The sequence below is a fragment of the Ambystoma mexicanum genome, chromosome 3q, assembly GCF_040938575.1.
Source record: "Ambystoma mexicanum isolate Mex_15411 chromosome 3q, UKY_AmexF1_1, whole genome shotgun sequence".
Classification (NCBI taxonomy): Eukaryota; Metazoa; Chordata; class Amphibia; order Caudata; family Ambystomatidae; genus Ambystoma; species Ambystoma mexicanum.
In genome coordinates, this window is record NC_090926.1 from 141,192,307 (window position 1) to 141,336,485 (window position 144,179).

At 45.5% G+C, this 144,179-nt stretch overlaps 2 long non-coding RNA genes across 2 annotated transcripts; both read left to right on the plus strand.

Annotated features, from left to right (window-relative positions):
* Positions 1-5,069: 5,069 nt before the first annotated feature.
* Positions 5,070-5,885, plus strand: LOC138581812 (uncharacterized). Its single transcript, XR_011304800.1, has 3 exons — positions 5,070-5,139; positions 5,236-5,313; positions 5,658-5,885. It is a non-coding gene; the product is annotated as an uncharacterized lncRNA (long non-coding RNA).
* An 11,823-nt stretch (positions 5,886-17,708) lies between these two features.
* LOC138582232 (uncharacterized) lies at positions 17,709-107,611 on the plus strand. The gene is made up of 2 exons (XR_011304988.1): positions 17,709-17,811; positions 106,574-107,611. It is a non-coding gene; the product is annotated as an uncharacterized lncRNA (long non-coding RNA).
* The last annotated feature ends 36,568 nt before the right edge of the window (positions 107,612-144,179 follow it).

Consider the following 144,179-nt stretch of genomic DNA (forward strand, 5'->3'; position numbering starts at 1 on the left):
CACCTGCCTATTTCTTCTTATCTTGACCTTTCAGAGGCAGGATATTCTGTTCTCAGTTTCAATTAGATATAGCTACTGTTCACCTCTTTTATTAGTATGACCTTGGCTTTCCTGGCACGAGTTGCCTCTGCCGAGTTTCGATTCAGCCGTCTCTTCTCGTTTTGCTAAATATGAATCTTTCTCATTTGGCCTTTAGTAACTTGGATTGATTCTGCTTTTTGCGCAAAGTATAAATATACTTAAAATACTGCGTTTAGTTTGAGGTAGATTATGTATAATGGCACTTGCCGCACTATTCTTTTACTAAGTATAGCAAGCCGCACTGTTTTCTTAGCTTTCTTGCGGTTCCAAGCATATTTGCAGGTGTAAACTTGTCGACTATCTTCATCTTGCTTACAGCTTTAAACTTCTTTGCATTTCAACATCGTCCTTTCACTTTAGGTTCACGATATCCTCATTCATGGCATTTCGTCTCTGTGTGTCATTCTCTGGTTGTCATTTCTTCTATCTGCAAGTCAGTCCGGGTCCTTGTGACGTCACCATTCGTCTTCTGTTAAGACCTTTTTGGTTTCATCCGGAACTGTACTTAGGCAATCTTCATTTCGTTTCATTTGTTGGTAGGGTTTTCTTAATGGATACATTACTGTCCATGGTTTTCCTGGTATTGGTACTTCAATAGGTGCTATTCTTCTGATAGGCAATGGGTAGAGCCCTACTGCGGCTCTCTGCTGGTTTATTTGCTCATCATACGTCACATATCTCGGTGTGAACGTTCCTGGAACTTCAAAATGGACAATTGGAGTGCAGGCTTTATTTAGGACCTCCTCTACCCGGACACCAGGTGAGAAGCTAGGATGAGCAACAAACCCCTGGGGAGAAGGGTATGAGAGGGAGGCAAAGGTTTAACTGAGCACAGGCATCTCCCTAATCCCCTTCCTCGCCCCCTTAGGAGCAGCCCTCAAGCAAGTTGATTACCAAAGTGACCAGACGCGACATCCAGCAGAGGCCACGCCCAGACTGCTCAGCGCCCCCGCGGAGACCAGGTGAGCATAACAGCGGGTAAACAAAAGAAGCCCAAAAGGAAAAGATTGAGATGAAAAGACAGTCCTCGTTAGTCCTTTCTCGTGAACTAGGGTGATCATTGAATTCACAGGTGATCTTCTAACAGTCAAGACCAATTTTCTAAGCTTTTTGTAGTTGGGAGGGTTATGGGGGGAAATTTGGATGGGCACGAGAAAAGTGTTTGTGGGTGCAGGTCCAACTTACAGTGACCATAGCCTAATGCAGACAGCTAGAATCAGTATGCCCTGCATACTCACCTTTTTCTCACTTGCTTTATGACGTTGATAAATGAATTGAGCCACGCACCTGTGTGTTCAATTCCCCTCTAATGCATTCAGGTATGTAGCAAAGCTCCACTGGTGAGTAGCTTGAGTAATGTAACAAGGGCCCTCGCTGCATCACTCTCTTGGATGGAGCACACACCTATCCTGTATCTAACTTGTTTTTCACCATAGTATCACCAGTGTCTCAAGCACATGGCCCTGCCACAACGTATCTGATATAATTATTCAAGTGGAACACAACAGAGTTGTTTGAACATTGGCAACCAGAATTATAGAGCCACAAAGAGAGACCCCATTTACACATCAAGGGTGGAAGAAGGAAATTCTATATGCTGTGCTATTTGTTTACCTAACAGAAGCAGTGTGTTAGACCTACAGGCTATAATGCCTCTACTTCTCCCACGGAAATTGCCAATGGGTATGTTGGTAGCAGCATTTGCAAAATTGAAGGTTGCTGGCTGGAACGTTATGGATTAATCTTCAGCAACTGATCTGAGCAATACTCCGGACCATTGTTTTTCAGAGTGCCAAGCCATAAAAAAACTGGAGTACTTATAGAAATAATTGCCATTCAGTGCATCATGAATCGGAGTGATGATGATACATCAGAAGTTTTGGGAGTCATACACGTTGTACCGGAGACTGGAGAATCTAAAACCTGATGCAGGAGAAACTCCAGAAAAAGAATTGTGTAACGATCCATGTGTGAATTCTGCACTTAGCACAAATCAACCACAGCACGCTGCTGAGCTAATATTTGGAAGGCAGGCCTTGTACTGCCTTTTTTGGCAACAGCTTATACTCTGGTCATTTCTCCTTGCATGTAGCATCATCACAATGCCAATCCAAGTAAGTGGGACCACACTTCTATGCCGCCTGTGACCAACACCAGCTCATGATACTTGAACTCCAGGAAAGCGGCATATGAGAACCCACGCACGTAAATCCGGTGTTCTTATCCTGCTTTGGTCTCTGAAGGCATCTTTTCTTGCTATTCATTTTTCCATTTCTACAATGGGCTATGGCCTAGAATATCTATGTGTCCAATTCATGTGACAATCTGTGAAACACCAAGCTAAAGTGGTTTCTGCTCCAATTTGTATCTGAAATTCTCAAGTAAATTTGATAACAGGGCCTGACTCCAACAGCCCTGCTACGTCCACTTGTGACCCAGAATGCCCAGTGACCCCAGTCCCTATTAAAATAATACAGAACACTGATAATAGAGACATATTGAAAGTGACTGTGATGTGGTCCTCATTAACCTTGGCTATCAAATGCTTGGTTTTTATCTCAACGGTACTTTTTACACTTCCCCAGCCCATTTTCTGTTTCTGTTAATAAAGGTTTCTCATTTTGCATGTATGCACTTGATTGTAAGTGATTATTCATGAACTTTTATTGCTAGTTCCTCCATGAACCTCACATCACCCAGAACCTCTGACGGAAAAATGTATTAAACTTGGCCTCTGCTATATAGAAGTGGTCTGATGGGGTGTAGTGTGAGCACATTAACATAAGTAAATTATAGCTAGTTGGCTACAATGGGGTGTGCTCACAGTCGGTCTGCTGAGCAGAACTAACAGAGTTAAGTCTTATATGCTAAAACAAACATGCAAGTGGATCATAACAGAATGATAAATAATGCACAGTGTGTTTTTAATATAAAACAAGTGAAACACAGAAGAAGAACAGACTGAAAGGCCAATGCATTTTGGATCATCTAGAGAGATCCTTCTTCGAGGCCAATCGGCAATTTAAAAATAAAACATCATCAAAGTAATTACAAAACTCAAACAAATACAAACATTCAACATTTCTTAGCCATTGGGTTTAAATACAAACAGTTTCAGTAAACCTGAAGAAACCCTATCTAGCAGTTGGAGGTTGGAAATCAGAAGAAATAGTGAAAAAGTAAAAACCCAAACGTACCACACAGAAACCCGTGAGTGAAGAATAAGTTCCAGCAAAGTAAAAGACAAGCACAAATGCTCACACGAAATGCCACCCATAGTGAATGAAATAAGAATGGGTAAAAGCATCACTATAAGACAGAAACAGGATATACCTGTAAACACAAAAATTCCCAAGCCTGACTCAGTAATATACCGGAGATGGGGTTCTGTAAAACACACCAAAACCTACCATCACGAGAAAACAGGGATGGTAGTCAATGGGGGTCATTCCGAGTAGGGCGGTAAGGGTTAACGGTCACCGGTAACGAGACCGGTCTCGTTACCGGTGCCGTTAAACCCTTACCGTCCTATTCCGAGTTCCCTTTGCGGGTTGGTACTTAACGCCTGCTTTTTGCAGGCGTTAAAAAACCAACCCGCAAAGGGACCTAGGAGCTAATTACGGCACCGTAATTTACGGTGCCGTAATTAGCGCCTTCCCCATTCCCATTGAGCCCTATGGGCCAAAAATGGGAATGGGGAAGGGCCCATGGTGAATGGGGAATTACCGCCCCCGCCAACCTTGGAATGGGGCGGTAATTCCGCCATTCACCATGGCGGAGTCGGAAAAATAACGGCGTCAACCAAGGCGCTAATAGCGCCTTGGTTTAACGCCAGGGTCGGAAAGAGGCCCAATCTCTAGATACACATCAGCAATTAATGAAACCACGTTAGGATCAAGGACCACCATCTCAATTTAAACCACTTACACTTGCAAAAGTGGCAAAATGCGCCTCAAAAGCTCAATGCTGAACTACGTATGAAAAGAGTCTGCATATAAAGTGACCCTACGGGCGTCTGTAGTCCTGTTGTTTTAAAAAATGAGAACCGGAAATCAGAATTATATAACGAAGAGCATTTCCCATGTGCTGTAAAAGCCATTAAGTTTGTGCTACTCCCAGGTAAGCTTGCGGCGAGCTCTACACTCCTACTGAAGTGTACTCACTGCAAGAGATCAAGTCAATGGGAAGCGCTGACATAAGTAAATTAAATTACAAACCGCATCCTGCTTGTAATCAAGGATACCAAGGAACGTATGCCACGTTGGTGTGAAACAGTAGAAAAAAGGACCCAAGAACGCTGTGCTGGCACGCTTCAATCCATTCGAAATCATAGATGCAGTGACGAATACCTGCAGAAACATGCCTCCGTGACAAAGATGCCATGTCAAGCCTTACTCGCATGGAGCATGGTACAATGAGGAAAAAAACAGGAAACCTATAAAGTGCTTTCTTTCATGCAATATCATAAGTATATAAAAAAAAAAACGAAAAGGGAATCCACCTTCTAAAATAACCAGACAACCTAGAGCAGGGTGCAATGCACATACTGAGAAACCTGAGTGCTTTCAGAGTCCTAGGTACAGATTATCTCAAAAGAAGAGAGAAAGCATACTCCGTCATTGACAATCACAAATACGAGCCTAAAGAAAATACGAGCCTAAAGAGGCAAAACAGAACTGCGCTCTTATCACAGATAACAACCAAATGAGACATTCGAGGAAATGAACAGCAAGAAAATGTTTGAACATACTGAAACCACTGGGTAAGTACACATACATAAAATAAACGAGCTCAATCAACATACTTAAACAAGAAAACAAAAAGAAAAACACATTATTAATATTGATCACTAACAAGTTACTACTAAGTGCTAATAATCAAGGAGCTACCTGTTCCCATAAAGATACTAAAGTGAGGCTTTGTGTTTGTTACACTCTAGGGAAGACGTTTTGTTTCCCATGGAATGCTACAAAGCAAAATAGAATTTTGGCCCAGGAAGTGTTGGATATGTTTCCAGACCTCATAAATTTGTAATATCCTAAATCGAGGGTCTCAAAGGTATGAACCTTCCTTCCTGTCTATTATTGTGTGGTCTACCTTTTGTACATTCAGGAACTCACAGAGTGTCTTATCTGATTGGTTTTTTTTAAACAGAACTGTTTATCTAAATTGGGTTTGAGAAAAATCCTGGAACTTTGCCCAACAGAGAGAAAAATCAGTTTTGGAATGGAGGTGAGGCCATACTCTATTAGATTGTGTGAGGACTTTAGTTAGGGTTCAGAATAGATGTGTGTACTCGATGAGTATACCATTCATCGGGAAGCATGATTTGATGAGAACATGGTGGGAGAGGTGCTAGATATCTCTCTCTAACACTGTGAACAGTGAAGGACAAAATTGTGATTGTCTTTTAAATTTGTACAACATTAAATGGATACAAGTTTTAAGCACCAGTATTTGATTAAATATATACTTGATGCATCCTAATGGCGATTAGGACGAGCTAGGCTAAGTAAAATAACCTACTTTGTCAATTTAGTAATATGTTTTTGTATTATATGTACCCCCAATTCTAGAAACTGGAATCATAGAGAGAAGTCTACAAGAAGCACAAGACAATTTTCTGCCCCTGAAGAATGTCCAGTTAATAGCAACATCCAGGACAGAAACTTATATAAGTCGGGCTACGTTGTTACGCACAGTAGGAAAGAAGAACAGTTGAATTAGCTACTGTTGAGAATGTTCTAGTAGTTGTTTGAACTTGAATATGTGCTGTGTTATCACCACTTTTATTAAATTGTATATTTTTTATGTGATAGAATGCATTTTTTTACGAAAATGTTTTTTGATACTTGTGCTGTTTAGCAAATGAATTAAATATGATATTTTAAATATTGAATACATGTCATTCATTAAACTTAACATAACCTTGAATTGGTTAATGGGCTATGTAAGTAGGTTTCAGATTGTTGTGGGTAACATATTGTGTTTTAAGTAATATGGACATGTCCCTTCCTTTTTTTGATTAAATTAAAAAAAAAAAAATAAATAAATAACCCATAAAGATACTAAACATCCTACATAGTTACTAACCCAATTTGCTTCAGGTAATCACCCAATCTTGCTCTCAAATTGTGGCGTAGTTCTGACACAAAAGTAAATAACAGTATTATGCCTCACAGATATCAATTGGAAATTAATAATCAATAGATATCAAAGCAAAAGGTTTGATGGGACCACATGTCAATACATCAAGGGTGACTTATTTGGAATACTTCACAACCCTGAAGTGTTTTGACAACCAATGAAGTAAGTGGAGTCAAAGTTTATCATATGAAGCAAGTCAAGTCCATTTCCTCATTCATTCCTCCAGGAGTCACTGACTCGAGACGGTTAATCTAGAACACTCCTCTCTGAGTTTTCTAGCCAAATGTTCATGCGGGTTACCACGTACCACCTCAAGAATGTGAAAACGAATCTGTTCCACTTGGTGTCTACAATCCTAGGAATGCTGGGCTACTGAAGAATGTACATTGTCAGTTCGATATTTGAACAGTGTTCATTCCACCTAAGTTTGGCCACTCGACTGTCCAATGTAATATAGTCCACAAGGACACTTTATGGCGTATATAATACCAGTTGTATCACAAGTGGCAAACACCTTGAGTACAATCTCCGCACAACTCCTGGGATGGTAAACTACATTTCCCTTGGTCACATAATTACAGTTGCTGCAGCATAAACACAGATATGTGCCAGTATGCTTAATGGAAACTGCCAGACCTGATTTAACTTTGGTGATAACTAACATGTTGCACAGTTTGTTACTACATTTGTTTGTGAATGTGATGGGGTCAGGAAAAAGGCTGCATAGTCTGTTATCTGCTAGAATCATATTGCGTGTTTGTTAATAATCCTTCCAATCTGGTTACTCTGTCCAGAGTATGTGGAGAAGTAGTAAGTTAGTCAGGGTTTTTACATTGCTCACGTGGTATCGATGTCTTCCCCCTAGTGATGACATAACTTTATTCATCAGCAGGGCGGCAAATCACTTCCTGTATCCTTGCGGCCTCTGCAGGGGTATTGATTATTTTTCAGTTTTGTACCTTTTTGTTTTTTATGGTGTGTGTCTGTGTGTAAACGTCTGCGGACAGATTTCCTGCACCATGAAGGGCCGCTTTGTGTATACACACAATCCCTCTATCCGCCTCTCCGCACTTGCATTTCCTTACCCCTCCCATTACACGCTTCCTTCCAATATCCCGCCATCCAGCCACCACTACCCTCTACCCACTTTCCCTCTGTCTTTTCCTAACTGCCACTCCAACTTCTTCCTCTCCACCTCCATCCCAAAAATGCTTAATGTTGCTTCCTTTTGCTTTTTCCATCTGTCTCTCTCCCTCTCATCTCTCCTTTTCTCTCTGCACATATTATTTCCTGATCACTCCCTCATTCGTTCGTTCTTCCATGCTCAGCGATTCCCAAACCCAGTTAGCCACACTTTCTCTCTCCCATCCAGCCCTCCCTCTACATTTCTAACTTTCTACCACCCGAGCCCCCTTCTCTCCATATCTTCACCTATCTTCCGCCCACTCTTATCTTTCATCTGCTCCTTCTCTCCATATTTCCCTCTCTTTCATTCCTCTCTGCCAGTCTCTGAGACAGCTGGACCCTTATTGAGTTTGAGTTAGTGCCCTCCAGTTTAAAACAGCCTGGAACATATAGCCCAGGTGCAGGGAGAGGGGGCTTGCTCACCACTTAAGAGAGAGAGTGAGACAGAAACAGCAGCAAAATCATGGGGGTGGTGGGTATGGGAGGCAGATGAGAGTCAAAGATAAAGGGAGGGTTGACGGGTGAGATGGCTGAAAAAAACATTCAGAAAGAAAAAATCAGGAATGGAAGTAAGCTGAAATGCAAAAAGTCAAAGCAAGAAAAATGTATCAAAGTAAAGAGAAAAAAGTAAGAAATAGCAAAAGGAAAACAACGAGCACGGCATGCCCAACAGCACGTTTACTGTCCCTTCCCACTTTGGAGTGGACAACAATTGCTAGTTTTTCAAAATGCATGGTAACACTTCATCAACACTGAGCAAAGCAGGAGAGGAGTTGGAAGCCCTGTCATACCCAGTGAGGGTGTAGACCGACCATTACTGCTTGCTTATATAAACCCCATACATGGTTAAAATGACCAGATCCCTGGCATGGAAAAAATACATTGGCGTAAAGGACCCTCACGCGTGGTTGCATCCTCATGGATTGGCTTCAGGTAGCCTGCTGGGCTGGGGGTGATTAAGCGTGATCATTGCTTTATTATACGTGACGTCCTTTGGGGCACACCAGTACACCAGGTGCTCAGGTCGACGGAGTCCCTCATCGGCCAGGTCAAATGCCTGGGTAAAGCCCCTGGCCTAGCAGGAACCAGTATCCTGGTCTGCTATGGGCCTAAGGAAGTTAACACTGGGCATTTACCAGCTGGGCATAGTTGCAGGCTAGTGCATCAGTGACACCCCTTATGCTTAGCCCAAATCCTGCCTTGCATAGTGTTGCACCCAGTCATCCTGCAGTTCCCAATGTTGGTGCCATCAAGGCTGTGCCAGTAAGCACCCCTATTCTACCAGGGGCTAGAGTGCATGCAAGCGCTACACTAGGGGCTAGAGGCGCCAACCTGATCGCTTCCTCCATGTCGTATGCCTTCAAGGACGTGTTATAGAAGACCATTGCAACACCATCTGAGCATGGCCCCTATGTCTGCATGAGACCCTTCTCCGGGGAGACACCAATCCTGAGGGGTGAAGAAGAATATGAACTTTGAGCAGCACAGACCAACCAAATGATGTACGTCTGGAGAGCTACAGACCTGAGAAGAGGAGTCACGTCATTGAGAGTCTGTGCGATCCTGCTTTAAGAGTCTTCCAGGTGCTTCATGCCACACATCCAGACCCCACAGCTAAGGACATCATGTACACACTGGATGCAGTGTTTGAAGCCACTGAGTCCGGTGCGGGGCTGATGCTGGACTGCTACGCCACCCGCATCCAGGGTGAGCATCCCTCAGAATATCTGGCTGTGACTGAGCCGACACTTCAGCTGGCTTGACAATGAAAGGGGATTGAGCCAAACAGCCTGAACCCTGTCAGGCTGCAACAGATCACGTGTGGAGCCAAATCGCTGCTGCTGATGTTTCTGCAGCTGCAACTCCGAGAACAGACTCCGAATCCACCACCCATTGATGAACTGGTCCAAGAGGTGCATATTCTGGAAGGTGATATTGGTCATACAGTGCATAGTCTGCCAAGTCAACTGGTTTCTCCATACACTGCCCCAGAGTATGTCCTGAAACATCAATCAGAGGAGTTGTGCCAAACTATCCAAGCAGGGCAGCTGAAGAGAGTCCCGGCCAAGCAGAAGAAGCTTTACACCACCATCCTGAGAGCGAGAACACCAGCTCTTACAGCCATGCCAGCCCCAAGTGAATCAACAGCGTACTGTCCCGCTCCAGCCTTGCCAGTTGTGCCACTGGTGTGGACATGATGGCCACACTTTCTGTATGTATACAAACCCACCGGATTATATCGAAGTTGTGGCAAGGTTCCAGGCTTTGAACACTCCAGCATACGCGCTTGTGGGAACCGCCAGTGAGGACCAAGAAGCAGAGCACCTGAATTCTCAATACAACTATGCTCCCACTGAGTAAAGGCCACCAACAAGTCTCTGCCATCAGACTGGCCCCGCTGGTGGGAAACACCAGTGAGAACAAGGAAGCAAAGCACCTGAACTCTCAATACTACTATTCTCCAGCTGAGTAGAGGCCACTAACAAGTCTGCGCCATCAGACTGGGCCAAAGCTGCAGTGAGTATCACTGGTCGGCAAGCCATCTGGGAACCAGCATCCACTTAGACTGGATAGTTCTCCGAGAGGAAGATCATTTGTAGTCAAACTGCCAGCAAGCGCAGCAGCCGAATATCATGGGCAATACCAGGCGGGCTTGTAGGACCACCAGCCACAATTGCCATTGTTGGGGGCGACAGGCATAAGCGCTCCTGGGTAGTGGCTCAAAGGTGATCATCGTCTATGAGCCGTTCTCCAGAGAACACCTGGCAGAGATCCTGTTGGAGCCCTTGGCTGAACTGAACCTTCAGTGTGGGAGACAACCCTTGCAAATATTTGGGGTTCGCGGTCAGACTGCAGTTTACACGTGATGTCAGCACTCCTATCAACACCCTGGCTCTGGTCTGCAGCAGTGGGAGTGAAGATCCAACAACTTCGGTGTTGGTTGAACTAATTCCTCAATGTACACTGGCGCCATTATGTCGAGAGATGGCTGGACCACGATATGCCAGCATGTTGTCCATGCACCCCATGTGCCAACAGGTGTACTGGCAGAGAGAGATCCGGTCCAGAGCATCTCCTGATGGACCCATTCGAGATGTTTGCACCACCCAGTTTGGGCAGGTCCAATCTCGGCGCATGCCACTTTGATAGTACCTGGAAGAGTGTGATGTGGGGGGAAGCAATGACCGAGAGATCTGGTGAAGGAAGCATCAGAGGTGGGGAGCTCCCAGCAGCTTTACTGGTACAGCAGACCCTGGTGACAACGGATGGGATGAACCTGAAGTCCCACAAGGTACCAACTCTTAACGTGACCCATAGGACCATTTCTGTACCAGGATTGACCATCATCGCACAGTTCCACTTGACCGCTTCTGTAGCCCCCGCGAGCATTGACACTGGCACGTCTGAGACGGGGTTGGATCGGAAGACCTGGTGACTTCCTGATCCCCTCTCCCAGATCAGGCCTTGTCCCTACAAGGACAACTTGAGGGAGAAGCTCGCCCTGCGCACAGAGGCATTCTCCACAAGCCCCTGGGACATTGGCAAGGCCCATGGAGTGGAACACCGGATCCGGATGTTTGATGACACTCCCTTCAGGGAGACATCGCAATGCCTCGCACCAGGAGATGCAGAGGATGTACGCTGCCATCCGGATGATCTTCTACAGGCAGAGATTATCCAAGAGCCCCTACGCTCTTCCCATCGTCGTCACCCGGAAGAAAAACTGGGATGTCTGGATGTGCATCGACTACCGTCGACTTAACACCCGCACTATTCTGGGCCAGTGCACGGCACCCCGGGTGGACGAGACATTGGACTGCCTGATTGGGAGTAAGTGGTTTTTGGTACTGGATTTGCAGAGGGTTTACTACCAGATCCTGATGCATCTGGTGGATCGTGAAAAGACTGCTTGCATCTGTCTGTTAGGATTTTACAAGTTCATCAGATGCCTCAGGGGATTTCCCGTGCGCCAGCTACTCTCCAGTACCTCATAAAAAAGACTGCTGGTAACATGAACCTCCTGGAGGTACTGGTGTACCTGGGGGATTCTTGAATAATAGGAGGCCGATGAAGGTGCTGGATTGCTTGCAGGAGCGAGGGCTAACGGGCCATGTGGACAAGTGACAGTTTTGCAGGACAAGTGTCGAGTACATCGGATGCATCGTCTCCGCGGACGGCATCGCCATGGATCCAGCAAAGATGGAAGCCCTCCTGACATGGCCCAGACATCAGACCATCGAGGAGTTCGTTTTCTGGGATTCTGTAACTACTACAGGTTTGTAGAGGGATATGCCAACATCGCCCGACCACTTGGGGACCTCACCAAAGATGCTCACCTACCGAGAGGAGCCGGAGGAATACCGCCTACTCTGCTTATCTATATCAACCACGGGAGCCATTTGGTGAGTAGTGGACTGACCAATGTCTTTGTGGAGCTCAAGACGACACTCGCCACAGCAGCAGTCCTGGCATATTCAGATCTGCAGTCACCTTACATCCTGCATGTCGATGCGAGTGTAGAGGGATTGGAGCTGTTCTCTATCAGGAGACCATCTGTGAGATGAGACCGGTCACTTTCATCAGCCGAGGCATGCATGCAGCAGCAAACTACTACCAATTTGACAATTTGAAATCTTTGGCATTGAAGTGGGCTATTACAGAGAAGATCCAGGATTACCTCTACAGCGCCACCTTCATGGTGAAGATGGACAACAACCCCCTTGCGTATGTGTTGAAGTCAGCAAAGCTGGATGCTGCTGGGTACCGATGGCTCACTGCACTGAGCACATACAATTGCAGTCTACAATACAGACCTGGGCACGCTAACATCCATGCTGATGCCCTATATCATATGCCTCATGCTCAGCCGGATGATACACCTGGATCCACCTTTTGGAAGTTGTCTTCAACAGGCGTCAGAGCTACCCACCAGGCTTCAAGTCAGCAGGAGCAAGACAGAGCTAGGAGCGGATTTCTTGGGATCGTCAGCTGAGGCAGTTCCCGCTTTCTACTGCAATATTACCAGTCTGGAGGTATCTGAGCTGCTGCGTCTGACCCACGATGAGATCATATGTCACAGCTAGCAGATTCTGGTATCGCTATGATTCTGAAAGCCAAGGCCATGGGAGCACATGTGGCCAGAGATGTCCTTCTTGTCCCAGAGCAAGCTGCAAGAGTGGAAGACGATCATGCAGAAGGGTGGAATCCTGTACAAGGAAAGCAAAGTTGGACATCGGCTACTACATCGCCTGTCTTTGCAGCAGAGATTCCGCCGAGCTGTACTGTATGTACTCCACGACTAGCATGGACATCTTGACAGTGACATAAGCTTCAGGTTGGTCCGTGCAAGGTTTTTCTGGCCCAGAATAGCGGCAGATGTTGAATATTATTGCCAGCAATGTGCCAGGTGTGTCACCAGGAAGACCGCGGCTCATCCTACAGCCGATCTTCATCCTCTGCAGAGTTCCATGCCCATGGATCTCCTCTGCATCGACTTCCTCAAGCTGGAGATGGACAGGCGAGGAGTACAGAACTTCCTGGTGGTGACATACTACTTCACACTGTTAAAGAGAGGTCCTTCCTCAGACATACCACCATGCAGCCAGCCATCCTTGGAAGCACACACCGCGTGCAAGGCAGAGAGATAAAGACAGCTGGCCGGAAGCATCTGTTTAATCAACTGTTTCACAAGCTGAAAAAAGAAATTCACATACAACATGCTTTTATAGAATGGAAAGCATTATGTCAGTCCTGTTCTAATATGAACCATATAAAATGATATGCCAGATGTCTATAAGCAAAGTGTATTGATCTGTTTTCATTGGACATAAACTCTTTCTGTAACACATGATCATTTCTTGTCACAATGACTCGGGCTATACCTTTTTTTAGTGAACATGAGACATATTTTGCAACTTTAAAACTAGAAACAAGCAGTTCTGTGCTGGCGCAGACTTGAGCACATTCTGCTAAGGACATGAGGTTTCTTGCCATATTTGTATTGGTTACCTCATCTAACTAATCTTACTTTAGCCGACTGCCAACTTTTATTTATAAAATCCCCTTGAGTAATACTGCTGAATACTGTATTTCCTCCATTTAAACTGCTATGTCATTGCACCTTGGATTCTGTCCAGGCCCCCCTTTTCTCAATAACATTGACTTCAGTTGCTACTTGTCTGAGCTTCCACACTGCCCTATATTTTCAGTGTTTTCAGTACTTTAAAATGTAGCTAAGGCTTAAGGCCAGTAGCCATTTGTAATGCATGTTGTGTTCATTTTAAAAGAAATTGATCCCTTTGCTATTGTTATTGGCCTTATTCTGATATGTTTTAGGGTGGGTAAAATTCTTCATATCTAAACACAGTTTGCCCTAATGTCTGGGTTATTTGGTGATATATACATATGTGCCTTGTCTCTTATGCAGCTACATTTGTCATAGGTGAGATGACATCACTTATTTCTGTCATACATTTCTCATACCATGTTTATCCTCACTGTTTCTGTTTAGGGTATGGATAATACAATTGTTTGAGTGCATAACTCTTCTCATATTTGTAATATTGGACCAGTGGGAAGGGCACAGGCCCTAAATGACATGTTCACCTATCCATCACCAGAGAGTGAGAGCGTCTACTCCTCCTCACCTCAGTAGATACAGGTGTTTCCCAACAAAGATCAGCGTGCCAGCACTGTTGCTCGCGTGTTGTGGGAAAAATACTTTGTGCACTACAGTTAGCCGGCCAGGATTCATTCCGACCAAAGACCGGATTTTGAATCGATGCTCATCAAAAAGATACAGGAGCTGGTTGACATCAAGGATTCCAATACAACTTCCATACCAACCTCTAGGGGATGCCCAAGTGGAGAGGTTTAATCAAACCCTCTTGGCAATGCTGGGAACTCTGAGGCCAGAGGAGAAGAACAGATGGAGTCTGCATGTGCTCACCCTGACACATGCTTACAACTGTACAAATAATGATGCCCCGGATTTACACTGTATTTCTTGATGCCTGTAGACCTGTGATTTGAAGTGTCTGCAGCTGGAGTAGGCAGCAAGAACTATGCCAGCTAAGTAAAACAGCCCAAGCATCATCTGGAGCAATCATATCTGCTTGCACAGGCTGCCACAGAGAAGACAGAGGAAGTGCACAAATGCTGCTATTATGCCAAGTGCAGCTTTTATGTGTCCCAACTCGTGTGTTCATCCACAGCCTGGGAAAGAGGGGACGCAAAAAGCTAGACGATAAGTGGGAGTCTCAGCCTTTCATCAGAGAGCATGAGCTGGAGAGCGCGCCCTGTCTACTGACTGTGAGAGGAAGGACGGCCAAGGAACATGAAGACCTCTCACTGGAACTAGTTGCTCCCAGCCAAGGATGAGGTTCAGATGACACCAGAGGTGATTGAGGAAGAACCGGCCAAGGGGCCGGTAAAAAGGCAGCATCGACTGCATGCTGAAAGGCCCAAAGAAGATCCTTAAAAGGCTCAATCCCTGGAAGTTTATCCAGTTACTGAGGTTGAGAGATGATCAGCACACCAGCGGGAAGCCAGTGAAGATGCAGAGGGCAATCAGTTTGGCATCTTCCCAGACTAAGGCTTACATCAGGCACTCATGTGGGTCCCTACACTCCCATTCAGAGCCAACACCTAGTGAATCTGAACCCCGTCCTGAGAATATTCCTTCAGAGGTTGTTCCTGCTCCAATCACCCCTGCTATGGTGGACGTGGCAGAGGAACCCTTGTCCATCCTTCCACTGGAAGATAGGCACCCTGACCTTGCACAAAGCTGGGTCAGGAGAAAAACCTAGATGAGGCTCTGGCTGCTTTCTGTCATACTACCAGGGAGAGCAGACCCATTGGAAATTAAATTATGATTCACCAGGTATCCAGTGTGAGGTTCCCGTTGCCCGTTCCTCTTAGTCTTTTGTTACTCCTTCCCTAGAGCAGGTTCCTTCCGGGGTACTGTGGGAGGTGCCCGAGATTCAGGTTTCTGTGTGGCAACTGGTGGCCTGTCCTTCTAAATCATGGTTTGATGAATTCATAGATGAGGACAAGGCTATCCTCAAGGCAGAGGATAGTTCAAAGGGGGGAGATCATGTAACCCCCGCGCAGGTGTAAAATTACAAGAAATTAGATGCTCACATGTGGTGAGCCGGGCACAAGGGTATAACGGAAAACTCTCCATTGTTAGATGCTCTGCACCTGTTACTGCCTCAGCCCAGGCTTTAATACTGGGACTGCCCTGCTTGTCGGGGGGGCGCTGTGATCACTGCCACCCCCCCAGGTGGCCACTAATCACGGCTAAAACCCAGATGCAGCTTATATTAACAGCGCTCCCACCTGGACTACCTGGGCTACACCTGGCAGACGTGGCCTAGGTTAAGTATTGTTGTGGGAGGCTCCCCACACATCCGCTGACTGCTGGGCTGCATTTTTCTTATGTAGCTCAGCTCTAGAAAAGACCTTGGGGCCCCAACACACTGCTGTTGCCTGCTGCCTGTTTGCTGCAAGCAACATCCCATGAAGAACCAACACAAGACTGAAGAAGAACATCACAAAGAAGCAGCAGCAAAGACCTTGAGAAAGCCAGGATAGGTCAAAAACATCAAAATATATCACTGTGAATCCCATAAAATGGAATTTCTGTTTATCACATTTCAGCAAAATAATATATGAGGATTGGGTTAGGGACTTAATTAGGGTAGGGCGGATGTGGAGCTGGGGCTACATTTGCGGTAAAAGGGAATAAAAGAAAATGATGTTATGGGATTCACAGTGAAAAATGTGCTATTTCACGTTGATCCAGACAGCCATGGCCAGGTTGTCTCAGAAGTGGTTTTATATATAATGTTTGTACCTTGAACTGTATGGACTTTGTATTTTTTTATGTAGTGTTGCGTGATTTGCCCCTTTTTGTAAAACAAAACTCTTAAAACCCTACTGATGTACCTGAAGACAAACAGTATCCCTTACATAAGGCATTAGGCATAGACCATGTAGCTACAGTACAGTTGACTTGCAAATCTATATGGTGCTGACAGGCTACCGAAAGGCCTTAGTATTCATGCAATGTTAGAGGCTGGTGGATGGCCCACCCTAGTTACCACATACTCTTGCAGAGCCCTGGTATCCTTTCTGTATCCTTTGTGTGACCTCAATAGAACACGAAAGTCTGGATGTCCATATTATGAAAGGGTACTTATGTCCTCAGAGGACATATTGGACATTTTTTTTTTGAAGAAAGGCCTCTTGATTCATATGGAAATCTAGCAGAACCTTAAGATAAAAGGAACAGTGAATCCTGGAAGAATGAGTCATATGGACAATCTTACAATACAATCATTTAAAAAAACCTCTAACAGGCTCATAAGTGGAGAAGGTTCTATGTGAAAATGTCTGCTGGGGAAAAAGTCACCAGTTGGGGCTTTTTTTTCCTTGCACCCCCAAAAGCCCTCCACATATTCAAGGACCGGTATTTATTTACTATTCTAACTCCAGTTCTAGAATATTTGGGGAAGGTGCTTGATTTTCGTGGCAACCTTTTCCCAGGTGACTTTATCACTGGATACAGTGGAGAGAGCCTGTAGCTTTGTGACTGATCCTCCAAGCTATGGTAATAGTCACAATACAATCTGTCTTGGTTGTACCTCACTGTGGACATTTGTACATAAAAAAGGTCATATGAACCAGAACTAAATTAATACAATTCATATCTCGTAAAGAGGAGGAGGCTGATTCCCAAAAGGTGTGAAAATATTAAGCAGCCCCCCAAAATGCATCTACACAATAGAGTTTTGAAACAAAAGGCATTGTTTTGAAGAGTTTCTATAGGCACCGGTTTGTTAAATAAGGTCTGCAAGAACTTACCCGGACACCACATGTGGGCTGGTGAGGCATGAAATAGCAAATCACGAGTAGGAAGCTTAATTAGGGATTGGCTTTTTGACTAAAAAACAATGACAAAACTTGAGGTGATTGCTCTTACATTGTTTCCTAATATAGAACATGTTATGGCCACCTGAAGAATGCCAAGACTTCCCTTAATAAGAATGGTCATATATTTGGGCAATAAGCCCCTCGACTGCGGACCATTACTGCATAAGGATGCTTGGGAAATTGTACACAGTGTTGTGTGATCCCCCTTTTTGTAAAACAAAACTCTAAAAACCCTGTTGGTGTACCGGAAAACAAGTGTGCATATAACAACTAAAGAACCGTACACCAGTATCCCTTTGTCCCCCTTTCCTTTTGTGTGCCAGTTACTATAACCTTATGTCTTTTTCCTTAGAGGTTTTTGGGGATCCTGCTGTAACCTTCTGATTTTTCCTACCTTCTACACATTCACAGCGGGGCTCATCTGGGTGCTGTCGAAATCATGGAAGCTGGGTTTGGAGACAGGTAAGAGGCGGGTCAGGTTATAAGTTAAGACATAAAGATCTATATTGTGCCCCCATACAACTGTCTTCCAATAAGGTGCTTAACGGGATCAACCTGCTATACTTGCCTTTTGAGATTACCTTCACTCGATCCGGATGGTTAGTTATTTTTCTTTTTTGTGTTTCACTTGCAAATATTCCCCCCACGCAAGTACTTAAATAATCTCCAAGGGGACTCACATGACACTCGTGTTCCTGTTGTTTAAGGAGAACTGGGACATCTTCCCTTTTGCCCCCATTTTTTAAATTTTTTTTTTATTTGATTGGTTGATAAAATCATCTTTTCATGGGGGAGATGGAGAAAGAAAAGAAAGGAGATGTATAACTTGTTTCTTCTTTACAATACGATCCCCTATGTGGTCCTCGTGGGCCCTGCCAGGTTGGGGGGGGCTTGTATGTTGCATTATTCGGCCTTGCCACGGTTGGCGAGGTGGACATATATGATTATATGGGAGAGGGAGAAAGAAAAGAAATGTGATGGTATTCTTTTGTAATGCAATTGCTCCCATGATCCCTGTGGGCTCCACAAAGTTGGGGGGGATTTGAATGCTGCATTTGGGTGGTTCCACGGTTCAGAAAACTAGACATCCCCCAAGGTGCCAGAGCGGGCCCACCCGATCACGCGGGGAGGGTGGGGTACCGAGAAAGGAGAGGGTTGAAGTTATTTTTCACAATGTGGTTGCTCACACGGCCCCGGGCCCCCCCCCCAGGGCGGGCGGGGGATAATTACATGCCACCTCAGGATGTTGCCACTGTTGGTGAAGTTTAGGTTTAATTGACATGACAAGAAGAGTTTGAGACCCACCATACAAAGGGTCGGAGGGGCATTGGTCGCTCCAGGGGGAAACCAGTGTTTGATCTATGATTCTGGGGAATTCCTCCCCGCCCCATATGGGGATCTGAAATCTAATTGAACTTGGGAATTGTTCCTTAGCGGAAAGACGGAGGGTATGTTCCATACCATTTAATCTCCCGAGGCCCGGGCAGCGGCCCTGGTGGTTCGTTTGCTGATCCTGATGTTGGTCGGGCAAGGGAAACGAACACCTTACAAAACGGGTGAGGGAGATGGGGAACAAGGGTGGGGAAGGGGGAGGGACAAGGGAAACGGTTACACCATACCATGGAACTGGGGCTTAAGCATGTGGTCTATATGGAGGGTACTTATTGAAACTCTGCGGGGCATGGGCATCGACGACCATGGCTGAGGGACGAATTGGTACGCTCAATGTCAAGGGCCTCAACTCACAAAACAAGCGATCTCTTACAAGTAACATGTTCCGCAAACCGAAATTGCTAGTTCTTTTCCTACAAGAAACGCATTACAGGAGGGGAGAAGAATCAACGATAAAGGGAAAAGAGATAGGCAGAAACTTCTGGGCATCACACAAATCATCAAAGAAGGAGGGCGTAGGCATTCTCCTTGGTAAATCACTACACCTTACCGATGTTGAGACAAAACAGGGCTTTGGGGGCAGATTTCTGGTGATCAAGGGTTCATCCCAGGGCACACGAGTTACGTTGGCCACCTTGTATGCGCCGAATTCCCGTCAAATTAAATTTATTCATAAAGTCCTCAAAGTCATGGACGAATGGGCTGAGGGAGCTATGATCCTGGGGGGCGAGGGGGATTTCAATCTCATTCAGGACCCCCAACTAGACTGTTGGTCTGCCAAAGGGACGGGGCCGAAAGCTCCCAACAAGGATAACCTAGCCATGAGGGACCTACTGCAGGAATATTACTGGGTGGATGTGTGGCGAAGATGTTGGCAAACCCCGGGTGGGTTACGCGGTTTTCTCCCCCCCTCATCAAACATACACAAGGATTGACCTATTACTGATATCGGAGGAGGGAGGAGGGAGGTAGGTAGCACCACGGACGAACCAGTAACCTGGTCGGATCATGAGCTCCTTGTCATGGAATGGCGAATACAGGATATTCCGAAATCATACAGGTGTCGCTGCAACGACACCCTCATGAGGAACCAGGTGTTCAGGGAATTCCTACGGAAAGAAATAGAAGCCTTCTTTGTAACAAATGATAGAGGGGGTCCCAATGGCCACGGTTTGGGAGGCAGCAAAGGCTACCTTCAGGGGTCTCCTTATTGCAGAGGGCTCAAGTAAGAAACGGGAGAGAGCCCTAATAGAATCCAAACTCTGCGAGGACCTACGGGTCATGAGGGCACAGCTCACAAACAACAATGTAAACCGTGAGGACCTCCTTGGTGAAATGAGAGACAAGAGACAGGCCCTACATACAATCCTAATCGGAGAGGTGGTCAAAAGAATGAGATTTACGAAGCAATGATACTATGAGAAGGGAGGCAAGGTTGGAACACTTTTGGCACATAGGCTGAGAGGGAATAGGGCAGACAGGTGGATAGATAAGGTCAGAGACGGGGCGGGTAAGGTCCAGACAACAGCCAAATGTATTGCCACGTCCTTTGCGGGCTTCTACGAAGCGCTCTACACTAGACAAGAGGACGAATCATTAGAAGAGATACGCAGATATCTTGTGGACCATCCCCTGCCCAAGCTCACAGACTCTGAGAGGGAGGCTCTGGAAAGGTAAATAACAGAGGAGGAGGTAGAGGGGGCCATTAAAAGACTGAAAGTAGGTAAAACCCCAGGGGGGGGTGGATATACAGCTGACTTCTACAAACAATATCAACCGGTATTGACACAACCATTGGCCAAACTCTTTAACCAGAGCCTTGGAATCCATTCCACCAACATTCCTGCAGGCCTTGATCACGGTGATTCCCAAGCCCGGCAAGGACCCGGTGGAATGCGGCTCGTATAGGCCCATCTCGCTTTTGAACACGGATGCAAAGATCTTTACCAGGATCCTAGCAACACGCCTAGAAAAATGCCTCCCTAGACTGATCCACCCAGATCAAGTTGGTTTCGTAATGAACAGGCAGGGGGCGGACAGCATGCGCAAAACTCTGCACATACTGAGTTCAAAAAGGGTTAGAACAGAGGGTGCCCTTCTCCTGTCCTTAGACGCAGAGAAGACATTCAATCGGGTGAGCTGGGCCTTTATGGAGGAGGTCTTATTGTCCTTGGGGATGGGACCTAGGTGGCGTGGTTGGATGTCGGCTCTCTTCTCCCACCCACAGCAAAAGTGGTAGTTAATGGGATCGAATCGGAAGCTCTCCCACTGGGAAGCGGTACAAGACAAGGTTGCCCACTATCCCCCCTCATATATGCCTTAGTGATGGAGCCCTGGGCCATAGCTATCAGGGGTAATGACAAGATTCAGGGCATGAAGATGGGGGAACCAACCATAAAATAACCCTATTTGCAGATGAAGTTTTACTATATCTTGCTAACCCATCCCAATCGGTCCCTGAGGTGCTGAATAGCCTAAAACAATACTGGACCCTGGCGGGCTATAGGGTAAATTTAGACAAATCAGTCGCATTCCCGGTGGGCCAACTCAGTGACGCAGAAAAGCAGTACATCAGGGTCCTCCCATTTTGCAAGCTGCCCGAGGAGTTTTGTCACCTGGAGATCCATATACCGTCAGACCTAGCAGATCCCTTTAGGGTAAACTACCCTCCCCTTTGGTCGGCAATTAAACGAGATCTGGAGCGTTGGACAAAATCCGGCCTCTCATGGATGGCACGCCTTAACTCCATTAAGATGGTGATCCTCCCCAAATTCCTATATCTTTTCCAGATGCTTCCAACCCATATACCAAAGCCATTCCTCCTAGAGATCAAGCGGGCCCTCCTCCGCTACCTTTGGGCGGGAAAAACTCATAGAATTGACTAAGACATTTTGATACGACTCAAAGACGAGGGTGGAGTCAATTTTCCAGACCTAGACACATACTACAAGACATCGCAGTTGCAGATCTTGGTGGACCACTTGACGATGGGCCAGAAGAAGCAATGGGTGGGCTTGGACAATCTGCCTTTCTCCCCGGTCACTCTGGATGAGTGGTTGTGGGTCCCCAAGGCACGTATCCCCAAAGGAATTTTGAAGCACCCGGTCCTGGGGGTGTTGTGGACCATATGGAAAGAGGTGGGTTACATTAGGTGGCTCACAACATGGCACTCACCTCTGAGCTGCATATGGGCTCCCCCACTTTGGGAAGGGATCAACGAGCCATTGGCTTTCCAGCAATGGTTTGAGGCGGGCCTTTGCAGAGCTAGACAACTTTGGAGGGATGGGGTGTTCATATCATTGGGGGATTTGAAAGATGCCCTGGGCCTCCCCAACAGCTCTCCCTTTCGCTACTTACAGCTCAGGGGTGCCCTGACTGAGAGCAGGTGGGGCAACACTCTTAGGCGAGACTTAACAGATTTTGAGAAGTTCATCATCACACACAAAGGAACCAGAGGGGTGATATCACGACTCTATAGCTTTCTGCTACTCTCTACCCCATGGGACCCCCCATCCTCCCAACTACAATGGGAGAAGGACCTAGGCACACCTATTACCGAAAAGAGATGGCTCAAGATATGTAGACAGGCTAGCCGCTCCACAGCTGCACCCCAGTACCACCACCAGGCCCTTAAGCTGATCCACAGATGGCATTACCCTCCACAGAGGATAGCCAGAATGAAAAAGGGCTACGATCCTTACTGCGGGAAATGTCACACCGAAAATGGGGATTTTGTACATATATGGTGGAAGTGTCGGGTGTAACAAACCTACTAGAATGAGGTCCTGTCTTGGATAAAGGATGTGGATGGGATGGAGAGGACCCTATCCCCTTGGCTAATGTTGTTCGGCATCGAGGTGGAGGGGGGGTCCAAAGGTTCAACATGACCATATGCTGCATGTAATGTTGGTTGCCGCCAGATGTTGTTGGGCCCAAAAATGGAAATCACCCGAACCCCCTAGGGAGAGGGAATGGGTCTCTAAAGTACGGGCAATATACGATATGGAATTTTTGACCCACCTGATTGACGATTCCAAGTCAAACATTGAGAGCCTATGGCTTCCCTTCTTCGATAAGTACGGGAAAACAGCGTAGAACACTCAACGCATCCCAGACTGGTTTTCAGGTCTGAACATTGTGGTTTGGTCACCCCCTCCTGATCATGAGGATGTTGCTCGGAATGGGAGAAGCTCCCCATGTGTGTTGGCCCTGGCATACTGAGCGACCCACACTCATTTCAAGACTGCCCGTTGCCCGTGACACACTTTTGTTAGATAACGAGATGGACCCTATTGTTGTTATTAACCTCTGCACCATGGTATGGGGGAGGGAAGGGGGAGGGAATAGATGGGAGGGGGGAATAAGTTGTCTTTAAATTTTTCCTTTTCAGTTGTAACATTCACTTTGCTGATTGTATGATTGCATCATTTATGTCATAACCACAAAAACCTTAATAAAAACTGAATTTTCAAAAAAAAAAAATCATCTTTTCAAATATATATTATAAAATGTCATACATCATACTTTCGACATTTAGTCAAATTATTACAACCTAACACATGGTAAAAGATATTAAGAAAAATCATGAGAATCAATTATTTATACATGAAGCAATTAAATTCTTTACAAAACAAATAACATTCCATAATGATGTACTCTCACCCTCTGGTTATTTATCTTTTGCATTTTTTGGAAAAATTGCAGCTAAGAATTGTACTATTGCGACTCTAACTGCCAATTTTGGGCTACTAAATAAGCATTGCCATATTTCACTCAACTCCATGGTACAATGTTTAACAATCAAATGTTTCTTAAAAAAGATTTTGTTTGCTATTCAACATAGGGCAAGCTACTATACAATGGTCTAGTGTCTCGCTTTGAGATCTATCTAGAGAAAAGTGACAATAGTTTAGCTCTTTTAGAATAATCCTTCTTCTGGCCATCAGCTCCATTGTTGGCTATAGATTCAATCTGAAACGCAAATACTGATCACGTATGTATGAAGGACATTTCACCAAATAGTCAGCCATAACACGGTATTGCTTATGTCCAAACAACTGCTCATCAAAATCTTGGTATTGATATTGATATTTAATTTCTATCGCGTTTCAGAGCACGGCAAGGGAAGGGGAACAGGGGAGAACAAAAACAACAATCTTACTAGGCCCAGTGACAATGAGAACATGCAAGTGCAGGGTAGAGGGGGAAGGGGGAGAAGTGCATGGAAGGGGGAACAAAAGGAGAGTGCGGAGCAAGAAGGAAAAAAATATAATAATAAATAAAAAGGCAACAAACAATGAGAGTGCAGCCAGCAAGTGGCAAGTGCTGGGTTTATGGCAGCAGGCCATGTAGGTTTGAAAGTGCAGGAAGAAAAGGGGAGGACTGTATGGGTACAGATACAGACCCCAGTGCAGGGGGTGGCCCGGAGACAGTGGGTGAGGGTGGCAAGATGAGCAGGTACCTGGGCCCGGGGGACATAGGGTGGCCAGGTGTATGGTGCCAAGGGAGAGTAGAATCAACAGGGGAGAGGAGAGGAGAGGAGAAGGCAGAAGCAAAGTGGAAGGTTTTGAGGTGCTTCCGGAACCGGAGATGGTTCTCCTCAAGTTTTAGAGTGGCAGGGAGGCTGTTCCAGAGGGAGGCCCCAGCCGAAGACAGAGATCTACCCCCAGCTCGTTTCTTTGAGAAACGACTGACCCTGAGGGAGTTAGAGGTAGAGGTAGAGGAGTGGAGTGCTCGAGATGGGAGGTATTTGCAGAGGGATAGCTGAAGGTATGTTGGACCCAGGCCCCAGAAAGCCTTGTGGACAATACAGAGGGTTTTGAATTTAATCCTTGCATCCACTGGGAGCCAATGGAGAGATTTCAGAGCTGGAGAGATACAATCCCAGGGCTTGTTCTGAATAAGTTGTAAAGGGCGGAGAGTAGAGGCAGGTAGATTAAGAAAGATGCTGTTGCAATAGTCCAATTTAGAGAGAACCAGAGCTTGGGAGAGAGTGAGCTTCTGGGGGAATGAGAGGAAAGGAAGAATACCTCTGAGGAGGTGCAGTAGGATATTTGACTTTTTTGATATATCAGCGATGTGGGTGGAGAAGGAGAGTGTGGAATCAAAGGTGACACCAAGGTTCTTGGCCTCGCAGGTGGGGATAGGAGGAGGGCCAAAGGAGACCAGCCAGAGAGTGGGGGGAAAGGAAGGTGATGGTGTGCCAATTAGGAGAATCTCTGTCTTGCTGGCATTAAGACAAAGATCGTTGGCAGCATACCAATCTTGAATGGCAGTTAGGCAATCAGTGATGAGAGAGGTGGAGGAGGTGGCCGAGGGCAGCCTGAAAATGAGTGGCGTCTGCGTAGCACTGGAAGTTTGAGCAGAAAATGGCAATACAGCGGGCAAGAGTTGCCAGGTATTGTTTGAAAAGCCAGGGCGAGAGGTTAGACCCCTGGGGAACACCACAGGTGGAGAGGAAGATAGATGATAGGAAGGACCCAAGTTGGACCTGGGAGGGTCGATCAGAGAGGAAAGAGGTCAGCCAGGCCAGAGCCTGATCGGTGATGCCCAAGTTATCCCGGAGATGGTTGAGCAGGATGGTATGGTTGACCGTGTCGAAGGCAGAGGAGAGACCAAGTAGGATGAGAACAGAGGGAATGCTAGAGTCAAGGTTGGAAAGCAGATCTTCACAGATGTTCAGGAGAGCATTTCCCGTGCTTCTGCCAGATCTGAAGCCAGACTGATGGTCATGGAGACAGCCAAAAGACTCAGAATGAAGGTTTAGCTGAGAGATGGCCAGCTTTTCAAGGAGTTTGCCTAAGAAGGGGGTAATGGAAATTGGGCGATAGTTGGCCGGACAAGAGGGATCTGCTGTGGGTGTCTTGAGGAGAGGATGCACAAGGGAGTGCTTAACAGGGGAGGGGAAGGATCCTGAGGCAAAGGAGTGGTTACAGAATATGGCAAGGGCCGGAGCGAGGGTATCGATGTGGTCCTTGAGAGTTTTAGAGGAACAGGGATGAACCTGTTTTGACGAGGCTTTCATAGATCGGACTTGTCTAGGGACCTCATCAGGGGAGAAGAGAGGAAAGGAAGAGAAAGAGGGTGGGGGGGTGGCTGAAGGAGGGTCAGCGAGTACCGACGGAGAGGGGAGAGGAGAGGGAGTGGAGGAGAGTGTGGACAGGATGTCCTGGGATTTTGAGATAAAGTGTGAGGCCAGGGCATTGCAAAGAGCCTGAGAGGCAAGGGGAGGGGTAGAGACTGCAGCAGGGTTGGCCAGCTCCTTACTAATTTTAAAGAGTTCGGCCGAGCTGTTAGATGCCGCAGAGACACGGGCTTGAATGTGGACTCTCTTCTTGGTACGGACAGAGAGACGGTGTTGCCTTTGGAGTAGGCGACAGGCCACTTTGTCAGATGATGAGCAGGAATCCCTCCATTTTCTCCATTAGCACACACAACTGTTTTGATTCTCAATCCAGTCATGTTGGTGCATTTTAACTTTAGCTCGTGCTGGATTTTGTAGCAATAGTTCCAAGGTAATCGAAGTGTCAGTCAAAGCATCCAAAGTATATTTGCACCACAGTTTAGTAAACTCATGTTCACGTGCAAATAAATGCTGTGCCATGATGCCTATGATGTTACATGTGGACAGACCCAAAGCCAACTTTCTGAGAAATGCACACATTTTCCACTTAATTTGCGATTGTAGTGATAATAACCCTAATTCAAATCATATAAGTGGTAGCGGGGTGGACTTTGCCAAACAAAGCAATTGTTTCCAAAATCAAGCTTCTAGTTGATCCCACCACTTACGCTCCTTTGGCAAAAAAGATTCAACGCCATACAAGAATATAGGAATCACTTTATGTTGGTAAAATTGCATAATATGCTGTAAGGAGAATTGACGATATTTACCTCTGAGGATTGTGGCTTGGGAGATGAGAGTTTGTAATTTACGACTCATCTCAAGTTCAAATACCTCATTGGACATAAAGTCCATTATCGTGACTCCTAAATACTTGTATTTTGGGACCTTTAACAGGACTACATTTTGTAGCTTCCATTTGTAGGGATTTTTTTTTGTTCTGGCATTCGCTTTGCCTCCCATGATTTCCGTTTTTTGTATATTAATCATCAGATTTGCGGTCACATATTGGGCAAATTTGTTCAACAATTTCTCAATTTCTGCAGACCTACCAGCGTCTGTGACATAAGTATAATAAGTATAAGATCATCTGCATAAAGCAAATAACAGATATCTTGGGCGCCTAATTTAGGTGGATCACAATGCACCTTTCTCAAGGATATACCCAGATCAAACAGGAACATATTAAATATTGAGGACGCCAAGATACAACCCTGTTTGAGTCTACGATGTGTGTTAAAGGAGGAGGATAATTTCCCTGTCAGGGTCAATCTGACTTGCATTGAGGTATTCGAATGCAATAGCATGATCAATGCTAGTATCGAGGCAGGGCAATTATATTGCAGTAGTTTGTGATATAATAAGGTGCGATCAAATGCAGCTTTGAAATCTATAAATGCTAAATATAGCAATTGATTCTGAGTCGCATATTTTGATCTCAGCATGTTTAGCATGATCAAATTGGGTATGGTTCCAAGGCCAGCTACAAACCCTGATTGGAATGGATCTCTGAGTTGTTGTTTGAGAGTCCACTCGTTAAATTCCTTTAGGATAATTCTCGAGAAAATGTTCCCGCGGGCGTCCAGTAAAGCTATAGGTCTATAACTACTTGGAGACATCCAGATTCCCCTTTTTTGTAGATCGCAACTAAGATGGAGTGCTTCCATGTCACTGGCAAAGATTGTGTGTGATGTTTTTATTAGGGAAATTATATTAAACAAAATATTCGCCCACAATTCAGGGTGATTTTTTAAAGCACGATTGGAAAGGCCATCAGGACCGCATGCTCCCGACTGACTAGCCTTATTTATGTAGTAAAGAATATCATCTAGATCAAAATGTACATAGAAACGTTTGGAAGCATCCAACGATTCCAAGCTTAATGCATTTTGTGGAAGAGCATATAGTTCTGAAAAATGATTAATCCACATTTGCTCGGTAACATTATTAGCTTGGACAATGGCTTGATAGCCATGGGTCACTTGATTCAGAATTGACCAGCTTCTAGCCATGATTTTAGTTTGCAAGGCATATACCATGGAGGCCCCATCCTTTTGATAGTTTGGCTCAATTGGCCTTTAACCAGTTTTTATATTTGGTTCTAATATTAATTAACAGAGATTCTCTATTGGCTAGTGGTTGTCTTGAAGCTTCACGTTTTGCAAGCGAAAGAGTGCTTTCCTTGATTTAACCTCCTGACTAAAAACATGCAACTTTGGCTGAATTGGTGTCTGGCGCGAACCCCTAGCACTATCGCTTTGAAAGTGTTGCATCATGTCGAAATATACAGTGTCATAGGGTAATTCTCCTAGGCTCATTTCATTCATCTCAGAAACTAAGTATTTGTTAAAGTTGCTTAGAGACTCTTCTGACCATCATAGTCTATTTCCACCATCATTAAGAGTTAGTGCTGCTTGTGGATACAATTCACGAACATTTGCATTTGTTTTAGAAGTGGTCATGATTGCTAGTAATGGTTTCCACGATACGAACATCAGAGATGCAATGGAATAATTCTCCATTGACATAAATATAATCTATAGTAGAGGCACATGTACCTCTTCTCCATGTAGGACGGGGGAATATCCGATTGGCATGTTCCATTAAGCCTGTGTAAGTCATATTTGCCCCCATTTACTCAGCACCTATGAGCAGAGCTATGACATGTTGATCCTTTAGTTAGTCTCTTAGTTCATTCCTCTCATAGATTCCTTTGGGGCGAAGCCAGAGGGGGAGATCTGGGCATTCTGAGGCTTGATCCAGACATGCTTCATGACTGTCCTGAGTGGTACCACACAATACTGGTGGCGATGTGTGAGTCAATGTGTAGAAGACAGTTACTGGACAAGGAAGTGGGGAGTCAAAGTGCCTCATAGAAGGAAAGGTCAGGGATACTCTAGAACGTGTCTCCAGTTCCTTTTTTTAGGTCTGATCTATACAACGTTCCTGGAGAAGGCATGATAGGCGTTTACGGGGGCTCTTAAGTGGACCTGGATGGTGTCCAGTCAACTGGTCGACAACAAACTGGTCGACTGCAATTTGGTCGACACCATTTGGTCGAATGCCAAATGGTCGAATTTTTTTTATTTTTTATATATATGTGTTTTGTGGGTTTTCGTGTGGGGGAAAAAAAAGAAAAAAAAGAAAAAAAAGGGGGTTGGAGGGGGGGACCCCCCCAAAAAAAACCAAAAAATGGGTGTAAAAAAAAAAAAAAAATTTCGACCATTTGGCATTCGACCAAATGTTTTCGACCATTTGACTGGTAACCGACCTGGATATCCTTCGTGCTCAGATAGGGGGGTGACCTGGAGCATAGGGAATGCCAACTGAGTAACAATGACAGAAAGGCGAAGGAGCATACTTCTAAAAAGAAACCATACAGGGAAATTCTTTGCACCAAAAAGAAAAAAAGCCTTTCAAAGAGGAACACAAAGCACATGCACACCCACAGGCTCCACCTTCTTAAATGTTTGTATCATCCATGCACTTGAATTATTCTTTCTCAACACACAAAACAAGCCAAGCAGGGTAGTGCTTGCTACAATGTTAAGTTCCTTGCACTGATTGGTACAAACAGTTCCCATTCTTTCAGACCAATAGATGTATTTTAAAGCATTAGAATGTGTATGTGGGGAAGACAGCATACCGATATACATAGAGTAGCGCTTACATAATGCATCAGGCATAGACCATGCAGCTACACCACAGTTGACTTGCAAAGCTATATGGTGCTGAAAGGCTACTGAATTTACGTTAGCCTTAATGTTCATGCAATCACCTTTAAAGAGGAAAGATCCCAACATTTTAAAAGGATAATACCCACATGACAAAATACACTCCGTGAACAGACTAAGTCATAGACGCTTGCTTGCGCCCCAGTGGATGACCCACCCTAGGTACCACGTACTCTTGCAGGGCCCTGGTATCCTTTGTGTGACCTCAATAGAACTCGAAAGTCTGATGGATGTCCAGATTATAAAAGGGTACTTATCTTCTCAGAGGACTTATTATAATAATATTTAAGAAAGGCCTCTTGATTCATATGGAAATCTAGCAGAACCTTTGGATGAAAGGAAGAGTGAGTCATTTGAACAATCTTACAATGAAATTATAAAAAAAACCTGTGAAAGGCTCACAAGTGGACAAGGTTCTATGTGAAAATGTCAGCTGGGAAAAAGTCACCAGTTAGGTCTTTTTTTTCCGTGCATCCCTAAAATCCTTCCACATATTCAAGGACGTGTATTACTTACTATTCTAACTCCAGTCCTAGAATATTTGGGGAAAGTGCTTGATTTTCGTGGCAACCTTTTCCCAGGTGACTTTATCACTGGATACCGTGGAGAGAGCCTGGAGTTTTGTGACCGATCCTCCAAGCTATGGTAATAGTCTCAATACAATCTGTCTTGGTTGTACCGCACTCTGGACATGTGTACATAAAAAAAAAGTCTTATGAACCAGAACAAAATTAATACAATTCATATCTCATAAGGAGGGGGGGCTGGTTCCCAAAAGGTGTGAAAAATGTAATCCGCCCCCCAAAATGCATCTTCTGAATAGTCTTTTGAAATAAAAGGCATTGTTTGGAAGACTTTCCATAGGCATCAGTTTATGTTAAATAAGGTCTGCAAGAACTTACACACACACCACATGTGGGCAGGTCAGGCATGAAATATCACATATCGAGTAGGAAGCTTAATACGATATTGGCTTTTGAACCAAAAAAACAATGACAGAACCTGAGGAGCTTGCTCTTATTTTGTTTCCTAATATAGAACATTTTATGGCCACCTGAAGAATGCAAAGACTTCCCTCGATAAGAATGGTCATATACTTAGGAAATAAGCCCCTCAACTGCGGGCCATTACCGCATAAGGTAATGCCCCAGGGGCCCATAAAAACAGACCCAAGCATACCAGGGTACTAATGGTGTTTTTTTTTTCCAGCTGTGAGACGCGTTGCGTTTCTCAGCCAAAAAAAAGTAAAAAAAGGCAATCAAATGGCTGCCACGGACAGGAAAGCATAGTTTATTTTCTCTTTCCACGTGGCCATAGTAAACAAAGAAAATGGCGGCCATTGAAGTAAATTGAAAAAAGTAAACAAAAGCAATGCCCGCCATGGAATGGCAGAAGGGACTACTTGTAGTCCCTTCTACCATTCCATGGCGGCCAGTTGCAGAAAGAACACTGGATGCTGCGCGGAGCCTTCTAGGGAAGGTAAGGGCCGTGCGAGGACCAATGAGCTGGCGTTTTACAAGCTCATTGACACTTGCCGGTTACTAATAGCTATTCATCAACCAGGTGGCCATGCTCTGTGCTTGACAACAGAAGTGATGAAGAGCGTGGGCTGCAGAAGTGATGAACAATGGTAGCAGCAAAAGTGATGAAAATCGCCGTTTTTTGAGACGATGTATCTCCCTCATCTGGAAGCAAGAGGGGTCAACTGCAGCTAAACCCGACATCTGAGAAAGAAAACCATGTATTGACAGATTTCCCCACCTTTATAAAAAGGAGACACTACAAAGATGTTCAGATGTGAGCACACGCTTCAGTGCTTGTCGACATGAAACACTACCGTGTGTTGCCCAAAAGAATGTAGACCTTCCCCTAAAAGAAAGGAAGAAAGCTATTGCTAGCATAAAAGATGGCCTTTGGTTATTAAATGTTTATGTGGATTAGAGGACCAAGTGAGGAAGGCAGGTCGTGGGCACTCAGTGACCACAACTGGTCTCACCAGTTGTACTTGGAGGTCTCTGTGTTGATTACAATGGCAGGGTCCTGGTCAGAAGCTGCTTTTGCAGAAGATGCATGTTGCCCTGGAAGTAAACTGGAGCGCGATAAAACAATGGCAGTCTCTAAGCAGCTTATGATACTCTGCATCCCCATGGCAGAATGATGGAGCTGGTATTCAGCAATCTTCGGGACCATGCCCACTTAGTAGCCCCGCCCACTCACAGATGCTTTGCGCCATACATACAGCATAACAATACAAAACGGTGCATCACGTTGTGTGCCAATGAATGTGTTATATGTTGTTAGATGTTATTGTTAGCCCTCATGCAGATGTATAAAGAATGTTGCTGGTGGAATGGAGAGCGGGTTGTGGAGAATCTAGAATGTGGGGAATGTGAAGGCAGTCAGTTGGACTATGATATTGAAAGGATAATGGCTTAAAGTATTGGCGTAATGATTCATTGTTATTAAACTGATCCGCAACAATACTATTTTCAGCAGTTACTTGGCATGCAACACAGTTGTTAAGAATATCTTCAATAATTACATCCATGCATGGAAACCAGACTTGATTTCTTAATATTTTCTTGGTATTTACTATACCCCGGTGACCTTCATGGGCCAACATCACAAGAGCTTTCCTTAAACTTTTGGGTGATACGAGTCTATTTCCCCTCAAAAGAATTCCATCATCCGTTGCTGTCAATTCCCTACTTATTCTTGCTAATCTTTGCATGTCCTTCATGTCCAGCGCCAATGAATGCATCGGGTTTCCGGGTTGGCAGCATGTAGACTTGGGGAGGCTGTCGGAGTCATTGAAGGTAATTGGTGGGGGTTGGGGAAGTTGTGAGGTGGGGCCAAGCAGTGGGAAGTGGGGTGAATTGGAGACACCCCGAAACAGACAGGAGAAAAGAATGGGTAGGCAAAAGACTGATCGTGCACGGCCAGCCTTCACAGCTGCCTTACACAAAGCCGGTATTCTATTTGCATGGTTAGACTCTGAAGTGAAAAAAAGCACAGACCAGCCAAAACAGCCTCTGAGGGATAGGCATAGAGACACACAAGAGGAAAGAAGAACTTTAAAGGAAAAATCATGACCATATAGTGACCTTTTATATACCTGCCTATGCAGGAGAAGGAACAGAAGCAGGAGAAGGAACTGATAATATCACTGACCTGTGATTTATGTTATGTTGCTTGAATCTGTATCGCTGAGGGAAATTGAAAAACGACAGACCCCCTATCGCTGCTTCTGGAAACTGAAAAGCTGTTGGGAATGGCCCATTGAAGGGATAGCCGAAGGAATGAAAGGCACAGGTGCATTTACTGATCAATATTAGCACATGGAAATCGTTATTGACCCCATCCTCTCAGCCAATCAGAAATTTTAGAGTGCAGTCAATAACTACTGGTATTGACTGCACTCACAGGGAATGAAACCTATTGAACCCATAGAAGTGCAAGGTGGTGTGCAGAGCCTAATGTTTCTTGCTCACAGCAAATGAAAGACAATAGAAGTTGACACCTTTGATTATCATAAAGAAACTTTTTCATGTGTCCCCTGCTCCTAATGCATTTACACCTTGAGAAATAACTTAAAGACAGAACTAATGAGAGCAAGAGAGGAGGGACAATAGGAGTCTGCGGTCCTGGCTCATCAGTCTGTATATCATTATTTCTTCAGGTGACCAAACGATCTGAAACCCTCCCCGGCTGTTATATCTTCTCTTGCTTTCAGCAGGGAATAGTTAATTCCACTTCTTTTCCTCCGTCAAAGGCACAGCATCAAATAAACACCAGAAGGCAACAGCCTACTGTTGGACCCAACTTCTGAATTATTGTGCCTGGTGAAAATGTCCCAAAGGGATCTCAACATATTCTTGTAAGTGTAAGAAGAAGAGACTTGATGGAGCTTTAGAAAAGGTATAGCAAAGATAATAGTGAGTGCCTTGTATGTCTCAAGTCCATAGGTGCTGCTATCGAACATGTCAAAATTTGAAGCCTTTAATGATATCCCCCGCCTGTTTCTGGGGGTTAAGTGGGGTGCTAGCAACAGCTCTGTTGCAGGGGACTGCCACTGAAGTGTGACCATGTAATGCCTGCCCCATTAATTGAAAACCCCAGGTGTAACTTGGTATTACTGTGGCACCATGATTGGTCCTGGCATGATTCGAGACCGGCTCAGCAATTGGAGACCAATCGGAGTACTTTTGGGAAGAACAGAGCAGGACTCTGTCACACAGCATGCAGCGCAGCTCCATCGCTGCATCAGTTTAGGGGTCAGACACAGCTCGACGGCTGCGGATCGCAGGTGTGTTGCAACCCTCCTTCTTCCCCGGGTTAGACGCTAGTTTTCACTTGCATTTTTCTGGCTCCTCCTGTCCTTTTGATGTGCCTTTGCTTATACTTCTTGCTATTTTGTTCTTGCCTCCTTATTTTACAGCTTCCCATCTGTCTCTACCAGAACTTTTGCTTGTCAGCTTCTTCCTGCTGTTGCAGAAGCTACAGCTTATTTGCCTTCTGCTGCTTACTGTTAGTATTGGACCTCTTGCCTTACATTTATAGCTCAGGACATTGCAGTCACGTTTCCTACTTATCCTCCACCTTTGCTACCAGTGACGTCTTGCTGCCACAGAACCTGTAGCTGCTGGTTTGCCTTTCATGGAATACGCTGCTTTCTAGTCTTTACCAACCAAACACCACTCTTCTCTTCCATGGGGTTTTTGTGCCTATTGGCTTTTCCCTAAAGAATTCATCCCCGCCCCCGGTTTTCCCTTTGTCTTGCCTGTATCTTCAGGCAGACACTGGTGACAGGTAGGGACCATTGGTTCCTCTTCAAAGACCGAACATCCATCAGACAAAAGAAGACTAGGAAGCAACAACAGAAGGAATCGTGCATCATGCAAGCTCAAACCCGTGGTCAGGACCTAGACCTCTGAGTCGAACCTGACAGCTCTTGAGTGTTTGCAACGCCAAAGAAAATACTCTAATATGGAACAAATCCAGGAGCTATCACAAGCCATTCAGGTCTTGACCCTGGAGCAGAGAATGCTATCCTTAAACCGATCATGACAACCAGGAATGGCCAGGTGCCAGATTTGCCGCCATTGGGGCTGGCCTCAAGAAAATTTGATGGATCTCATAAACGTTAAAGAATTAATTGATGCATGTAGCATTTACTTTACCTTCCACACCACTGCCTACGACTTGTATACGGCACGGCAACTGTAGGCTTCATGATCTCCAATAGAACTGGGAATGACCTGGCCAACCCTGATTGTGACTTCTGCTAGTCCAATGCTGACTAATTATCTTGCATTCATCCAAGCCCTTAGAGGAATGTTTGAAAGACCCAAATTGGTATACTCTGCTTATGGAAACCTTCTTGACATTCACAAGGGTCATCTAATGTTCTCGCTTACATTACTTCCTTCAAGAGGGCAGCGGCAGAAGCAGGCTGGCCAGAGACAGCCCAATGTTCCATCTTTAGAAGAGGTCTCAATAATGACATCAAGGATGAGTTGGCCAGGGTACCCTGTCCTATTACACTCTCTGACTTGGTTTCAATGGCACGCCCGATCGATTTCGGCTTGGCGGAATGAAAGGATGAGCAAAGGAAATCCAGAGGAGTTCCTTGGGGTTCTCATCCTTCCTCATCTCCTGTGTCTGTTACTACTGCTCCTGAAAAACCCATGCAGGTTGAAATAGCCCATGGTCCTTTGTCTGCTTCAGAGAGAAAGAGAAGAAGAGATCAGGGACCGTGTTTATACTGCAGATCAAAGGGTAAGAGGCTGTGAGATTGACCTGACGTACCACCTAGAATGCTGGGAAATGACACACCCCGAACCTAGACTGGACAGCGATTCAGGGTTGTTTCTGTAGTCCCACTTCTGTGTCTCTTACGCCCTCTGAGACTTTGGACTCCAGAATAATGGTCCCATGGGTTCACTTGAGGATCGAGGACCATACACCTATTTAAGTCTTGGCCCTGCTTGATTGCGGGGCAGAAGGCATTTGTATCGGCACTCTTTGGGCCAACAAAGAGCATATATGGGTTATGGTGAAGAAAGAACCTCAACCTGTAGAATGGTTAGACGGTTGGTCTTTAAGTTCAGGGTCCATCAACCGATGCTCCGTTCCTTTGGGAGTCCACATTAATGACCATCGGGAAACCTTGTCTTTTGATTTGGTCTGAGCTGGCCATTTCCCCATAATTTTGGGAATCCCATGACTCTGAAGACACAATCCGCTCATCGACTGGACTGCCAACACCGTACAATTCACTTCTGACCACTGTATCCCCTGTTGCTTTATAAACTCCAAGAAACAACAGGGTTCTTCAGGTGCATGAGCAGGCTCCTGTTATCAGTATACATTGCGTTCCTCTAGCATACCAGGAATACATGGATGTTTTCAGGGTCACCAATCCCAGAGACCTTCCTCCCCACCGTCCTGAGGATTGTGCCGATTTTTCCGTTCTGCAGAAACTACACCCTGTCTATTCATGAGAAGCGAGCATTAAGGGAATACCTCAATACCAACCTACAAAACAGACTTATTAAGGCATCCAAATCGCCTGCTACGGCCCCTTTGTTCTTGGTACCTAAAAAGGACACCAATGAACTCTGACCCTGCACAGACTTTCGTGGCCTCAACTGGATAACTATCCGTGATAGATATCCTATGCCCTAAAGGACATCCTCGAAGCAGTTCAAGGTGCCACTGTCTTCAGAAAATTAGACTTACGTTGAGCATACCATCACCTATGGGTCCAAAGAGGTGACGAGTGGAAAATTGCTTTTCAGACCCCTTTTGGGCATTTTGAAAATCAGGTAATGCCCTTTGGTCTTGTGAACGCTCCACTGTATTCCAGTGGTTCATGGACAGAATCTTCTCTGATCTACTCTTTCAAAATGTAATCGTATACTTGGACGATATCTTGATTTACTCGTTAACAAGGAATTTTATGGAATACATCTTATGGAGGTCCTTGACATGCTACAACTGAACAAGCTCTTGGTTAAGCCACTGAAGTGCACTTTTTAAGGCCATACTGTCTCCTATTGATGATCTATCCTGTCCAAATATGGGATAGAAATAGATCCTCACAAAACCACTTCAGTCATCGATTGGCCCTCTCTGTCCTCTGTAAAGGACCTTCAGTGTTTTCTAGGACTTGCCAATTTTTATCGACGATCCATGTTCAGGTTTTCGGACATCGTCCTACCAATAAGGCCCTTGTTAGAGAAGAATGCACAATGTATATGGAGAAATGAAGCCGAACAGGCTTGCAAACATCTCAAATCTCTTTTGTTCTGCTCCTGTGCTGATTCAACCCAATCAGTCCCTGCTCTTTTTATAGCAGGGACTGGTGCCTCCCATAGAGTCATAGGTGCCGTTCTCAAGCAAGTGGGTATGGATGGTGTAGAGCATCCTGTTGCTTATTACTCCTGAACATTGACACCCAGTGAAGTCAATTATTCAGTTCAAGAAAAGAAACTGCTTGCCATTCGGCAAGCGTGTATTGAATGGTGTCACTCATTGTTAGGGGCTGCCTCACCTTTTGAAGTATGCACAGACATTGATCTTGAAAGTTTTCCAACAAATGGAATGCTGTAACAGCCGGCAGGCTTGGTGTGCCTACTTTTAGCTTCAATGTGACTTCTTTCTTAACTTTTTTCCTGGACATTAAAAGATCATTGCAGATGGTCTTTCTCGCAGTTTTGGTGATCCCCCTAGAACCACTCTCTGCTAGATAGAGGATACTCCTGGGGAAGAATGTTGTGAATGCCAGCAGTGCTTTCCTTCAGGATGTCCAAAGGGCATCAGTCGGATATAAGATGGAAACCAAAATATTGCAAGAGAAACCTGTCCAAAGATCTGATGGTCTTCTATTCCTGAAGAATCGTCTTATTGTTCCCCATTCGCAGCTAGTAGGACAAATGGTATCCTGGTTCCATGACACCAAGACTACAGGTCAAAAGTGCATAAAAGCTACTCTGAAACAGTTTCTCGATCTTTCTGGTGGCCTACTGTAAAGAAAGATGTCAAGGACTACGTATCTTCTTTCCCTATTTGTAATCGGAAAACAAATACTTTACAGCTAAACCATTGGGTACACTCCAACATGGACCAACGCCAAATGGTCCCTCGTTACACATCTCTACTGATTTAATTGTTAAACTTCCACTGTCACGCAATGGTACTACCATTTTGGTTACTACAGATTCATTCAGTAAGATGGCCCATTTTACACCATTACCGTGTATTCCTACGGCTCCCCAGATGGCAGACGAGTTCCTTAAAGAGATCTTCCGATTACATGCATTGCTTGAAACCATTCTCTCTGACGGAGAATCACAATGCACTTCTCAGTTCTGGACTATCCTATGTGATGAACTCAGCATTAAACAGGCTCTCTTCTCGGGTTACCATCCCCAGACCAACAGCCAAACCGAGATAGTCAACAGCACCTTAGAGCAGTGCCTCTGTTGTTTCTCTACTGGTGCCCAAGACAACTGGGTTGATTTTATTACCTACAGCAGAGTTTGCATAAAATGACACCAATCACTCTGCCACCAATATAAGCACTTTTTTTGCTCTATGGGTGTTTATTCCAGGTCTTTACCGTCTTCCATCCTTCCTCCTACCAAGATGCCTACGGTTGATTCTCATTTGAATATTATTGCACAAAATCATCGATCCGCTTATGAAAATCTTGAACAAAGCAAGAAGGCCAATAAAGACCAAGTGGATTAGAATAGAAGATGCGTTATGTGGGTCACTTTGAGGAGGTAGCCACAATAAATCCTGTTGCATTCAAGTTACGCCTTCAGTCCAGTTGAAAATGACCAAAGAAGTGCTTCCTTCTCTGGAGGTACCTGAAGGATATGAGGTCTCTAAGATTTGTGATTCCCGATACTACAGTAGAACACCACCTCATTCATTGGAAGGGTTACTCAGTCGGTGAATGCTCCTTGGAGTCGTCTTCTTATGTCCAGGCCCCTCGTTTGCTTCACCGGTTCCATCTCATGTACCCATGGAAGCCTCGTTCCTCGCCCCAGATAAAGAGAGGGCATACGGTCACGGCACGGCAGTATTGTCTGTGGCGCCATTGGAAATGGGTCCACTCACTGTGGCATCACATTTCCACTAGAACAACCGGTTATCGGTCTAGTTTATTTCAAGATGGCACATGCGCTTTGTATTTCCTCTCTGGAGCCACGAAACGCTGGTGCGTTGAAACCCTCCTTCTTCCCCGAGTTAGACACTTCATTTTTCTTGCTGCTCCTGCCCTTTTGATGTAGCTTTGTCCCTTTGCTTTTCCCACCTGCTATTCTTTCTGGTGCCCTTATTCTACAGCTCCCATCTGTCTCTACCAGAGCTTTTGCTTGTCTGCTTCCTCCTGCAGTTACCAAAGCTACAGCTTATCTGCCTTCTGCTGCTTACTATCGTTATCGGAACTACTACCTTACATTTTCCAGCTTATCCTCCACCTCTGCTACCAGTGATGTCTTGCTATTAGTCATGCTGGATTGTCTCCCGCTCTTAATTAAATCTGAGAGATGTACTACTGGATCTAGTAGAAAGGTGAGAGTCTGTTCTATCATCTCATTGAGCACAAGGATAGAAGGCCCGCACATGTGGGGTTTGCAGTTGCTAACATGCATGAAATTCTCTCTCTCTCTCTCTCTCTCTCTCTCTCTCTCTCTCTCTCTCTCTCTCTCTCTCTCTCTCTCTCTCTCTCTCTCTCTCTCTCTCTCTCTCTCTCTCTCTCTCTCTCTCTCTCTCTCTCCCCCCTTAACTCACCTACATCTCTTATCTGTCCCTATAGCACGTTGAGGTAGTCTACAACTACCAGGCAAGCAAAGTAACCCATTTCATATCACTTGTCAGTGCCTATATTGCCTCCTCTCCTCTCCTCCCAACAACTCCCTTTTCTCCCACACATCCTTTCAATGCTTAACCCTATAGAACTTTGAGATGGCCTCTCTGGTCTTTAGTATCCTGTAGTTTGATTCAAAGTATGTCTGTTCTTTTTTCATTTGTCTATATCTATGTCTGCTAGTTTATGAAATTCAATGAATGCTCTCTAGCCAGCCACACGTTCCTGTTAAAATAGTCTGTAATGTGGATACCGGTCTTATTCAAGCTAAATGTACCCATCCAACTTTGACTTCTACTCTAAGGGCCCTTGCTGCCAGTTGACTAATGCCTTTCGTATGGCCCATCAGTCATGTTAGCTTATATATGATAGGTTGGTAGTGGATAATATCCAGTGCATCTACCCTCAGTTACTTTTCGAGTGTCCATTCTATTTTTAGCTATAAAGTTTTACTATATTGGTCTGGCTTGACAGCAGAACCCAACAGTGACTGATTCACTATGCAGTCTGAAAGTCAGTTGCTTTTGTGTGCGTGTTTGGTTGCTTGCACCTAGCCTGTTGAGTTTTAATCAAGAGTCCTTATAACTGAGGTGTTTTGTAAAATCAATATTTTATTGGTGCTGGACCAAAATAATTCCAATGTTCGAAAAGATTATTTTTCGAATTTTTTGGCTGGTGCCAACATACTCCGTTTGGAGGAACGTGCAACTGTTTCTCCCTTATCCAGGCTTATCAAGGTACAATTATAATTACAATGGGCCTCATTACAAGGTAGGCGGTGGACCAAGGTGCTATCAGCACCTTGGTCCATGCCGGTAAAATACCGGCACCGCCTTGGAGGAAAGGGGAATTACTGCCCTATTCCAAGGTTGGCGGGGCGGTAATTCCCCCTTCCCCATTCCCATTTTTGCCCCATAGGGCATAATGGGAATGGGGAAGGTGCTAATTATGGTACCGCAAATTGCGGTACCGTAGTTAGCACCCTGGTCCCTTTGCGGGTTGGTTTTTAACACCTGCTAAGAAGCAGGCGTTAAAGTACCAACCCGCAAAGGGACCTCGTAGTAAGGCGGTAAGGGTTAACGGTCACCGGTACCATTACCGGTGACCGTTAACCCTTACCGCCTTCTGTGTAAGGAGGCCCAATGTGTGCAATAGAATGTTGTGCATGTAAAACATATACTGCTTTCATGTACAAAGATTTTTCCCATAAACCATATATTCCATACAATTATCATACGCAATCCATATACATCAATGTGCATCTCTGAGCAACGGTGATTTAATAGTTACGTTTAGTAGCTATAGGTCAAGTCAGACTCTGGCCCTCATTAGGACCCTGGCGGAAAGGGGTTTACGCCGGCGTAATGCATGGCGTACCTTTCCGCCCGACTACGAGTTCCCGTAGCGCCATGGTGATTTTTACGCCTGCTTTTTGCAAGCGGAAAAATCCATGGCGCTACGGGACTTGTTGTTAATTATGCCACCGTAATTTACGGTGGCGTAATTAACGCCTTCCCCACTCCCATTATACCCTATGGGGCAAAAATGGGAATGGGGAAGGGTAAATGGGGATTGGGGACTTACCGCCCCGCCAAGGTCGGAATGGGGCGGTAAGTCCGCCAACCCCCCTGGCGGAGTTGGCAGCTTAGCGCCATGGACCATGGTGCAAATTGCACCATGGATCTCCGCCAGGGTCGTAATGAGGGCCTCTGTCTTTTCTTCCACTGTCTATTATTTTATCCTTCTCATATCAAATGGTATTGCTTCACGTAGCATTCATAGTAGTTCCAAGAATGTATTATTGCTTGTAACGTTTAAGGGATACTTGTGGTTTAGGTAGACGTCTTGTTGGTATTCGATCCAAGTGTTCCTTTAAATGGGGTATCTTTAGTTTATAGTAAGGTGCTTCCAGGGTTCATCTTATTGGTTACATTTCTATGGGCTCATCAAGTCAGTGTGTCTTGTGAGGACTTGATGGTCCGTATGTGGGCTGGATTCTTTCAGGATGACAGCGCTCTGCTTCTAGTTCCAAGATGAACTCTGGAAGCACGTTACTATAAACTACATATATCCTATTTAAAGGAACACTTGGATCGAATACCAAGAATGCTTCCGCCCACACCACGAGATAGTCTGACTTGACATGCTAGCTTATAGACAACTCAAATGCTGCTTATAGATCAATCCATTCATTCTTTCCCTCTATTACAAGCTTTCATCTGGGATCAAGAAGAATGCCAAGACTTTTATTAAGGGTTGTATTACAAATCTAGACAATGCAAAATTACATTTCCCCAAACAAAATAGATGTCATGATATTTTCTTTTCCTCCTCTGGAACCTTACCTTGCCCAACATCTGTTCTGCAGTATACTAATAAATTGACCTATTGGCCACAGAAGTGAAAGTCTCGTTTCAACCAATTGTAGGTTGTAGTGTTATCCAAACCCTTCTTTTTCTTGGTCTAATCTAGATGCAGGATTTGCAGGGACCTGTTTCCCATGGCTCACTCGGTCATAGATGCTTGTAAGCAGCAGTGTTAGTGGCTGTAGCAGAAAGGGAAAGATAGGGGGTTCTCTGGCATCTATCTGGACTTTCCTGTGGTCTCTTTCTATGCGCCTCTATAAGCTCACCGTACATCCCGTATCCCCAACCTTCCACAGTCTGGTCCTACCTCCAGCTCAAATAAGAACAAACCTTCAGATGACGTACTTCAATGGAAATTAAGTGAGCTTGAACGTTTAAAAATACTTAAGAATACACCAACCCTCCCCCCGTTAAAAAATCACCAAAGCAAATTGAAAAAACCTACTATTCAGAAACATCCAATAACGTTAAAACTGTCCTATATATACTTATCTGCTGGTGTTTGCTCAACATGCCTCAATGCTCAAACCACAAGTGAATTAGACTATACTTCACTGACAAACCAAGAATACAGTGAAACATGTATACAGTTGTATGCATCCTTTAGTGCTGTCTGTCTTGCGTTGAAAAATGCAACCTACAAAAAGGCACCGCCCTAAACACAGGACGTTTTCCTAGAGCAAGGTCTTGACATTTGAGCTAAATTGCATACCCACAATGCATTGCCAATCTGGCTCTGAAAAGCAGTGAAATTAAAGTGATGGCTTCTGGGTGGCGCTCCGCTGCATGTGAATTGGCTGAAATGGTTAATTCTAAATAAATATAGGCACATGTCATAATGTGCATGCACACCAAATCCACCCAAGTCCAGCGACCCCCTTAGTGGGGATTCCGGCACACCCTTTCTGTGATTTGGTACTCTGGGCCCCAGGGAGGTATGTTCTCATAAGTGTAAGAAGATTGAAACTGATTCAAACATAAGAGATGTTGACAGAAAAAGTCCCCCTTCCTGTGCTCCTAGAAGTAGTGAGAAAGACAAGTGCACGCTCCAAAGTGTACCATGGTCTGTCCCAGAGGCGAAACTGAAAGACAGTTCTATCAAGAACAAAACCAATGAGAAGTGCATTAAGAACATTATTTATTATTATTCCTGAATAAAAACTAGTCTTATTTGCACATTATGCGAGCCCCTCTACTTAGAACAAAATATGGCAAAATAACCTGTTCTCTAGGATGGTTCCAACACTTGAGGGTCTCTACAGCCACGTTTGAGCTCACTATACCTTTCACAGGGGAGGCATCAGCAATTGGCAATATTTTACTTGAAGAGTAGGGTATTCAGGCCCTCCCTGAAGTGTAGGATGGGGGGAGCTTTTTCCCTCTTGTAATTCTTTGTTTTCAGCATGGCTCCTGGTAGTGCACTGGCCTCTGGAGACATTGCGTTTCTTAGACATATAGAGTGGTGTTTTCGTTGTGACTGTCTTGTGGGTGATGCAAGCTATCCTGCACATAATGCATGCTTGAAGGGTTGCCCTGAATGGGGTTTTATGTGGTTGAAAGTACTGGATGACATTCAGATGGGCTAAGGTAGCATGTTGGACTCCTGTGAGTAGGGTGTTGCTGTAGTCCAGCTGGGAGATGTTGAGGACTTCGGCAATTCTTCTGAAACTCTACCAGGGATTAAAGGCATGTCTCTGTGGAGGGACTGGAGTACCTGACTAATATCACCAACCCACCTCTCACAAAATAGGTCAAAGAACAAACCCACACCATGTGTTCTAACCGTTTACAGAGATGAGGCAGAAATACGAGGCTACTAAAGGGAAGTTAATCTGACATTACTTAATAAGATGTCCTGGGCCTGACTGTCCTTCCTACTCATCTCTACAAGCCTCATCGTTCTCCATTTCTGTAAGTGGGTCAATAATGTGACTGCTCTGGAGATCATTTGAAAATATCACCTAGGGGAACACCAGAAGCATTTAAGAGACCCATTTACATCCCTTCATCAAGGCCACTGCCAGTCTTTCATCCTGAACACCTTCAATAAGAAACTTGGACGCACCATTGAACAGGGGACAAAGAAATGAGAGATGTACATTGCTTCTAGACCCTTTATCCCTATCACTGATGTATTGCAGGCGCGAGAAGTGCTATTCATTCAGACAACCGTTCAGATGATACCCGGATGACAATATCAAAGAGATGGAGCTGTCATCAATTGAACAAGTTGACTGACTACAACATCGACATCATGACTGACATCCTGACGTAGGTACTTTAGACATGAAACACATAGACATCCCTGTATGAAGTTATTGAGACATTTAACTTTATCGCTGATATAGATAAAGAATATTCTTCTTACATTGCTAGAGGACTGACACACGTATGCCCTTTTGCTATGCGGAAACCGCAAGACACATAAGAATACATGTGTACTGCCTGCTGATGCTTAACCGCAGCAAACATGGGCGGCCATGCGCATCAAGATGGAAGCCATAGGCATGTTGGAGTGAACGGAAAGAACAAGATAAACTCAAGCACACAGAGAAAGACAGACAGGCTGATTCTGCTGAAGCATGCCGACCAGACTTCATCAGACACTATGCACATGCAATACTTACAGGGGTTAATGTGCGCCTAGTAAACCTCGGAGGAACAGAGGATGCGTTGCTGAATTGCAATCTGTTAGCTTAGTGTGGGCCTCCTCCAAGATGGTGACCTTCCCTATGAAATACCACCCCGTCCGGGCTAACTAGATACGGACGGGATAGAAGTTCAGCTGGAAGAACAAAATACCACCAGGTATTCACCTGCCTGAAAAAGAAAGGAAGGACAGTTTAGTACCAGAAGATTGAGGAATGTGTAATTAACAATATTAAGCCTAATTGGACTGACCTGAATGGACAGGGAATTTGCTTAGAATTGAAAGTTTAGAAGAGGGTGGCAAAAAACTCTCTAATCTGGTATTTTTTAATGTTTTCTGTTGGAATTCCGAGATATGAGTGGCAGCACCTAGGAGGTTAGGATGAGGCAAGGTAAAGGGGAAGGGTAGTTAATATTGTTAGTATGGCACTTGTTTCCCATACGGAACCAGGGTGCTCTAATGGAAACAGAAGTGCTATGGAAAACAGCAAGGTGTTCAAAGCACTATGATCTAGCATAAGTAGTTAATCATGTGAAAGGCAATCCAGTGACAATCCTTTAAAGAGTAAATGTGTCAAAAACCAGGTAAGCAAAAAGTACTAATTCGTAATCCAAGATACACAGTCAAAATACCACAGCCGAAGTCGAATCAGAAGGAGGAAGGTCCGCAGGAGTCGAAAACCAGGAAGCTTAACACAGAACAGGAGCAAGGGATCAAAGACGTCATAACTTCAATCAGAAGCACTGGAGTATGGAAATGCAAAACTTCTTAAACTTCCAGGCTAGGGGTGTCAACGTACCGCGTGGGTGCAGAGGTGGGGTTATACATAAGGTCAGTGTGTGCCGGGCTGACATTGCAACAGAGGCGGAGAGCGGAGAACCAGGGGGACTGGGCCGGCTATGGTGGTGCTGCTCCAAGAGGTGCCATGGCAACGTCCAGGAACGCCGGAGCGTGGGTCTTCCCTGCCTCGGATTACGACGGCGATTAAAGGTTAGAAGCCGGAGTTGTGACAGTATTCAACCCTGAAGGAAAGTGCACCCCCTTAGCAGAATGGAAACGGGCCAATAGCACAGGGCATGGATATTACCAGAAGGCTCCCAGGTTTTCTCCTCTGGACCGTAACCCTTCCAGTCTACTAGATAGAAGCGTATACCATCTCGAATGTTCGTGTCCAGAATTGCATTAACCACAAATTGCGCATCACCATCGACCAAGATCGGCTGCGGGTGAACGGACAGCCGGGTAGCTGGCAGTCACGGTTTCAGCAGAGAAACGTGGAACACAGGATGAACCCGCCACCTCTTAGGCAGACAGACGCAATGCCACAGGGTTGATCACCTGTAGAACCTCATAAGTACTGACAAAATGTGGCAAGAGTTTGCGTGCACAGCACGAGTTCAGACTTTTGCTAGACAACCAAACCTTCATAGCTGGACGATAGACAGGATAGACAGGAGCAGGGGGGCGATGAAGATCGGCGTATTTCTTGGCACGGGACTGTGCTTGAACTAGCCAGTATCTAATAGTTCCATGCACCGCCACCAAGTCACGGACCGAGTCGGCAGCAACAGAGTTTTCACCAGTAAGAGGCGCATCAAGAGGTATTGAACAAGGGTGTTGCCCATACAGGACATACAAAGGAATGGAACCAGTAGAAGAATGAAGAAAATTGTTGTAGGCAAACTCAGCCGAGAAAAGGACCGTTAACCACTTTCCTGGTACTGAAGGCACAAACAGTGCAAGTACTGCGCTAAGGTGGCATTAAGCTTCTCCGTCTGCCCATCAGTTTGAGGATGATATGCGCTGGAAAACCGATCTTCGATACCCAGAGAGGATGTCGGGGCTTGCCAAAAACGTGAAGTAAATTCATAGCCCCTATCGGAAACAATCGCAGTCAGTAGCCCAAAAAAATGGAACACATGTTTCTGAAAAAGATCCACGACAATGGGAGCAGTGTGCATTCCTTTACAGATCACAAAAACAGCCAACTTGGTGAAGCAATCAATGAACACCCAAATGGTATCGTAACCATGAGTGGGCGGAAGTTTGACTATGAAGTCGATAGACGCCATAAACCAGGGTTTGTGAGGGATGGGAAGCAGGTGCAAGAGACCGACAGCTTTTTGTCTGTCTTGCACTGGGCACAAATGGAACCTATTGCGATGTAATCAACAACGTCTCTAGACATAGTAGGCCACCAGGACCACCTGCTCAACAATTCCAGAGTCTTAGTCTTCCCACGGTGTACTGCCACTAGAGAGTCATGGCACCAACGCATGTAAAGAGTCGGGTTTCGGAATTGGGGATGTAGATCTTCTTCTGGAGGTATGGCAAACCGTTGATGACATATGGGTTGATATGGGTCACTTTGTCAGGATGGGAAAGCACCCAGGAACATATTTTGTCCCCGAGAGACCCGTGTGGAGTACAGCCACAAACCATCAGGTGAGCTAACAAGAGGGGTTGCTTCACTTCTGGTGAGGAGCCATCGACCCCCAGGCGAGATAGGGCAACCACCTTAGTATGGGGAGCCGCAAGCCTGTGGGTGATAATAAAATCAAAAAGGGAAAAGAAAGAATTCCATCATGCTTGTCTAGCAGATGAACATTGCACTGACCTCAGGGCAAGTGGATTTCGGTGGTGGTTGAAGACCGTAACTCTGTGTCAGGTGTCCAAACATGGTGACACCATTCGTTGAAGGCATCCTTGATGGCCAGAAGTTCACGTTCAGTGATAGTATAATTCCGTTCTGAGTATTTAAGCTTATGCAAACCAAGAACAGATTGCAAACCTCTCAGTAAGGAAGGAACTGGCCACTCCAAGACTCTCTTAACTTTAGATGGCACATCTTGATTCCTTTGTCTGTAATGTTGTTGCCCAAGAAGTCCACTTCGGCGGCATGAAAGACACATTTTTATGACTTGGCTTAAAGGCGGTGTTCCCCCAGTCGTTACAAGGCCGAACGGACATGCTTGACCTGGTTTTCAAGAGAGTCCGATATCATCCAGATAGACGACCACATACTGGTGTGTCATATCACGAAAAATGTAATTCATGAAGAACTGGAAGGTGGCAGGTGCGTTGCATAGCCGTAAGGCATCACTAGGTACCCGAACAGACGATAGCGTGTTTTAAACACCGTTTTCCACTCATCCCCTTGTCTAATGCGAACCAAATTATAGGTGCCCCTCTAATCCAACTTGGTGAAGATGATAGAGGAAACCAGCTGATCTAACAAGACCGAGATAAGGGGAAGTGGATATTGTTTTTTTACAGTTATAGCGTTGAGTGCTCTGTAATCGATACAGGGCCTGAGATCTTTTTCCTTTTTAGGCACCAAAAACAGGGCAGAAGCAGCAGCGGACCTAGAAGGGCGGATAAAACCATTAGCCTGGGCCAAGTCCAGGTAATCCTTGAGGCTCTTATCTTCCTTTATGTTAAGAGAATAGACACAGCCAGAACGGATCTTAGAATCAGGAAGTAGGTCTACTGGACAGTCCTAAGGCCTGTGAGGGGGCAAGCGCTCAGCCTTGCGTTTATCAAAGACGTCAAGATACTCCTTGTAATAGGCAGGAATAGAGGCATTAGGATGCTTGGATACAGCACCAATAGAGGAAATGGCCTCAAGAAAAGGCAGGCAGGCAGAAGCAGGAGGAAAAGCTTCTGCACTGAAACAAACACCTTGACAATGCGTGGACAAGAAGGAGAAATCCCGAGTAACCCAGTCAATATGAGAGTTATGCTGCTGTAACCAAGAGATCCCTAGAATTACCTTCTACTGGGGGCAGCAATGAGATCAAAAGAAAGTTGCTCCTGATGCCCAAGATAGGTAGCCATAATGATGACAGGAGTTTATTCAACCACCAGCCCAGAAATTAGGGCGGTACTATCAACAGCGTTGACCATTTCGGGTTGAGCCTTCCTGACTGCGGCAATACCAATTTGCAGAGGGTAGGTGATATCCATATAATTGCCCATGGCCCCAGAATCCAGGACCGCTTGAGTCTGAATATCAAAGCCATCAGACAACTGGAAGGTAACAGACAAACGGGTAACAATGCCGCCGAAGACAAGAGTCCAAAGGATCAACACCTGACAAAGGGACTACTACTGTGGTCGGGTTTCGGTGTTTCCCAGAGGGGCTAATGGAAACTGGGTAGGCATTAACACTGGGACTGGATTCTGCTGTGTTATGGGAAAGATTGGGGCCGAAGCTGCAGCATCTGAGTAGTCCGAGTCCCTAGAAGAGGTACGTTCCAGCTCTTGCAGCTCATCCATTCTATGATGGATGTCCGACTGAGCATTGGTCATGTCGGTGCGCAAATCCACAACTAACTGTAACAGGCTGGAGATAGTATCAGCCACGTCCATAGAAATGGGGCTTCTCATTATGTAACACTTAGGGTTATTGAGCGCCTAGTAAACCTCGGAGGAACAGAGGATGCGTTGCTGAATTGCAATCGATTAGCCCAATATGGCCCTCCAGGAGGGTGATCTTCACTATGAAATACCATCCCGTCCGGTCTAACTAGATATGGATGGGATAGACGTTCAGCTGGAAGAGCAAAATACCATGAAGTATTCAACAGCCTGAAAAAGAAAGAAAGGAAGGTCAGTTTAGTACCAAAAGAACAAGGAATGTTTAAGTAACAATTTTAAGTATAATTGGACTGACCTGAATGGACTGGGAATTTGCTTAGAATTGAAGGTTTAGAAGAGGATGACAAAAAACGTTCTAATCTGGTATTTTATTAAATAATGTTTCTGATGGAATTCCGGGATATGACTGGCAGCACATAAATCAGGAGATTAGGATGAGGCAGGGTAAAGGGGATGTGTAGTTAATATTGTTAGTAATGGACTCGTTTCCCATACGGAACAAGGGCGCTCTAATGGAAACAGAAGTGCTATGGAAAACAGCAAGACATTCAATGCACTCTGATCTAGCATAAGCATTTCATCATGTGAAGGGCACATGATGAACTACTCACACACAGGTGTTGCCTGTTTTGCTTGATTCTTCTACCCTGCTCCCCCCAGACCCCTCCAGCCTACTTCTGCAGGAGTCTGACCTGATGCATTCTGGTTTCACCATCACCGTCTTGTGGCCAATGCTGGATTTGACTTTTATGGACATCATTGATTCACGGTGCGTCCCCCTTTCTCACGGTGGCCCTGAATCATGCTGTTCCCATCTTCATCTTTTGTCCAGGCTTGCAATATTATAATTACTGACTTCTGCAATTGTATTCGCTCTCATCTCTTGCTTCTCCACTCTTTTTGACTGCTTACTCTGTTCTCTCCTCCTCACCCTTTCACCCTTTCTCCCTTTTCCTATCTCCTCCCCTCCTCTTCTGCTATGCACTTACTCTATCAGAATTGTCCCTGGACGTAGTATGATAGCAACCTCGTCTGTCTCCTCCCCCATCCCCCTCCAGCACTAGCACTAGTCACTTCTTTTGTTCCTCCCCTCCCTTTCTGTACCCCTCACAGAATGTGTTGACAGGCCTAGTACGGTAGTTGCCTGTGTGTTTCCATTTCCTTCCCACTCTCCCCCTCCCTTCCTTATCTATGTCTTTGCTCTTGCACTATCTGAAATGTCGTCCGGCCGAGTACGATAGTTAATTTCTCATCCTTACTGTTCATGGCCTGTAACAATGTCATTGTATTTTCCCTTGTTCCCTCCCTTGCCTTGAAGCACTTTGAAACACATTGGGCTTCATTACGACTTTGGGGGTAGCCATGGCGCTATTAGCACCATGGCTGCCTCCAAAATCGTGTCCGGGTCTGGTCTGGTGGAGAGGGGACTTACCGGCACATTCCGCCCTAGGCGGACCCGGTAAATCCCCATTCCAAATGCCATTCCCCATTCCCATTTGAGTCCCCATAGGGCTCAATGGGAAGGCGCTAATAACGTGGCCACTAATAGCGGGCCCGTTATTAGCTCCAAGGTCCCTTAACGGGGCCTGTAAAGAACGTGTGGTCAGACCACACGTCCTTTACGGTACCTGCTAAGGGTCCTCGGAATTGGGCGGTAAGGAATTACCGACACCGGTCTCCTTAACGGTGCCCGGTATCCCATACAGCCCACCTCATAATGAGGCCTATTGTGTATAGGCGCTATATAAATAAACTATCATATCAATCCAGTGACAATCCTTTAAAGAGTAAATGTGTCAAAAACCAGGTAAGCCAAAAGTACTAATTCGTAATCCAAGATACACAGTCCAAATACAAGAGCTAAAGTCGAATCGGGAGGAGGAAGGTCAGTGGAAATGCAGGAGTCGAAAACCAGGCAGCGTAATGCAGAACAGGAGCAAGGGATCAAAGACTTCGTAACAACTTCAATCAGAAGCACTCGCGTATGGAAATGCAAGTCTTCTTATACTTCCGGGCTCGGCGTCTTGAAGTAATGCGTGGGTGCTGAGGCGGGCGTATACATGAGGTCAGTGTGCGTCCTGCTGACATTACAACAGAGGCGGAGAACCAGAGGGGCGGGCCACATAAGGCATGCGCTGCTCCAAGAGGTGCCATGGCAACCGCCAGGAATGCCATAGCGGGAGCGCAGGTCTTCCCTGCCTCGGACAACGATGGCGATGAAGGCTAGAAACCGGAGCCGTGACAGCACACCCTTGCCAAGGACACTGAGAGATAAAAGGTTTCAAGTTAACAGAAGAGCTAGGACACCTGCAGGGAACTCACACCGAAAACCTCCATAAATGCAAGCAAGAGAAATTCATTTCGCTGTTTCTACACGCGTGATCTTGACCTTCTAGGCAGAGCCTATACATTCAAGCCAGACTGAGAAGTCTGTACGCATTGAACCAGAGGCAGGAGGATACAAACGTTAACACAGGTTCAAAGCCGAATGTTCTGTCTCAAGGCCTAGGAGATCGGAGATGGTAACTTGTTGGGAACATGCAGCACCTTTTGGGGTCGTTCCCACTACCATGAATAGTTGCACTGGGCCTGGTAACTGTCCAAAGCGCCAAGGCTGAGAAGACCCTTTTTGCCCAATCCCTAATCTCCTTCCACGCTAAGCTTGCACTATGTTCCATAGGCCAATCACCTTAAGCTAACCTGAAACTGGAGATTGAGAGCGCTTGCAGAATATTGTGTTGTCAATAAAGACAGTGAACCTATGGCTGGTTCTTCCGTCGTTGTGTCAGGAAATATCCAGGGCCCGGTTCCTCTTGCATGGAGACGGGGAGACTGATAATAGTTCCCTTACCACTATTAGACCATCAACATCCTCGACCCACAATCCATCAAAGAACCTAAATCCACATAGCAACTGGCAAGGAAATGGCTCGACGGGAACCTGACCCTTATTACGTGAACCTGACCCTTATTACGTGAACCATCAGAAAACGGACATGCTTATGGTTGGAAACTAACTCTCTGGCTGGCAAACAAACATGTAAAACACATTCACTAAGTTTTCAGTGAGCGATAAAGTATAAGGAATGTTTTATGAACCACATTGTGGAACACCTTAACACAACTCTGGAAATATTTAATATTAATAGCAAACTCATCAACTAAACAAAGATCAAGCTAACATCACCCAATCCCAGCAACAACAATTAACGTAAAAGCCTTTTTGTAAAAATATGATTAAATTGAATAGCCTTCTCTGTACCTGAACGCCCAAGATTGTGCTTGTGCAGTCTATGGAGATGCTGAGCTTCAACCCGTTCAGCCCAATCTTCACTGCTAAACTCAGCAAAGGAAAGCAAGAGCGTGTAATGTCCTTCTGACAAAACTTCTCCTTGTCCTTCCTCATGTGGTATTAAGGCGAGCTCCTTACAAAGTCCCAAACAGATGAAAGAAGCCATGACTTCTCCTCTCCTAAAAAAGAAAAATGCAGGCCCATCCGATCTATCCAACTACTACAAGTCATTGATGAAGTGTACGTTTGTCAACTATAAAACAACAGTGAAAATGCTCCCAATCCGGTTTCCACCATCCTAGAAGTTCTAACATTACCTTAATGGGTGTTGGGTAAGAACCCTAGAAAACCTTGAACCTTAACTGGCTGCCAATACTGACATTGCTTGAACTGTGGGTGGCATATGATACAGTTAACCACAAAAACCTAATTGATCGTCTCATAAATGTAATGAGGCTGGATGTAACTTTGGGAACTCCTTCCTTTTTGGCCACCCAAAACATGATAGACTAATCTGATACTACCTCTTCACTTGAAAATACCCTTCTGGCATACTCCATGGTTCATACTTATCTCCTTGGTTGTGTAACTGTGTTATATCCAATTTCCCAACAATATTCAAGGCCGTCTTTCAACGTTATTCCAATGGCATCCAATTGGCTATCAGACTGGGCAATGGCCCGAGTGATAGCCATCAAATCTCTGAATGCTTTTTAGAAATCAATGCTTAGACAAACTCTAATTAGCTTTACCTCAATGGGAAAAATACTGAACTAGCCCCATTTGGATTGGGCACAACCATCCCACTTTCTTTTCAAATGGACAGATTCCATAGGCAGTCACCCACCAAAAATTGATTACGAATGGGAGAAACTGATGGTTTATTTCAATGTACTTCCTCATGCATCCCAAATATAACTAATTTGACGATTTCCAACCATTAAAAAACATTAGATCTCATTACGATGGAAATATGGCAGTAAATCCGCTGAATTACCACCAATTACCATTACCATCACTTCGTCCTGTTGATGTACAGGGGGATTAAAAGATTGTGGTAGAGTAGTGTTAATCGTTAATCAGCATTTTTTAAGTCAATAGGACTCAATGGGGATTTCAACAGAATTACCGCTGGTGGTGATTCTACTGGCAGTAATTCTGCTGCTTTTTGATGATAGGGGGAGGATGTACCTCAAGCCTCCTGCTGGAGGTAAATCCTCCACCTTACCACCAAACTTGTAGTACGTCAGTGCGGTAATGCAGCAGTAATGCAATTATCACTGCATTACTGCTATTACCCTCCCGGTCATACTTGTAATGAGGGCCATCATGCCATACTTAAACATGTTAAACTCAGGACCCCGCTAGCCGCCATGACAAATGACGTCCATCTCTTTGCTCCATATCAGAACCTATGTGTCACTTGTTTGTATATGTCTCTGTAAGTGCCCTGAGACCTTTGGGTGAGTGACTGCGCTACACAAAAAAGCGTAAAACATTTTTTTTTAAAAAGTACCATTTATCTGTATCTTTTCCAAGCACTTATCGTGTCCATGTTGGCCTACATTAATGGTCTTTATATCAGCTTTCCAAGGAAATAGATAAGGGTAAATGAATTTAGTCCAGTTTAAAGCAGCAGGGCTTGTACTGGACCTTAAACAGCGGGACCACGTTACAGTTACACCAGTTTATAAAAACTTTGACTTCCTGTGAAACAAGGGATAAAGCTGAAAACACTCTGCCTGCCTTCCAATGTCTTCTGTAAGAACAGGCTTAGATATCTAATGAGCTGCTTTTCAGAGTATCAACCTCTAAAATTCTTTGTCATCGATAGCCAGGAATCCATGCCCCAAACCCACCAAACGCCTGTCATTTCTAGGCCTGCTGCTCTGGAACAAGTTAACAGATTTAAAACCCAAGTGGAACCTATCAAGTTTAGGGAGTCCCCCAAAATGGAACCTTTGAAATCGTCCTTCCACTAACCCGATGAACTACTTAGCAGAGGTTCAAGAGAGGCATCAACGAAAAACACCCGTTACAGTTTCTAGGCCCGCCGAGGTACATATTTGAAATCTCTTTGAATAGAGACATGGGAATGTCCCTGAGATTTCATGTCCACCGTCCTAGACCTCATGCCCCATTGCCTTCACCGCCTAACCCCATCATACCCCCCGCCCCAGCATTTATTCACCACGCTCCACCTCCCTCCCTCTCATGGAGCAGAGAAGTGAGTTGCTTTACAAATGGTGAGTGACAAGTCACCAATAATACAAGAAACCCCCTATAAAATCAATAATCAATTTAAAATTAAACAATAAAGTGAAGCCATGAATAGGGTTCATAGATTAAGGTTAAATTCAACCCACCTGTCTGATTTCTTTAGATCCACAAACATGGAATGTTTGCAATTAAATCGGGTGTACCCGCCTAGATGGTCTTAGCTGTGTTTGTTAGTTATTAGAAATGCGCTGTAATGCCTTGAAATAACCGCCCCTATGGGAAATGTATAGTTTCTTTTTCTTGGGGATTTAAGAAGAACAACGTCATAGGATCTAATCTTCAATGACAGGGGTGCTCATCATGGACAACGGGTTCTCGCCATAGATGAGAGCTCTCCTTGTAAAATGAGGGCACTCTCCTCATAGACCTGGACCATGGTAATAGATTAGGGCTCTGTCCTCAAAATTGAGGGCTTTTCCCAGCAATAACTGTTCGCTCAAAGTAAACTACGCCCATGCTATACTATGGGAAGCGTCCTTCCCTTTGGATGAGGGCTCGCTCCTATAAACAAGTGCTCTCTCCTAGTTAAGAGACCTTAGATGAGCCTCAGTGCTTGAGGAACAGACTTTTCCTATCAAAAATATATTTATTACAAAAAAATAATGTTCCATTCAATCGCACAATTCAATCACCCACTCCCTCTTTCCCTGTTGCTCTCTGGCCGGCCTCTCTTGGCCCTCTTCCTGTCCCCACCTGCAAGGCTAAAAACCTCGGGGTCATCTTCAACTCCACACCCTCCTTCTCTCCTCACATCTCTGACGTCTCTCTAAGAAGTCACACTACCAGCTGCACCTCCTCAGAGGTATTCTCCCTTTCCTCTCCTTCCCCCAGAAGCTCACTGTCTCCAGAGCCCTGGTTCTCTCTAAGCTGGACTACTGTAACAGCCTCTATCTAAAACTGCCTGCCTCTACTCTCCGCCCTCTGCAACTTATCCAAAACAGGACTGCGCGACTTGTCCTTGGCCTCAAGTCCAGGGATCGTATCTCTCCAGGACTGAAATCTCTGCACTGGCTCCCAGTGACTGCGAGGATTAAGTACAAAACCCTCTGCATTGTCCAGAAGGCCTTCTGGGGCCTGGGGCCGAAATATCTTCAACTCTGTCTTCCTAAATATCTTCCTTCTCGAGCTCTTCACTCATCCGCCTCCAACTCCCTCGGGGTCAGTCGCTTCTCCAAGCAACAAGTGGGCGGTAGATCTCTGTCGTCGGCAGGGGCCTCCCTCTGGAACAGCCTTCGTGCCTCCCTTAAACTTGAAGAGGACCATCTCAGGTTCCGGAAGCACCTCAAAACCTTCCTCTTTGCTTCTGCTTTCTCTCCCCTCTCCCCTGCTGAATTCCTGGCTGATACTGCACTGGTTACCTGGCCACCCTTCTGTTCTCGGGCCCAGGCCTCGCCAGCTGCACACCCGCACTGCCTCCCTGGCAACCCTTGTACCTGGGGACTGTTTTCTGTAGCCCTACAGTCCCCTACCAGCACTTATCTGCACTTACCCTGCACTTGGCGCCGTCTGGCCGTAACTATCTTGTTACTCTGCTATCCTATGTACTGCACTTCCCCTCTCCCCTCCCCCTTGCACTTTTCCCTTTCCCCCCCTCCCACGCACTTGCGCGATCTAAATGACACTTGGCCTAGTAAGATCGCTGTCTGTCTTCCCTTGTTCCCCCTCCCTTGCCTCGTCCCGCCTTGAAACACTTGTGTATAGGCGCGTTATAAATGCCATATCATATCATATTATATACCAAAGTTAGGAACACAGGGTAATATCAAATATAACACGCAGTGAGATATGAAATAGAACATGTTAGTAATTAATTGTGGATAGAAATCCTTGAAGTACCTGAAAGGTCATCAACATTCTTGTTTTCAATCTAAATACAGAGGAAAGTGGAAGAAATTGCTACAGTGATTCACATAGTTACACCAATTTAAATTGCTCGCATAAATCATTTCTTAGACAGTGCCCTTATGTTATGAAGCTTTTATACTGCGCCAATCATCATCTAGTCCTACGGCGTCAGTACCGTGTCTGAGAAAATGGCGATATAGGCCTCTGCCCAGGGTAACCAGACAAGTCGCAGCAATAAGTGGGTAAGGAGGGAAGCATGAATAGAATAGGGATGCACAGAGCGAACTAATTGGGGCGACACAATGTGATTGCGGTAGAAGGAATACGAGTGTACGGGTAGGGGTGCATGTATACAGCTAGACGGTGGATCAGGCAGAATGCTGGTCTAGAAAGAGATAACATTGGTGCTAATGAACATGTTCCAGTGATGGTGGTTTCTGGTACCGTGGGAGAAGTACTAGAATTAGTGTGCGCATGGTTTTGCAACTGCCCTGAGATGTGCTTGTGAAGCCCTTGAATACCACAGCTAAATGTAAGTGAGCAAAGCACATCCGAGCCAAGAGGATGGGGTCCATTTCCTATTTATCCACATCACAAAGTGTTGTAACTCTGGAGACCCCTTTCTACTGATGGTGGAATGGCTGTGGAAAATAGCCCATACACTATCACAACCATTACGCCTGCCTATGTGTGAGCCATTTCTGTCAGCTACAAATAAAATCAGTGGTGCCTCGATACTCGCCACAGAGATGCAAAGAATCTCTGCGGACAGACTACGGCCGGAGTATGCACTTGGATACTCCATGGCAGATGGAACATTTGCTGGCCAAGCTTATTCAATTTCTCACAGACCTGGACATTGCCCGGCCTTCTGCCCCAAGACCCTTGTACACTGCCAGTGGACATGTGCCTTGCTGCCAGAGGAACCCCATAGCATAGAACAGTTGCAAAAGGAAGGCTTGTGCCCTACTTCCTGGGACGTCGCTCCTTATCCCGCCTCCAGAGCTTTCAACAGTGCAAGAGGATGACATGTGCTTTTCCGGCTGAGTTCCCTTTAGAGCACCAAACTGTTGCAAAAGAAACACTTGCCACCTGACAGAGGAATCCTGCTCCTCAAGAACAATCATGGCTGGGCACCTCACAGAATCTAGAGCCTTCTGGTACCTCAAAATTTTCTGTGGACACAAGCTGTGCTCCCCTTCTTCATTGGGAGTGGCTATATGTTACTGACTGCACATTACTTGATTTAGGGGACCCTGGCCCCCAAAGTCCAATCTCATGCCCCACATCCTGTGCATTCACCAGCAATGGCTGAGTCCATCTACCGCCACTCCTGCCATCCCCAATAACTCACAACATGGCCTTTATGTGCTGAAGTGATCACCCGCGCAGCAGACGGGCACAGCCGGCGGGTCTGGAGCACGCCAAAGGTCTGCTCAAGTCAAGCTAGTCTGTGCCTGTCTGTGACCTGGACGGGCTTTGGGCATTAACCTTTTGCCAGAATGAGGATGCATTGCCTCTACCACATTTCGGGGCGCTCCTCAGAAGTGTTTCACCCGTAATGAATTGATATCCCTGGCTTCCTCATGTGTTAAGTGGTCTCTGGGATTCAGGGTGTCTGGATGACCGGAACCGACTCTGCCATTGCAAGTTACTAATGGCGCCATGGATAGTAAGGTAGATAATGAGTGTGGAACCAGACCCCCGAGAAGCCGTGCGAGAGTTGTTGTCAACGCTAGATCTGCTGTTTCCCACTGTAATGCTATGTATACTCTGCTTTAGGACCTTTACCCTGATATGTTGGGCTTGACTGAAACCTTGTTTACAACGTCCTTGGATCCTGATATTGTGCAGATGCTGCCTCTTCAGAACAGAATTCTGCATTTAGACAGACCCCCCTTACTCCAACGGCTGGGGGTGGCTTATTTTTCTATCATTTCGGAATGGCTCTGTTATTCCCTTGAATCATAATCTGCCTTGTGACCTTTATTTGGTTAGGTTACTGCCCTCTCCTAATGTTTCTATTCACAACTGCAGGCTTATCGTCCACAGTCCCTTCTTAGTATGCAGTAAGGGACTGAGTGGGGCTTAGTGATACGTTGTGACAGACAACACCATCTGGGCTGCAGTAGCTTCCAATGTGATACTCGGGCTGTGGTTCCCAGGCAGAATCGCAGAAGCTAATTCTCCCAATATGGCTTGTGAGCGTTTCTCATACACTCCGCATCAGCTTAGTCGTGACTGTACCCAAAGAATGTTTCCTGAATGTCTAGAAGTGGCTGGTGGTCTGAAGCTCACACTTGAGTTCACAGGCAGCCTGGGAGATTGACATGGACCCCTGGGGCCCCAAGAGGATTTCCTTTTTGGCTGGCCTAAGTCCTATAACCTAAGGAGATGCATGTATTGAGGGGAATCCACAAAAACGATGCTGGCATCCCTGAGTTCACTTCATCACGTATCATAGGGTCGTACATTGATGTCACCTACTTGTAAAGCCTCTTCTTATTTTTTGAACGGGCTCTGTTACCTAAAGGCAGATATATATACTTTCCGTTCTGTGTAGTTTGGGTCCTGGATCGCTGACTAGCACCAAGGCGTGGCCAGAGTGTCAAAGAAGCTGTGAGCAGACAAGTGATTGGTGGCAGGATAGACACAACTATTCTGTTTTGCTCTAGCTCTATTCTGAACGCTTTCTTGATTGGACTGAACATGGCCTGGGTAGGGCTCATAGTTGAGAACATCCTTGGTGGTTTTGGCTTTCTGTGACTCGCAAATTGCCGCCTTTAAAATCATTTAATGGCAATTGACATTTTACAAAAAAAAGTTTTCCATTACACCTTTGGTAATGGTATGGAATCTCAAATGGGGGAAGAAGGTTAGCAGTGGCAAGGATGGGAATATGTAGACGAGCCTCCTCGGCCCCAGATGCTTCATACGTAGCAAGGGTGGCAGCTGGTGCTAGTGTAGGCCTGAGATGTCTCCTAGTGGGTAAGTTCAAATCAAAGAAGGTTGATCGCCTGTTTTACAAGTCTTGTGAGGTCTCGTGGGGCTCTAGGCTATGGCTGCATTTGATGCCCTTTGTTTGAGAGGATAGGCTGCCATATGCATGAAAGAGATTGCCCAAAGGTCATAGAGACTTGATTTGCCCTAAATGGAACTGAGGAGCGTGAAAAGCATCAGGTTATGAATGAAATCTTCGGGTGCAAGAGCCTTGCTTGAACTGCAGGCAGAATTGTCTCATGATGAGGGGAGAATCTGACGAAACCTTAGATATAAACGGAGGGTCCTTTCTTAAATCGACCATATCCTTTTGAAAGAATATATAATGGTCATTGACTTATAAAGACTGCAGTATGTTATTAATTCTAGATTAGGTAATCGGATATAAAAGTGCTGCCCACTACAAAGGTAGATTCACATCACATGTTGCCATCAGTACAAAGGACCTATGAAAGAAAGAAGCCAAAGCCAGGTTAAAGTCCAACTGTTGCGCAGGAGCAAATGTGCATCAGACCCTTATATTGACAGTCAACAGCTTCATTGTTGAGAAATTGCTAGATGGTAAGGTGGAAAATGAATGTTTACAAGCTTCAGCCAAGAGTCCATTATCTAACAAAACGAGCATGGCATCATTAACTGTAGCCAGAAGAAGATGTATCGCCTCCATCCGAAGATTATGACTTAATCACAACTGCTTGCTCCTATATACATCCCTGGTATGTTGCTTTCTGGCAGCAGAGATACTCGCTAAATTCTCATCCAACCTGCTCCAGAGAGCATTAGCTAGCTTTTTTAAGTACTCTGAATCTCAAATTATCGAAAGATAAAGGGAAGGGTTAGCATCCTCATTCAATGAAGAAGATTTGGGATCCAGGAAGTTGCTCCTGGATTCAGGGATGTCCCATAACATTAACATGTTTTGTGATTACGTAGCATAGGGAGAAGTTGATAAAGTATGTTGTCGGACCAGCATGCCACGTGGAAAACGTCCAGGGATCTCTGGCCTGTGTGCATCCAAGGAGCATAGAAGTGTCACTGAGAATTGTCCTTTGCGGCAAATGGGTAATTTTGAGGAAACCCGCATGTTCAGCATATAGCATTCAGTTCTAATTCACAGGGAACATGGTGTGAGTCTACTGTCTGTTTCCACAATTTTATTTTCCTCTATACAAAGAGTCACAGAAAGCCCAGTAACATACTTGGATCACGAGATGACACGGACGGTGAAGCAGAGATCCTCCTTGTCTTTTTACATAAGTGAAATCGCTGTGGTGTTGTCTGTAGATATCTTGACCCTCATCCACTGGAGGGAAAGGATGAAATATTTTATTTGGCCGAAGCCCATGTGCCTGATGATGGTGACAATGCATGCCCCATCTGTTCTCTAATGAGACAACGGTAGCAGAAATCTGAGGAGCAGGCCAAGTGGAAAGTGCATCTCTGAACATGTTCACCAGGAGAGAAGTGAATAAACCAAAGGAGCAAAGACTGACCACTTGGCTTCATGCTATAAAATCTGATCACATTGAGATACCACTGAAGATCTCTCATTTGCATCATAGTGAGGGTGTCCTCTGAATCAAAAAAGATATGACACCAAGGGTTCCAGGAAACTACCAAGTATTGTTTTTTATCTCTCAAAGTAAAGGACAATGCCCGATTTCTTTCCGGTGAAGAAAAGGCCAGACTCCAGGTACTGTCTGGAATGGCCTGGATAAACTGTATCTTTGTTGGGAATGAGGCTAGCCTGACACCGATTGATGTAGGAACCCACGCGGAAACAAGAGTTGCAGAGAAAATGCAAGAGTGGAGACAGCTCAGAATGGAGACAAAGCTTAACTCAACTTGTTGCATCTGAACATGGGCTGCCCCTGTGGAAAGTTTTGTTTACTTTATTTATAGAGCACACCTAACCCTCAGGTATCTGGGCACTTATACTTGAGTAGAAGTTACAGAAACAATACAAATAGCAGTTGACTTGTGTTTCATATGAAGTCTGCAAACCAGATAGAAGGCACGATTACAATGTGAATTAGGGAAGCAGGTTAGATGAAATAAATTACGTAACATGCCAGACATTGACCACATATGCATAGTGAGAAGATATAGAAGGCGATAACTTGTGAAGTTACAAAAAAGGCAATACACAGTCGGTGCCGAAAGGTAGAGTGTAAAGGATTGTTAGAATTTGTTTTGCTGGACGAAAAGCCAAGGTTTTGCTCTTTCTGAAGGGCCAAAAGGATAGTTCAGCTTAAGTGTGTTGGGCACAGAGTTCCACAGCTTGGCTGCTAGCACAGGGAAGCTGGACCCGCCTGCCTTTTGTAATTTGTATTTAGGAATGTAAATAGTTTGTTCTGATAGGTCTAGTAGATTGGTTCCTGATGCGACACCAACAAGGACACACACCTCAGAAACGGGTATCAGCAGGAGCTCGCCTCCAGCACAAAACACTGACCCTCCAATGGGGGTGTTATTAGGCCTGGCCAAGAAGGCACTGGCTACCACCACCACGGCACAATTTATTTATTTATATATTTATTCGCATTTGTGAAGCGTGCAGCAGCCCGGAGGCATTGTGGCGCCTCTTACAGGAGATACATGGTTCTTAGTTACAGGATTACATTTTTTCGGAAGGCAAGAAGGGAGTTTTCCGCTCCGAGGGCTACAGAGAGCGCATTCCATAGCTTGGCAGCTATGTAGGAGAAACTGATCCCACCTGCTCTGGATCTGTTGATGTGAGGGGTGATTAAGCGGTTTGAGTAGCAAGTTCTTGTAGGGCATGCTGAGGAGGTTTTGGTAATGGTCTCAGATAGGTATGAAGGAGGTGTGAGGGAACGGCATTTGTGTGTAAGGGTGAGGATTTTCAAAGTAGTGTGCTCTCTAACTGGGAGCCAGTGTGCAGACTGCCTGGCATGCGAGATGCGTTCCCTTTTAGGAATACTTAGAGCTGCCCTTAAGGCATTGTTTTGTGTGATTTGGAGTCTGTTTAGATTTTTAGTGGAGGTTCCTGCTAAGAGAGCATTGCAGTAGTCACCTTTGGCACCTATAGTTGCTCTAGCTATGGATAAGCAGTTGGGTTTGGATAGATAAGGTTTTATTGCGTTGATGAGTTTTGTGGTATGGACCGAAGCAGAAGCAATACAGAGGGTAGAATCTAAGTAAACCCTGAGAGTTTTGACTGTAGAGGAGACGGGGATAATGGTGTTGTCAATGGAGAAGTTGGTGTAGAGACTGTCGAGCTTAGCTAGTGTAGTTTGTTGACCGAGAATGATAATTTCAGTCTTTTCCCCATTTAAGCAGAGGCCGTTGGCCGCCATCCACGCTTGGATTGTCGAATAGATTAGATGAAGGGGTTCGCCGTCTTGTGAGTAGGAGCCGGAGAGTGGTAGTAGGACATGTGTGTTGTCAGCGTAATTCATGTACATTGTGCCTAGTGCGTCAAGCTTGTATGGTGGTGGGGCAAGGGTTGGCTGTGTTGGAGAAAACCTTCCTAGCTCGGCCTTCCAGGAATGATGTGATCCAGGAGGCAGCTTCTGTGGAGAAGTTGGCTGCATGGATGAGGTGGGATGTTAGTATGTTATGATCTACAAGATCGAAGTTGGCCAAAAGGTCTAAAAGTAGTAGGAGGGCTGGCTTGCCTGTGTCCATTATTTGTGTGATTTGTTTTTTTAGGTCAACTAGGGCAGTTTCGGTGCCGTGCCCCGTGCGGGAACCGGATTGTCTTTTTCCCAGAATGGAGTTGGTCTCGATGAAGTGTTGGATCTGATTGTGGGCAGCTTTGTCAAAGATTTTAAGGAGAAAGGGGACAGTGGTGATGGGGCGGTAGTTGTTAGGCTGGGTGGGGTCTAAGGTTGGTTTTTTCAGAAGGGAGCGCACCCAGGCTTCTTTGAGGCTGGCAGGATTGATGCCTGTTCTAAAGGAGACATTAATGAAAGCTGTCAGTAAGGGGGTAAGGGAGTCAGTACAGTCCTTGATCAGTTTGGGTGGACAGATGTCCCCTTTGCACATGGACGGTTTGAGATGTTTGAGGAGGTTGGCGACTTCCAGTTCAGTGACATCTCTGAAGGAGAAGAGGGGGGTGACTTTGTTGCGAGGAGTGGGCGCTGTTTGTGAAGGTCTAAGATTGTGTGGCAGGGCTAGATAGTGATCCTTAATTTTCTTTTGGAGGAGGTCAATTTTGTTTAACATGGCAGATTGCATGCTGTCACACCATGCTTCATCTTTGATGATCTCGTCTGGGCTGGTAGGTGGGGAGATGAGTTCATTAAAGATGGTAAAGATTTCCTTGGATTGGGAGTTGGTGTTTGTGATGCGAACATTAAAAGCGTTGGATTTGGCTTCTGTGATGGCGTTTTTGTATTGGCGGGAAAGCTAGTTAAAACAGGTCTTAGTAGAGTCACAGGGGTTGGTCTGCCATGTTTTTAGGACCTTCCTTTTGCTTGAACATAGGACCTGTAGTTCCTCAGTGAACCAGGAGTTGGAGTGCCTTGATTTTTTTTCTTTTTTGGATTCGAGCAGAGCTATGAAGTTGATGGCTTTGGAGAGGGTGTCTTTGTATAGCTCGGCAAGAGAGTTTGGATCATTCAAGAAGGGGGTGGGGGGTGCGAGTTCAGGGATATTGAGGAGAGGGCGGAGGTTGTCCGCAGTGAGTTTTTTGGAACTTCTCACTTGAGCTGGGGGGGCATTGGTGAGGGTTTTAGAGGTATGGGAGAGAGGTAGGGGGAATTGGATGCATCTGTGGTCGGTCCATGGAAGAGCTGTGTTGGATGTGATGCTTATATGGCAGTTATCGTCCGCAGCCCAGTCTATGGTGCGACCTTTGGAGTGGGTAGGGCTGGTGATTTTTTTGAGAGAATCCCAAGTCCTTGAGGTCTTTGGCAAGCGCAGCGGCTATTTTGTCCTCCGGGCAGTTGAGCCCTAAGTTTAGGTCTCCGAGTAGGAGAGTTTTGGTGGAGTTTTTGATATTTTCACTGAGTAGGCGGGTTAGGTGTCCCTGGAAGTCTGTTGGGAGGACAGGAGGACTTTATACTATATGAAGGTTGACGGTGCTGTTGGGAGACAATGAGCGTTTCGTAGATAGAATGTCAGAGTTCCCTGACCAGGGGTGACTGTTGAGTCAGAGGGACAGTGATTCTTTGGAGACAATAGCAACTCCACCTCCTGTGCGGAGGAGGTCTATCCTCTCTGAGGATAGTGTATCCTAGTGGGAGCGCTAAAGCAATGGCAGGGCCTGAGGCTTCATGTAGCCACGTTTCTGTCGGTCGAGGTCATGGCTGGATAGAAGGTCATTGATTTCGAGTGCATTTGCGGGGAGGGAATGAAGATTCAAGAGAGCACATTTAAGATGTGGCGTAGATTTGATCTTTATCTTCACAGGTGTGAGACGTGAGGCTGTGAGCAGGGAGGAGAGGTGGGGTGGTGGAGATAGGTGAGCAGGAAGGATCGGATGGAGGGAGTTCTGGGTTAGGAGGGGGAAGATGGGTATGGGGAAGGAGCGGGAGCCTAATCTATCGTTTCTGGAAGCTATGAGAGTTGGGAGACTTTGTAAGGCAAGCGGTAGGGTCCGGGCTCTGAGCCTGGCTAGTCTGCTGGTAGCCGTAGGTGGACTGGTCAGGGGCATCACGTGCGCTGAGGGAGGCTTAAATCTGCTGTGGTAGGTGTGGATGGTGGGGGGCTCAGATGGGTGCATGTGGAGTTGGGCCATTGAGTATGAGGGAATAGCTTGGTTGATGGCGAGAGAAAAGCTGAGAACTGTGAGAAGGAATGCAATCACTAGGGATGAGGCTAGGTAGCTTAGACAGCATTGTGTTGTGTTTGTGCATGAGTGACAATCTTCAGACGGGGATGCTGTGGGTGAACGGTGACAAAAAGTGGTGTCTGGATAGAGCGAACAGATTGGCACAGCTATGGGGCTGGGCGATAGGCGTCGAGTGACAGCACTCAATTGCGCATACTGTGAGTGAAGAGTCAATAGGTATGGGCAGTAGTGCATGGGCAATCTGAACATATGATACAGGCTAAGCAGTCAATAACAGTATATATGCATTCCTAGGCACGTGGTACAAGGTAGGCAATCAAAATAGCGGCAGCATGTGTGCATTCAGGACAATTGGTACAAGGTAGGCAATCAAAATAAACAGTACTAAATGTCACAAGTTTAGCACATGTAGAAATGGTAACAACAAAGGATAGCAATAAGTTCCTGGAGTGGGCATACAGACAAGGGGTAAAGAAAGAATGGGCAAAAAGGCATTTAATGGCAGCAGCAAATTTTGCCAAATTCCAGGCAGGGTCGGACATGCAGCGCATTAATATCATACACATTGAAAGGATGGGGGAAAAAGAGGGCCAGCAGAAGGATAAAAGGCGCACTTTGGATTTCCAAAAACTAACAGTGCTAACAGAGCTATTAGACGGAGCTATTAGACACAATATTAGACACAATATGCTCCACCCATACGAAGCACTGCTATTTAAAACAGCAGTTACCTTGCCATATTTCGGGTCTTTCAGAGTAAGTGAGCTAATAGCTTCAAGCACAAAAGCCAGCAATGTGTAGAGGAGGTCCCAAATAAAGCCTGCACTCCCATTGCCCATTTTGAAGTACCAGGAACATTCACACCAAAATACATGACGTATGATGAGCAAATAAACCAGCAGAAAGCCGCAGTAGGGCTCTGCCCAGTACCTATCTGGAGAACGACACCTGTTGAAATACCAATGCGTAGAAAACCATGGACAGTAAGGTATCCATTGAGAAAACCCTACCAGCAAATAAGACGAAATGAAGATAGCCTAAACACTGTCCCGGAAGAAACCCAAAAGGCCTTAATGAAAGACGAATGGTGACGTCACGAGGGCCCGGACTAACGTGCAGAACCAAAGAAATGACACACAGAGACGAAACGCCATGAATAAGTATATCATGAACCTAGAAGGAGAGACGATCTTGAAATACAAAGAAGCTTAAGCAGTGGTCGAAGTGTACGAAAAGAAGTAGTGGAACTATGTTCCCTGCTGGCCTGCACCACTCTCCACAAACCCTATCCCCACTCCCCCGCCCATGCACAATACAAACCCCAAAACACATGTGCCTGCTGTTTAAGGGAACGTTCAACTGCAACTGCAAGTTTCAACTGCTTCCCACACTTTTATTTTAAAACAAAACCATTCCGGAACGGTTTCTTTTTCAAATAAAAGTGTAGGAACGGTAAAACGTAATTAAAAGAAGTAGAGGAGCACCGCTCCCGACCGCTCCCGCCCACTTCGACCACTGAGCTTAAGCTGTAAAGCAGGACGAAGTCATTCAACCATCTAAACGCCTGTACATATGCTTGAAACCGCAAGAAAGCTAAGAAAACAGTGCAGCTTGCTATGCTTAGTGGAAGATAGACCGCGGCAAGCGCCACCTATACATATCTACCTCCACAAAGCACATTATATAAGTGCGAGTCCACTTTACACAAAAGCAGAAACAACTCAGGTTACTAGAGACCAAATAGGACAGGATTCGTATTCCAGCTAAAATGAGAAGAGATGGCTGAATCGAAACTCAGCAGATGCAACGTGCACCAGGAAGAGCCAAGGTCAGACCAGTAGAAGGAAGGAACAGTAGCTTTGCGAAATTGAAACTTAAGAACAGAATAGCCTATCTCAGGAAGGCCGAGATAAGGAGGCGTAGGCAGGTGGCAAGCCGAATAAGAACTAAATGCACAAATTGGGGGAAACTAGGCAGATTCACAGTGTGAGTAGCACATGACCATCCGAGCAAGAAGAGGCATGGGTTTACACCTACGCTTGGCAGCCGCCGAGACAGAGATATCATAACTTCCCCTGACAAGAAGATACAGTTTTGAGGCCAACCACAGCCAACTAATTGACAAATAGCCACTAAAGTAATGATTGATTGAAGGAAGGCCGGGTGAATCGTGGGGCACCCTGCACCTTGCTGACCATTCTGCGTGCTGCTAAGTAAAGTGAAGATTTATGCATGGGGTTGAAGCCAACCCAATCACAATGGACCAAATAATCTAGGGTCCTATAGATAGCAGAACCAATGGAACGTCGTACTCTTAATGACGTCTACAATAGTAATGTTAGAAGGAAGGGCTTAGACGCCCACCTGATGGTGTATATCCAATCCTCTCACTCTGTTACCATATGCAGATATAGTACCTATATTAAAGTTACCTTTTCCTAACCAATAGAATTGCATGTTTAACTTTTAAGTGTTACACATCAATTATGACGAGTTTTGAGTATAAATGTTATTGTTTGAATAAAGTTCGTCGTAGTTGAAGCGAGATGGACTATCACATCAGTGTCGATTTCCATGACTCCCATGTTTTTTGTACTTGTCACTAAATGAACTCCCTTTGCCAAACCATTGAGTTGTCCTTATTGATTGGTGTTGGAGTAGAAAACCTGCACCCCCATCCATCTGAAAGGTGCAGCTATCTTAAAGTACTCTGGAGCAATCCCCGACTCTATGGGCCGGCCTGGGGTCTCCCCAGTACACTTGGTAGCAGAGATTTGATGGTTATCGACTATCGATTATTGACTAAAGTAAGACACCTATGACCGTCGACATAAAGTAACTCTAGGTCTTTGGCAATATCACAAGTCCTTTGCCATTCGGCTGAGTAGACCGTGAAGCTCCCCGTAGACAATGGTAGCCTAAGAAGAATCTGCAGAAAGGGCCTGAAGGGACCCATTTTCCACACACATCCCTTCCCATTCCTACGGGCAGCTGAGCGGGTGAAAAGCTGAAGGAGGCGGTAACAAAGGCGATGATCCCGAGGGTCCGGAGACGAACCATGCGAACGGTGAGTGAAGCAAAAAATTGAATGCTTTGGCAAATAGTGCATGCCTTAGAACAAGTAAAGGGAAAAGGTAACGGAGGTAGGAGGAAAAACAAAATATAGTTAGAAGTAGAGAAGACTGTAAATATAGAAGGAGATAATGACTCGAGAGTAATAAAAGTAAATGAGAGGTTACAGGGGTAGACACCCGAGAAGAGAGAGGTTACCGGGGCAGCCACCTGAGAAGTAAGAGGATTTGCCTTATTCCTACGCTTTAATATAGCAGCTAGAAGAAACGTGTACCGAGAGTCCCACATAATGGGGAACAATTAGACTACCACAACGTTTAAAGACGTTGTGAAAGGGGTACGTTACACTCCATGAAGGGGTAATTATTAGAGGCAGAGATATCTGTGTCCAGCTGGTGTCCGTCTAGTCTGTCAAGCGTCGGTCTTACATGTTTCTCTGTTGTGACGTCATATGTATTATACATTTTTTGAGAGAACTGATTTAAAATTTCATGCGATTTGATAGCTGAGACAAAATCGCACACGAATTGATGTTTTTGAGCAAATCGGAAGATATAAAATTTTGTGGAAATCTGGGTTGGAGCTTGCAATGTTTGGTGCTCGCTCATATTGTTAGAAGCTGTTTTAAGTCGCACGAAAGCATTGACAAGTGTTTTATAAGAGGAAAGGGAACAGATTTAATCATGGAAGACATAACTCCATTGGCCCACTTATGCAAACAGTTGCTAAAGCACGTACCCAAGCTAAACAAATATAGTACAAAGTGGGTTAAAGGTACCACCCACAAGATGTTTATGCCGTGGCCACAAAATAGGTCTTTATCTAAAGCCGTCTTACAACATATGACGACATATTTGCATGCCGCATATACAGGCAAGAAGTTAGAAAAACACCTTGCTGTTCTCGAGTTATGGAAAATGTATGAACAGGGAAAGGAGGAATAACCACTAACAGATTGGATACTTAATGTATGCACAGAGGGGGGGTGTGACGCCTACCGCACCACCTGCCCCACCCGAAGCGAAAGTCGAAGAAAGTAAGGACTAGACATTATACCAGTTGAGGGAACTTATAGCAGCCACAGAGTACAGCAACCCCGCATATGAGTCACCTACACATAGTAGTGACGAAAATCAAGGGAAGGATAAGGACAAGAATATTACCTCCACAGTCCCAAGGGACAAGGGGAGATGCGATGACGAACGAAAAGATCAGGCACAGACAAGTGCATCTCTCGACAAGAAGAGAGAGGGGAAGAGATGGAAAGGAAGCGAAGACAGAACTGATGAGATAGCATTCGCAAAAGAATGGATGGGAGGACACATTTTACTAAAACTCGATGGGAAAGGCATTGATCACGTGAAACAAAATGAGAGGTTAGAGGAGACACAGAGGAAGGAGAAAGAAAAGGAGTTAAGAGACGAAAGGATAAGAAGGAAAGACAGACAAAGGCAAGAACAGCTATATCGAGAAGAGCAAGAAAGACAGCTTGATCGCAACCCAAGAGCAGCCTATGATCAAGACAGACAGAAACAGCAAAGGTTAGAAGAAGAGCAAAGAATACGTGAGAAAAGGTTAAGGAGACGAAGAGATGAGGAAATTCGAAAGGCAGATGAACGTAGAAATGAAAAGAGAAATTAAGAAGATAGAGTCGGAGAAGAGGCGAGGAAGCGCAAAGAATTTGATGATGATATAGAACGTAAGCGAAGACAGAGAGCATGCAATCTTGAAAATCTGGGGAGAGAGGTTAAAAAGCCTGCTCCAGTTGCAGATTGTGAAGACATTGAAGAATTCTTTCCTGCATACGATTCAGTACCAGGCACGTCTAGGACAAATATTGACAATGACTTCGACACCTGAAGCATCGTAGAAACGATCAATAGAATATATGATGAAATGGGGCTAGAACAAATACCCCAAGGGGAGGGGGAAGACGAGCGCCTGGAAAGCAGTCAGCTGTATGACACTGAGGATGTCACCCAAAGTAGTGGGAATAGGGAACTATCCCTGGATAGATTAGAAATCAGTAGAAACAATGAAGACACAAGAAGTTGCGTGCATTGGGGACAGACAATGTCCGACTCCGAAAGGGAGGAGCGCAAGGAAAATGAAGAAGGGAGGCAAAATGAAAGAAGACTCCCAAGCGAGAAGGAAATAAGATGGTCAGACACTAGTGAGTCTGCACCAAGAACATAAGAATCCGCCACGCAGTCAGACCAGAATGGAGAAGTATCTCACGGGCAGAGGGGGGTGTCTTCACCGCCCTATGTGGACAGACTAAGGGCATTGCCAGGTAGACGGCGATGCAGGAATATTACCCTGCGATAGACAGGAGAACAATGAGAGAAGAGAGAGAGGGCTACACATTCCAATTTCCGTTGCTCGAGAAGGGGGGAATAAGACCACAATATATTCCATGGCCACACATGGATTGGGAAAATTTAAAGAACAAGCTTCCAATGTTGACATCGAGAGCGAGAAAGTAGATACACGAGTTAGAAAAGATGACAGGAGGAAACACGTTAGCTATAGGGGATATCAAAGGTCTCCTGATTGCCATACTTGGTGAGAGAGCAGACGATGTGTGGACATGAGCAGGCTACCCTGGCATAACCACAATTAATACCGTGCATGACGGAGCACCATTTAACAATTGTAGAGCCGCAGTATGGAAAGCGCTGCAAGTACTTTAACCAGATACTTCTGATATGGGAGCTATAATGACTCGAAAAGTCTGAAGATCCGTTAATTTATATACAGAATTTCCAAGACGCACGAGTGCTCGAGACTCATGAATCGTGGACGAAATCTATACCTGTGTTTTACCATATCTTGTGCCAAGGGCTGCCAGAGCCGGTGCAAAAAACTCAAGAAATTGGTGGGAATCGAAGCCAAACCTTGTGCTGAAATACAGTTGACAATTGCACATTATTGTAGACTGTTGCAAGAAAAATATTGCAAAAAGGAAGTGACTCGTAAGGGTGAGGAAGCAAAATTGGTGCAAAAGAAATTGTCAAAGTATGCTCTTGAGGGAGCCATGATAACGAGCACAGCTGCACCAAGCATGCAGCAGGTGGCTAGTCCGCAACAAAATAACCAGGCCAATACAGGATTTTATCCAAGGGGAAGAGGATTTAGGGGAAGAAGATGGCAGAGCAATCAGGGAGGTTTCCAAAACAACCAAGGAGGCTTTCAAATTATGCAAAATGATAACCAAGATATGTCAAATGGGCAAATGATCCGACCACTGCCAGTTTGTTGGCTGTGTGGAATGACAGGGCATTTGGTGCGCACATGCAGAAGTCAAGGTATGATGCAGAACGGCCAAGGAACAGGAGCAGGCATGACAAATCCACCTGCAGTTTTACAGCAGGGTGGTGCACAGAATCACACGGTGCAACAACAAGCACAAGGAGTGCAGCAAGGGTGCAACTGCAAAACATGGGGAATTTTCCACAAGGACAATCCCAACAGGCACTGCTGCAACTATCACAGACCATGAACCCTGGAATGGGAGGTAACAATGGGAGTGGGGGAAATCCAGCAGCACACAGTGGGCCAAATTTATATATAAGCTAGGACAGCTCACTGGGAACCCTGATGTGGTCTATCCTATATGTGACACCAGACCCTCAAAGGGAACCCAGGGTGGATGTCGTCATAGGGGATAAAGAATATTCCTTCCTAGTTGACATGGGTGCGACACGCTTGTGCATACGTGAAGGCAAATTTTCCCTGTCCCGCAAGGCCATAGATACTCAGAGTTTTACAGGAGCGACCAGTGGAATTCCCTTTACAAAGGCACTTCCAGTCTCTATAGGGAATTGCACAATGAACGTACCCCTACTATATTCTCGACAGACCCCAGTAAATATTTTGGGTCGAGACTTAATGACAAAGTTGAACATGACAATCTCGTTCACGAGGAGGGCATAGTATGTTCCACTCCAGGAATGCACTCTCCAAATGTATGCAAAATGGTTAGAACATACTCAGGACACGTAGCCATGAGGGCCATACCATTAGAGCCAGAAAACTGTGCATATGGCATGCGTGTGTTTATGGCAGGATTGCCAGGCCTTGCAGACAAAACCATGAGAACCCCTGATGAGTTCCTGTTCAGACCCAGAATACCTAGGAGAAGGGACAAGTATTTCCCTTGATGATACACACCGCTGCAATACGAGGGAAAGTGGTCTTGGTTGACGGTTACGATGACGAGGGCAGACAATGGTGCGCGATAATTGCCATTGAAGAAGGATATCGAGTGACTGACGTCACCGATGACGATCTGTTTGAAGAACAAGCAAAAATGGAAGAGACGATGGTGGAAGTGAGTCTCACCTTTTGGGTAAAGATGATTATAGAGAAGTACCACAGAGAATGATGTTGGCACTAAAATGTCCTGAATATTTTGATGACGACATAGCTAAGGTGCCTGTCTCAGTGTGGACTACAGGACCCTATGAGGTGGGTCTCTTGAAGGGGTTGGAGAAGTATCCCATGTCCAGAGAGGCAGATGAGGGGATGTTCAAGACAATTTCTGCCATGAAGGACCAAGGCATCTTAGTGACGTCAGAGTCACCATGTAATACGTCAGTGTATCCTGTGAAAAAAAGTAAAGGGGGGTCATGCAGGCTAGTACAGGACCTTAGGCCAATAAACAATATTGTTGAGGCTGAGTTCTCTCTAGTCTCTAACCCGTCTACAATCCTATGTAATATACCTGTTGAAGCAAAATATTTCACAGTGATGGACTTGAAAAATGCATTTTTCTCAATCCCGTTGCACCGAGACTCACAAGATCTGACGTCATTCATGTTCAGACAGCTGCGTCTGAAAAGCAAGAGGCTGCCACAGGGGTACTGTGAGTCTCCTTCTATTTTCAACAGAGTCCTGCAGATGGATTTAAGAAATATTGCATTGCAAAGTGTCGTCCTGCAGTATGTGGATGACATCTTAATCTGCAGCACAACAGAAGAGAGATGCAGGCACGATTCTGTTCAGCTACTGACTATACTGGCTGAGAAAGGATATAAGGTTGACAAGGAAGGGCTGCAGAATTATTGGCATTGATACTTGCCATTGAGAATCATGCAGACCAGGAAGTAACGGTGTGCAGTGACTCTGCCTATGTGACGTCAACAGTACACTCAGGCTTAGTGCGCTGGAAAAGGAGGGGCTACCTCCGAGCAGACGGCACGCCAGTGCAACATGCAGCCGTTTTGGGCAGGCTGATTAAGGCACTACAGCTCCCAGTGGGCATAGTGGTCGTGAAATGCGCCGCCCACACGAAAGGGACAGATTTTATCTCACGAGGAAACCAAGCAGCAGACACAGGATGAGCGTATGGCATCCAAAAGTGAGACGATTATGGAAGTGGAAGTCGCCTGTACCAATGAAAGAATGTTGGTTGCATGAACAACACCTGAAGCCTATAATAGCCTTGGGCAAACGCAGCTAATGGAACTGCAAGGGGAGGCACCACAGGAAGAGAAAAACCTGTGGAAACGTCGAGGGTGTTCTTTACACCCCTCTGACAGCTTGTGGTGACAAGACAGCACTGGTAAACCAGTAATGCCTGTAGCCCTATAAAAATAGCGCTGGAGCAGTTACATTACCCAGTGCATATGACAAAGGAGAATCTAGCAGCAATGCTTGTGGAAGACTGGTTCATACCAAATTTAGCTGAGCGTGTTGCAATCTTTATGGTGAACTGCATAATCTGCCAGCAATTCACCGCTGGGCACACACTAAAAGTAATGAGAGGAGTCATCCCCAGGCCAAATGGGCCTTTTCAGCACTTGCATGTCAATTATGTCGACATGATTCAAGTATGTAACGGGTACAGATACTTAATTGTTGTGGTGTGTCCATTCTCTAGATGGATAGAGGCAGGTCCATGTACACACCCAAACTCTACATGTGCGGCCACATTTTTAGTGAGCGAAGTGTTTCCAAGGTGGGGGGTATGTCATGAGATCTGATAATGGCCCTCACTTTGTTAATTTCAATATTTGAACAGATTAGCTTGCTGCTTGGTATAAAGCTCAAGTTCTCGTCGGCTTATCATCCGCAAGGTAATGGAATCTGTGGGAAGCTCAATGGCTTTTTGAAGGAGAGAATAGCCAAGTTGAAGCTTACTCTCAGGAAGGGTTGGTTGCACTGCCTTCCACTGGCACTGTATGCACTTCGGAACCAACCTGGCTCCGACCATCATCTTACGCCACACGAGATAGCCACAGGAAGAAGAATGAAAACTCCCCTAACACCCTGAGATAGAGCTAGATGTGATGCTCAGTCAACAGGAGTGGTTTTAGGGTCTGAAATGCAAAATTACCTGAACTGTATGACATCTTGCCTTACTGTAATTTCAGACCAGCTGCAGCAACGATGAAAAGGGTGCAGCTCAGCACAGAACACAGAAGGAGACACTGCAACAGACCCAACTCAAGGTCTACATGTTTCACTCGTCTTCCCTGGAGACGCCGTCCTTGTGAAGAACCAAGGAAAAGGTGGGACGAGCCAAGATTCAACGGTCCTTTTATCGTAGAGGACTGCACTCCATCCGCTGTGAAGATACAGGGCAGGAGAGCGTGGATTTTTCTCGGTGATATCAAACCCTACATCGGAGAAGGCCCCCTGCCTGCACCCTAACGAGAGGAATCGACATGCGACGGAGAAGAACCACAGCACGTGCAGATGAGATCCATGACGAGGAAGAAGGACGCATGACCAGCAAAGTAAAGACTAAGAACTTTTTGCAAGTTGTGAAAAGGGGATAAGGACATAAAAACTGATACTCTGTGCATCCTAGTTGCAGGGTGAAAAAGGAAATTGCACGCATAAGCCACAATATAATCTGTTCACTTTGAACTTTGGACTGAGGCACACTTATGCCTTGATGAGAAAAGAATATGCCAAATTTTGACCGAGGACATTTGCATTGGAAGCAAACACAGTATGCCGACTCGTTCGACATCGGAACCCTATTCGGAATCACTTATGGTGTCCCACAGTATTGACATCACAAAAGACCTGGTCACCTGTTTCGACTTAGTACTGAGGTCACTGGTAGGGAAGCTCACCAGTATCACATACTTTTTACAAGATCCTGAAAACAAAAAGACAATAAAACAACTCCTCACTGTCATTACCAAACAACTTATCCTACTCCCTGGGTACAGTGAGAAAGAATCAAATGTTCCCAACACAGGCGGAAATAAATGAGCTTGTTAACACACTGTTCTTTCGCATAATCGAAGACTGTCCAACTCTTATTGGAAGAACGACAGACACTCGCATTTCTTCGAGACCCAGCAAACACTGAACATTTAAGCCATCTTTTAAATAAGATCAGAATTCTAGTCGCACTCCACGCAACCGGACAGTGCAGACATTGTTTACATCAATGAAAAAATATACAATCCTGAACCCACCAAGACAGGACAGGTGTCCCTGTCAACAGAAGACAGCAGATTGGCTCACAATGTCCTCTTTCGCTTAGTCACTGACTTCCCAGAGCTAGTGGGGAGACTTATCGATGTTGACGTCCCCACATTCATCAGAGATCCAGCTAATGTCACACAGATGGGAATGCTCCTGCATGGAATCATACTCCAAGTGGAACTTTCAGAGAGATTATCTGAGGAGATTTTAAGAAAGCCTTCTGCTGAGGGACAGATCGAGGCAGCAGAATCAAGAACTTCACTTGTTATACTTCTTGTTATTTTTTCCCTATTTCTTCATACTGATCAGTGTCCAATATGTCCTCAGGACTGAAGCAGATTTGAGGAATGGACTGGGAGCTTACTTACTTTGAATATGCACAGTAAAGGAACTCACTGAGGCGTTATTTTATTTGATTTTTCATCCCATAGTCTAGCAAAGGAACTGCATCCTGAAATAAGAGACAATTTGTCATTCACAAGAAGGGGGACACTTTGAAGCACCTGACACTCTTAAACACAGAACTCGAAAGACGATATTGGGTGAGGGAAAAATAACAGTCACATTTGTTGAAAGATTAAGATGGGGGTCCAGAGCAGAAACCTGGTCTTGCCACAAGAAGAGAGGTGCCCTTGCTTCTCTGGAAGGAAATGCTGTTGCCTAACGTATAGAACCATAATGTACTTCTGCATCATATTTATCATTATTTTACTGTCATTAACGATCAGAACTGAATTCTTTCTTTATTGGTGCATGAAGCTTTCCAATTTCAGTGCACCCACCTGATGATACACATTTGAAACCCACAAAAGCACCCAGAGTTAATATAGTCATTCCAGTCCCTAGGAGATCTGACGGTGGAGTGAATGTACTCGAAATGAATGTGATTAGCAATGATACACACACACTTGAGGTAACGAATGAAAAGAAAAGCCGTAGACAGGGTCGGCATGAGATAAAGGAAGTGAAATCACTGACAACTACACGCACACAAACACTGAATGCACATGAAACAGGCCTAGTGTCAATGACCGCAGAACCTTGAACCAAAGCAGTAGAGAAGCAGAGACTGCCTGCCATAAAAACCTTCACAACAGATATTGTAGGAAAACAAGAAGAATTGGGAGAAAAACTAACAGAAGCAGTCATATTAGAAACTCTTGAGAAAACAAAAGCCAACTCAGAGAAACTCTCTGCACAGACACAACAGATAGTAGACTCATTATTCCCATACATAGCCAGAGCAAGGAAACTACAAGAGGGACTGAAGAACAAAACCACAGAGACTGTATTGCCAAGCACACATGTCCTAACACGAGGGATAGCAAGCAACCATAGAAAGGAGAATGCTAAATTTGTTAGAACAGAAGAGAACCCATTTGTTTTCTTGAATAACATCGGCCCTGGAAAAATAGCCTGATCATTTATTTTATTGATAAAGGACCAGAACTGTCTAGAGTGGGTTTTACGAAGAGTCCTCATCATAGAATGGTTATCTTTCAAGTAAAGATCAAATTTAAAGGTGTTGACATGATGTCTGTCTTTGGCCCTCTTATTTCCTTCAATTTTGAAATTCATCATCAGAGAGTTCCATACCCCTCAGTAGTTTAATAACCGTCTTTTTTGTCTTTTATATTCTTTAATTTGAGACTCAAAATGGTGGGTATGCATAACCATAGGTTTAGGTCCCCAATCAGACGTGACCTTCCTAATGCTCTCAATGATGCATATGTCCAAGGGCCTATCACCCAAACATGTTGAGATCTGGCCCCGAAAAGAACCCCCCCCTCATATCGACCAGGGACAGTTGTCTCATAAGTTGACTGCAGGTCTTTCCATTCCATCGACATGAGAGGCCACCCCTGCTGGATTCAGCAGGAGACAGCATCTGCAAGACCTCGTGCCTACAAGATGAGGCCCTCAAGGTGAAGTTTATTATCAAATGGTCACTGATCCCAGGATCATGGAGGAGCAAACTTCTACACCTAGATTTAAGAAAAGATGATACAAAAATGCAATCAATCCATGAAGTACTGGAGCCCCTATGCCTTAATCTCGGGAGGATCGCTCAGGGGCAACGTGCTCGCCTTGGAAGCAATATGAAATGGAACAACGCAGGTTCGATCCAGGGGTCTGCGCTTCGAAACTTCTGGGTATTAAGCCCGTTAAAAATAACAAATTAAAAAATTCAATTAAATGCCAAGTAAACCAGGCATAAGAGTAGCCTCTATTTGCAGGAGATGCCAAGAGGTCAAAAAGGAATCCCAAACCAAACCAACCCCCTCATGAGACTTTTGGTACAGCCACAAGGGGTACATGACTTCCCATGATAGACCTGACCCTCCGCACAATATGCATTCAAATCACCCCCCACAATCATAGCATGCTGGTGTCCCTCAGTTAACCATAGATCAAATCTCTGAGTCAATATAGCATTGAAATCATGAATAGAGTGATGTACAGGATTCCAGTAGACATTGACCAGCAGCAGATATCCAATTGTCCCAGGAAAACATGCATGCGTAGCCAGAATACCTTCAGAGGCAAACCACAACGTCGATCTGGCAAGAAGCTTAATATCGATCGCAATAGCCTTGCCACCACAGGGGCTACCTTTCCCTACACATGTAGCTGGACAAGAAAACATGGAATATTCCCCCAAGACAAAACTTCCCAAACACATTGTTTCTTGAAAAAATGGAGCATCAAATTAACATAAATCGGGCACACTCGCATGCACGCTGAGAATTGGCCATACCACATATATTCCAGGACAGCAGCCTTATATCACCTGGGCTAGGAATGATTGGTTCCTGCACCGAGTGCTACAAAAGTCTTAATTGCAGCCTCAATCCAGGAACAATCTTGAGTCTCTTTTGTCCTATTAGATGGGAATAATTCTGATTGCATCATAGCCAGTACTTGTGAAGCCATTCCCTCGGGAATAGACAAAGGTTTCAAAGCAACATTCAGAGCAGAAAGAAATAATTTAGCCACCTCATTGGACTTCAGTTGACGTATATCATATCCTAAGGAGTGGAATATATCCCTCTGGTCCGACACCAAATTAGATACTATGTCTGAGAAAAAATGTGAAACCATCCTATTATTAGCATTTACTGAGAGTTAAATATATTCAATATCCCCTGAGTGAAGGGATCTCAAAGGGGGAATTTGTGTAAAAAGCTCAACCACGCTTGACCTGTTCAGAAGCTTAGAACCATGTCTTTGTTTGTTAATTTCCCATCCAATTATCGTATATGTTGTAAACACCGCCTGATCCAACCCTGGGACCTGATTCCCCACAGCTTTGCTCAATGACGCTTGCTTAGAAGATGTCAATAGGATTTCCAGTCTGTTATTTATACCAGATGTAGGACACACCTGGGCAGGCTCCACATTCTTCCCCATTCCTATAGCCACCCTTGAATGCAAGAATTCACCAAAATTAGGTACATCATTAGTCTCTGGAGGAGCAGAGGCTCCATTTTGCAATCTAGCCATGGACAGATTGCTACGTTTGGTACTGGTAGTATTTAAAGTCCAAAACAAGGTTATTTAAGACTGAGTAGTTCTTCCCAGTGCTTCATTTTGGTTGGGAGATAAGGTAGCCATTTCTCCCTGAATGAAATCAACTCCAGACCCCAGTTGAAGATTACCATCAGCAGACTCATGACAAATGGGATCAATTACCCAACTCCTGATGCTGCACCATAGGACTTGTGGGCCAATCCACCATAGTCTGGGCAGGTTTCACCCGTTTCTCATTACCCTGTTTTTGTTGTTTCGTGGAACCCCCCCGCCCAACTATGTGTCCCCGAAAACAACTGTAGGTCTTACCATGGGCATAGAGGCATTTTCTTGAGCATTAAAACAACAATGGTTTCAACCATTGACATCTTATCTATATGTTTCTTGGAGGCATTAGCAGATCTATATTTACCTACGTACTGATTTTTGTTTTTTTTGCCCTTGATTGGCATTCCTCTTTATTTTTTTTCTTCTTTTGCTTAAACGATTTGAAGCATGTGGAGGAGAATGGACCTCAGTGGCAGTTTGAATAAAATACCCTGCATCTGTACCGTTGTCCCCACCTCAACAATTTCAGTAAATGTTATCACCTGGGGAATGGGATACCTTGATGTTTCCATACAATCCACCAAAGGAGATGGGGAGTCCAGAAACTCAATTGAATTTAATTCCAAATGATCCCCATTTCCATGTATAACACCCACACACCAATGTTGGGCTAATAACTTTAGACTTTTTAATAACCTCACCCCTGCCGGTAGGCTTATAAAAGTATTTAGGTCCACAACACCAGACTCTCTGTTATCACTGATAATGTTGCAGTATTCATCCTTACAACACTTGATACTACTTCTTGTTGATCATATAGTGCTATGAATTCTTTGTTTTGGTTCGGAGAAAATGCCCTGAAATGACTTAATTCCTAGGCGTAAACACTTCACTGGAAGAGGTCTAGTCCAGAAATCTCCCACCGGGGATGATGGTATCCCGGAATGATATAACTCCCTCATATCAGACAGACCCACTACCGGCCATTCCCAAGTCTGAAATGCCATATTTTGATCTGGGAACTTTGTTGTGTTTATTCTTGCTTTGATACCCTTTCCAATCGATTCAGACACTGGGCCCTGCCTCTGAGATCCCTCACCGCCAGGTCCTGACAACACACTCACATTTTTTGACTGAACCGCATCAGTAGCCCCCAACAAGCAGAGTACCTACATCCAACCGGCTCTCATCATCACCAGAGCCATTGACCTCCTTATCCCCCAGCGCCCCAATTACCATATAAGAAGAAGAAGCAAACGATTCAACATTTTCACATCCAGATAACAATTCCAGGTCAGTGATTTCTTTTCGATTATCCCAGTTCTCAGTCGAAAAATTCATAAGAGTAATCATGAAGATTCCTTGGGATGGTACCACAAGAGACCTTCCCACATCCTACTTGACCCACAGTTTTTTCCCCACAAATAGGACCACCATTTTTATCCACCAGATCCTTAAACTTAAATGAATAGAAGTGTTCCAAATACAGAAGTCTCTGCCGATTATCGTCTCCACCCCGAGGGAGCAGACAGAGGACCTCTAGACATATCAACATGCTGTTTTGGAGTAGAAGCAGGAAAGGTTGCATGGATGTGAACCTGCGTGCAAATGGGGGAAGTATTGGAACCTGCTAGCATGGTACGCAGAGTTTCGGGAGCAATGCTTACATGACCGGGTATGTTTAAAGAATCATCAAAAAAGTGTGTGCCCCTATTCGAATCTCAAAAAATAGGAGACATTTTTATTGACTGGGTTACGACACTCCATTAGCTTGTGGGTGTCGGGTGATGTTCCTTCCTTGTCCTTACTCCTTTTTTGTGGCAATTTTTGGACAAAGCATCTAAAGGGAACCACTCACGTTGCTCGTACATGTGAAACCTCAATCTTATGAGGAATAAGAAACTTAAAGAAAAAATCAAATAAGTTTTTAATATCTGGTATGAATAGATAGATAATATATTAATTAAAAAGAGAACAAATTGAGGAAAACATACAATACAAGAATTATTCTGTGTGTCATGTGAAATTGGTGAGATGTAGGAACAAAAACAATTCAGTTCAAGTGTAAAATCAAATCTCATACATCTTCATGAACCTTAATCAAAAAGTCAAATTAGTGACAAAGAAGAAAAACTCCAAGGTCTGAGTCGTGGAGGCAGGGGTCGTCCATGCTCTCAGCCCCTGTAGGGTGGGTTAGGCTGGCATTGGGGCTTGGGGTGGGTGTGCCAGACATGATGTCACCCTCATTCTCCACTTTTTCAGTTCAATGTGTACATCAAATCTCATACATCTTCTAGAACCTTAATCAAAATCTTGATTTCTTTACAATTCATTGTTGACATAAACTACATATCCAATTCATGCATATGGCTGTTCCAAGATATAAAGTCCTTGGTAGTTGATCCAGGGGTTACTAAGCTGACCTCCTGGTTTTATAGTATAAGGAGTCTTGTGTCTGGGTCTTTAAAGTACAAGATATCTTTGTCTTGCCAACGTGAAGTAGTGAGTGACAACACTAACAGGGAACTAGCATGAGACTCAAATTAGTCAATTGCGGTTCCCTCAATTTCTTTCACGGTTCGGCGGATAATGTGGATATTGTAACCGCCTTCATCAGGGTGTCCTATTTGAAGACCCTGCATGAAAAACAAAACAATATAATATGAGTGGTCCTCTAAAGATTTGCTTGTAAGTACTAAGCAAAAACTGGCTAAGTTAAAAACTCTAGTTACCAGCTGTGTTTTCTGTGTGTCGGAAACTGTATCCCAAGCTCCGTGGTCAATCCGCAGTGGGAGACCAAACATATGCTCTGGAGGCTCTCATGGCAGGGCAGGAATGCGGTCAGCGTGATTCAGCTCTAAGACCTGTTGGCCTGGTAGCGTCAATAGTGATACTGTAATTCCAGGAAAATGTAAAAGCAAGATAGTGTCATCAATTACTGATCTCCTAATGCTGGGGTGTATACACAATGGGCCTCATTACGAGGTATGCTGGTAAGGCAAAAACGATGCCGGTGTGGTAATACCGGCATCGTTTACCGTCCCGTTGCATTCCGACCCGCAAACCTGGTATTAGCGGCACACTAAACAACAGTGCCGCTAATAGTGGCATAAGCGCGTACACGCGCTCCTTCAGGGAGTAAATACCGGTGTGCCGCTAATAGGGGGTAATTCCAACCCACGCATACATGCAAATACCGGCATCGCGAAGCCGGTAATCACGGCCTGCACGATGCCGGCCATACAGGCATCACGGACCACCCGCAAACAGCAAGCAGGATACAAGGCAGCTGCCACAGGTGCACACAATCCCCACAGGTGGAGTCAATGGAGGCTGTGCCAGTATAAACTGAGCACACTCACACACCACAACCGCCCCCCCCACAGGTGTAGGCAATGTAGAGTGGCCCAGTATAAAAGGAGCACACCTACACACCACACCCCTTCCTACACCAAAATGCTACCACTAGCAGTTGCAATCATGGCGCTGGAGGACATGCCTATACTGCTACAACTACAGCAACAACAGCAACAATTACAACATCAAGAACAGGCTGCACAGAGGAGATGCAGGAGGAGAAGGAGGGTGAGACAGGCCCGGCAATTACCACCAGCGCAGCCACCAGTGCCTCGTAGGCAGCCACCAATCCCTCGCACCAGACCCAGCCCATTCAACCTAACCCCTGAGCAGATCCACACCCTGTACCGGTTGGACCGTGACACCATCACCACCATAGTGGACATGATACACGACGACATTGCCAGCCACATAGAAATACGCACTGCCATCCCCCCACTATTAAAGGTGGTGTCTGTGCTACACTTCCTGGCCACCAGCACACAGTGGGCTAGCTGCATGGCATTTCACAACCACTATTCTCACGCATGCTGAACCAAGTGCTGGATGCCCTCCTGAAGCACACAAGCACCCATATATCCCTACCACGGACTGCCCAGGAGATAGCCGAAACCAAAGTAGGCTTCCATGCACTGGCAGGCATGCCCAATTGTGTTGGTGCCATCGACCGCACCCATGTGGAATTTGTAGTCCCCCATGCCATAGAGGCGGTGTACCGCAATCGCAAGCAATACCACTCCATCAATGTGCAAACGGTATGTGACTCCAGCAAGATCATCACACATTGCTGCGCCCGATTTCCTGGATCCACACATGATGCCATGGTACTGCGCAACTCCACGCTACCCTGTCACATGGAGCGACATGCTGGACCACGTGCCTGGCTGCTCGGTGAGTTGCACAACAGGGCCATGGCCATGCTGTGGGGTACTGATGTGTGCGGATGCAGTAGGGGGGGGCTACTGCACCCGGGTGGGAAAGGGGGTGGGAATAGTGCACCTGTGTGGGAAAGGGGGGGAATAGTGCACCTGGGTGGCACTAGACAGTGAGTGGAGAATGCATGCAGAGCTAAACACTCTGCACCTGAACCAGCCAAACGGAGCATAACACATCACTGGGCCACATATCACAAATATTGCATATGGATGACAACAAGTAAGAAGCACAACCAGGGCACCATTGTGATGGCAAGCAATGCATGACTGAATAGGATGGCAACAGTGGCAATACGGCTAATGTGACCATGCATAGTAAAGAATATACAGCATGATTTGGAGGCCAAACATTTTTGCACTACCACAGCACATCTGCCATAGCATGCATGATTACACCCTGCATCATCTATTGAACCCCATCCAGTGTACCACACCTCATTACACTATACATTGCATCCAGGTGACTATTTTGTACACGTACAGGGACATGTGCATGCCCACAGCAAATAGCTGCTGCCATGACTGTGCTCCCTGAAGGTGCCAGTTCAGAGTGACACATACCTATTTGTATCTGCTTGCAGGTGATGGAGGATATCCCTTGAGGCCGTGGCTACTTACCCCTGTGCGGAACCCGCAGAACAGCCATGAAGAGGAGTACAATCATGTGCACACTCGTACCCGTCTTGTGATTGAGCAGACCTTTGGCCTGTTGAAGGTGCGGTTCCGCTGCCTAAGCAGGTCTGGTGGGGCACTCCTATATAGGCCTGAGAAGGTGGCAAAGATCACCATGGCCTGTGTCATGCTGCACAACATGTGCGACCGAAGGAATGTACCACTGCCATCTGACATTGACATGCATGGGCCAGGTGAGGATGAAGGGGATGGAGACGGAGGCGAAGGAGCCCCCCTGCCAGTATGTGATGCACGGGATGGCCATGCTGTATGCCAAGCACTAATTGACGAATACTTTTGAAACGCAGGGACCATAAATGTAATGTGCCTGTGACACACTATCTGCATGTGGACATGCACACTTGTTTGGTTAGAATTGCCCCACTGTACACCATAACAGATTAAATGTACATGCACAAAAATAAGTATGTCCAGCCAATGATTTTCTTGCACACAACGGGTTTATTTTCAAGACACGTGATAATGTGAACAAAATCCCCTCTCAACTCCCAGTGAACACCTCACCCACCCTACAAACCCCAACAATACCCAAGTAAACTCCCTCACCCACCCTACGAACCCCAAATGTCCCCATATGTCCAACAAACACTGGTCCCTTCACCAACGTACATTTCAAAATGTCATTGTCTGCCCACTCTATTTCTTAGCAATTTTGGGATCCGGGGGTTCCATGGTCAAGCGCCGTGCACTCCTCCGCGACAACCGCACAGGGCTCAATTGGGCCGAGGTAGAAGGGGTTGTGGCAGTGGAGGTGTCGATGATCAGTCCCATGCCTGCCCCAGGGTGTGGGGACTGCGTTTGAGGTAGATTCGCAAGCAGGGCCTGTGTAAGTGCCCCCATACACTCCCTCATGGCACGTGTCGATGCCTCAACAGCAGCAGTGTTGGCTGCAATGGCTGTGGCAATGGACCTCATGGAGTCATTCCCGTTGGATATTTGTTGCCGCATGAGTTCGAGCATCGACTCCTGTCGGGCCTCAACCCTTCACAGGTGAGCCAGTAGGTGGGCGGGGTGGTGGTAGGCAGGGTGGTGGTAGGCAGGGTGGTGGATGGCAGGGTGGTGGTAGGCATGGTGGTGGATGGCAGGGTGGTGGTAGGCAGGGTGGAGGATGGCACCTCTGCGGGGCCCACGTCCAGGGCACAGTCCTCCTCAAAGAGGGCCATGTCTGAGTCTCCAAGGTCTGAGTCGTGGAGGCAGGGGTCGTCCATGCTCTCGGCCCCTGTAGGGTGGGTTAGGCTGGCAATGGGGCTTGGGGTGGGTGTGCCAGACATGATGTCACCCTCATTCTCCACTTTTGTATCCACAACGTCCACGGTGGCTGACGGAGCGGGAATGGAAACGCCTCCCACTGTTGTGGGTGGCTGCTCTGTACTGTGGCTGCAGGTGTCTCCTGCAGGGTTACTGCCCGGTGTGGCACACTGACTGTTGCTCTGGGCAGTTTCTTGGGCTGGGGGGTGGCGGAAGCCCTGGTCCCTTGCCGTGCAGTGTATGAACTTGCACACCTGTCCTGCATTCCATCTTCCTCATCAGTGCCTTGGGGATAGAAGAGATGCAGGTCATCAGTGATGTGTCACATGGCAGCTATGATGTATTGCGCTGCGATATGTACATACATTCATGCATCAAATTATTTCTGGGGTGTAGCATTTGGTGTTCTGAGGGGGAATGTGGGAAATTAATGCATGGCTGGTGACATGGCATTGGTATGGTGTCTGTGTGGTGAGTTCCATGGGCACGGGCAGGTCATGTTGCACTTGTGTTGGCATTGGGATTGGCACTCAGCATGCGTCTGTTGCAGGGTGTGCCACACATTCTTGATTGGATATGTTGATGTGGGCCTGGTACATGCATTGCCTTGCCTAGTCTCACTTCCGCATCACTTGTGCCACATCATGGTTTAGCCTACATGGATGTGCTGGGTCACTCACCTTCTTCTGTGGATGATGCGGCGCCCGCCTCCTGGTCTCCAAATCCCTCGATGGATTTTCAGGGTCAATAAAGGTACTGGCGGTCTCTTCCCATGCCGTCAACTTCACTGGGGAGTGTGGGCCCCCGCCTGTCACCATTGTGGCCCTCCTGTTATCCACCAGGATCTTCCACACCCTTAGGCGGAGGTCATCCCACCGCTTCCTACAGTCACGCACACTCCTTGGGGTGGTTCCCACTGCCGACACCCTCTGTGCGACCTCCTGCTTTGGTTTAGGCTGCATGCTTCATGTCAGTGCTCCTGATCGTGTCCGCATGCTGGGCCAGGGTGTCAGCAAGCATGCTTAGTTCAGTGTCTGAAAAACGCTGTTTTCTCTTCCTTTGGGTCGCCTTCTTAGTAGCCTTGGACATCCTGCTTCTATCCTGCCACAGAACAACACACAACAACTGGTGGTTGTGGAGGATGGCAATGGATGTGTTTTTAAAGATGGCCGCCGGCCCATTTCCCGTTCCTGCGCGATGACGTAATTTCCGGGTCCGTTTTTTGCAAACACGGTAATACCGTGCCGGTATTTAGGGGTTGTTATGAGGCGGTAACGTTATGGGCAGGCCCCGCAATGCCAGTATAGGGGGGTTGGTGGCTCTTTACCGGCATGGCGGTATTGCCACTACTGGCATGGGGGAACGCGTGTGCTCACTCACTCGTAATCACCCGCTGTTAGCGGGTTTATACGAGCACGGACCCGCTCATTCCGGCGTGCCGGTAATGAACCCGCTTTTACCGGGCAACTCGTAATGAGGCCCAATGTGTTTTACACGAAGGGAAGTCATGAAGTTCACCTTGGGTCTTTTGTATTCCATGCCTGGTGGTCGTGAGCAAAAACAGGTAGGCATGGAAAGTCGAGTTGCGTCCCTTCCTCCAGCTGCAGGGCTCAAAAGGCATATGATCGTACCTACGTATAAATGGACAACTGTTAAGATGTCTGTGGTGGTTCGATTGTGTCAAGAACATAAAGACTAGATGCCTTTGGAGAAAGTGCCCTACCACTATGTGATCCGGATCTTACCTGTACTGCTGATGTCGGGACCCTCAGTGTTGAAGTCCAGTGGGTTGAATTGAAGGGTTACTGGTCATAAGTCATGCCTTCTCCTGAATCGGGGGAAGGTGAAGGAAAAAGAAAAAACACAGAGGCTACGGATGGCTGTAAGGGTGGGGCCCATGTTCAAAAGGATTGGTGAACAAATTAATCAAGAACTAAATTGTACGTCTGCACCCCCTATAGAGGTAGCGGCCATATTGGCTAGCCACATCGTAGTGGAAAAACATAGCCTGAACAAGCCACCAGCACATGCATGCTGTTCTAAATATGCAGTGTGTGGCCTATCTGGACTGTGTAGTGCCAGGGTGGTGACATCGCCTAAATAGTCTGCCGTAACAGTTTCTTACCTCCTGCCCGTAGGTGCTGTGGGAGGAAACTTCCATGTCTGCTAATGGCGTGCTGCTCCCGTGTGGAATCGCTGTGGCTCTGTTCTTCCTGCAACAGAACCGTAGTCATAGTAACCGCATTCAATGCATGGCATAGCTATTGGTTGCCTCACTCGTAGCGTGATAACGTGGGCAGCTCATAGTGCCGCTGCCGGCTATGAACGTAGTCATGGTGATGGTAAAACGCTGTTAGACCCTAGATTAATGCAGTTTACGTCAGCGGCTGAATAATATCAGGTAGACTGAAAGTGTGTGTCTGATGGTGACAAAGGGCACAATTTGCCCTATCGACTCCACTAACATTGTAGTGCAAAGTCAAGGTTGCTTTTTAAGGCTGTGGTGGAGGACATGGATCGAAAAGCAGCGGGCTCGGTGCACCCTCGCATGAGGTGCAGAGGTCCCAGACGAGAAGTTGGGCAGTTAAGGCTCCGATGGGGGGGGGGGCGCCGCTCTAGCGGCCCTAATAAGGTGCAGATAGTACATACTGGAAACATGTGATCACTCAGAGGCCAAATGTAGACCTCGGTTTAGAGATCTAGGGTGTGTGAATTGTAATAGAGGTTACTGAGGGGTGCCTAGAAAGGAGGGGGGCACAGAAAAAAGTTCCACACGGAAAGTCCCATGTCTCTGACCTGCTCAGTAAGTAATGGGTTGGAAACTCTTGTTGAGACCAAGGTAATGTGTCCAGGCGATGTATCCATCTGGATTCCCTGTAAAGGAGACTTTGTTGTATATTACATCCTCCTTTCACTCTCTCCAGGACCCACCAGAGCAAATCATTTGGGGTATGTCTGACTTCCAAAAAGTGTGTGACAAGAGGTGCTGTCAGGGTTTTGCACCGTATCCTAGACCTGTGTTCCGATATCCTGAGATGTATAGATCGGGTAGTCTGTCCAACATATCTCAGGCCGCATGGGCACTGGATGCAATAGATCACGTTCACACTCTTCCAGTTAGTGATATTCTTGAGTTACCATTCATGTTGGCCTATTGGAAAAGATTTAAGCGGGGGCGTGGCTTGGAGCGCCATCGATGTGGTCGCTCCTCTGAGGCCGCCCGTGGGATGCCCGCTGCCGCCGTCAATTCCCGCCAGTTCTAAGCGGGCTACCGTGTCGCCAATGCCATCTAAGGCGACCGGAACCGACATGGCACAACCTGTCCAAACATAACCTTCGACCGAGGAGGCGTTCTACCAGAACTCAGCGGCCGAACCTCTCCCCCCTTCTCCGGCTGAGGAAACCAAGATGGCCGCCAAGCCGGAACCCAGCAACGCACTCCGCACCTGGTGGTAACAGGGCTTTAGAGCGCCAGGGAGTTGGAGGAGGGGAGCGGACTCCAGCACAGAGCCATCCGAATCATACCAAGGTTGTCTGGAATACACGAGTGCATCCTCGGCTACTGGGGCCTGAGAGCCCGACGCACACTCCGAGGGACCGGGAGAGCGGGCCTTCCCCCTCCCCCGCTACGCAGAACAAGTCGGGACCTCCTCTCAGCGACAGCCGACATCATTACGGAACCGCACACGGGAGGTTCACAGAGGGATCTGAGACCTCCATCAGCGAAGGACCACCGATAGAGACTTGAGGAGGGGCGGGGAAGCAGCGAGATAACCGCTTTCATCCAGAGGCCGAGGGCCTCATCGCAGCGACAATACCCCCCCCTCACGCAACAGTCGGCCATCCTGCACCATTCCCGACTCACTGAGAACCCTCCCACACCAACGCTTCCTGGGGCGCCCCGGCCCACTCGCCCAGACCTGGACCAAAGAGGGGGTTGAGAGCGATACACACCCCGAGTGCAGCCTCCCACTGCCCTGGGCCCCGCTGCTACTCTTTCAATCAAGACCGCCCAATACGAGCAGCATGTCTAGGCAAACAAAGGTGAGCAAGGGCACAGATATCTCCACCATGTTTACTGCACCGGAGAAACCCAAGAAACAAGACCCTCCTAAACTGACCCCACAGAAGCCACAAGAGGACAGGGGCGCCCTCGCTACCAAAGGAGACCTGATAGCCTTCATGGCGGATATTAAATTGGAGTTCCGCGCCTGCCTCTCGGAACTCACCACTAAAGTTGAACAGACGGACCAAAGGGTTATAGAGATCGAACAGAGGCTCGGAGAAATCGAGGACCATTCTCAGGACCACACTACCACGCTGGGGGAAATGCAAAGATCCATCGATTCCCTGCATCACAAATGCGAGATCCTGGAGTTCAAACATGAAGACCTTGAAAATAGGGCACGTCGCAACAACCTCCGCATTCGAGGCGTCCCAACCTCTGTCCCCGACAGCAAGTTAGCGGACTACGTGGGACGCTTCTTCGAGGCCCTACTCCCGGATCTGGACAAATTTTTTATTTTTTTTTATTTTTTTATTTGTAACATCTAGTTTTTTTACAAACTTTTATTACAATTCATACCAGTTCATAAATCCCAATTTATCTTTACAATTACATTCTATGCTTTTCAGTTTAGGACCTTATCTAGAAAATGTATCACTGAGCAGGTTAAATGTACCGAGCTTCCACTCAGTATCCGGATCCACAGGTCTTCCATCGAGTCATTTGCAGGCTTGAATTCACTCAAGTGGATGGATCTCAGCCCATTTAAGGCCACACATTCAATTGTTAGGTGTTTTATTGTCTCTACATGGATTTCACAATGCCGACAAGCTTCATCGGTAGCTAGCTTTATTTTTCTCAGCACCAACATTTGGTTTGTTTTCAGTAGGTTCAGTCTAAGTCTGAGAAATCGATCTCTATGATATCGTGAGGGAAATTGGCATAGATATTTCGGCATATTGTCCACTTTATTCTTTGTCGGACCCAGGTCTAAAGCTGTCGGCATCTTTGCGTACCTATCCAAATTGTCTATCCATAGCCACTCTTTCAATTTAATTCTCGCAATTTGCGGGCGATTCAACAATGTATCCATTGAGATATTTGCATCTAACATGATGGCTTTCACTTTATCTGACCATCTCAAAAGCAAGCCTGTATGTTGATATTTTCCCTCTGATCTTAATATTTTAAAGGCTGGTTCACAATGCATTATCTCCATCTTGCGTAGCAATGATAAGGATTTCCAGAGTACTGTTCCATAGAGACTTTCCAGTGCCAGTTCGTGGCGTATGATCGTCATTGAGAGATATTTATGCAGTCTCAGAACTTGCCGCCAGAATAAGCTTTCCAATTTGGTCCAGATCTTATGGTCCAAATTCCAGCCGGCTTCTGCTCCAAAAGTTATTGTAGGCACTGCTGTTTGAAGGTAGAACATGCGGAGCGGTATTGCCGAAAACTTTCCATACAAGGTGTGTAGTCTCGCTCCTTGTAGGGAGAGCATTCTGGTCTGATTGAACAGGTCTCGGACCCAGCTCCACTCCCGTATTGAGATGTTCGTCAATATTCCAAGATAGCAAATTTCTTTGACTTCTTCAATGACTTTATTGTCGATTCGCCATTTAAAGTTCTTATTTTTGGCGTTCCGATCACTGCCAAACTTCATGATTTTGGTTTTGTTCACATTGATTGATAAATCGTTTTCAATCATATAAGTTTCCAGTTTCGACAGCAGCCGTTGTAGGCCTATCTGGGTTTTATCAAACAGTACTATGTCGTCAGCATAGATCACGTAACTTATATGATGTCCGTTGATTTTCGGAGGGAAACAATTCACATTTGCTAGGGCCATGGGAATGTCAGCAATATAAAGCTTAAACAGAGTGGCAGCAAGTGGACAGCCCTGTTTCACCCCTCTGGTAGTAATGATTGATTTAGACAGGTCTCCACTTGCATTTAATCTTACTTTGATTGAAGTGTTGGATTGCAATGCCTTAATTGGTGACAGCAAAGAGTTTGGACAGTTTCTTTTTTCTAACTTCTCCCAAGTTTATTTCGACTTATTGAATCGAAAGCCTGTTGCAAATCGATAAAGGCCATGAATAACTGGGCCTTATTATTCAGTGCTTCTAGCTTCAATAGGTTCACCAAGGTTAAGTTGTTCTCTATGCCCACGCCCTTTGTAAATCCTGTTTGTCTGATATCTGGTAGATCTATTTCCTTTGCCCATGAAGTTAACTTTTTTTGCAAAAATGTCGCCAGCACTTTGCCGATAGTATCTAGGAGGGCAATCGGGCGGTAGTTGGCAGGATCGTCCCGACTGCCATTCTTGTATATTGGTACTATTATTGCTTCAGTCCATGATCTCGGCATCTGCTTTCTGTCTGCTATCGCCACAAATAGCGTTCTGATGAAAGTTGACCACGCATATCTGTGTTCTTTTAACTGTGTATTGCTGATCCCATCCGGTCCAGCAGCTCTCGATGTCTTTAGTTTGTCTATAGCCATAAGAATATCTTCTTTGGACTCAATTATGTTCCAGGCTATATCAGTGGTGCCACTTTCAGCGCGCTGTAACATCTGAATTCCTGTAAAAACCTTTTGATAGTGCGTCACCCAGTCGTTTTCCGTCACTCTATTTATCATTAGGGCGTCCTGGTTTGCTGTTCCTTTATTCAGGATTCCCCAGATTTCTCTTGAGTTGTTTTTTTTGATCAGTGCCAACATTTCTTCACCACGTTCTTGGTCTCTCAAATAGGAAAAGGATTTCAACCAATTCCGATATTGTTGTTTTCTCTGTTTTAAGACGCTCGTAGCATTCATTCCATACTCTTTTTTCAGTTTGATCAGGTCTTTCCTTAGCTGCTTTTTTTGGTTTTTCACAATGAAAATCCATTTATGCTTGTGCTCATTAAGACTTTGACAATTTCTCTTTGAAAAACCTGGTTTCAAACAAGGGAGCAGCGGTATATAGTCAAATGACTCAACATTGTCATGGTATGTTTCCTGGATTTCATTTGATATTTTAATGATTTGACGGTCATTTATACGTAGACGGTTTCTTCCATGATTTACTTCTAGTACTTGACTATTGTTGCCAGATTGCTTTTTGCACATTAGCTTGCAGGACATTACTAATATATAGTGGTCACTGTTTGTGGTTGATGTAATTTGTAAATTATTGATTGTTACAAAGACATTTCTCGATGTCCAGAAATAATCTAAGGTTTTTTTGTAGCCCATGTTTTCCCAGGTGAAATTTGGTGGTATATCGCCTTTCACATGGCCGTTTACCATCATACAATCGCGGGCTTCCAGATTTCCACGCCATTGCGATCTTCTTGCATTACCTTGGCATCCGACAATCGATTTGTCTTCTACAAGCTTCTTGTGTTCATCAAACCATGATATGTTCAAATCTCCACACAAAATAATTGCAATGTCCAAGCAAGTCCTCTGGTAGTTATCAATTATTTTCATTACAGCAGCTATGAATGCATCAGCAGAGATTTTTAGTGGGTTCCAGTACACATTCAACAATAAAAGATGTTTTTTATTATTGTGAGCGTTCGTGGTCTGAAGTAATGTTCCTTGGACATAACTGTTGGGGTTGATTTTTTCCATTATTTCCCAGTTAGTGCCTTATTTTATCATGGTGAGTAGACCCAAAAATGTCCGTCCCTTGTTGTTTTTTACGGCTGGATTTAGCAGTGTCACATAGCCATCTTTAACCGGGGGCTCACGCATCCAGGTTTGTTGGAGACAAATTGCAAAATTGTCGGTTAGCTCGACCGGAAAGTCATTATATAAATGACTAAAGCCCCTCGTATTCCACGAAATCACAGTCACAGGCGCATCATTTTCATCTTTCGTGAGCTACTTCTTCGTTGACTTGACTCCAGCGCTCCCATTCTTTAAGTTTAACAATGGTGCAGTATTAAACTGTCTCCGTAGGTCTTCACGTCGCTGATCCATGGATACTTTTATGCTTTTGGACTCCGGTGTCTCGAATGTGCTTTGTGTACTTGTTGGATCATAAGACGAGATCTCAAACCCCAAACATAGAAGATCTTGCTTCGCGGTTAATAGCATATTACGTACCGCTTGGGAATTAATGTGCAGTAATACAACATCCACTCGATCTTCCGATAAGTATTCGACAATGCGGATGTCATCGGACGTTATGGTCCGCAGCACTGGTACTGCATGCAGTAGGCGCATAGTGTTAGCACGATTCAGATTGACATCTAGTTCATTTCTAAATATATTTTCAATCATTATTTTTTGAGACGCAACCTTAAAGGCACTGCGAGGGGCTTCATGTGATTTCGAAGGAGAATGTCGACTCTGCGCTGTTGTGTGTTTTGGATTCAATACAGATCGGCAGTTATTTGATGGCTTAGAACTAGAATCTATATGTCTTTTTTTCCATTCGAATTGAGTTTTATAGGAGGTTCTTTCTTTCGCCCATAACTCTCCATTTTTATATTTATGGCAACTTGTCTTAATTAAGTGATGTTTCTCTTGTTGTATTCGGCTTAAAGAGTTAGAGCTACTTGTCGACGTACTCCCACCGTCCACCACAGATCCTCCAGAACAATCTTCAGCTTCGCCATCAGAATATGTGGACATGTTACATAACTCTTCCATTAGAACCGCAGAGGAAGATGAACTCACGTCGGATTCAATTCTCCTCTGCTTTTTTGGATTTACAATCACTTTATTTGCAGGTGCTGCATTTTTCTCTTCGTGTCCATCTTTGTTATTTGTGTCCGGTTTGCCAAGTATTTTGTTTTCATGTAGCTTAGCTTTTACAGGTGTGGTCAGGTTTCTTATAAATTGCTTTATATTACTTCTATGTTTTGTAGAAGTCTGTATGTTCTTTTTTTTCCAGCTTTTTCTTGGCGTTGCCATTTTTCTGTGAGATTAGTTTTTCTTTACTTGCCGTGATCTCAAGATTTTTAGCCGGACCACTGAATATGCCATATGATGCCTTTGCAGAAGAACACAAAGGAATCTCCAAACGCACCTCTGGTGTCGTATTTGCCTCGCAGGCCTGGTTGCTGGAATCAGCCATCACGTCTTTGGTACCTATTGCAGAAAGATGTTTTATGCTGGCCGTGATTATGTTTGGTTCGTTATTAGTTCCATTTGTCGTTGACGTAGCTGTTGTTATTCCACCTTTTCCTGTTAGGTCAATAAGAACGTGTAAATTAGGCTCATTGGCTGCTGTATTTTCGTCATTTGAGTTTCCTGCTACTGCTGTGTCCACTTCTATTTTGCATTGAATCCCTACATCTGTGCCACCGTGGGTGATGTTTGCAATAGAAGCTTGTTTCACCAGTAGTTGAGATTGCATTTGTTTTGTGTTGCCAGATATTCCATCTAGAAGCAGTTTGATTCCTTTATGTTCTAACAACATCTGCTCAAAGTGTCTGCTTGTATGTTCGGCAGATTGAATATTTTCAGCTTCTTGTCTTATTTGAAAAGCCACAAATTGCGTTTCAATTTTATTGATTTTGTCATCTAGTTGCCTCATTATAGCTCCATTATTTTGTGAAGATTCATTTAAGCTTTCATACAGCTTTATAAATGGTATCAAGGCTAGTGAAGTGGCAGCCAAAACATTGTTGTGAATCTGTATGGCAGCAGCAACTGACAAGTTCGATTTTAAGGCAGGGTCTTTACTTTGCGGGCTGCCGCTATTCTCCTTACTTGGTGAACTCAGGTCGCTCCTGTTATTCGCTGGGATGGTTTTCGGGCGTTGCTGCATGTGCTTATCTGACACTTGATCGCTCTGACTTTTCGATTTGGAGCTGGGATCATCCTTAGAGCAAAGGTTCTTTCCTTTACTTTTAAAGCACTCCATTGTTACATTCGCCAGGTTTAAGCCCAGATTAGCAGTGTCGTTTTCCAGCTCGATAGATTTTTGGTTCAAGCCTGTCGCTTTACCACTGGTAGAGCGCTCGTGTTCGCCTTCTTTATTATGTCCCATGGCTGTTTCCATAGTAGTGATATCACTTGAGGTGCCTAAAGAAAAGCTTGCTGTTAATCTCTCCTTCATTTCCTCAGTCGGCTGGGAGTCTCTTGGTCAGACGTGCTTCTCTCGCTGCTAAGTCGATCTCCTTCAAGGGTAAGTCATTGCGGGAACCCTGTTGTATTCCATTAATTAAGTTCCCTATTTCAGCTCGTGAAGAATTGTCACCACTGTTTAATCCGGTTGAGGCATTGTTTTTACTGCTATTGCTATTACATGCAAGTGTTGACTTCATGTTTTGGTTGATGTTCTTAGGACCAATTGCAATTTTCTGTACAGGGGTGCTTTCCTTACGTAAGTTCACATGCTGTTTAGCAGACACTGGGAAAGTAAATTTCAGCAAGCTTTGATCTAATGCTATATTCGGCACCTCAAGCGCAAGTAATTCATTATCGGTCACATCAAAAGGAGATTGGAATGCTTCCGCATTTATTTCGATCACTTCTGCAGCATCGTGCTCACAGTCGTTTACCCCATTATTCAGCCTAGCACTTGGTAAAATGTTGCCCCATGTATTCATAATATTTGTATTATGCAATTTCGTGGGATCCATACGATGTTCAACAACAACATTGTTCTTGCTAACCATTCCATTTTGCAAGGCTACAGTACGCGCGCTGACTGCCTGTGCAATTTCGTGGTTCGCTAGGTCACCTAGATATATTTGTTGTGGTATGGAAAGTACTTCGTCATCAAGGTTCTCCATGGGTTTTAACTCAGTGTCTGCCACCGAAGCCTGAGCAGGCGCTGGGGCCTTTAGTGAGTTATCCGAGGTCGTCTCGAACACCGCAGTCACCGGCTCGAGCTCTGCTTGAGTCCGAGTTTCTAGAGTGCTCGGTGCTGCTTTTGTTCGACTCTGAGACATCCCCTCTCGCACATCCAAAACTGTGTCCATATTGCAATGGACCTTACGAGGAGCGGAAGTAACAGCGGGTGCCAGTCCACTCCCACTTCTTTCTTCGCCCCCTTCATTTGTATCGTCGGGATGACGCAACCTTAGAACACTCCCATTCTCGTTTCCACTTTCAACATCACTCCCTGCGACACTATCTACATATAAGTCCATATCTGCAGTGGTACCGGGGAGGGGTACTATTGAATTCTGGGCTTGTTTTAGCTTAAGCCGTGTCAATGGCCCATTGTCACCCATGAGTGCCTCTTACCTCTTGATTTCAGGCAAGCGCCGCTGCCCTCCACCGCCGCTGCGGACTGCTGCAGACTGGACTCTGCGCACGGACTCCGCGCGCGCTCCGCGCTTTGCTGGTCTTTTTAAGGTCAGTTGTGCTTTTTTTTTTCCTTAAAGGCACATAGAATGCTCAAAATCACTGGAAACAAAGTTCGTGCACCGTAGCTGCAGCTCCTCTCTCCTTCTCACACTACTGCAGACTGGACTCTGTGCACGGACTCCAAAATAATGTCTTCAAATGGTGCATTATGCAGCACAATGTCTTGTATTGCACATGTCTGTTGAAACGAATGATCGGGGAGGTGCCGTGCAGCTTTTATGATATTGCCAGCTGGTAGTGTATGATATATCAGCGTGAATTCTCGCGAGAGCCTGGGTGGCAGGCAAAGGACTGCGTTGCCGTCTCTCTCTCTCTCTCTCTGTCTCTCTCTCTCAACCCGTCACTGGTAGGGAGGCTCACCAGTGTCATAGACTTTCTCCAAGATTCTACGAAATGGCACTGTTTCGGATTCTCTCCTAGTTCAGATTTTCACCTGCTATTAAATCCCGCCATTTTCATAGGAATTCCAAATTCACACCAAAAACCGTGCTCTCGTTCTTCATTATACCCCACACAGAATAAATACTCCTGCGGACAAATCCCAGCTCCTGCTAGACCGGACCCACAGACTCCGCCCACGCTGAGGGACAGATTCGGACCCCCCCCAGATGTTATTACCAGGGTCCACTTCTTCACAACCAAAGAGGCGATATCGGCGATCAGTCGCCAAGGAGAAGAGATCACTTTTCAGAGCACTCCACTTCACATATACCAGGACCTCTCACCACTTACTCTTCAGAAAAGAAGAGCACTCCGACCTCTGGCAGTGTTCCTTCAGGAGCAACAGATCCGTTACAGGTGGCTGTTTCCGACGGCTCTCCAGTTTACATATAAAGGCACCCTACGCCGGATCAGCCACCTGGAAGACGCAGAGAGAATCTTACATCCCGCCTCGCCCCGAGATCCTTCCACGCCAAACCCGGAGAGGACCGAGGACTCTGGACCGCCTCCCTCCCCAAAGCCCAAACGCACATCATGGTCGTCAACCCAGCGGAACAACAGAAAGAGATGAACGAGGACGCTTCCACTGTCCCAGGTACCGTCAGCAACTTCGCCTGGACGCAAGTGCCCTTACCTAAATTAAGACCCGCCACCTTGGCCTCGAACTGAGGAACCTTGAAGGCGGTGGCGGCGGGCCATACCCATGGCTCATACCCACTCCAAGGATACTTTCCAACCTTTGTTCCTTGGAAACCCACAGTACACAATACATGATGGGACAGTTGGCCCTGTTGGCCGAGGGTACGCCCGTGCTTACACGGTCGGTCTACCCTCCAGTTAAAGTTGCGGCCCCCCGTTGGGGACCCGCGTTAAAACCTCAAGTGCAGGATGATATTAAGGGATTCCCCAACAGACATGGCAGCTGAATCACCGGCCCATGACCCCCCCTAACCCAAGAAAAGGAGAGTGAGACCCCAACGGACCCCCAAACGCTTCAGGTCCTCTCCCTGAATGTTAATGGTCTGAACTCCCCTAATAAGCGGAAGGCAATTCTACTGAAACTCCGGGACGAAGACGCAGCAATAGCCATGCTCCAAGAGACTCACTTGCTGCCGGTAGACGTGACCCGGCTTCGCTCCCGGTTATTTCCGCTCCAATTCTTTGCCTCTGGCACAAACAAAAAAGGAGGTACGGCGATCCTCTTCAGGAAAGACTTGAAACCACAGATTCTGGAAACGAAAATCTGCCCAGAAGGCCAATTTACAGCGGTCAAATGCCTCCTAATGGGAGATCTATATATTCTCGTCTCGGTGTACGCCCCTAACACTGGACAATCACACTTCTATGACTCCTTGGGCACATCTCTCGCTGGCTTTGTGGAGGGCCAAACAATAGTCGGTGGGGACTTCAATGGGGTTCCCGACCCCACCAAAGACAGGTCACACCCCCCGACTCCAAGCGACTTCACCCAAGCACTTAGCCTCCTCCGACTCTTCAGGTCCCTGGAGATAATAGACTCATGGCGGGTGTTCCACCCCGACGAAAAAGACTTTTCTTTTTACTCATTCGTCCATCGCACCTTTTCAAGGATCGACCTGTTCCTGATCTCCCCGCAAACTTTCCCTTCAGTCAAAGAAGTCTCCATCGGCACAAGAGCGATAGCCGACCACGCCCCAGTGCTCTTAGAACTCCGGGTTCAAAATCTCAACCGGAAAAACCCACGTAAATGGACGTTGTACGACCCGATCCTTAACGATATGGCTACCAGAGACAAGATCTCAACAGATATAAGAAATTTCTTTAACGAAAATCCAGCCTCGGACACCTCGTTAGCGAACAACTGGGACGCCATGAAGGCAGTAATCAGGGGCTCCCTAATTGCCCAAGGAACGGCCTACCACCGAGACAGGCGTCAGACCCGGACGGCTCTAGAGGACAAACTAAGAGAGGCCGAGGCGCTCCACAAGGAGAAAGGCTGGTCCCCCAAAACGCAATGGATCATTCGTACAGCAAGGAAAAAATTGGAAGCCCACTATGCGCAACAAACCGCCCAACTAATGGCGAAGGCCAAACAGTCATACTACGCGAAGCGTAACAAGGGGAACAAGTTCCTGGTGGCCAAGCTAGCCAAGCGGAGACGCGTCAACACGATCACTGGTCTGCGTGATCCCAACGGGGTCACACTATACTCAGAGCCCGAAAAGCGACGACTCGCAATAGATTATTTGACCCAAATCATGAAGGCAACCCCACGAAACTTATCACAACAGAAGGAATACCTGCAGCAGGCAGCAGTGCCCGTCTCTCCGACACAGCGAGAGACGAACTGGAGGAGCTCATTACAGGGGAGGAAGTTGAGGAAGCCATCAAATCACTTAAAACACGGGCCCCCGGCCCAGACGGCTTTTCAACCAGGTTTTAGAAACTATTCAGAGCACAACTGACCCCCCACCTGGTTACCCTATTCAATTCCTTCAGGGAAATGGGAGCAGTGACCCCATCGATGCAGGAATCAACCACCATCCTCCTGCCCAAACCTGGAAAAGATCCAAGAAGCTTAACGTCCTACAGACCGATCGCACTTTTAAACATCGATGCAAACATATACTCAAAAATTCTAGCAACCCGCTTAAATCGCATCTTGCCGAAGATCATTCACCCTGACCAGGCAGGTTTCATCCTACACCGGACAGCAGGCGACAACATCCGGAGAACCCTGAACCTGGTGGACCTTGCCTCCCGGAACTCCCAAAAACTAGTCTTAGTGACACTCGACACAGCTAAGGCATTTTATAGGGTGGATTGGACATTCATGAGACACACCCTAGGGGCCTTCGGCTTCGGGTCAACTTTCCAAACGATGGTTCTAGCCAACTATAATAGCCCTAAAACTAGCCTGAGAATCAACGGACACAGCTCGGCCCCAATCCCCCTATCATGCGGAACCCGGCAAGGCTGTCCACTGTCACCCTTGCTTTTCGCACTCACCATGGAGCCCTTTGCACAAAAGATCAGGCGAAACGACCAAATCAAGGGCATACAAAGTGGCCTCACGCATCACAAAATCGCCCTATACACGGACGACATTCTGCTCACATTCTCGGAGACCCACTCATCTCTAAAACACGCGATACGAGAAATCGCCTGCTACGGGGAGGTTTCAGGCCTCACCATAAACTTCGATAAATCATCAGCCCTGGGCATCGGCCTCACCCCAGCAGAACGGGAACTACTGACTAAGATGTGCCCGATAACATGGGAAAAAAGAGCCATCCCCTACCTAGGGGTCCACATCCCGGCTGACCCAAGAGACACATACAAAGCCAATTTCCCCCGACTCTTTAAAGAATTGGAAGGAGACTTGAAACGCTGGGAGACCCAAGAAATCTCACTGCTCGGGCGCATCACTGCATGCAAGATGAACCTCCTTCCGAGTTTCCTATACGCCTGTGCCTCCCTACCAGTAGCGATCCCCACACCAACTCTTCGAGGGATCCAGAGGAAAATGCTGAACTTTATTTGGAAAGGTAAGAAAGCGAGAATCCCTCTCAGAACTATGCTGGGGAGCTCCAAATTGGGAGGATTGGGGGTCCCAGACTTGTAGGCCTACAGAGTGGCAGCTCAATTGGCACAGGTCCAGGCATGGCAAAATACAACAAACTGCCCTAGATGGGTAGAGTTGGAACAATCACAAGTGCCCCTACCCTTACGATTTCTACCACACATCCCGCCCCCCCTCAGGACACAATGGGGAGATCTCCTGCTATCAACCAAACACACACTTAGCTCCTGGGACTGGGCGCTAAAACGAAAGGGAGTGCCAAGAGGACTGAGCCCACGCTCCCCGGTCTTCCATAATCCAACGTTCGCACCTGGAACGAATCCTCACAATTTTCGTAACTGGATTAAGGGCGGGCTGGAGACCATAGACCAGCTGTATATAGGGGGGAGACCTCTCACATTCGCCCAATGCAAGGAGAAATTCCAACTCCAGGAAAGGGACAGATTCACCTACATTCAGTTACGCCGCTGGTGCTCACACCCCCAAACTCTGCAAGCAGCGACGCGCCCTCCTACTGCCCTAGAACTCACTCTGGGAGACCTTCCAACCCGTGGCAGAATATCCACCCTATACAGGCGCTTTCTAAGTGACTTCCTGACCACAAAGACCCGCTGCATGGCCCAATGGGAGGCGGACCTAGGTCATCCAATAGAGGATCAAACCTGGGTGGACATATTGACCAGAACACACACCTCATCCACCTGCATTACCAATAGGGAATGTGCGTACAAGATCACGCTGCGGTGGTACTATCCGCCCCTCCGACTTCACCATATGAACCCCCAGGTGGATCATTCTTGTTGGAGAGGATGCGGCCACCCAGGCTCCTTCTTCCACATGTGGTGGGCTTGCCCAAAGATCCAACAATTCTGGAAATCATGCCTGGGGTCCATCACACGAAAGGTCCATCACACGAATTACCGGAACAACGATTCCCCTGGAACCAAAACCAGTCTTGCTGGGAGCTCCAATCCCCAAGATCTACCCGCGCTCTGGGACCAGATCGAAACTACTATCTCACTGCCTACTAGCAGGGAAAACGGTGGTGGCCTGAGCTTGGAAAACCCCGGAAGGCCCTCACATAGCCCAATGGTGGACTAAACTTTGGAACATTCTGGTAGCGGAGAAGGTGACGGCAGCACAAGCGGGAACTCTCCATCGTTTCCAGAATGTTTGGGCCCCAGTGCTGAAATACGACCAACGCTTCCCCGCACTGACATATAAACATATCCGGGCCCGCTGGATCCTTAAAAATCAAGAGATCCCTGAGGAAGATACATAGACGCTGAGGCGCAAACTGGACAGCCTAGGAGGGAAGATTCCGCCTACAATGCCTAAGGGACAAAGGGACCAAAGGGAGGAGGGAGGGAGGAAACTCAGGGGGAGATAAAGGACTGGGGATCAACATGCCTAAATAATCACTGCTTATAACGTTTGTAATTGTCATCCTGCCTTGATTTAAAATAAACAAAGTTAACAAAAAAAAAGAAAAGATTTAAGCTTGGTGGTAAACGTGCAGCCCAAACAGTTGCCGCAAGGATAGTGTCCTTGCAGTGGTCGCAGGGTTCTTTGTCCCATGTGTCTCGGGTCTGGTTGAAAAAGGGAATGTACCAGGTATTCCTTAATATTTTTCCCTCGTTTATATGTGAAACAGGGGAGCGGATCATCAGGTAAGTTGAGACGGGCTATGTGCCAATGATGAATAATGATTCTCTTCATCTGTGACGTGTGGGTGCCATGTGTAACTACACAGGTAAGGCGGTCGTCTCTACTGGTATTTGTTGTGCCAGATGGTTGTAGTAAGGTTTCCCTATTGGTATTTAATGCTCTTTTGGCTGCTCGGTCTAGGAGTCGTTTGGAATATCCCCTTGTCCTTAGTCTGGTGGATAAAGCAGTAGAGTGTTTCTTGAAGTCTTCCTTAGATGTACAATTTCTATGGATCCATAGGAATTGTCCATAGGGCAAGTTATCTTTTGTGTGGTTCGGGTGGTTGCTAATATGGTATAACAAAGTGTTTCTGTCTGTGGGCTTCTGGTGCAAGTCACATTCAAGGACTTCATCCTTATGTCAAATTATCCGGTCCAAAAATGATACTTGTGTGGTACTGTGTTCAATTGTGAACTGAATATCTGGATTGCATGTGTTAAGCCACTCCCAGAATTCCAAAAGATGGTTCAGTTGTCCCGTCCATATAAAGATCACATCGTCAATGTACCTGTACCAATGACTGATTTGGTCATGCCAGGCATTGAGTTGGGAGAACACATGTTGTTCTTCGAATTTGGCCATGTATAATATTGCCATGCTGGGGGCAAAGGCAGCCCCCACAGCCGTCCCCTTAATTTGTAAGTAGGTTTGACCGGCAAATGTGACGTTGAGCGATGGACATAAGTTCCAAAATAAAATTGGTGGGAACCCGGTGTTGTAAGGGATTATTGGTGAGCCATTCACGTAGGCATTCAATGGCAGCTTCCTGTGATATATTAGAATACAGGGCCTTGATGTCCATAGTGACCAAATCTGTGTTAGCGGGTCAAAAGGCTTGTCCTCCAAGATGGTTGTAGTATGCATTGTGTCCCTTAGGTATGTGGTGGTTTTCATACTTAAGGGTTGTAGAAAGGTATCTTTCTAAAATTTGCTAAGAGGCTCTAGGATTGAGCCACACCCTGACACTATTGGTCTGTCTGGTGGGTTCTGGGGGTCCTTATTTATTTTAGGCAAAGCATAGAAAACAGGAAGTTATACCCCCTGTCTTGGTGAGAAAATCTGCTTCTTTGTGAGTTATCCAATCATGTTGTACTGCAAAGTGTACGGCTTCCATAATCTCTTGTTCCAAATCTTTTGTGGGATCCTTATGGAGGACGGAGTAACATTCCCTGTCATCCAGTAGTGCAAGTGCCATGGCTTTGTAATGAGTAGTAGACAAATCAACTACTGCATCCCCCTTATCCGCCGGTTTAATGATTATGCCCTTGTTGTTCTGTAGCTGTGTTAGGGCTTGTTTCTTCTTCCAAGTGAGATTGTGGTTCAACTACATCTTCCTAGTCTTCAATTATGCTAGGTTGTGTAAGACACATTTTTTTCAAATGTTGGGAGTTTCGGTGGCACTTGATTATCCGAGGGAATAAAGGTGGAGGGTTTGTGCAGACCTGTGTCTGCTTCCTGATCATCCAGCTCCTGCGGGTGTTCTTTGAAAAAGGTTCAGAGTCTAACCTTACGCAGGAAGGTACGAATTTCCATCTCTGAGTCGTACCAGTTTGCCTGCTTCGTTGGGACGAAGGAGATGCCTTTGATCAAAACAGATATTTGTGCATCTGTGATATCAAACTTAGCTAGGTTAAAAACGGGTATAGTTGGAGCCTCTGTGTTGGATGTTAATATCTCGGTCTCCGGCGGCATGGCCGGGGGCTGGATCTCCCTCCTCTGGGCGGTGGGCCCCACTGTGGGTTGCCCCATTGGGGGTTGCCAAACCCACCTCCTCCTAAAAAAGGAAAGAACTGGGGTGGTGGATAGGGATAATTTGTCTGAGGTTCGCTTAGCTGCTGTCTTAATCGGTCGTCTGAGGATGATCCACTGCTGGACCCAGAGAACGTGACCCCTCTCTGTAGATTTTTCTGTTTTCTAAGTGGAAATGAACCTAAGGGATCTCCCTGGTTTTGATTTGGGATGTAGTTATCTGAAATATAGGGGTAAACCACATCTAATTGGAAATCTTTTATGTCCTTTTGTAGTTTCTTGGTTTTTCTGGCAAGTGTTGCCGATTTAAAGTCCTCAAATTGTTTGTTCAAATCTACTAAAAGATATTTGGCACCTGTGATAGTGGTGCTGTTTTGGAATTGAGTCTCTTCTGTGTCTAGCTCTTTCTGCATCTGTTGGCTCTTTCTTTGGGCTGTCGTGCTCGTTAAGACCATTAGGTCTCGGCTACATTTAGTAGCGATAAAACTGAAGTTTGTTATGTACTCTTTATCGTCCAGAAATAAACAGGGCGTGTTTCTTACTATGAGCCCGTGGGGTATAATACATGCCCTGAGATATTCCCATAGGAAGTGGGCATGTAACTCAGCGCGAAAGGTTTTCTTTTTTAAACGCAGGATGCTGTCCCCGGCATTCGTAGAGCCTGTAGGGGGTTTATTTCCTAGTGGGTCGAAGAATGATGGGCCTCATAATGTATCCTGTATTTGTTGTTCTGTGAAGTTGAGCGTAGCATTCTCGGCGATCCCCAGAATGTGTCAGGTTTCCAAAAATAGAGCCCAAAATGGGTGTTTTCATGGAGTTAGTATTTGTTGTATAGAGGGTATGTTTAAAGCACTCAAGATTTTAGAGGAACCAACAGCAGCCTCAACCTCTCCGGCTCCTATTAATGCCTTCTCTTCATTCCCCTGTATATTACAGGGCTCCTCTTCCGTCACAGGGATATGATGCAAACCACTAGTCCCCACATTCGCCAATTCTGGCACTTCACCGAGCTGTCCATAGATTTATGCCGGTTGTTAAGAATAGTTCTAGGCAATATTTCAGAGATGGGCAACGGTGCGAGAGCCGAGTGGATCACCATCCCCGACCTCAATGTGCATTGTGCACTACTTTCAGGGCAAAAAAAGTTAGCACAGAAAGTTCCTCTATAATTTCACCCGCAGAGCTGACTCAATGGTAAACCACCCACAGCCGTCAGCCCTGCAAAAGAGGATATCAATAGCAGTCCAACAGACGTAACCGTAGATATCACTGTCGTATACGATACCCACAGGGAGACTGATTCAAAGGCCAGAAGCCCACAGTCATCAGTGCCCAGAAGTAATCTCAAGAAGGAAGAGCAGATCACTGTGGCCTGCAGTCATTGCAGTCTGCATGGACTGCACAGGCTGCCACTCACACACCACTCTGTGGTATGGAAGGGATTAGAAGCACCTCCTCTTAGGTTCACAGCAACTGTAGAGAGAGTTGCTTCTCCTGGCATTGTTCTCCACAGACTGCCACTCACACGGCACTCCGCCTTTGACCCTCTCTCTTCCGAAATGGACTGACTAGGGGGATCTGGTGCTTTGTGTGGTGGTTCAGCGTACCTGCCCCAATGGTGGCATCAGGGGGCAGCATAGGGCATCACTGCTCAAAACATTGTTCCAAGCATCTAATAAGCAGGCAGCAGAGGAAGCATGCCCATGCATCCAGGTGGTAGCAGATACAACCAGCTCCAGCAGCCATATGGCATCAGAGGCAAAAGACTCCAACAGCTGAGTGGTGGCAAAAGTAGGTTCACTGATCCAGAACAGCCATTCCCATTTCACACACCAGTCGACATCCTTCATGGAAGATGACAACTCCACAGGCACATGCATTGCAGACTCCACAAAGCACAAACACAACCCAGTCACATGGACGTCTCGGATACACCCAAAGGGAGCATTCAACCATGCTATATGTGCCACCTGTGCACTTGCAACAATCAACATATCCCAACACGACCAGCAATCAAGCTATACCACACACGACCCCCCCCTGACATGCTCAATTACTGTCTGATGTCAAGCCACATGGACACTGGGGCCACGACAACTAAATGCAACGCACCTTCACCCACACGCATAGCCATGCAATGAGTCATAGGGCTGCCACCATAAACACCTGACGCATTGCCACATTACCTTCACATGCACCTTTCAACTGCCAATGGCAGCACCAGTACATTCATGGGGGTCAGTCATACATGGACGATGACGGTGCGTTTGACGTGCAATGGGAAGATGCGTGAGGGCCACACACATGCCAAGATACATCAACATGTTCCAACAGTAATGTCACTTATTTGCACACATCGTTTCTATGTCACAAACTGACACGTCTTCTTTTCTTTCCACTTTGCAGATGTGACTACAGAGGAAGGAGTTTGTGTGGATTGCTCCGATAGCAGTGAGGAGGGAGTGCAACACATGGCTGTCCAGAGAGTGACTACTGAGGAGGCCTAGGAGGAGGAGGGCTGGGGGAACCTATCTCCCCAAAGAGGAGGACCGCCATGCTGAATCCGTATCAGGACACGGGTGTGTGGGCCGCTGGATTGCCTGCACTTCTGCAATGCCAGGGGTGCTGGCTGAGGACAGCATGCCCCTCATGCAAGTGGAGGAATTCGATGAGTACAGCAGCAGAAGAAGACTATACTCACGTCAATGCACCATGCCTCACCCATGCAGAACCCAAGTACCTCTCTTCGAGCCACTGGTGCCGGCATACCCCACCCATCATCAGGGGTGCAGCTCTATGTATTTCTTCAGCAACCGTGGTTGATGGTCGAGATAGTGGCCAAGGTAGGGCACAACATTACGCAGGAACTCGCAGGCATGCCCATCCTTCTTGATGTCATTAACAATACTGGCAAAGAAATACAGTGAGAGATTTTCAGGCTGGACAGCGCCATGCAGACCATGACACACCTGGTAGTGTAAGGAAGATTTGATAGCTGACGGCAATGCACGACCAGGAGAGGAGGAGGCCCGGGATGGTGGATAAGTCCATGCAGGCGACTGGCACCCCGCTCATATGCCATAGTCTGTTTGCAGGCAAACCATTTGCCAGAGTGCCACTCAACCTGGAAGCAGCCAAGCCATTAGGGAGGAGGACTCACAGGCATTCCAGGCTGAGCCACAGGCCAAACGGTGACCCGGGAGGCCCAGAAAGCAGCCCCCGATTCCCACCTCGGACTCACCTCATTCCTCTCATATGACACATCCTCCTCCTCCTCATCCCACCCCGCTACCTGCCACACGTGCCACCAAATCCTGAATCACCCCCCAGCAACACACCATCACACACACCCCTACACATCCCCCCAATGCCACATGTGCAGCACCACGCACACTTGCACGTATCAACTGTTTGTACAGAAGTGAATAAATATTGACATCACTACTACTTGTCTGTCGTGAGTTGCAAGATGCAGAGACATGAAATGGCTGGGGGAGGGGAGGAAAGTTGTAACTGTGCATGGTGAGTCCTGCTGAGAGACACATTGTGAACATGTGAAAATGTTGTCACATCCATGACCTACAATTCACATACAACATCAATACATACATAGACCTGCACCAAGGCAACAGTCCATGTACTTCTTGTTACAGCAGTTGGCATGCGTCCATTAAACACATCAACACATGTCATGTGGACTCCTCAAAGTCCTCTGGCTCTTTGGTTGGGTTATTGGTTCTCAGGCCACTTAATCTCACATGTTCATTGGCTTCCTCAGCCTTGATAAGAAGCACGCATGATACATTCACCTCCTTGGTTCACAGGACATGTGTCCATACAATTCTCTCAGCTTCTTATAGTGTGGCCGGCTTCCCCTGCCTTCATATACAGTGTTCGTATTGCTTTCACTCGATATACTTGGGTTGCATGCCCATTCCACTCTCTGCCTCTCACTCTCTTGGTGGCTTCTCCAGACTAGGTACGCAATATTTGCATCTCTCTCACTCCGTATGAACTGGGTCTTGTGCCCGTTCCGGTTTCCCTGCTTCTTGTACTGTGAACGGCTTTGGCATTCTTTGACCCCACCGTTTCTATCCCTTGCTGGTGTCCTCACAGTGGGAGCATTTGCTTCCCTGTTCCTGTTCTTCTCATTACTACCGGCACTCATAGTATGGAGCTCAGGGATTCAGGTTCCTTTCATGTTCCTGGTCTCGGCATCGGTTGCTGGGAACCCGGCCCACCACTGTGCTGTCGTCACAAAGTAAGACAGTTTGCTTCCCATCTAGTCCCCTTTCTTGACTGGAGCCTCTTGGCTCAGTCAGCATACACAGTTCGTAGCCTCCAGCTAGTGGGTATCACTCTGACTATGCTACTGCTGTCTCCACGGCTATGTGAAGCTCCACCACCCAAGGATGTGTCGACAGAGACTCACCTCTGCATATCATGGATTCCCCTCCCTCCGTAGGACACATGCACCGCATTTGAGGTCTCTCTCCATTCACAGTTGTTACTCTGTACGTCATTACCTCAAATAAAGGTGTGTCCTTCTTCCTTTACGGTGGCATTCAGATGAAAGTCTGCATTACCTGAAGCTAACAGGGTGGAAGGAGGATTGCTGGTATTTGTAGTTCAAATCTGAGAACAAACAGCATATACCCTAGTCGACCATGTTTGATGCACACCAATCATCAAGGAGAGGTAACGCTCGATATCACGACTCATAGATACACATGGCACATACAGGTCAGTGGGCTGCCAGAGCCACATTAAAATTACAGCATATCACACAAGTGCCCATATATGTACATTGCATCACATTCCTGACCGATAAGGTCAATCCGTCCCCAGCATGTGTATAGGTCGCACAGTGGATGGCAATGTCCTGTCTGTTCAATGCGTGCAACACAAACCACTGATTCCAAGTAGAAACGGCAGACACAGGTGACACACAAACATGGCAGCGATGCTTCACGTACCCTACTGCATGTGCGTGTGTGTGGAGGCCACCGTACATGTGTGGGAGAGTGCAAGGTCCATGCATACACCACTCCCAGTAAACACATGGAAGCCGTGAATGCACCCAGGCTGACATGGCATGCAAGCTGCCCTGTGGAGTAACTTCCAGCTCAGTCTGGAGCCATGGCAGCAGTGAGAGTGCCTATCGCCACAGTCCCCCCTCATCACATAAAGGGAAACGGTGCCAGTGTACATGGTCGACAGCTAACATAGAAGGGAGCAGGAAATGCACTGGAGGCAGGGATGACCGTGATCCACAGGAGGGATTCTCTGGTCTGTACAGGAGGACAACAAAGAGTAGGGGCAGGCAGGCCAGCACAGCGGATGCCAGTACCTCATCTATCAGAGGGATCCGTGAAGAAGGTGCACCATGGGCTAGCAGAACACCACCATGCCCACTGGCACTGGTAAAACCTGCAGAGCGCAATAACCCCACTGCCCTGTCGAAAACATTGTGGACACTCCCACATACAACCTCCCCCAGCTCCGGATGAGGGAGAGGAGGGGGACCTCCACCCACATGGGACCTGTGGATAACCCGGGTGGGGAGGGCGCCCCTCCCTCACCGCCAGCCATGACTGCTCCCACCATGCAGTTGGCACCTACCACCTCAACCCCCCCACCCCACATCGTAGGATAACTCTCCACCTTCCGGCATTCCTCTTCCCCTCCATATCTCCCGGGTTGCGAAAACCCAACTTCATCCAACAGGAGGTGAAGGTCCTGGGAGCAGAGGCACTCATGAAGTACGGGCACATACACATCCTCATCTATGCACTGAGTGGTGTGGGGGGTGAACACGGGTGAGACCACTGTGCATCCCAAAGGTAACATACTGAGGACAGTACAGATAGTGATGCAATACTTGCAAACATGTCGCATGCAGTGGTGCTATGACCGCTCACAAGACAAGGCACTACACAATCGACAACAATGGAGAGTGTGGGTCCACATGATCTGGATCACAGACAAAATTTCCAGGCAGGGCAGGAAACAGTACTGATACAAATCTGTGGGATGCACTGACAGCAAAATTCCCTGTAACTGCAGACTCCAACAAGCAGAATGCAGTAAGTGTCAACGCATTCAAACTCGCATCTCAACCAACTCATGATGCCACAACATTGCTGGCATTGAGTGCTCTGAAAGTGCGGTCATGTGGTGACAAGAAAATGCCGCTGCACACTGCATACCCTAGGATTCATACCTCAGCCTTAGTGCATCATCCGTCCTCAATATTTCATTCTTTTACTCCAACTGCTTAGTTAGGTTCTATATATGTTTCAAAAACAAAGTAAGACATGTTTTATATTTTGAAACTAATATCTAACAGCCTTAAGGACCATAGTCGAAACACGTGTTGGCTGTGTTAGATTTTACTATTAAAAATCTACAGTGCATACTGGAAAAACTTATTCTGAAGACACATTATTAAGAAAGGCCTTATAATGGACTAATGTACATGGTCATAGTGCCGGTGTCCTTTGTTTTCACCATTCAAAGTCCTCTGATCTAGGCGCAGTTGTCAGACCGTATGGTCCACCCATCACAAGTCATGCAACCAGGGTCTCTGGACTTCTCAGCCCAACTTTTAATTCCTTGGCACTTGCTCCTATGCACCAAGTCATGCTTACTTGACTTTTCTATGTTGGTGTTTTGGCTTTTAGGGTGCAATCTAATATCCTTTGGCTTTTCCTGGATTGCCTTGTGGCCCTGAAACAAGGCACAGAAATCAAGCCAGCGGATATAAACAAGTCCACTATAAACAACACAATCCCACCAGTATTCGGGGCGGTCCCTCAATCAACCCCTCAGATCACTACACGTAATACATAGACAAGTTTTTTTTGAAAAATGTATTTATTTTTCTTTGTTTACTTAGAAACATTAAAATGATTATTAAATAGATCAGAGCTCATATAAGAGTAAGTATAAATATAGGACATACAGTTATACAACATAAATAAAGTGCAAAATGTGAAGAAAAATGCTAATATCACAATAGAGCTGCTGGGAACTTGCTGCCCAATTACAAGCTGGGTAATAATCCCCATCGTCCAAAATAAGTCCAAGTCAATGTCGAAGGATAAAATCCACTCGAGAGAAGGGAATCCCTCGGGTGGAAAAAATCCTAGTCAACCGAATATAGTCAGGATGGTTTCGAAATGAATTCGAAGATGGATTAAATCCTGATAGTGGCAGCAAAAAAAGTCGTTAGTTCCGAATCTAGCAGTTTGAACATTGCAATAGACAAGAAACTGAAAGGTCTTCACAAAAATGATATTCATAAACCCATACTCTAAAAAGTCTAACATGGGATGCTATACGTCAACTACTAAGGTGACATGCGAAATAAACCACAAATACGTAAAACAGTATCGTGAGCATGGCGCCTTAAACCAGGTAGTTTCGATGGAAAACACATCTAGCTGGATTACAGATGATGTCCATCTTCGTCAGGACATAGCATTCCCGTATAAACATTCATGAAGATTCATCTGTGTCTTGAAATTACCTACACAAATGTTATAAATTAAAAAGAGACACTAAAAATGTATGTTCTCCAAACAGTGAAATAAAGAAAAAGAAACGAGAAAATAGTAATGCTAACATCAAAGCAGCCTTTCATATAGGCTGCACAATCATTCATACATAATGACCATAAAAACAAGTGATCTGAGGATCCCGATGAAGGACCCGGTCCCCAACACTGGGTTGGGACGTGTATAGTGGCTAGTAGGGGAGAAAATCTAATTACCATGATCTCAGACCCTTTGGGGGTGGGCCCAGAAGCCTGACAAAAAAGTCCAGGAAATAGTGATCCGGCCACACCAAAACAAATCACAATTGAATTAGATCTGTACAAAATGAGAGAAAAGAAGGCCACAAATTGGTCATGAATTTCTCTGGTTAACAGATTCGAGCAAGATACAAGCAGCCAAAGAGAAAACCAGAAGTAGAAAAATAGATAAATATAACTCTAATGAAATAAACATACAAAAAAAATTACATATGTATAGAAAAGAGGAGCCCAAAAATGGGACTGCCCATATGTTGAAGATAAATTAAAAGAAATTGAGCATTAAAGTGAAAGAAACGAATGAGTGATGCAGTGGTATCCATAAAAATAAATAAAGGAAGATCCTGCACCCAAAGAAGAAGGATAGAACCAACATCATAGTTGTCATTATGCTCACCATTGATCAAGCCCAGATCTGTCAATCAAGAACCATCAACAGATGATTCCTTAATGTGTAGAACGACCTCAACTACATGTACAGAATCGGATGTCCGAAGGTTCCCCAGAAGGGTGAATCTCCAAATGTCATTAAAGGATGGGCTTCTGGGGAACCTTCGGACATGATCAACTATGATGTTGGTTCTTTCCTTCTTCTTTGGGTGCAGGATCTTCCTTTATTTATTTTTATGGATACCACTGCATCACTCATTCGTTTCTTTCACTTTAATTCTCAATTTCTTTTAATTTATCTTCAACATATGGGCAGTCCCATTTTTGGGCTCCTCTTTTCTATACATAGGTAATTTTTTTTGTATGTTTATTTCATTAGAGTTATATTTATCTATTTTTCTACTTCTGGTTTTCTCTTTGGCTGCTTGTATCTTGCTCGAATCTGTTAACCAGAGAAATTCATGACCAATTTGTGGCCTTCTTTTCTCTCATTTTTTACAGATCTAATTCAATTGTGATTTGTTTTGGTGTGGCCGGATCGCTATTTCCTGGACTTTTTTGTCAGGCTTCTGGGCCCACCCCCAAAGGGTCTGAGATCATGGTAATTAGATGTTCTCCCCTACTAGCCACTATACACATCCCAACCCAGTGTTGGGGACCGGGTCCTTCATCGGGATCCTCAGATCACTTGTTTTTATGGTCATTATGTATGAATGATTGTGCGGCCTATATGAAAGGCTGCTTTGATGTTAGCATTACTAATTTCTCGTTTCTTTTTCTTTATTTCACTGTTTGGAGAACATACATTTTTAGTGTCTCTTTTTAATTTATAACATTTGTGTAGGTAATTTCAAGACACAGATGAATCTTCATGAATGTTTATGCGGGAATGCTACGTCCTGACGAAGATGGACATCATCTGTAATCCAGCTAGATGTGTTTTCCATCGAAACTACCTGGTTTAAGGCACCATGCTCACGATACTGTTTTACGTATTTGTGGTTTATTTCGCATGTCACCTTAGTAGTTGACGTATAGCATCCCATGTTAGACTTTTTAGAGTATGGGTTTATGAATATCATTTTTGTGAAGACCTTTCAGTTTCTTGTCTATTGCAATGTTCAAACTGCTAGATTCGGAACTAACTACTTTTTTTGCTGCCACTATCAGGATTTAATCCATCTTCAAATTCATTTTGAAACCATCCTGACTATATTCGGTTGACTAGGATTTTTTCCACCCGAGGGATTCCCTTCTCTCGAGTGGATTTTATCCTTCGACATTGACTTGTACTTATTTTGGACGATGGTGATTATTACCCAGCTTGTAATTGGGCAGCAAGTTCCCAGCAGCTCTATTGTGATATTAGCATTTTTCTTCACATTTTGCACTTTATTTATGTTGTATAACTGTATGTCCTATATTTATACTTACTCTTATATGAGCTCTGATCTATTTAATAATCATTTTAATGTTTCTAATTAAACAAAGAAAAATAAATACATTTTTCAAAAAAAACTTGTCTATGTATTACGTGTAGTGATCTGAGGGGTTGATTGAGGGACCGCCCCGAATACTGGTGGGATTGTGTTGTTTATAGTGGACTTGTTTATATCCGCTGGCTTGATTTCTGTGCCTTGTTTCTGGTTGTTTCCCCTCTTGCCAGCGATGTAGGGGGTACCCATCTATTGTATTGCTTGCCTTGTGGCCCTGCCACAATGTATCGCACACCCTTCGCCAAGTAGCGGTCTCGCCACATTCATTAAAGTTCATTGTTCATCCTTTATTTAATGTTTGCTGTGGTCAATTGTAAGGTTATATGTAATTCACTTTGCAACACTTTTTTTTACTATGATTAGAGTTTCAATCCAGAGTTTGAAAAAGTATTCTTAGGTTTCTTAATCAAATTCAAGTTGGAAGGCACATTTGTATTGTTTCATGGTAAAGATGTTTTAAAGTTTGTAAATTCATTGTATTTGTTTATCTCAATGAGTAGTTTCTCTATAATGCAATGTTCAAAAATCAAAGTCTCGTATAGGTCGGCATTCAGTATATTTGTAATCCTTGTAATGTTAGTTTTCATATAGTTTGATATTCAGCATATATTGTTTTCTTGCAAGGTTAAGGTTTCATATAGTTCGGTATTCAGCATTCCTTGGTTTTTTGTAATGTTAAAGTTTCATGTAGTTCGGTATTCAGTATACCTTGGCTTCTTGTAAGATTAGGTTTTCAAAATGTTCAACATTTAATATGTGGATGGGCACTTGCCTGCGGTCCTGTTTGGAGCTCCCCAGTGCTTACGTGTGTCTCTAACACTTGCCGGTGACTTGCTCCCACTGCCCGTGGGTCATTCTGGAGCTCACTGGTGTTTTGTGTGTCCAGGCTGACAATCACCAATGGCCTGCTCCGGTTCCCGGCAGCTTCTGTGGTGGTTCCCGCTCCTATTCTGGATGGGAAACATTGCTGATGCAAGCCCTGCTCGTCTTGGTCCTTCTAATAAATGCAGATAGCGTTCGGTGAGGCCTGGATTTTCCGGCGTCCTGGTTTCGTATCCAGTCACACCATGGCCGTCCCTCGAAGAGCTGGTCTCTCTGCTTCTCTTTCACTGCTCTCTTTTATCCTTCACAGCTCTCTGGTCTTTTATACACCTGCAGCGCTCTAACAGGCGGCAGGTGGGTCAGGTTAATTAAACCTGCCTGACCATAGTTAGGCAGACATGCCTGACCTTCCCAGTGTTTTGGAGGCAACTTCCTCGTATCAGTACCTAAGTGGTGAAGAAGGGTAATCGCCATTTCTCAGTTGCCTCTTCTTCGTCTCAGTACTGTCAAGTATTGTGTGTTGAATCATAAGGGGAGTTGGCTTGTAACAGCATAGAAAGGTTGGGGGCGGGTTAGGTTGCGTATTACTAGAAAAAGGGGGATAGCATGTTTCACTCAGGGGTATCCCACTCCCAATCCTCAAGGACCCTCCACCCAGGTGATCCTCTCTGGCTTCTCCACCCCCAGGGTCAGGATCCAAAAATGATGGCCTTTCCATGGATTGTTGTATTGGTTGCATGTATGATGTGGCACTGTGTGTTTGATGTGTTTTTTGGTGTGTTATGGGAAGTGTATTGAGTTTTGCGTGTCCAATCTCCTCTCTGGTGGCTTAGTGATGATTGTGAAGGGTGTTGTTTATGTTTTGCATAGATATTAATTATTATTTGTTTTTGGGGTTATTTTCGTCTTTGCGTAATTTCTGCCTTTGACGAAAGTTGTGCTTTGATGTACGCATCTTTTCTTGACTTCTCTTTCTATGTTTGTGTCATAAGCCCTTTTCCCAAATAGTTGTAAGTTACCTCCAGGTAAGTTGCGACTCATTTTGGGCGTAAGTTGGACTTGCTTATCATTCTTAGTAAATTTGGGCAGGCGTCTATGGTGTTTCAGAAAATTACTTTTCTGACTAGCTTTCGAACGCTTGCATGAAAAAATCTGAAAATATTGCTGAGTAATATTTTGAGGGAGCATGTTGCATGCGCGCAAATTTCCAATTTCTACATGAACAGCTTCATAGTTTAAAAAAAGTTTAACTTTGATCGTGTTTTGAAAAGCTTTTATTATGGGGTTTTACCATAGGAAAAAAAGAATTGGGCCCAAATATGTCAAAATTGGCTTTTTTGCATGTGCCTAGAATTTAGCTGGAATTGGGGCAGTGAAAAAACATTTTGTAAAACCAACTGCCCAATTTTGGCATATTATCCACTGAATATATAGCTATAAATGACGCATTCACAATGACAACAAGTTTTTCACTGAAAATATTATGAAATAATTTAAAAATACAAGCCAACCATAAACTCAGCAACCATGCCAGTCTACACAAAGCACCTATAACCATCCCCCACACACTCACTCACCCCCACTGTGTACACATTACAAACATACACTTGCAATAAAATACAAATCAAGCAACAATATGCAGCCATCATTATCATGACCACATAAAACATATGCACACACACACCCACTACATATATACGTTACAAACATACAGTCTATAAGGTAAAAATACATGGCAAAACACACGCCCAGAAACCACGATGCCACCCATATGCGCAACAGCTGTACCCATACCCAGCATACACACTCACCTCCACTGCGTAAACATTCCAACATACACTCATGCAAATAAATTCATAATTCTAGAAACAATATGCAGCCAACATTATGACCACACACAACATACACACTTGCCCCATTATCATGAACCCAAACAACATACACACTCATACCATTATCATGAGACACACACCCCGTATTTTATAGACTCATCTCATTCTCATAACCACACGCAACATACACTATCACCCTCCCACTGTGCCCACCCACATACAGCATATGCAGTCATCCCCACTACATACACATTCCAACATACACTCAACAAAACAAATACATAATTCCAGGAACAATATTCAGCCAACATTACCATAAACACACAAAGCACACGCACTTACCCCCATTGTGTATGCATCACAACATACACTTAAGCAAGGAAATGCATACTAACCTCCCACTACATATATGTTACAAACATACATTCAAATCCCACAGTGTACACATTACAACATACACTCAAGCAAGAAAAGACATAATTCCAGGAACAATATCCAGCCAACAATACCATAACCACACACAGCATATGTACTAACCCCCACTGCATACATACCCATATTACAAACATACACCCAACCCCCACAGTGTACACATTCCAACATACACACAAGCAAGAAAAGACATAACTCCATGAACAATATTCAAGCAACATTACCATTGCCATGCACAGTATATGCACTTACCCCCACTGTGTACGCATCACAACATCCAAATAAGCAAGCAAATACATAATTTAGGCAAGGAAAGACATAATAATGTATTAACAAATAACCATATACTATAGAAAAAGCAAACTAATTCACATTACTGTGAAACATAACATAGTCCTTCAAGAATATTGCATAGAGAAACGATTCTCCTAATTTGTCAAATGTACTCCATCCACCCAAATAATACTGTCAATACTCGGGTGAAAAATAAAATGAAGTCCATGTTTAACCGAAAATGTATATATGCATCTATTTACAGCTATGCAAGCTCAATTAATGTTTTGATGATTCACACTGCCCCCATATGCACACTTTACATGCTGCCAAACATAATTTTTGTTTCTGGAAATTATCCTGATGGGTGTAGCAGCTCAGTTTTATTGTTAAAATACATTAATTTCTGCTCCTCTTTTGTAGCCAAGATCATTCCCACTAGTGTGGATTCAAATAAAATCCAGCGGCTTGACAACACTGTCACGATAAACAAAACGTTTCTGAAGAATTTCTTGCCATTTGCCTTCTCAACAAGAAAGCCAGTCCACCATAATTTTACCAAATGGTAAAATAATTTAGCAGTCGATGTACGTAATGCTTCAGCTAATATACCCAAGAGTATCCAACAATCAACATTGTTTTCCCTACATTTGGGAAAAAAAGGTTCCAATGACCATACACACGTGAAATAAAGATAAAACAAGAAATGCACAACATACACGTGATTAAAATATATATAGACAAGCATAAGATTGTGCATGACATACAAAATAACATACATGTATGCATGCCTAATGTACAATACTCCTAATTTCATACACATTGTGTGCATGTATACGGTAATAACACTTCACATCTACTTATACTCACATGACTGGAATAATGCTGCAACACTACACAAATGCATGCACGTGTAATGACTGGAATAATGCTGTAACACTATAAATACGCAAGCATATGAATGCTCTTGCACTGCAGATACATACAAATATGTTCTTATAAAAATGTTGCAACTTAATAGAGTAAAATCCATATCATACATACACAGCGCTTTTGCCTATACACTTACCTGGGGTTTCATTTTGAAAAAACGGCAACATGAACTTTTTTCCCAAATAAGACCACTCCTTGGTTTACAAATGGCACGTGCAAATAATTACCAACTAACAAACACATGTCTGTTTGTGCTTTATGGCACATCCAAACATGCAACTTATTCAACCACACCTATTAACAATATTAAACACTTTAATTGAAGAGAGTGTCCAGTGTGGATGGAAATTAAATACCCTTTACAAACTTATATACATTTGTAATAATAATTTTAAACTTTTATTTTTTTAATTTTACACTTTAAAATAATGTATTACAATTTCACAGAAGCAAATTTGAAAATGGCAACAACAACCACTCCTATACAGCCTTCGATGAAGTGTCAGGATTCCATGGTACATTGCCAGGCTTCCATACTTTTGTACACACCTTAAAGACTCATTTAGGTTTCCACTTAATTGTACACGACTTTAACACTTTAACTGGAGGTGCAGCAGGGGTGATCAGTAGGATGTTTCAGCTAGTGTATGGGAGTGGATTTAGATTCTGGAGGTTATTGATTGGGAATATGAAATTCTTCCTTAATGTGGCCTTCAGGAAGCCTTTGTGTCCCCAGGGCAAGATGGAGGCTCAGTTCTGCAGCAGTGATTGGAGGAGCCTGGTGGTGAGGTAGTTTGGAATTCCACTAGGAGTTCTAAACTGCCTTTCATTCTAGTATTCAAGGGAACAGGTTGCAGTTTTATAGTTCAGCAAGATATAGTAAAAAGTGTGAAAGCAAAGAAGAAACGACAGTAAACAGTTACAGAAAGCCGACTAAGGAAGTAAACAGATGAAGAAAGCTAAGTGTTTTTAAACCCAAGTTCTTTCAAACCTTTCAACTAATGTAGTGAGTTAAATGTTTAAATGTTATGAACAGTTCTCTGCGTGTAGTTGAAGGCATGTAACTTTTGTAAACAAGAAAAGTGAAATGTTGAAATACAGTTTGCTACCTGCGCGCGCACGTGTCATTTCATGTTGCTTCAAGACATAACTGCATTCCAGACCACAGATTAATAATTAAGCAATTAACCTTAGAGCGTGCGGCAGTCCGTGGCCATAAGGTTTAGTTACTAACAACATTAAATCTGCAGTAAACTGTTATCTGTCCTGAAACTTGTGTAGTATGCATCGCGTCATTCTTCTTTAGAGGAAGGACCTAAAGATGCACGGGTACATGCAAGGCATCATCGTATTTCTCTGCAACGCATTCAAGTAACGGTTCGTGAAACAGCTGATCTCGTCGTTTGATTAACTGTCAAGTCAGGTAACGGCGAAAATAAACAGTGAAAGGAGATAAAAGGCAGCGATGCAGCGAAAGTGAGGAAGCAGGTGTGCGGTTTAGCTGACTCACGCTAAAGGGAAATTGCTCAGAGGTGAGCGGACAGAGCGTTTAGGCGCATAGTGACAAATGAGTCAAACAATTAATTTTTCTTTTTGGAACTTGAAAAGAAGGTCGAGAGCAGAGACCTCTCTAAAGATTGTTTAACTGCTCTCAAGACACAAAGGCAAGCAGTGCAGAGTCAGATGGCAACTGTATTCTGAAAAACCTTTTCTTGAAAAAACAATTCAGGTATTTCTTGGGACTTGGGTTGGGAGGAAATTGTGTCAAGGCATGAGTGGGTAAGAGATTAGTTGATAGTGATTATTGATAACTGTGGTACTTTCTAGGTCTTCATGGCAAACCATATATCCAGAAATATCCTGTCCAAGAAGGAAGCTGGAGTCAAGGGCAATAGAGAAGATCTGCGTTTGTTATTTTTCACAGTTCCCCTTTCCCCTTGGGTTTGCCAGTTTGATAGTTTTAGTTAATCGGGATGGTTCGGCTGGAAGGCTTAGGGGGTCTGGTGGGCAATCGTCACTCCTGCAGGAATTCGCAACTGCACCTGACAGAAGTAAAGGCCTGAGTATTTAATCCTGCCTGAGCGAAGATGGACCCAGAGTCGGAGTTGAGTTTGGTTGCTTTAGGGAAGATATTGGTGGAGATTAAGGAGGATTTAAGGGTGGCCAGAAGTGAGACAATTACCTTGGGAGTTAAGATGGAGGAATTTAGTAGTTTTGTTCATAGGTCTGAGGTCCCAGGTCCATCTAAAGGTAGTAAAGAAATGTGTAAAGAAAAAGACCGAGAACCACCTGTTTTGTATCCGGAAGATAGCGCTAAGTGGCAGGCGCAAGTTTTAGAGGAGAGTAAAAGAATAAATCTATCTCCAGGAATATCTTTGGTTTCTACTCCCTTAGTACCCCCTGAAAGATTTGGTGGAGATGATAAGAAATTAAAATATTTCTTAATGCAGTGTGTATTACACTTCTTGTGCCGACCAGTGGCTTTTCCCACTGGAACCGCTAAGGTGGCATTCCTCAGTTCTTATCTTAAGGCGAGGTGTCTGCCTGGTCGGTTCCTTTTGTAGAAAGGGGAGCAGCGGAGTTAAACGATTGGAAGGAGTTTAAGAGAGAGTTTAGTAAAATGTTTGACAGGAGAACGTCTTCATTGAGCGTAGATGGAGAGTTGCTGGAGTTACGTCAGGTAAGTAGAGAGCTGGTACCATACATCACTCAGTTTAGGGCTCTAGTGCAGGAGAGTGGGTGACCAGAGGAGAAGAGAGCTTTCATAATTTATAGAGGATTACGGTAGGAACTTAAGGATGCATTGTCCACTATAGTTGAGAGACCCACAGCAAGTGAAGATTTAATTTCCTTATTTATCCAGTTAGATGTAAAGTTATCGGAAAGGAGGTCAGAAAAGAGGAGGAATTTTTCTGAAGTCAGAGTTTGGAGTAGGAGTGAACATCCAAAGTTGTAGCAGACTGGGAAGGAAGTTTAGGGTCAGGTGGTTGAAAGTCAGATTAGGGCCCCATTGACTAAAGAAGAGAAGGACAGGAGGCGGAGGGAGAAGTTGTGTTTGTACTGCGGGGATGGAACACATTTCGTGGGGAGATGTCCATGCACTCCAAGATGATTTCCACCATTTGCTGCAAGAGGACAGTTTATGGCAAATACTATCCAGACAGCAGTGCAACATATCACTCTCAATGTATCCTTGTTTTGGAAAGATAAGCTTAGATGTGGGGGTCCATGTGTGATTAACTAGGGAGCAACAGGGAATTTCATGGATCGTCCTGTAGCAAGTGATTTCGGAGTGCCCTTAGTTAAAAAGGGAGTTCTGGAAAAAGTGAGGGCAGTGGATGGTACACAACTGACATTGGGATTAATCACACAAATGACAAGTTTTTTAAGGATGAAGATTGGAGAGGAGCATGGTGAGGATATGAGGATATTATATTTGAGTTAATTGATGCACCACAGCTACAGATTCTTCTTGGAATGCCTTGGCTTACCTTATACAATCCATTGATAGATTGGGGAAAGAGAACAGTGGAATTTGCGTCAAAATTCTGTAGAGAGCAATGTTCCTCAGTGTTTCAGGAGTGGGGGCTGGAGGAAGTGTTTGAGATTCAGGGAGTGTGTTTAGGTGAAGGAGTTGTTCAGGAACACATTATTGGAGCATTGTCAGGAGTTTCACCTGAATGTTATCAGGAATTCCGGGATGTGTTTGATAAGCAGGAAGCGGTTGAATTACCTCCTCATCGTCCATTTGATTGTAAAATAGATCTAGAAGACGGAACACTAAATCCCTGTGGCCGAATTTACGCACTGACTGAAAAGGAAAACTAGCATCTGAAGGAGTATATAGAGAAACATCTTGCCAAGGGCTTTATTCGACATTCACAGTCACCTGCAGCTTTGCCCCTATTTTTCGTGCCCAAAAAGGATAAAACATTGTGGACCTGTATCGATTATAGAGCTTTAAATAAAATCACGATTAAAAATAGATACCCCTTGCCATTGATTTCATTCATGCCAGATAGGATCCAGGGAGCTAAATTAGATCTTAGAGGGGCTTATCATTTGGTGAGAGTTTTTGAAGGTGACGAGTGGAAGACAGCATTTACCTTGTTTTAAACAGAATATGATCTTATCTTCTTTAAACCTTGGTGTCAGAATGGGAAGGCAGATGTGCTGTCTCTATGTGTTCCTGGGAGTGTTAAAAGTGATCCTAGTGCACCGATGCCTTTGCTTGCGGAGAAGAACTTTGTCATTGGGGAGATTCAAAAGGTACAGGATTTCTGTGAGTTAATTCAGCAGCACATGTCCGAAAGGCAGCTTTTGGATTGGGAGGCAGAGGATCCAGTACGTCATATCAAGGAGGAATTACCTTTTGCGGGAGCCAAACTGTATCTACCGTCTGAGGAGTTACAAATGGAAGCTTTGAAAGATTGCCAGGACTCACCGTTGGCTGGGCATCATGGATTTAAGAAGACATTTGACCTGTTACAGGTTAGTACATTCTTCTTTTTATAAAATTGCCTTTTAACAGTAAAAGCAAGTATTTTTATAACCTGCCTGTACATAAGTGAGGGAAGACAGATGGAGGACCAGACAAGCGATCTTACTAGGCCTTGTGTCAATCAGCTCGTACAAGTGTGAACGCAAAGTGCAAAGGGAAGGGAGAGGGGGAAGTGCCGGGAAGGGGGAAGTGCAATCAGGGCAGCATTGCTCTGAGTAAGTGCAGCGAGGGCAGCGCGGTTCTGGGTAAGTGCAAGAAGGCAGTGGACTGTAGAGGTTACAGTTACAGCCCCTAAGTGTGTGGTAATGCCAGAAGCAGTGCAGGGGAGACTGATCATGAGGAGCCTGGTACCCAGTGAGACTCAGAGGGTAGCCAAGCAACCTGTCGGTGCAGCAGAAAGGTCAGCGGGGAAGGCAGAGTGTGCAAGCAGAGGTGAAAAGGAAGGTCTTAAGCTGCTTCCCGATCTTCAGGTGGTCTGGTTAAATTTTGAGAGGGTCAGGGAGGCCATTTCAGATGAAGGCACAAGCAGAGGAAAGAGATCTAACCCCCACTCTTTGCCTGGAGAAGCGTCTGACCCTCAGAGTTGGAGGAAGCTGATCGAATGGCTTGAGATGGAAGCTATTTTGGAAGAGAGAGTTGTATGTAGTGCGGGCTCTGGCACCAGAAAGCATTGTAGATGATGCAGAGGGTCTTGAACTTGATCCTTGCAGCCACCGGGAGCCAGTGGTGGCATTTCATGGCTGGTGAGATACGGTCCCTGGGCTTGAGGTCAAGTATGAATCTCGCAATCCAGTTCTGGATTAGTTACAGAGGGCGGAAAGTAGAGAAAGGCTGATTGAGAAAGAGGCTCTTGCAGTAGTCCAGCCTAGAGAGGAACAGAGCTCGGCAGACAGTGAGTTTCTGGGGGAAAGTGAGAAAAGGAAGAATACCTTTGAGGAGGTACAGCTGATAGTGTGACTTCTTGGCAAGGTCTGTGATGTGAGGAGAGGAGGAGAGAGTGGAGTCGAAAATGACAACATGTTTTTTTGCCTAACAGGAATGCGAAGGAAAAGGGCCCAAGGAGGACAGCCACAGTGAAAGAGGGAAAGCGGGAGCAATTGTCTCAATGAGAAGGATCTCTGTCTTACTGGCATTAAGGCAGAGATTGTTGGAGGCGCACCAATCCTGATTCGCGGATAGACATTCAGGAATGAGCGAGAGAGAAGAGGAGGCTAAGGGGAGCCTGAAAGAGAGGGGAGTGTCATCTGTATAATACTGAAAGTTAGAGGAGAAGGTAGAGATCAGGTGGGCCAAAGGGGCCAAGTAGACATTGAAAAGCCAGGGTGAGAGGATAGAGCCCCGGGGAACACCACATGTAGACAGACACAAGTGATCACAGTGCAAGGGTGTTTATTAAACTGTAAAATGTGTGAGATAAATGGCTAATCTAAACCTAAATCTAAGATGGGAGCAAGCTACGACCATCAAATAATACAGTCCTAGTGGATACTAGTCAAATAAAAAGGGCCTCTACTAAAAAGAAACTATTGGCTAATCTTACCGCTATACTACAAAATAGTGTGGGATAATGTTCACAAGAAAAGAAAGACATGTTCACAAAATAATAAGTCAGGATGTTATGGCCGGGGTCTCCCTTCCCCATGTTTTTAGCACAGGACTCTTGAGAACAGCACAATCCTGGGCTTCTCTGGCATGAGGTTACAGCTCCTTTTCTCAATATCAGGATCTTCTGTATCCAAGTCTATTACCTGCAAAGTCTCTTGCTTCAGAGGGGCCTCATATGGCAAAACAATAAAACAATAAAACAAATAGTTCCTTCTGCTAACCTTTACGTTGGGTGATTATTCTTTACCTTCGCATCCACCTCAGCCGGGCTCCGATCGTTCTTGTCAGCGTTTGCCTCTCAAAGCACTTGCCAATTTAAACAGAGGCTTCCCAATATCACAGTTCATACGGCGTTCCCCTCTGCTAGGTGCAAACGCCAATTTAAAAATTCCCTCAGTCGGGTTCAGACTTTCCACAGTTCACAATTTCCACAACGCGTCAAGGATTTTCGATTGTACAAGGGGTTTGGCTTGACCCTTGTATGACCACCTTGACACCTTACGCCTGCCTTCTCTATGGCCTCTTGGTACTTGTAGTTTCACTATCTTACAGTTCAATACTTTCCTTGCTCAGGAGAGGGGTACCAGCAAGAGACCTTTGAATGAGCGCCCACGTGGCACAGGACCACTCTATATGTCGTACAAAGTTCCAAAAATGAAGCCTACCTCCAAGTGCAACTCTTGGTATGACTCCGACCTCACCGCCCTGAAACGCAAATGCAGGCTTGCTGAGAGGAAGTGGAGGGCTTCGGGTGTATTCTCTGATAAACTGGCCTGCCAGCTGCTCCATAGGCAATACAGACTCTCTTTCCTGTCCAAGAAGAGAGTCCACATCCAAGCCTGCGTCTCTGCGGCTTCTAACATCATGGCCAAACTCTTTAAAATCTACAAGGAGCTGGCCAATCCTTCTGCAGTCTCCACCTCTCCGGTTCCCTCCCAGGCCTTCCGTACAGCTCTGGCTTCTCACTTCACCACAAACTCAGGACATCCTGTCCTCGCTCTCCGCTTCCTCTCCCTCTCTTGACCCCCCTCTTTTGCCGTCTCTCCCTCTCCTCGTCCTTTCTCCTCTTTCTCTCTGACAACACCTGACAATGTTTCTAGACAAGTCCGATCTATGAAAGCGTCATCCAAACAGATGCACCCATGCTCCTCCAGAGCCATCAAGAACCACATTGATACTCTTGTCCCAGCCTTGGCCGATTTCTGCTATCATTATTTCGCCACTGGTTCTTTCCTCTCTCTCCTCAAGCACTCCCTTGTGCACCCCTCCTTAAAAAGTCTTCTGCCAATCCTACCTGTCTAGCAAACTATCGCCTGATCTCTATCACTCCTTTCCTGGGCAAAGTCTTGGAAAAGCTGCCCATCTCCCAGCTTAACCTGCACACCAAATCTGTTGGTTATCCCCATGACCAGCAGTCTAGCTTCAGAGCAGCCCGAGGCACAAACTGTTTTCCTGTACACCCATGAAGATCTGCTCTCTAATCTTGACTCCAGCTTCCATCTGTCCTCATCCTCCTTGACCTTTCCTTTGCTTTTGACACAGTAAATCACACCATCCAGTTCAATAGAGTCCATGTGAACCTGGGCAAAATGGATCAGGTCTTGAAGTGGTTGACTTCCTTCCTCCTGGACCGACCCTAACAGATCCAACTTGGGTACTTTCTCTCTACCATCTGCGAAAAACCTGAAGGTGTCTCACCCGCTAATCCTCGAGGACCTATCATCTGGGTGACCAGGACACAGCCATCGCGTTTGAATCCAGTTCCCGTGGGTGGATCAGTGCAGGAGGATCACCTGGATTGGGGGGGGGGTCTTCAGGGAGTGTAAGTGGGACACCGAAGGGTGAGACGTGGTATGCCCTTCCTTATGACACTTTTCCCCATCCTGCCTAGTAGGATACTTAAAAACTCTACCCCCCCTTTTCCAACACGAGCACTTTCTTAAATCGTGAGCGACAATGTACTAATACCAGAGCCGTTTACCTGACATGTCCCAACACAAGGGTCAGGCAAAGTCAGGCAATTACCAACAACTACACACACCTGACTGCCCTTTTCCTTCCAGACTGGGATAAAAGGCAAAGCACAGGAGCACACTTGGAGCAATGCTGAATGCACGAGGAAGCAGCTATTCCAGGACAGCAGTTCAAACAGAGGAGAAAGGCGGCGAGACCTGAAAGGACATCAAAGAGGGAGGTGCCCTTGCCCTTTTCAACCCAGACCCTCAAAGCCTCCAACCAAAGAAACATAATACCGGGAATCGCAGTTGGCAAATGGTGTGACGGATGTCAGCAGTACATGGAACCCTCCCGCACTGATAGCCAGGGCGGGGAAACAAGGTTGCCATTGTGGTACCGTCCTCGACTCCAGTGGCAAAAGAAACGCCAAAGAGGTGAGTCGGAAGAACCTGATGGTGGGCCGGACTGTGTTAGAGATAGAAAGATGCAGGTTAGAGAGGGCTACGTCAGAGTGTGAGTGAGCCGAAGGGGACAGAAGGTAGAGGCAAAGGCATCCACTATCACACGCTTCATGGGCTGAAGGACCGAGAAGGTAGGTGGCAGTGCTGGGGGAGAGAGAGTTTCAGGTGAGAGGAAAGCAGAAAGTGGTCAGTCCAAGAGAGAGGAGTGCTGAGAGGGTTAGAGAGGGGGGATGTCTGAGGAGATGAGAACATCCAAGGTGGGCCCAGCAGAGTGTGTTGGACCAGAGGGAAGAACGGTGAGAGAGTGTTGCAGAGGTTGCGGAAGAGCTCAGAGGAGGGATTAGAAGCATCCAGGTGAATGTTGAGGCCTCTAAGGAGGAGGAGAGAGGTAGAGGCAAGGAGAGAGGAGGAGAGGTCAGTCCACTCTGAGAGGAAGAGGGCAACTTGGCCAGGAGGCCTTTAGATGGTGGCAACAGTTAGAGAGAGGCCAGGAGAGATGGAGGGCCTGCAGAACAGCCATGCAGAGGAGAAGTAGGCCTGCATAGGAATGACAGAAACAGGGACCCACTTGAGAAAGATCAGAGCTACTCCACCTCCGGGTGGGTTTGCTCTGTGCTCGGAGAGGATCTTGTAGCCATCAAGGTGGAAAGTGTCAAAGCTCGTGACAGAGTTGGCCATGAACCATGTCTTATGCAGAGCGAGGACATCCAGGTCAAGTTCTTCGAGGAGGTGGCAGATGTCAGAGGAGTGTTTGACAGCATAGCGAGAGTTGAGGGTAGCGATGTGGAGTAGATTGCCACATTTGAAAGACTTCCACTGTGGGGTAAAGGAATGGGGTACACCTAGCAGAAGCAGCACTGGGCCCGAGAGTGGGCAGAGGAGGTAGCAGGAGCTGGCATAGTAGCCGGAAAGGAGGATGAAGGTGCTAGTGTGGTGGTGGAAGAAGGAGGTGGCAGAGGAGCCAGGGAGGTGCGAACAGGAGTAGTGGGAGAAGAAGGGAAGTTGATAAGACACGCTGAGGGCCCTGGACCAAGACGGTGCCATTCAGCTAGACATTAATGATGGTCTTGGAGGAGTGGAAGAAGGCCAAGAGAACCTCCCACCGAGTGCTACCATTAATGGGAGAGGAAGAGATAGCAGAGAGAGCCAAGACAAAATTAGGGGTCCATAGGTCTGGAGAGGGAACGAATAAGAGGATGTCAGTTAGGGTCTGTCTGGACGAAGCAAAAAGCACTGATGTGGGTGTCAGCGAAAGGGAGGCCAGGGCTGGAGACCAGGATATCCCTCTTTGAACATTTTCTACCAGACTTAGTGAGAGGGATAGGATAGGAGATAGTGTAGCAGTTTGAGAAGATGGGAGAGATTGAGAGCAACATAGAGGGTGCGAGGAGGCAAGAAGGGAACGTGCGGGAAGAAAGAAGGAAGCCCAAGCTGAGCACCACAGGAGACAACAGAGGGGAGGGTTACACAGAGGATGCACACAGTAGGCAACAAGCAAGCAGCCACAGAGGAACGCAGGAGCAGTGTGGATGGAAAACAGGGTGCGGAATAGCACACTGTAAAACACCCAGATTCAACTTTCCTAAAAAGAGCAAAAAAGGCTTAGTTTCAGCACAAACAGCAATGTAACAAATGTGAACAATGTAAATATTAAAATACCTACACTTTCAGTAAAACTCATTTTATAATGCAACATAACAATAAATATAAACTGTAAATACAACTTAAAACAGCACATTATTAATTTTTTAACAAGTCAATGAGCTTCATATGCTGCATAACTTCAACAACTTTTTACGCTAAATTAAATTATGTTTGTAATACTAGATGAAAATGAACATAAATACAGACATTAGTTGTTGTAGAACCTTTATTCGGCATAAGCCATTTCAGTTAAAATATTACATTCCATGAATAATGCCACAGCGCATTAGAGGATATCTGTCATAAAAGAATAAAAGACTAACAATCATTGGACTTTTAGAATACAATTTGAAGAAAGTCAATTCCATTGAAAAACCTTAATGTGACAATAGTACTTCATTTTAAAACGCTAAAATAATAATACCTCCATCACCCCTGCATATTCCTAATTTTACGCTATTTGCCTTGTGCTTTAGGTGTCTTTAGACACATTCATGTCCAAGGTTCGCTTGCAGAGCCACATATCGTCGCTCACAGTACATGTACAGTGCAAGCGAAACAAGTGTTTCAAATACGAGGCTCTGATATCACTCAAGTTCCCGCAGATTAATAGGAAGTGTTCCAGTGGTTCCACTCCCGCCTCACAGAGAAGGCACACCGAGTTCTCTGTTCCAACTCATTTTTTTGTCAGGTCTCGGACTGGTGGGGAGCCAATGCGCAGACACGTGTATAATGCATGAGCATATGAGGGATTAAGTATGTCCAGATATCTTTCGAATTCCTGAGTTCGTTTAAGGGCCAGATAGCTCACCTATCTCCAGGGCCATTATGACTGTTTCAGCCCTTGTGACTTTGTATCTCTGAAAGGTTTCTTTTACCATGATTTTAGTGTTAACATCCATTTGGCGAGGATTTTCTAAATAAGTGAACACACCCAATCGTGCTAGTCATCCCTGGACATGGTCCAGATATTAGTGTACAGTTAATAGCATGATATAAAAAATGTCAATACTAATGTACACAATAGCGTACTATTAAGAGCACTATATACAAAGTTCAATACAAATGCAGGCACCTCTGTACTATAAATAGTACTATATAGAAAATGTGAATACAAATGTAAGCACTAGCATCTAATGTCCTTACAATTATAACGTCGAAATACATACATAATGCTAATACGAATGTTTGCAGTAGCATCAAATTTCCTTGCAACCATAACATAGAAGTGTATACAGTAAACGGTATCCAGTGAACATGTTGCCAACAAAAATGTAGTCAGTGAAAATGCCATGGTGAAAATAAAATGCCGCTGCAGTGTAAAAGTTGCCAAGCAAAAATTAGTCAAAATATGGAGCTAAAAAGTAGCCAAAATGTAGTGCTGCTAGGCTAATTGTTAGGGTTAAGGAGGGATAAGTGGTCTTGTGATTAGCTGGTTTAGGGTTAGGCTAAGGATAAGGGTTATGGTTAGAGTAAAGATTTTGGTTAGAATTAAGATACGAGTTTGGGTCAGGGTGGTTGCTGAAGGGCTGGTGAGGTTGGGCTTTGGTTAGTCATTAGGGTAGATTAAGTGTCAAGGAAAGGGTTAGCGTAGGGCTTGTGGTAAGGCTAGGGAATGTTTTGTGTAAGTGTTAAAGGCAGGGATGGGGAGGTTGGAAAGGGCTACGGATTCTACTGTAGAATAGTGAAGGGCATGGAGACGAGGATGACAAACGCATTTCAGGCCCAAATCGGACAGCTGAAGGAAGACCTAAAGGCCTCCCTGCAAGAGGTCCGCAAAGAGGTAAACGAGCTGGGAGACAGGGTAGATATGGTGGAAAGTGGACTCTCCAACCTCGCGGAAGAAACCAAACAGACCAGCCTCTTACTAGACAAGATAGCGGCAGCCACAAAGAACCTCAAATTGCAGGCCGAGGACCTCGAAAATAGATCGCGAAGGTCCAACATCAGAGTTAAGGTAAGGGCCTGCCTGAGTCGGAGCCAGATGGTGATCTTTGGGATACGTTGCAACAAACCTTCAGTAACATGCCACACGACACCATGCCCGAAACAATTGGGTTTGGTAGGATCCACCATGTGGGGCCCAGGAGGACTGATGAAGGCACTCGGCCCAGGGACGTGCTGGTGGCCCTCACCTCGTATGGTATAACGGAAAGCATTCTAGGAGTCGCCAGAACCATTACTGACTTGACGGTCAATGGGCATCCGATCCAGTTGTTCCAAGATCTGGCGCTCTCAACCCTCCACAAGAGGAGGCAAATGCGTCCGGTGACGAAGTCCCTATGAGAAAAACAAGTATCCTATAGCTGGTCTTACCCTTTCGACTTAACGTTTAGCTGGGAAGGAAAACCGAGAAAAATCAGCCCTTGCGAGGAGTGCCTCTCTATGTTGAACCTGGAGGTGGATCAGAATCGCAGGGACACCGGTCTGGCGCAAAGTGCCCAAACTACAGGGACTAACCCCAGGGAATGGTCCACAGAATGCAGAGGCAGGCCCAGGAGAGAACCAAAACTGATGGGCCTGCATAACAGCCAATCACAACAGGATGGTCAGCGGTGATAGATCAAGCCCACCACTATAACCCTTAAACAGAAATGTAAAGTCACACCTCGAAATCAATTTACAAACCTATAGGCTTGCCTATGTGGGGACGGGCAAAGTTAACTCTTGGAATCCAAACCGAGTCATGGAACCTTTCGTTCACTCGGAACTTGTGAATCGAACAGTGATCCAACACCCCATGTTGATACAGGGGGGATTCCAGGGAATCCCGGTCACAGAGGTCACAAGGGGGAGGGAAAAACCTAAGGTTTCTAACAATTTGGAACACCTTTCACAAACTGGTGAAGGACAGAGAAGCCCATTACTCAAACCACGTCTACTTAAAAATACGCATGTCATCTGAGCCCACTCTGGAAACAAAACCTGGCACAACCTTCCGAGAATGAACACAATACTGACTGAACTCCGGATCCCAAAAGTTGGAGTACAAAGGGGGAGAGGGGGCTGGGACAGGGGGGATGGGTGGGGTAGGGTAATATTTGAAAATACTCTGAGGCAAGAGAGACTTCACTGAACTGGAAGGGTTGAAAGTACGTTGATGAAAGATGTATTGTTGCTAGTTCACTGAAATTGCTATATTGCTATGAAGTTGTAAGCCTTCGATCAATAAAGATGTTTAAAAAAAAATGTATATTTTTTAAGTAAAATGAAATGGTATCTTTTTTAATGATTATAATTCCTGCCACAAAAAAACACAAGTAAATTTTATACCAATTTAAAATGATCAATCCATTAATAATACAAAATGCAGACAACATATAATGTAATGTTACATTTTGCTTCATGCTGTATAAAACATTTTAACACTAAATAAAATGTTTTTTAATTGACATTTAAAAGTACCAATATAAAGTAAACAAAATGAAGGTTAATCAGATTTGTGTTTCATATTAATAACATGTAAGTCTACTTTTGCATACTTTCCCAATTTCTGCCAGTTTTCACAGTGATACCCAGAATAAAATAAACAAGTACATCAAAGTATTCTTATTATAACTTGAAGAAGCTTCGATTTGTGTTTTTCTCAAAGCTGTTCTACGTAAAGTGAAATATATATAAAGTCCCCTTTTCTTGAAAAATTATATTTGGGATAGTGAGGGGGCATTGTATTTCATTTGGAATTGTATGGACATGGATTTTATATTTCATTTGTGCAGCTACGTGAGACCAGCTCTGATTTGACGGGTGGGAAAACTTAATTTAGCTTTATTTATTAAGGTTGGGAGGAATGTTGGACTTGGGATCCAACAGGTTGTTGAGGGATGTTTTTAATTCTCAGGGCATGAGTGTTACTAATGTCAGTTTTATGTCACTGCTTGTTCTTATTGTTTTTAATGTTTGTAAATTGTTAATGGAGGAATCCAAGGTAATAAAATATTCACACATAAAGTATAATTGGAAATTTGAAAATTTCAAATTTATATTTTAACATTTACCCTTTTTCATTAAATGTTCTTATTAAAATTGGAGGTAACATGCAGCTTTAAGGGGTGATGTGGTGGCTGCCACACCATTATGTTTAAATTTTGGAAAATATACAAAATTTCAATTATACACAACTACATCAAAATAACACAATTACAACACACATTCCTATATTTCAACTCAATACATTATAACAAATAATAATTTGTAAAAATAAATAGTACTCTAAAAAAATGTTCAAGCAATTACACAACCTTAACAAAATGCAGGAAATTATTTGAAAAAACAATTTACAAGAGAGTTGAGGTTAAACCAAAACAGATCCTAATGTTAAGGTGACAATATAAAAATATATTCTAAATACATGAAAAAGTTATATTTAAATCAAATATCATGGTAACAATGCACCAATAAACAAACAAAAATCTAATATCATATGATAAATATAATTATATGCATACAAAACATCTTTTTAGAAAGCAAAAGTATTAGAAATGTAATTCAATTCACTGTTAAAACCTCAAATTATTAATAATTTTGTAATACAAAAATATGCATAATAAATTATTATACATATAATTCATGTACAACACTTCTATTTAAAAATAAAATACTTTACGTGAAAATGTAACGTTAACATCCAGATAAAAAATATATGCATAAAAAATTCAATTTTACAATTTACATTATAAATATAAAATTACATTTAAAAATTACAAATATATAATTCAGTAACAATAAACATAACATAAAATACAACATACAGTACATTAAAAACATACACTAAACAACCAAACGATAACAATACAATAAACACTATTTAGAAACATTTATTTCAACAAACATACATATATACACAACTTGTACAATTTACAAACATAGTTACATTTAAATTATAATGCTCATTCTTTATATAAATGTGACTACAAACATTTGATATCTCCTAATAATGACCAAATGCTGCAAAATGTTAATAGTTACAAAAGCAGTCCAAATGTAATACACATTAAAAACAAAGCAATACAAATGGTTCCACATTTTATATCAAACACAAATATTTATAAAACAAATTACATCACCTCCACTGTAAAAAATGTTACAACCTAAGCTAACTATTACTAAACAAAAACAGGATGAGCTAAGGTTACCATGATATTTGATTTAAATATAACATTTTTTAAATGTATTGATAATATATTTTTATGTTGTTACCTTAATGTTATCATTTATTTTGTTTGTAGACTTCAGTTTTTTGTTGTTTTAACCTTAACTCTTTTATAACAAAATGTTTTCAAATAGAATATTCATGCATATGGGCCTGATTCATTAACTACAACCTCTACGTGCGTAAGTTACCATAAAAGACTTTCAGTCGTACTTGCGGCAGAAGTTACTTCCAAATTGGCAAATTCACTAAGTCAGACACGGAAATTCAGCGCATCTTACACCGTGCACAAAATCATAAATAAGCCAAGGCTGATAAAGAAAAAAGCAGATATGTCCCAAAATGCCCCATATAACTTCCGTCAGCAGAACACAAGCTTGTGTAAGTGAACGTGTGAAGGAACACTGAAGTCAAACATGATGAATACATACCACCTGCAAATGATATTCCCATGCACCCACACACCTTTGCCAAACACCCATGCTGTCACTGTGAAAATCAACAGAAGCCTGTGTTGTGAACCACATTTACCTCACCAATATCATGGTTTAATTTACTACACGCCACACACTTGTCTCAAGACCTGTGTCTGAAAATTGCGCTGCCCAAATGTACAGCTGTAGGAGCAGATTTATGGAACTAAATGCATGCTGAAATCTGCAGCGCAAAGAAAAATGAGTAGCGCCCCGAGGGTGATAGGAACATATGAGCAATGTTTGCACCGGCCCCATTGAAAAGAAGTAATCAAGGATTACTTACCAGCAGTCAACTTTACTTCCATTCCTCTTCTGCGACCAACAAGTCCACATCCCAGTACCTCCACTAATATGTGATATGATATGGCATTTTTAACTCCACTATACACAAATGTTTCAAGTGTGCCCCAACACTCTACATTAAGGCAACACTCACAAGTCCTCCCTCGTCCCAGCACTAACAATAAACTGTACCTCAGCACCCTACATTAAGGCCGAACCCACAAGCTTTGCCTCATCCCAGTACCTCCACTAATCTGCACCCAAACACCCTACATTATGGCAGCACCCACAAGTCCTCCTTATTCCATGTACCTCCACTAATCTGCACCCCAACACTCTATATTAAGGCCAAGCCTACAAGTTCTCCCTTGTCCCAGTACCTCTAGAATTCTGCACCCCAACACCCTACATCAAGCTAGCACCACAGGTCCACCATTGTCCCAGTACCTCCACTAATCCATACCCCAACACCCTTCATTAAGGCAGCACCCGCACATCCTCCCTCGTCCCAGTACCTCCACTAAACTGCGCCCCCAAATCTGCATCGCTCTATGTCCACTCCCCTCCCACATAGTACTTGCCCCAAAAAGGTGCTATATCACAATAATGCACCTCAAATACACATCACCCAACTCCCACTCTTACTCTTACAGTGTGCAGTACTGACACCAGGAGTTGGATGAAATTTTAAATGTCTGAGTGAATACCCATTGAACCAGCTTGCTTGCAGAGGTCCATGGTGAATCCCCAGTCCACCTTAGTAGACCACATCCCATGTAACTTGGCAACAACATTTGCCTGACAACAGCTCACTGGATATCCCCTGCATATCCCGTGCACTTAGGGACACAACAATTGGACTACCACAGATGTACAAATCTTGTTGGATCTTGAAGAGATAGAACTGTATACTAGCACACACCCATGACTTGTGAAAATATTACAGTCACATACCCAACAGTAATGGTTACCCACACCCATTCACTGTCTTTACAAGATGATGAACAGGCTTGCTGGCCTTGTTCCGTATGATTGTGGTGTTAGCCTACAATCATAACTGCATCTGGAACACTCCTGGCCCAGTTCACTATGGAACACTTACCCTTCTCAACTCCTCTGTTCTGCGTCTTCCATGAACTGCCCCTGTCAGATATCATCATTCAACATGATCACTTGGAAAGAGTGCTGATGAATCCAGGACAGTCTCCTCTTCCATGGCTTAATCTTGCATCACACTCAGCTGCACAACAATAGGCAACCATATTGTTTCTGCAGCTACACTTTGGTCCCTGGATGTAAAGGTGACATAGTCCTCATGTTAGGTGGGTAGCCTAGTTAATCAAAGTGAGACCACATCCCTTTGCATCCTCGCCAATGCCAATAAGCTATAGCTGTTGTGGAAGTGTGAGAACATCCACATGGACAAGCAAGTGCCAAAGGGCCACCTAAACTGGTAGCATAAAGGAACACAACCTACAAGAATCTGAAATCTGGAGATGTGAATGAGTTGAATGAGCTGTCTCCAGATACCTCAAATATCCCAGCACTGTAGAACATCTGGCCAGACACCTAAACAAATGAGTACCCATCCACAATATATCATCATAAAATATTACTCTCATCTCTAAATGTCTCACCACATAACCACCAGTAAACCCACAACCCAAAACATAATCAACACTGATAAACCGTAAACAGACTGCACTGCCCCTGAACCATAAATGGCATCAGGTAATGTAACGCTCACCTGGTATCCACGGGGATGTCACTCAGCCTGTTCTGACCTCTTACAACCTTGAATCCTTCCCTGGAGTCTACTCGACTGGAGACTGGGCCTGAAACACAGGATTGGTAGACTTTAACTCCCTATTGTCTCTGTGTGCTTGAACCCCTTCTTCCCCGGGGTCCAACCCTTCCCTTTGATCCACAGCTCACCTTGTTTTCTTGGAAAGTGTGCTCTCCATCCTGCTTTCAGTGCAGGGGCGCGTTGACTGATGCAGGCTCGTTGTTGCCTAGTTACTTCACTGGCAAGAGTCTGACAGGTAAGTATAATGAGTCTTTTGAACAGTTCTCTAACTTCGTTCCTTTCCTTCCTTAGATGATGGCCGGCGTCCGGGGATGGCGACGTGCTGCTGAGTAGCCCTGAAGGTGAGTGAGAGCGCGATGCGGGATGCGACCCTTTCATATTTGTATTGAACTGAATTCTTTTTCTGTGTCTTTTAGGTACCGCGACGTTTTCAGCGTGGATGCCGGTTATGAAGAAGAAATGTGGTGAGTAAGCGCGGTATGCAGCGCCTCTAGATGTTTCCACGCTAACCTGGAGTGCCTTTTCCCTCTTGCAGGTGGATGAGAAGTTCCGGAGACAGAGTTCCCCCAGAGCGGCTGGGATTCAGGTAAGCGTTTGAAGCTCGTACAGTCTTTAAAAATAAGCGAAGATTTACTGAATTCTTACTAATGCCTTTTTTCTGTTCTTTTCCCTTTTCCTTAGGAAGCAGTGTGCCAGGATGGTAATGACACCGCTGAAGATGCTTGCAGAACAGAAGGAGCGGTGAATGATGGGCAGAAGCGCCGCAAGGTAAGGCTGTTCCTAATGGTGTTCTTGTTCTTGCAGGAGCTGAGCGCAGAAGAAAGATGCAGGCCTACTGGAGACCGATCCGAACATGGTGAGTGTCACGCTGCAGGTACAGAAAACGCAAAGCATGTTTCTCAGCCTGGGCATGGCTTAAATAGTCTCTGGGTATCCCAGGTGTCTCTGGGCTGAACCACACCCAAAAGACTAGACTGCACATGCAGTTCTGGGAACCGGAATATGTGGGGCATCCATCTTGTCCCCATCAATGCACTACAAGTCCAATCCCCAATGTTATCCTTTGGGAGTGAGTGAGTCTGGTGCCACAAGCGCCAAGTCTGACTCCAAGTGGGTCTTTGGAGGGATAGAGAGGCCCTTGAGGGCAATGTAGGTGATCGTGGCCTGGCTCCAGCCTGACATCTTGGAGGGTTGGGGACATGAGGGGCAGGAATCATGACAGCACCCCCCCCCCAAGGCCCCTCTCAAGGTGGCTCTTCTGTCTGGTCCTGGTTTGTTTGGATGGTTTTGATAAAATCGTCTAAGCAAGCGAGGTGCATGGATGTACTCACAAGGCTCCCATGTCCTGTCTTGTGGACCATACCCCTTCCAGTCTACTAAGTAGTATAATTTGGATCTGACGTACTTTGAATCCAGGATGTCCTTGACTTCGAATTCTGGCTCCCCGGCGACTACTACTGGCTGTGGTGGCGTTGCTACCCGGGTCCCAGGTTGAACAGGTTTAAGGAGAGACACGTGGAACACAGGATGAATCTGCATGTTTGACGGCAAAGCTAGTCTGACCGCCACAGGATTTATCACGGAGGTGACGGTGAATGGACCCAGGTATCTTGGACGGAAAGTTCGGGTTCCTTTAATGGACACGTGTTTAGACGCCAGACAGACTTTGTCTCCCACTTGGTAGTCGGGGGCCTTTGCTCGGTGTTGATCAGCAAACTTCTTTTGGCGATTCTTAGCTTGAAGTAGGTGTTCAGCTGCCCTTTTAAAGGTTTGAGAAATGGTCGTGTGCAAGGTTTTGACTGCTGGCATTTTCAGGGTTGTAGGAACGTCCAACTCAGAAATACGTGGGTGCTGCCATACATGGTATAAAAGGGTGTCTGCCCAGTGCTGGTGTGTAGGGAATTATTATAAGCATATTCAGCTATCCATAATAGGTCGGACCAGCTTCCTTCAGCTTGGTGTAACATGCAACGCAGATACTGCTCGAGCGTCTGATTTGTCCTCTCAGTTTGACCATCCGTTTGGGGATGGTAACTGGTGGATAGCCGGATGTCGATCTGGGCCATAGAGCAGCATTTTCTCCAGAAGTTAGATCCGAATTGAGTACCTCGGTCTGAGACCAAAACTGAAGGAAAGCCATGGAGCCGTACGATGCCTTCAAGAAATAACTTTGCCAGAGTGGAAGCATTTGGGAGCCCCTTAAGAGGAATGAAATGTGCCATTTTTGAAAATAGGTCCACGACCACAAGAATAGTGTTAAACCCTTGACTGGGTGGTAAGTCAGTAATAAAATCGAGGGACAGCGTGTGCCAGGGTGCTGGTGGGATTTCCAATGGTTGTAATAGCCCAGCCGGTTTCTGCTTGGATGACTTGTTTTGAGCACACACTCCACAAGATAGGATGAATTGGATAATGTCTTCACGCCACGTGGGCCACCAATAATTTTGTTTTACCTTGGCTAGGGTTTTAGCGATTCCGGGGTGGCCCTTGATCAAGGAATCATGATAACCGGACATGACTTGTTCTCATAGCTCTAGGTTTAGTATGAATAAACGATTCCTGAAGTAGGGCAACTGATCTTTTATCATGTAATGTTCTCCTTGTGCACTCCACGCTTGTAATTGCTCCGGACTCATCAGGTTTTGGATTTCTTCATGTAATTCTTTCTGAGTTATGGTTGCTGTGATTCCTAGGAGCTTGTCACTCGGGATGATGGCTATTGGGTCAGGGGTCTAATACCCTTGCTCTTCCACCCCCATACGGGAAAGGGCATCGGCCTTCCCATTTTTCACCCCTAGTCGAAATGTAATCACGTAGTCATATTCAGCAAAAAAAAGAGCCCAACGTAGTTGTCGTGAGGATTGGGCCTTTGCTGTTTTTAGGTACTGGAGGTTCCGGTGGTCAGTTATTACGGTGATCGTGTATCTGGCGCCCAAGAGGTAGTGCTGCCATGCCTTAAAGGCTGACTTAATGGCCAGGAGTTCTTTGTCTGTGATAGCATAATTGAGTTCAGGGGATGTGAATTTACGTGACCAGAAGGCAACAGGGTTCAACTGGCCCGTTTTGGGGTCCTTTTGTGAGAGGACGGCTCCCACAGCCATGCTTGCGGCGTCCGTTTCCACCAGGAATGGGAGATCAGGGCGAGGGTGGCGTAAGATTGGGGTAGATGTGAATCTTGCTTTGAGTTCCTGGAAAGCTTCCTCGGCTTCTGTTGTCCACTGGAACTTTTTGTTGCTTTTCCTTAGCAATGACGTGATGGGATACACGATTTGCGAAAATCCTGGGATGAACCGGCGGTAGAAGTTTGCAAAACCCAGCATACTTTGAACCCCCTTGAATGAATTTGGGGATGGCCAGTTCAGGATAGCATCCACCTTGTGTACATCCATTCTGATTCCATTCGGGCTGAGAATAAAGCCCAGGAATTCCACCTCAGAGACGTGGAATGAGCACTTTTTCGAGCTTGGCATAGAGCTGGAGTTGACAGAGTTTCTCCAGTACGGATCGGACGTGTTTAACGTGGTCCTGCTTTGATGCGGAATATACTAGAATATCGTCGATGCACGCTAGAGCACAGACATCAATCAATTCCCGTAGGACATCGTTCATGAAGTATTGAAATGCTTCAGGTGCGTTGCAAAGGCCAAAGGGTATTACTTGATATTCGTACAAGCCGTATTTGGTGCGAAAAGCGGTTTTCCATTTGTCCCCCTGTTTTACGCGAACAAGGTGATATGCCCCCCTCAGGTCTAGTTTTGTGTAGATTTGGGCATCTTTGACTTGATCAAGCAATTCAGGGATCAGTGACATGGGGTAGCGTTTTTTTACGGTAATCTGGTTCAGTGCGCGATAGTCAATGCACGTTCTCAAGTCCCCCTCCTTTTTCGGTACGAAGAATAGAGGACTGGCTGCTGGAGACTTCGAGGGACGGAGGAAACCGTTGGCCAGGTATTGGTCAAGATAGGCCTTCAGGTGCTGGTTTTCTGGTTCCGTGAGTGCGTAAATTCACCCACAAGGGATTTGTGCCCCGGGGGTCAGGTCAATTTGGCAATCGTATGGTCTATGCGGTGGCAGGGCATTAGCCTGTTCTTTCTGAAAGACATCTTGAAAGTCCTGGTATTCACTTGGTAGGGTGCCGATTGCCACAGTCGCAAGCGTGGAGGTTCTGGTGTCTATTGGTTGTTTCTCTTGGCGATAACATGTGTGGGCGCAAGTCTCGGGAAAGGCCAATTCTTTTGCTCGCCAATCGATTTGAGGATTGTGAGCTACCAACCATGGCATTCCCAAAATCAACCGGAACTTTGGTGCCTTAATGAGGTCAAAAACGATAGATTCTTGGTGTCCATCCTGGCACAGAAGGGTTAAAGCTGCAGTGCATTGGGATACTGGACCAGAAGCTATTTCCGTGCCGTCGACAGTGGTAACAGTGTCGGTGGTTGATTTAGGGCGTAAAGGAAGCCCCATCTTTGACGCAAGATCGTGGTCGATGTAATTCCCAATGGCTCCACTGTCAATGTACGCTCTTACTAAGTGCATCCGAGATGGTTGTTGGTGATTGATCAAGACCACAGATAGTGCAAAATGGGAGGTCTGTAGTTCACTTTGTTCGCTCGACAAGTGGACCCCTACACTTGCCGGGCTGGGGAGTTTTCAGATTCCTTGATGGTATCTTCCTTGTCCGTGGCCCCTACCGTCCTCCTCGGTGGCTTCACAGGGCACTCTTTAAGGAAATGACCTGACCTTCCACAGTACAGACATAACTGCTGCTGTCTCCTTTTATCCCTTTCCGCTTTAGTCAAGGGGATCTGACCCCCCCCCCGATTTGCATTGGTTCTCCTGAACCTTCCGTTGTGCGGGCAATATTGTCCTTTGAACGCACATACATAGGGCGAGGGTCCGGTCTGGTTTGATCTGCTCTTCGGTCCTGCAACATATGATCCAGTTGAACAACAAGGTCAATGAATTCTAAGCAGTCTTTCGGGGGGTTCACTATTTGTGCGAGAACATCCTTGAGCTCCCCCCGCAGTCCCCGATGAAATAACATGGTTCTCTTCTCCACTGGCCATTCTGCTTCAACTACGAGTCTATTGAACGTGGCTATGTATGTTAATAGGTCTTGATTCCCTTGGCGTAGGGACAGAAGTTTGTTGTCCAATGCCTGCCCATGAGTACGACGGGCGAACAGCTTTTCCATCTCCTGCTGAAAGCCCCTGAAGTCATGCAGCAAAGGATCGTCTTGGGCCACAAAGGGTACAGACCAGTCCGCCGCGCTACCACTCAGGTAGGATAGCACAAAAGCGACCCATGATTGGTCATTCGGAAAGGCCCCTGGTCTACAAAGGAAGTGCAGGCGGCACTGGTTCATGAATGTTGCAAACCTCTTGGGCTCCCCCGTAAATCGTTCGGGTAGGGCCAAGGGAACTGCCCCAGGAAGGGTTATCTGAACGGGATTGGCTGATGGTGCTGGCATCGAGGGCACGCTTTCCGGCAATGGTGCATGCCCTGCTTGTGACTGGAGAAGTTGCCGGCTTAAATCATCAGTGCGTTCTTTGGCTACTATCAGCTCTCTCCTCAGGGTGTTGGTCTCCTGCCTGGCTGCATGTACTTCGGAACGTAGCTGCCCCAACATGTGGGCTAACTGGTCGGTTTCTGACGTTTCCATGACGCCCAGGTGGATTTTGATGTGAGGCTTTGCATTCTGTAACGCTCACCTGGTATCCACGGGGATGTCACTCAGCCTGTTCTGACCTCTTACGACCTCGAACCCTTCTCTGGAGTCTACTCGACTGGAGACTGGGCCTGAAACACAGGATTGGTAGAGTTTAACTCCCTATTGTCTCTGTGTGCTTGAACCCCTTCTTCCCCTGGGTCCAGCCCTTCCCTTCGATCCACAGCTCACCTTGTTTTCTTGGAAAGTGTGCTCTCCGTCCTGCTTTCAGCGCAGAGGCGCGTTGATTGATGCAGGCTCGTTGCTGCCTAGTTACTTCACTGGCAAGAGTCCGACAGATAAGTATAATGAGTCTTTTGAACAGTTCTCTAACTTTGTTCCTTTCCTTCCTTAGATGATGGCCGGCGTCCGGGGATGGCGACGTGCTGCTGAGTAGCGCTGAAGGGGAGTGAGAGCGCAATGCTCGATGCGACCCTTTCGTGTTTGTATTGAACTGAGTTCTTTTTCTGTGTCTTTTAGGTGCTGCAAAGTTTTCAGCGTGGATGCCGGTTATGAAGAAGAAATGCGGTGAGTAAGCGCGGTATGCGGCGCCTCTAGATGTTTCCATGCTAACCTGGAGTGTCTTTTCCCTCTTGCAGGTGGATGAGAAGTTCCGGAGACAGAGTTCCCCCAGAGCGGCTGGGATTCAGGTAAGCGTTTGAAGCTCGTACAGTCTTTAAAAATAAGCGAAGATTTGCTGAGTGCTTACTAATGCCTTTTTTCTGTTCTTTTCCCTTTTCCTTAGGAAGCGGCGTGCCGGGATGGGAATGACACCACCAAAGATGCTCGCAGAACAGAAGGAGCGATGAATGATGGGCAGAAGCGCCACAAGGTAAGGCTGTTCCTAATGATGTTCTTATTCTTGCAGGAGCTGAGTGCAGAAGAAAGATGCAGGCCTACTGGAGACCGATCCGAACATGGTAAGTGTCACGCTGCAGGTGCAGAAAATGCAAAGCATGTTTCTCAGCCTGGGCATGGCTTAAATAGTCTCTGGGTATCCCAGGTGTCTCTGGGCTGAACCACACCCAAAAGACTAGACTGCACATGCAGTTCTGGGAACCGAAGTATGTGGGGGAATCCATCTCGTCCCCATCAATGCACTACAAGTCCAATCCCCAATGTTATCCTATGAGAGTGAGTGAGTCTGGTGCAGAAGCGCCAAGTCTGACCCCAAGTGTGTCTTTGGAGGGATGGAGAGGCCCTTGAGGGCCATGTAGGTGATCGTGGCCTGGCTCCAGCCTGACATCTTGGAAGGTGGGGGACATGAGGGGCAGGAATCATGACAGGTAACCATGCCTTGTTCCCCCCAACCGTACGAAGGTCCCTTCCCTATTGATAAAACACATAGCCACGTGGGGAAGGTCAAGCAAAGTAATGCCACCGTGCCTACCTCAAACAACCTCCAACATGACTCAACACCCATGAAAACATTTACAAACGAAGTGCCATGACAAACACAGAATACATGTTTGACACACACACACCCACACACACACCCACCATGTACATTAATAACCATCATTCCTGTACTACAAAGCACGGAAGTAGCCAAGCAGATGTGTTTGAGAAAGATGTGAAACACATGCAAATCCAAACAAGTCATCTCCCTACATCTACCTCTGTCTACATATGTACATTGGCCATGAAGGCGTCATTCTAAACATCACACTCACCTGAAACATGAACGTGTGTCCTCCAGCAAACAGGCCAGTAACAGTGTGTGCCAGAGAGTGTGCCCTAAACCCACATGACAGCGATAGGACCATAGTCAGTTGTAGATCATGTTCAAACAAAAGGTGCACATGGACAAAGGAGCACAAAAGCATGCATACACCAGCAAGATGAGACATACCGCACATGCACAAAGAGACGGCAAGCAGTGGTTTTGAATATTGAAATAATGCAAAACGATGTACAAAAATGGAAACAGAGTAATACTCATATAAAAAAAAAAATAAACCAAAATGAAACCTACAACTACTGAACTATGTATAAAAGTCAGCAGACTAGTCCATACTCATTTCCAACAATGCCTCAGCCAAGGCTGATCCCCTTCAACAACTGCCTCATGCAGGCAGGCCTCTGTTGTTTCCTGCAGGGCTTGTAGGGCCTCCCTCATCTTTGACTCTATCTCCTTCACTGCTTTCAAGACTTCTCCAGGATGGCAGCCCAAGCCAAACTCTCCCGAGCCTCGACTCTGGTGGCTGCCGCCTCATGTGCCTGCTGCCTCTCTTTGTCCTGATGCCTCTAAAAAGCCACCTGTGAAGACACCAGGACCTGCAGGCACCGTCATGTCTCTTGCCTCACTTGCATGATACGTGCACCTTATGGCCTCCTCCTGCTAGCAATGCCATCCAGGATTTTCCTCCTCACCATCATCTCCTGCTGCCTGGCAAGGTGTCTGTGCCACAGGTACTCCCTCTGACT